The sequence below is a fragment of the Anolis sagrei genome, chromosome Y (assembly GCF_037176765.1).
Source record: "Anolis sagrei isolate rAnoSag1 chromosome Y, rAnoSag1.mat, whole genome shotgun sequence".
Taxonomy (NCBI): domain Eukaryota; kingdom Metazoa; phylum Chordata; class Lepidosauria; order Squamata; family Dactyloidae; genus Anolis; species Anolis sagrei.
In genome coordinates this window covers 78,086,749-78,228,389 of record NC_090035.1, presented here as the reverse complement: position 1 = coordinate 78,228,389, position 141,641 = coordinate 78,086,749, and the positions used below count along the sequence as shown (strand labels likewise).

The window sequence follows — 141,641 nt, the reverse complement described above, 5'->3', positions numbered from 1 at the left end:
TGGACCACCTGACCAAGGAACACATTGATCAGGGACCACTTTGGCCAGGGACCACTAGATCAGGGGCCACTTTGATCAAGGACCACTAGATCAGGGAGCACTTTGACCAAGGACTACTTTGTTCAGGGACCACATTGATCAGGGGACCACTTTGACCAAGGACTACTTTGATCAGGGACCACTTTGCCCAGGGACCACTTTGATCAGGGACCACTTTGACCAAGGACCACTAGATCAGGGACCACTTGACCAGGGACCACTTTGATCAGAGACCACTTTGATCAGGGCCACTTGGACCAGGGACCACTTTGACCAAGGACCACTAGATAAGGGACCACTTGATCAGGGACCACTTTGATCAGGAACCACTTTGAACAAGAACCACTAGATCAGGAACCACTTGATCAGGGACAACTTTGACCAAGGACCACTTGATCAGGGACCACTTTGATCAGGGACCACTTTGACCAAGGGCCACTAAATCAGGGATCACTTTGAGCATGGACCACTTTTGATCATGGTCCACTTTGAGCAAGGACCACTTTGACCAAGGATCACTTGATCAGGGTGGTCCCTGATCAGTGGTGGGACTACTTTGATCAGGGACCATTGTTGATCAGAGACCACTTTGACCAGGGACCACTTTAACCAGGGACCACTTTGTCCAAGGGTGGGACTACTTTGATCAGGGGACCACTAGATCAGGGACCACTTGATCTGGGACTATTTTGATCAGAAGACCACTTTGACCAGGGACCCACTTTGTCCAAGGACCACTGGATCAGGGACCACTTTGATCAAGGACTACTTTGATCAGGGATCACTTTGACCAAGGACCACTTGACCAGGGACCACTTTGACCAAGGACCACTTGTCCAAGGACCACTTTGATCAGGAACTACTTTGACCAAGGATCACGTTGATCAGGGACTCACTTGCCCAGAGACCACTTTGATCAGAGACCACTTTGATCAAGGACAACTTTGATCAGAGACCACTTTGACCAGGACCACTCTCCAACATCAGTACCAAAAGGGTTACGAATCTGTTTTTGGTCAACTTTAGATTTGGTTTGGTTATTCTGCGTGCTGATCCAGAAATTGCATCGGATAGACCACATCAGCTCTAGTTTCTGATACAGGAACATATGCCATCCAATAGTCGCCATCTGCTCACCTACATAAAACCATATTTAATAATCCTTGGCACTATAAGGGGTTTTTGAGAGACTAGTCACTCTTGTAACGGTGTAGTAACAGTGACGCCGCAGACTATATTTTAGTTCTTGTGCCACGGACTATAGGTTGCACCCCTGGTTTAAATGTACTATGAGGCACATACAATCTAGTGACAACCAAACTAGTTTGACAGCTTTTCCTTTTTGGAGAGAGGATTCGTTCCTGAGGAAATGTAGCTTTTGGAAAGGGCAGTTCGATTTTTGCAAGAGAGTTCTAAGCACCAGACTACAATTTCCAGCATCCTTTGTGGAAGCCATGACAGTTCAATGATTATAAAACCGTGATGTCTGTTATGGAAAGGAGCCCTGAGACACTCGCTGGTTTACAGTGAACAGCTGGTTCCACAGGAATGAAATCCTATTTCCGGAGATGCAGAGAGTGGCCTGGAAAGGAGCCCAATTGCAGCCAGGGGATCAAGGACAGCTGGAATATACTGACCATTAGGAAAGGACCACTTGATAAGGTGAAAGTACTGGTTGTAGTTCATTTAGCCATGCGCTACTTCGTAAAATTAAGGTTAAGGGCCATTTCTGAGACTGGCCTAATTCTATCGTTTGTGGGACTCAGAATGCTCTTTGATTGTAGGTGAATTATAAATCCCAGCAACTACAATTCCCAAATGTCAATGTCTATTTTCCCCAAACTCCACCAGTGTTTCACATCTGGGCGTATTGAGTATTCGTGCCAAGTTTGGTGCAGATCCATTGTGGGTTGGGTTCAAAGTGCTTGTTGATTGTAGGTGAACTATAAATCCCAGCAACTACAACTCCCAATGTCACAGTCCCATTTCCCCCAAACTCCATCAGTGTTCACATCTGGGCGTATTGAGTATTCGTGCCAAGATTGGTGCAGATCCATTGTGGGTTGGGTTCAAAGTGCTCTTGATTGATGGTGAACTATAAATCGCAGCAACTACAACTCCCAAATGGCTATTTCCCCCCAACTCCACATCTGGGCATATTGAGTATTGGTGCCAAGTTTGGTGCAGATCCATTGTGGATTGGGTCAGAGTGCACCTTGATTGTGGGTGAACTATAAATCCCAGGAATTACAATTTCCAAATGTAAAAGTCTATTTTCCCCAAACTCCATCTGGGAATATTGAGGATTTGTGCCAAGTTTGGTCCAGATCCATCATTGTTTGAGTCCACAGTGCTCTCTGGGTGTAGGCGAACTACAGCTTCCAAACTCAAGGCCAATGTCCACCATACCCTTCCAGTATTTTCTGTTGGTCATGGGAGTTCTGTGTGCCATGTTTGGTTCAATTCCATCATTGGTGGAGTTCAGAATGCTCTTGGATTGTAGGAAAACTATAAATCCCAGCAACTACAACTCCCAAATGTCAGTATATTTCCCCCAAACTCCACCAATGTTCACATCTGGGCATATTTAGTATTCGTACCAAGCTTGGTGCAGATCCATTGTGGGCTGGATTCAAAGTGCTGTTTGATTGTAAGTTAACTATAAATCCCAGCAACTACAACTTCCAAATGTCAAGGTCTATTTTCCCCAAACTCCACTAGTGTTTACATTTGAGCATATTGAGTATTCATGCCAAGTTTGGTCCAGATCCATCATTTTCTGAGTCCACAGTGCTCTCTGGATATAGGTAACTACAACTCCAGAACTCAAGGTCAATGCCCACCAAATCTTTCCAGTATTTTCTGTTGACCGTGGGAGTTCTGTGTGCCAAGTTTGATTCAATTCCATCTTTGGTGGAGTTCAAAATGCTCTTGAATTGTAGATAAACTATAAATCCCAGCAACTACAACTCCCAAATGACAAAATCAATCCTCCCCTCCCAATCCCACCAGTATAAAAATTTGGGCATATCAGGTATTTGTGCCAAATTGGATCGAGTGAATGAAAATACACCCTGCATAGCAGATATTTACATTACGATTCATAACAGTAGCAAAATTGGAGTTATGTAGTAGCAACGATAAATAATGTTATGGTTGGGGGTCACCAGAACATGAACTGTCTTAAGGGGTCTCAGCATTAGGAAGGTTGAGAACCACTGCATTAACTTTTCCTTAGCTCTCTCCAACCAGAGACCTAATCTCATATCATGGGGCAACAGTAGCAAAATGACAGTTGTGAAGTAGCAACAAAAATAATGTTATGGTTGGGGGTCTCCACCACATGAGGAACTGTACTAAGGGTTTGCAGCATTAGGAGGATTGAGAATCACTGCATTAACGTTTCCTTAGCTCTCTCCAACCAGAGACCTAATCTCATATCACGGGACAACAAGAGAAATATGACATTTCTGAAGTAACAACGAAAACAATGTTATGGTTGGGGGTCACTACCACATGAGGAACTGTATTAAGGGGTCACGGCATTAGGAAGGGTGAGAACCACTGTATTCACCTTTCCTTAGCTCTCTCCAACCAGAGACCTAATCTCATATCACGGGGCAACAGTAGCAAAATTACAGTTGTGAAGTAGCAACGAAAACAATGTTATGGTTGGGGGTCACCACAACAAGAGAAACTGTCCTAAGGGGTTGCAGCATTAGGAAGGTTGAGAACCACTGCATTAACTTTCCTTTAGCTCTCTCCAACCAGAGACCTAATCTCATATCATGGGACAACAGTAGGAATATGATATTTCTGAAGTAGCAACAAAAATAATGTTATGCTTGGGGTCCCCACCACATGAAGAACTGTATTAAGGGGTCGCGGCATTAGGAAGGGTGAGAACCACCGTATTAACCTTTCCTTAGCTCTCTCCAACCAGAGACCTAGTAATCTCATATCACGGGACAACAGTAGCAAAACTCTTCTTTTCTCTCCAAAAGGCAAACCGAATCCAAAGAACGGCAACATCCTACCTATCCCAGTTCTTTTCCTTGACTTGAAGTAGCAGGACGTCTGGGTTTTCTGCATGTCTGCCTGTCAGGATGTCCACCATCAGCCCTGAATAGTGAGTATCAAGCAATGAGGTGAGAAGCCATGTTGGCACGGGGTGATTTACGTTGCTAGAAGGGAGGTGATGCCGAGCAAACTAGGTTTTCACCAGTACATTGGAGCCTTCAGTGGCACAATGGGTTAAACCCTTGGGCCGGCAGGACTGCTGACTGAAAGGTCAGCAGTTGAAATCCAGGGAGCGGGGTGAGCTCCTGTCTGTCAGCTCCAGCTTCTCATGAGGATTTATTTATCGTGCCATCAGCAACCAGACATTTATATTACATTTTTAACAAAAACAAACAAACAGACAAACACACAACGTTTGCAAGTTTGGTAGTTGATTAAATGTCCTTTGACCAGTATCTGGCCCCTTGGAGTGCCTCTGGTGTTACCGCAAGAAGGTCCTCCCTTGTGCATGTGGCAGGGCTCAGGTTGCATTGCAGCAGGTGGTTTGTGGTGTGCTCTTCTCCGCACTCGCATGTCGCGGACTCCACTGTGTGGCCCCATTTCTTGAGGTTGGCTCTGCATCTCGTGGTGCCAGAGTGCAGTCTGTTCAGCGCCTTCCAAGTTGCCCCATCTTCTGTGTGTCCAGGGGGAAGTCTCTCATTTGGTATCAGCCATTGGTTGAGGTTCTGGGTTTGAGCCTGCCACTTTTGGACTCTCGCTTGCTGAGGTGTTCCAGCGAGTGTCTCTGTAGATCTTAGAAAACTATTTCTTGATTTAAGTCATTGACATGCTGGCTGACACCCAAACAAAGGATGAGCTGGAGATGTCTCTGCCTTGGTCCTTTCACTATTGGCTGCTACTTCCTGGTGGATGTCAGGTGGTGCAATACCAGCTAAGCAGTGTAATTTCTCCAGTGGTGTAGGGCGCAGACACCCCGTGATAATGCGGCATGTCTCATTAAGAGCCACATCCACTGTTTTAGTGTGGTGAGATGTGTTCCACACTGGGCATGCATACTCAGCAGCAGAGTGGCACAGCGCAAGGGCAGATGTCTTCACTGTGTCTGGTTGTGATCCCCAGGTTATTCCAGTTAGCTTTCGTATGATATTGTTTCTAGCACCCACTTTTTGCTTGATGTTCAGGCAGTGCTTCTTGTAGGTTAGAGCACGGTCCAGAGTGACTCCCAGGTATTTGGGTGCGCTGCAATGCTCCAGTGGGATTCCTTCCCAGGTAATAATCCTCAGAGCTCGGGATGCTTGTCTGTTCTTAAGATGAAAAGCACATGTCTGTGTTTTAGACGGAATAGGGATCAGCTGGTTTCCCCTGTAATAGGCAGTAAGAGCACCTAGAGCTTCGGAGAGCTTCTGTTCAACCATCTCAAAGCTCCCTGCTTGAGCGGTGATGGCACGATCATCAACATAGATGAAGCTCTCTGTCCCTTCTGGCAGTGGCTGGTCATTTGTGGAGATGCTAAACATGGATGGAGTGAGCACGCTCCCCTGAGGCAGGCCGTTCTTCTGTTTCCACCATCTGCTTCTCTGGTCCTGGGACTCAACAAAAAAGCTCCTGTTTTGTAGCAGGTTTCTCTCATGAGGAGACACGAGAGAAGCCTCCCACAGGATGGTAAAACATCCGAGCATCCCCTGAGCAATGTACTTGCCAATTCTCTCACACCAGAAGCGACTTGAAGTTTCTCAAGAAACACTTAAATTAAAAGAGGAAAAAGAAATTAAAGAAAAGTTCCCACCCACATCTATGGCAGGCAACGTCCTTGCAGATGGCCAATTCTCTCACACCAGAAGCGACTTGCAGTTTCTCAAGTCACTCCTGACACGACAAAAAAAAAAATCCTCAGAGGTTGTGAGGTCTGTTGGAAAGTCGGCAAGTGGGGTTTATATATCTGTGGAATAATGTCCGGGATGGGAGAAAGAACTCTTGTGTGTTTCAGGTAGGTGTGAATATAACAATTGGCCACCTTGATTAGCATTTAATGGCCTAGCAGTTTCCAAGGTCTGGCTTCTTGAAAATGAACACAATCTGGTTACCAGTATTAAAAAAAACAAAACTCTGAAGTCATAACCGAAAATAAAGAACAATACTCAAAAACAGGGGAATTCCAGACAAGAAACAAGCAGGGCCAACTAATCACCTCCCAATAAATGATTTCCCCAGGCAAGAAGAGCCACACCAAAACAGGAGAATTCCAGACAAGAAACAAGCAAGGCCAACTAATCACCTCCCAACAATGGATTTCCCCGGCAAGAAGAAGCTACACCTTAACAATACTCAAAAACAGGGGAATTCCAGACAAGAAACAAGCAGGGCCAACTAATCCCCTCCCAACAAAGGATTTCCCCAGGCAAGAAGAAGCCACACCTTAACAATACTCAAAAACAGGGGAATTCCAGACAAGAAATAAGCAGGGCCAACTAATCACCTCCCAACAAAGGATTTCCCCAGGCAGGAAGAAGCTACACCTTAACAATACTCAAAAACAGGGGAATTCCAGACAAGAAACAAGCAGGGCCAACTAATCCCCTCCCAACAAAGGATTTCCCCAGGCAAGAAGAAGCCACACCTTAACAATACTCAAAAACAGGGGAATTCCAGACAAGAAACAAGCAGGGCCAACTAATCACCTCCCAACAAAGGATTTCCCCAGGCAGGAAGAAGCTACACCTTAACAATACTCAAAAACAGGGGAATTCCAGACAAGAAACAAGCAGGGCCAACTAATCACCTCCCAACAAAGGATTTCCCCAGGCAGGAAGAAGCTACACCTTAACAATACTCAAAAACAGGAGAATTCCAGACAAGAAACAATCAGGGCCAACTAATCACCTCCCAACAAAGGATTCCCGCAGGCAGGAAGAAGCCACACCTTGAAAACTGATAGGCCATTAAAAGCCAATCAAGGTGGCCAATTAGAATCCTAGAGTTGGAAGAGACCTCCTGGGCCATCCAGTCCAACCCCATTCTGCCAAGAAGCAGGAAAATTGCATTCAAAGCACCCCCGACAGATGGCCATCCAGCCTCTGTTTCAAAGTTTCCAAAGAAGGAGCCTCCACCACACTCTGGGGCAGAGAGTTCCACTGCTGAACAGCTCTCACAGTCAGGAAGTTCTTCCTAATGTTTAGATGGAATCTCCTTTCTTGTAGTTTGAAGCCTCGTAGTTTACTATGTTCACAACAACCCAATGGAGAGAGAGTTGGAAGCATTCCTTTAACTGAAGGGGAAATGCTAGAGGAAAAGGGGGCCGTCAGAGAAGACGGATTGCCGGATAAGCGAAGGTCGGATAAGCGAGACTCGACTGAATTCTATCCCTCTCCTACCTAAGGAAGGTAAAAAGTAAAACTAAACCACTTCTTTTGCTCAGTTTGTTTCTCTTTCCTTCTTCCACAACAGTGACTATTTGTTTAAGCTGCTGCTGATCGGCGATTCTGGAGTCGGGAAATCGTGCCTCCTGCTCCGTTTTGCAGTAAGTACTCACTGTGCAGAATTCAATCGGCTTCTAATCACCCAAATTGATTTATTACTAGCTTTGGGACCAGGCAGTGCCCGGGTTATTTGAGATAGGTATTGTTTGTCTGTGTTGCAATTTTAGTCTAGATCCAATGTCATCTTGGTTCAGTGGGTATGGGTGAACTACAACTCCCATATGCAAGTCCCATCGTCCATGGTCCATCCTTCTCCAAACTGCACCAGGATGTAGAGTGGGTCATGAGGGTCCTGGTGCCAAGATTGGTCTTGATCAGTCATTGGATGTGGGTCACAGCAGTCTCGGGAAGTGAGTTAAGGTACTTCGAGTCCCATCATCCGTGGTCCATCCTCCTCCAAACTGCACCAGGATGTAGAGTGGGTCACGAGGGTTCTGTGTGTCAAGTTTGGTCTTGATCAGTCATTGGATGTGGGTCGCAGCACTCTTGGGAAGTGAGTGGAAGTACTTCAAGTCCCATCATCCGTGGTCCATCCTTCTCCAAACTGTACCAAGATGTAGAGTGGGTCATGAGGGTTCTGTGCGCCAAGTTTGGTCTTGATCAGTCATTGGATGTGGGTCGTAGTGGTCTCAGGAAGCGACTTAAGGTACTTCAAGTCCCATCATCCGTGGTCCATCCTTCTCCAAACTACACCAGGATGTAGAGTGGGTCACGAGGGTTCTGTGTGCCAAGTTTGGTCTTGATCGGTCATTGGATGAGGGTCGCAGCACTCTTGGGAAATGAGTGGAGGTACTTCAAGTCCCATCAGCCATAGTCTGTCCTCCTCGAAACTGCACTAGGATGTAGAGTGAGTCATGGGGGGCTCTGTTTGCAAAGTCTGGTCTTGATCAGTCATTGGATGAGGTGTTGCACTCCGGATCCAGAAGAAGCCCTCTGACTTAAAACACACCACACGAAGAGTGAAGAACCAAGTCTTCTTTTATTGAAGTAAATAGCCAGAAGAAATAAATGCTTGTAAGAAAATCAGAAGGTTCCAAAAAGTATTCGTCCATAAACAGTAGTAACCCAAAGCAATGTCCACACAAGAAATACAGGCAATCCAAGACAGCATTAATCCACACAGGAATCAAGCAGGATGCAAAGACAGTCCAAAAGGCTAGAAAACTCCACAGAAACAAGATCCCTTGAACAAGACTTCCATGGCACAAGCACTTGGTTTCCAAATGATGCCTGATCTGACAAGATTCTCTACAGGCAAACCTTAAATCCCAAAAACTGGTTTCGTTTCCCCCCAGTCTTTGACTTTAACTGACAAATTCTTTTGGATCTACGTAAACATTGGGCTTCTTGTCGATTCTGGCTAATCTCCAGCAGCGAACTCTGCTTATCTGACTCCGTATTAACTCTAGCAGGTGCCAGACTGTTTTCCAAACTAGAATCTGGAGAACTCACAGGCGGAGGGAGTAAACCTTCTTCCCAAGGCCTGACAGAAACATTCTCATGAGAATCTGCCCTTTGCACCAAAACCTGTCTGTCAGTGTCTGCATGAAACTCATTGCCCAAAGTGTCTCCATCTTGCACCTCAGTCAATCCCAGCATCCCCCACATCAGAAGCAACAGGGGACTGGTTTCCTTCCTCATTACTCACATCAGACACAGAAACATCAGGAGACTGAAACACATTCACAGGTTCAAGCATAGGCTCAGGTTCAATCACAGGCTGAGTCCCAACATGAGGGTCGCAGTGGTCTCAAAAAGTGAGTGAAGGTACTGCAAGTCCCATCATCCGTGGTTCATCCTCCTCCAAACTGCACCAGGATGCAGAGGGGGTCATGAGGGCATAGACTATTTCTTTATTTAAGTTGTTGGCATGTTGACTGATATCCAAACAGGGAGATGTCTCTGCCTTGGTCCTTTCACTATTGGTTGCTACTCCCCGGTGGATGTTAGGTGGTACAATACCGGCTAAACAGGGTAATTTCTCCAATGGTGTAGGGCACAGACACCCTGTGATAATGCGGCATGTCTCATTAAGAGCCACATCCACTGTTTTAGCGTGGTGAGGTGTATTCCATAGTGGGCATGCATACTCAGCAGCAGAGTAGCAAATCGCAAGGGCAGATGTCTTCACTGTGTCTGGTTGTGATCCCCAGGTTGTGCCAGTCAGCTTTCGTATGATATTGTTTCTAGCGCCCTATGATCTACAGAGATACTCGCAGGAACACCTCAGGAAGCGAGAGTCCAAAAGTGGCAGGCTAAAACCGGGAACCAAGTGACCAGATACTGGTCAAAGGACATTTAACAGAATGCCAAGTTTGCAAACTTTGTGGGTTTTTTTGCTTGTTTGTTTTGTAAATACAACTGATAAATATATAGTAGAGTACAACTACCTACGTGCCTTTTTCTCTTCTTCTATTCTAGGATGACACCTATACAGACAGCTACATCAGCACCATTGGCGTAGATTTCAAAATCCGAACAATTGAGTTGGAAGGAAGGACAATTAAGCTGCAAATTGTGAGTATTCCTTCTCTGGAAAGAGAAACATTATTCCAGCTGGGTGGGAAGGATACAGGCTCCAAGGCCTCTACCTCCAGCAGCTGAATGGGTTGCAAAGTCTCAACAGGTGTGGCCTTTCTGACCAGACAAAAGGTATCAGGATCTGGCAAAAAAACCCTGAGTATTCCCTGTCTACGAAATCAAGGAGATTGGCCATAAGTTAGTAGGCAACCTTTCTCTCTCCCTCCATTTCCTTCGACCCTTTCATCCTTCCTTCTCTCATTCTTTCCTCCTTCCCTTCCACCCTTTCGTCCTTCCCTCCCTTTTGTCTTTCCTTCTTTCTCTTTCCTTCCTCCTTCCCTCCCTCTTTCCTTCCATCCTTCCCTTCCACCCTTTCGTCCTTCCTTCCCTTTTGTCTCTTCCTTCTGTCTTTTGTTTATCCTTCCTTCTCTTTTTTTACTCCTTCCCTTCCTTCCATCCTACCTTCCCTTTTGTCTTTTCTTCCTTCCCTCTTTCCTCCCTCCTTCCCTCTTTCTCCTTCCACCCTTCCTTTCCTCCATTTCATCCTTCTCTCTTCCCTTCCTCCTTCCCTTCCTTCCTTCCACCTTCATCCTTCCTTCCCTTTTGTCTTTCCTTCTTTCCCTTTTCTCCTTCCTTCCCTCCCTCCCTCTCATTCCATCCTTCCACCCTTTCATCCTTCCTTCCTTCCCTTTTATCTCTTCCTTCTGTCTTTTGCTTATCCTTCCTTCTCTTTCTTCTTTTTCCTTCCTCCTTTCCTTCCACCCTTCCTTCCCTTTTGTCTTTTCTTCCTTCCCTCTTTCCTGCCTCCTTTCCTCTCCCCCTCTTTCTCCTTCGACCTTTCCTTTCCTCCCTTTCATCCTTCCTTCCTTCCTTCCTTCTTTCCTTCTCTCTTCCCTTCCACCCTTTCATTCTTCCTTCCCTTTTGTCTTTTCTTCTTTCCCTTTCCTCCCTCCTTCCCTCTCTCCTCCTCATTCTATCCTTCCTTCCCTTTTTCCTTCCTCCTACCTTCCCTTCTGCCATTTCATCCTTCCTTCCCTTTTGTCTTTCCTTCCCTCCCTCCTTTCCTCTTTCTCATTCCATCGTTCCTTTCCTCCCTTTCACCCTTCCTTTCTTCTCTCTTCCCTTCTTCCTTCCCTTCCTTCCGTTTCATCTTTCCTTCCCTTTTGTTTTCCCTTCCTTCCCTCTTCCTTCTCTCCATCCCTCTGTCTTCCTCATTCCATCTTTCCTTTCCTCCCTTTCGTCCTTCCTTCTTTTTCCTTCCTCCTTCCCTTCCACCATTTCATCCTTCCTTCTTTCCCTCATTCCTCCCTCCTTCCCTCTCTCCCTCTTTCTCATTCCATCCTTCCTTTCCTGGGAGGTCTGGATAAGAATTAATTTCACACTGATTATTTTGTTTTTATTTGTAGTAGAATTAAGTGGGGGAGGGGGATTCTGGGAGAAGGGAAAGTGGATGTTTATGTTGGATAGGATGCTTTGAAATGAAATCAAGGATGGCCCTCTTCCAGCACTGCCCACCAGAACGCATCCTTTACCAGAACCCTGTTTTGTTTTCCTCCCCAGTGGGACACGGCAGGGCAGGAGCGCTTCCGAACCATCACGTCCAGCTATTACCGAGGCGCACATGGCATCATCATTGTGTATGATGTGACAGACCAGGTGAGAGACCCAGTCCTCCGCTCTCTTCTGCAGGCTAAACATGCCCAGCTCTTTAAGCCGCTCCTCATAGGTCTTGTACTCCAGACACTTGATCATTTGAGTCACCCTCCTCTGGACAATTTCCAGCTTGTCAACTTCTCCCTTCAATTGTGGTGCCCAGAACTGGACACAGTATTCCAGGTGAATCAAGGCAAACCATGTGCAATCAGTAGCTAATCTGGGAGCATACTTCCATACCTAGGCAATCCTTTGTTGTCTGAGCATGATGGCCCTCCAAGTGTAGTTTTCTGGTGGTGGATACATAGGTGACTGTGGAGCCCTATTCTTGACTCACATGTTCTCCCACAGTGACAACATCAGTTTCCAGATGGAACGTAGTCCCAATCAGCATTGGCTTGATGCACCCTCCTCTTGGCACATTTCTCCCTTTTGCCCTCCATTCATGCTTCTTCAAATTCCACAGCACTGCTGGTCACAGCTGAACTCCAGTTGGAGCACTCAAGGGCCAGGACTTCCCGGTTCTCTCTTTGTGTCTATGCGACAGTTTTTAAGGTTGGCTTTAAGCCCATCTTTCAATCCCTTTTCCTGTCCACGAATATTCCATTTTTGATTCTTGCATTGGGAATAGAGTAACTGCTTTGGGAGACAGGACAAGGTGGCCAGTCCTTGATGGCGTAGGAGCATCACTTCAGTGCTGGTGGTCTTTGCTGCTTCTTCCAGCACGCTGACATTTGTCCGCTTGTCTTCCCAAGAGATTTGCAGGATTTTTCAGAGGCAGCGCTGATGGAATCGTTCCAGGAGTTAAGTGTGACGTCTGTAGACAGTCCATGTCTCACAGGCGTATAGCAGGGTTGGGAGGACAATAGCTTTGTAAACAAGCACCTTGGTCTCCCTACGGATGTCCCGGTCCTCAAACACTCTCTGCTTCATTCAGAAGAATGCTGCACTCGCAGAGCTCAGGCGGTGTTGTATTTCAGTGTCAATGTTGACTTTGGTGGAGAGGTGGCTGCCAAGGGAGCCGAAATGGTCAACATTTTGTAATGTTACACCAGTAAGCTGTGTTCTGGCACGGCTGTGCCAGTGGCTTGAATTCCCTTTTTCTTTCTTTGCTTGTTTGCATGAATTCCTAAAGGCTATGCACTTTGCAATTCGGTAGCTTCTTCCAGGCTGCAGTTATAGGGCCAGCAACCTGTCAATCACTGTTGCAGCCTTTAGATCCGCCCCTTTCCCCAGGGTTTGGGAGGGAAAAGGGACCTTTAGCTCCGTTATCACGGAGAAGCCTTTTCAACAGGACGCGTGAGATTCTCCCACCTGTAGAGAAGCTCGGTTTCTTACAAAGCTCCGAGGGAAAATAGTCCCAAAGCTTTGGGGGAAGACAGTTCTCAAAGCTCTGGCTGGGGAACTTACAGCCTCAGAGCTCTGAGGAAGACAGCCCTAAAGCTTCTGAAGAAAACAGTTTTACAGATCCAAAGGTCTCCAGCTGGAAAATCTCTAGTTTTGGCCAGTAAGGTTACTCGGGTACCCAAAAAGCAAATTGGAACCGGGAGTAAGGCCCCACACCAGCCAGCCTAAAGACAGATTGCCCAGGGAGGGGTCGAAGGGTTTTCCTTGTAAAAGAAAGAAATAGTTCCCGAAGCAAGCTGCCTGTCCTTTGTGGGCAAGTTAAGAAGAATTTGTGTGTTTTGTTGAAGATCGAAGCGATAATAAAGAACTTTGTTAAACTTTCCAAGTTTCTAAAGACTTTGTTTAGGAAAATCCATAGGGCCTCTCAGCCGAGGCACCCCGGCGTCCCGCTGGGCACAAAGAGCACGTCCTGTTTTAAAAGACAATTGCTATAGGCCCAGTGCGTGTCAGCACAAGCTGTATTTATGGCATTGGAGAGGGATTGGCTGGTGACTGCTGGAAGAGCACTTTTGTTGGACGAGATCAACCGCTATGCCAGCGAGAATGTTCAATGGGAGACCGAGCTTCTCGAGCTTCTCGTCTGCTTCTGCAAAGGTGTTTAGTGGGGATTATTCTCCCCTATGAACCATCAAGATTATTAAGATCGTCTGGAGAGGCCCTGCTCTCGGTCCCACCGGCCTCGCAAGCACGTCTGGTGGGGACGAGGGACAGGGCCTTCTCGGTGGTGGCCCCTCGACTCTGGAATTCTCTCCCATTGGAGATCAGAACTGCCCCGTCTATAGTGACGTTTAGGAAACAGGTGAAGACTTGGTTATGGAGACAGGCATTCGACGGGTGAGGATGGATGGAGGATGATGAGCAACGGTTTTAGTGTGACGACTGACCATTATAGTTATTGATTGTAATTGCTGTTTTAATGTTTTATTGTAATATGTATTATGATGTTTTATTGATTGTATGTAATATTATGGTTGGAAACCAGTCTGAGTCCCTCAAGAGAGGTGAGAAAGCCGGTATACAAAACTTTTAAATTAATTAAATAAATAAATATAGGTCTTCTTCTGAATGTGCACAAACTACTTTATCATCGGCATATTATGTTTAGAATGTTATTATTAAATACTACTATATTTAGAGCATCCCTAAAGCAAGCAAAATGAAAAACCTTTGCAAAAAGTCATTGCCATCAAGTGCAACGATAGCTCCGATTGTGAATGGCTTTAAAACCAAAGACTCACAATCGGTTTTCGCTGACCTACCTCTCTTTTCCAGGATTCGTTCAACAACATGCACCTCTGGATGGAGGAGATCAACCGCTATGCCAGCGAGAATGTGAACAAGCTGATTGTTGGAAACAAGAGCGACCTCACAAGCAAGAAAGCCGTGGACTACACAACAGCCAAGGTACGCACCTGGGGAACGTGACGCATCACGTGCTGTGAAATCACTACCATTAGCAGCCTGCCGAGGCCCATAAACACGTGGGGTGTCACCATCTAAACCAGTGGTTCTCAACCTTCCTAACGCCACGACCCCTTTATATAGTTCCTCATGTTGTGATGACCCCCAACCCTAAAATGATTTTCGTTGCTACTTAATAACTGGAATTTTGCTACTGTTATGAATCATCATGTAAATATCTGCTTGGCAGGATGTATATTCATTCTCTGGACCTTGGGAGTTGTAGTTGCTGGGATTTATAGTTCACCTGCAATCAAAGAACATTCTGAATTCCACCAGAGATGGAATTGATCCAAACTTGGCACACAGAACGCCCATGACCAGTAAAAAATAATGAAAGGGTTAGGTGAGCATTGGCCTTGAGTTTGGGAATTGTAGTTCACCTATCTCCAGAAAGCACTGTGGACTCAAACAATGATAGATCTGGACTAAACTTGGCATGAATACTCAATATGCCCAAATGTGAACACTGTTGGGAATTTGGGGAAAATAGACTTGACATTTGGGAGTTGTAATTGCTGGGATTTATAATTCACCTACAATCAGAGAGCCTTCTGAACCCCATCAACGATAGAATTGGGCCAGACTTCCCACACAGAACCCTCCATGACCAATAGAAAATATTATTTTTTCTAATGCTCTTCAGTGACCCCTCTGACACAGTCTTGCGACCCCCTCAGGGGTCCCGACCCCCAGATTGAAAAACACTGATCTAAAACATGTAAATAGGAATTCTGTCGTGTCTGGGGGAATGACGTTAAGATGTGTTCTGGTTTTGGAGAACACAAAGGTTATAATTTTGATTTTAGATATACCAGTCTTTGTTTCTTTAATGTATTTCTATTCATAAATAAAGGGGAAATTAGAGACGAGAGATATATTGGGAAAAAAACACCAAACATTTTTCATCTATATAAATAAAAATGTAATGTTCATTTGTGGGATTAACATAACTCAAAAACCACTGGAGGAATTGACACCAAATTTGGACACAAGACACCTATCAGGCCAACGAGTGACCATCATGCAAAATAATTTTGTCATTTGGGAGTTGTAGTTGCTGGGATTTATAGTTATTATTATTATTATTATTATTATTATTATTATTATTATTATTTAAACTTATATGCCGCCACTCCCCTGGGGCTCAGAGTGGCTTACAAGAATAGCTAAAATCTAACAAAGTTTAAAAGCAATTTAAAACAATTTAAAAACAACAGTATCAAACATTGAAAGCCTGTCGGAACAGGTATGTCTTACATGCCCTGCGGAAAGCTGGTAAGTCCCGCAGGGCACGAACTTCAGGTGGCAGAGCATTCCAGAGTGATGGCGCCACTGCTGTGAAGGCTCTGCGTCTGGTTGCTGTTAGATGCAAGGTCTTGACACTGGGGACTTCCAATAGATCTTGGTCCTCAGAACGGAGGGATCTCTGGGGTTGGTAGGGGGTGAGACGATCCCTCAGATACATTGGCTCCAGACCATGCAAGGCCTTAAAGGTGAGTACCATCCCTTTGAAAGTGATCCGGTGCTCAATTGGTAACCAATGCAGCTGTAGTAAGATTGGGGTGATGTGGCATCTCATCGGAATTCCCGCAAGAACCCGAGCAGCTGCATTTTGTACCAACTTGAGCTTCCGGATCACCGACAGAGGAAGGCCAATGTAGAAGGCATTACAGTAGTCCAGTCTTGAGATGATTATAGCCTGGATCACCGTAGCTAGGTCATCCCTGGACAGGTAGGGGGCCAGCCGTCTAGCCTGCCGCAGGTGAAAGCAGGCGGTTTTGCTCACGGCGGAGACCTGGGCCTCCATTGTCAGCAGAGGGTCCAAAAGGACTCCCAGACTCTTTACTAATGATGACGGGCGTAACGCCTCGCCATCCAGGGTGGGCAGATGGATGTCCCCACTGCCCGGTCGACCCAGCCATAGGATCTCCGTCTTTGCTGGATTCACCCTCAACCTGCTGGCACGCAGCCATCCAGTCACGGCCTCGAGGCACTGATGGAAACAATTGGGTACAGAGTCCGGTCGGCCTTCCATCTTCAGCACCAGCTGAGTGTCATCGGCATACTGATAACACTCAAGCCCAAAACCTCGAACCAGCTGAGCAAGTGGTTGGATATAGATGTTAAACAACAGAGGGGAGAGAATGGCCCCCTGAGGAACCCCACAAGATAGAAGGGACCTCTCAGAGACCAGTTGCTGGGATTTATAGTTAACCTACAAGCAAAGAGCATTCTGAACTCCACCAATGATGGAATTGAACCAAACATGGCACATAGGACTCCCATAACCAACAGAAAACACTAGAAGGGTTTGGTGAGCATTGACCTTGAGTTTGGGAGTTGTATGACCAACAGAAAAGGCCATCCAGTCCAACTCTGTTCACCAGGGCAAGAAAATTTAATCAAAGCCCTCCTGACAAAAAGCCATCCAGCCATAGCTAGAGATATATGTGATTCACACACAGAGAGATATAGTATCATCGATTTGAAAGGGACTCCTAAAGAAGGACAATGATATGTTGCATGTTCCAGAGTAGGAAAACCAGACAATCTCCACATCAAAACTGACAAAGAAACAAAAAGAAATACTGTTTACCCACAATTTATTTATTTATTTGTTTGTTTATTTATTTATTTATTTACAGCATTTATATTCTGCCCTTCTCACTCCGCAGGGGACTCAGGGCGGATTACAGTGTACACATATATGGCAAATATTCAATGCCAATTTTGACATACAACTTATACAGACATACACAGAGGCTATTTAACTTTTTCTGGCCATCAGGGTAGCTGTCGCTTTCATCGTCCATCTGCGATGCTGATGAAGCACTTCCGCATTCCCCACATGCTTCCCCGCTGGAATGCTTTGCCGGAGTCTTCTTTATGGCCTCATAAATCAATTAATTTAGCCTCCCCACACTTTAAGGTGGTACCTTATTTTCCTACTTGACAGATGCAACTGTCTTTTGGGTTGCAAAGGTCAACAACGGGCTACACTCAATTGGTTGGAAACCCACTCCAACCCGGGCTGGCTTCGAACTCATGACCTTTTGGTCAGAGTGATCTTAATGCAGCTGACACCCAGCCAGCTGCACCACAATCCCGTACAGGAATCAATTATATCCCATATCGATTTCTGTACGGTAAATTCATCTTTCTTATCGTCTTTATACGAATCTATTATTTGTCTATATTGATACCAGGTTAGATTACAGCCCTTTTAGCAAGAGCAATGCCTATTGTTGCATTTTCATTCTTGGTCTCTCGTTTCCCTGCATTCAGGAATATGCGGACTCCCTCGGGGTGCCCTTCCTAGAAACCAGTGCAAAAAATGCCACCAATGTGGAGCAGGCGTTTCTCACGATGGCAGCGGAGATCAAGAACCGAGTGAGCAGCGGTCCCACTCAGAACGACAGCCACAAGTCCAACCTCCACATCCAGAGCGGGCCCCTGAGGCAAGAAGGAGCCGGTCAAGAAGACGGAGGAGGAGGCTGCTGCTAAAGGAAGCGCCCAACCCGGATCGATACCCGTGGAAGGTTTGGAGAATGTGTGGGTGCCTGGGGTCAGTTCCCTTTGGGTCTGCGCCACTGCTAACGGCACCTGGACTTCCCCTCTTCTTCATATGCACAATAGGACTTTGGTTGGCAAAGCAGCCTTTGATTCCGTTATCTCATGTTTATGACCTTGGAGCCATAATATCCGTCCCTGCCCAGCTGATACCTTCTCGCTAGCGGCCACATCCTGTCCGATCCTCCGATGCAGACACGAATTCAGCACTCTGCCATCCCACAGCAGCCAAAGGAAGGATCAAGAGTTGCAAAAGAAAAAGCAGAGAAGGGGAAAAGGATTTTATACCAGGTTAATTCCTTTGCAACAAGAGTATCGTGATTTTCCTGAATTTTTTTTTTTTGCCTTCAAAACATTGCACATTCAGCATTGTGAGCATGCACGCAACATCACTTCACATTGGCTTTTCACAAACATGTCCTTTTTGAACGTTCGTCCCCAAATCAGCCTCTTATTTCAGTGTGGAAGGTTTTCAGACTAATATAAAGATCAGATTTGTTTCTCTCTGCTCCCTCTGGCTACTACGTGTAGATTGCTATACACGTATCTGCATCCCAAGCATACATTAACTCCCCTAAGTATTGGGAATTCGGGTTTGGGGAGGGTCCAGAGAAATTTCTACTCCCTTGTCTCAGCTTCCTTTGTCTCTCACTGCAAAGAACTGCAGACCTTCAATTCCCTCAAAGAGAAAAGGACAAACTATTTGTGGGTTGTTGTAGGTTTATTTGTGGGTTGTTGCAGGAACTATATGGCCATGTTCTAGAGGCATTTTCTCCTGACGTTTCGCCTGCATCTATGGCAAGCATTCTTAGAGGTAGTGAGGTCTGTTGGAACTAGGAAAAAGGGTTTATATATCTGTGGAATGACCGGAGTGAGACAAAGGACTCTTGTCTGCTGGAGCTAGGTGTGAATGTTATTTGTGTATTGTCGAAGGCTTTCATGGCCAGAATCCCTGGGTGGTTGTGTGTTTTCCAGGCTGTATGGCCACATTCCAGAAGCATTCTCTCCTGACGTTTTGCCTGCAGCTTGGGGGTCCTCCTGGATTCAGCGCTGATGCTTGATGCGCAGGTGTCGGCGGTGGCTGGGAGGGCCTTCGCATAATGAAAAACTTGTGTGCCAGCTGCGATCATACCTCATGAAGTCTGACTTGACCATGGTGGTCTTAGTTACCTCTAGGCTGGACTGCTGTAATGCTCTCTATGTGGGGCTACCCTTGAAGACAGTCCAGAAACTACAACTTGTCCAACGCTCAGTAGCCAGATTAAGAACTGGAGCTAGTTATAGGGAGCGGTCAACCCCCGTTTAAAGAGCTCCACTGGCTGCCATTCATTTTCCAGTCCCAATTCAAGGTACAGGTTATCACCTACAAAGCCCTAAACGGTTTGGGACCTGCCTACCTTCGTGACCGTATCTCGCTCTACATACCAACCCAGGCCCTTCATTCCTCGGGGGAGGTCCTCCTTTCATCTTGTGCCCACAAGCTTGCCATAGATGCAGGCAAGATGTCATGAGAGAATGCTTCTGGAATATGACCATACCGTCCTTAGAGTAACGTTCACACCACCCGCTCTAGAACAGAGTTTCTCAAACTCTGCTCCTCCAGATGTTTTGGACTTCAGCTTAACGTTCACCACCCGCTCTAGAACAGAGCTTCTCAAACTCTGCTCCTCCAGATATTTTGGACTTCAGCTTAACGTTCACACCACCCGCTCTAGAGCAGAGCTTCTCAAACTCTGCTCCTCCAGATGTTTTGGACTTCAGCTTAACGTTCACACCACCCGCTCTAGAACAGAGTTTCTCAAACTCTGCTCCTCCAGATGTTTTGGACTTCAGCTTAACGTTCACACCACCCGCTCTAGAACAGAGTTTCTCAAACTCTGCTCCTCCAGAAGTTTTGGGAGCTGGGAGCTGAAGTCCAAATGACTTGCAGCACAGTTTGAAAAACACTGTTCTAGAATGACCCTCGTGAAACGCTGGGACACACTCTTTGGAGAATAGCAGGGCACTCTAGAGAGAGAGAGAGAGAGAGAAACAACAACGTGACCAGGGCCTAGAGTTCTAGATGAGCCAAGTCCATGGACATTACTTTTAAGACTGTCAACCAGTCCCTTTTTACACTGAGCAATCACAACTTCTGCATGACTTCAATTATAGACTACACAGGCAAAGACTTTTGTTTTTAAAGGAAGGCGAGTTGTGCGTATGGTTTGTGTTTTTCTTAACAATTCCACAATTTCTGTCCAATTGCGCATTTCCAGGAAACCCTGCAATAATGGATCCTTTCCTCGTGCACCCCATCAATCCTAAACTTCCCTTTCCATATTCTGTCTGTCAGCACTAACTCATAAACAATAAACCATTTCTGTCCTCCTCTTGGCTCTGAGTTATATACCATATATTATAACTGGTAGGGTTTGGGGTGATTGTCCTTGGATCTGGGAGTTGTAGTGCGCCCTCATCCAGAGAGCACAGAACACAGCCAATGTTGGATCTGCACCAAACTTGCCACACAGATCTAACATGGCTGACTTTGAATACAAATGGGGTTTGGGGGTGAATGTCCTTGGATCTGGGAGTTGTAGTTCGCCCTTATCTAGAGAGCACAGAACACAGCCAATGTTGGATCTGCACTCAACTTGGCACACAGATCCAACATGGTCAACTTCGAATACTTTTAGGGTTTGGGGGTGAATGTGCTTGGATCTGAGAGTTGTAGTTGGCCCTTATCCAGAGAGCACAGAACACAGCCAACGTTGGATCTGCACCAAACTTGGCACACACATCCAACATGGCCAACTTTGAATACTGATAGGGTTTGGGGGTGATTGACCTTGGATCTGGGAGTAGTAGTTGGTCCTTATTCAGAAAGCACTGAATGACGCCAACGTTGGATCTGCACCAAACTTGGCACACAGATCCAACATGGCCAACTTTGAATACAGGTGGGGTTTGGGAGTGATTGTCTTTGGATCTGAGAGATGTAGTTCGCCCTCATCTAGAGAGTACTGAATGCAGCCCACGTTCAATCTGCACCAAACTTGGCACACAGATCCAACATGGCCAACTTTGAATACAGGTGGGGTTTGGGAGTGATTGTCTTTGGATCGGAGAGTTGTAGTTCGCCCTCGTCTAGAGAGTACTGAATGCAGCCGACGTTCAATCTGCACCAAACTTGGCACACAGATCCAACATGGCCAACTTCTAATACTGGTAGGGTTTGGGGGTGAATGTCCTTTGATCTGGGAGTTGTAGTTCGCCCTCATCCAGACAGCATTGAATGCAGCCAACGTTGGATCTGCACCAAACCTGGCACACAGATCCAACATGGCCAACTTTGAATACAGGTGGGGTTTGGGAGTGATTGTCTTTGGATCTGAGAGTTGTAGTTTGCCCTCATCCAGAGAGTACTGAATGCAGCCGACGTTGGATCTGCACCAAACCTGGCACATAGATCCAACATGGCCAACTTTGAATACAGGTGGGGTTTGGAGTGATTGGCCCATGCTTTTGGGAACCGCAGTTCACCCACATCCTTATGCATTTTTGAATGGGAGCATTCATAAATATCAAAACAAATAATAACACCCTGAAACAAACAATGCCTTTTTCAAACAACCCAGGTAAAAATAACGAAAAGCGCTTTGAAGAATGGAAGGGGCTCACTTTGCCTTCATGGTATGTGGACAGCAATGCCATGTCCTCTCTCTTCATCTCCCGAGCCATCTTTCTAAACATGCTCCACATGGTGTATGAGGTTATTTCTCCAACCCAAAAAGAAAGGGCTGAGATGTGATTGCTGCCGGGATGTTTGTGTGTGTAAGTAAGTGAGAATGTCCTGATGGGAGTTCCAGGTCAAAGGCATTTTGCTTCCTGAGACAAAGAACAAGATGGCACATCTATTAAGATATTTACCCTCAAGTGCTGCTTCTATTTTATAAGTTTTATACTAATTTATGCAATGTTTCTGATGCATAATAATAATAATTTTAAGCTGATCTGGCAGCTGAGTCTAATATTGATAAAGGGCAGAATTTTGGACTAGGAATCCTTGGAGATCAAGATCAGGATTCAAATCTCTGCCTTGGACACCAACTGGGTGACACAGAGGATGTGAAGGTGCATCCATATGGTAACGTTCAGACCTCACAACCTCTGAGGATGCTTGCCATAGATGCAGGCGAAACGTCAGGAGAGAATGCTTCTAGACCATGGCCATTTATCCCAAAAAAACCTACAACAACCCAGTGATTCCAGCCATGAAAGCCTTCGATAATACAACGTACATACAATTTTAAACCAGTGGATTGCTGTAGGTTTTTTCGGCCTATATGGCCATGTTCTAGAGGCATTCTCTCCTGACGTATCGCCTGCATCTATGGCAAGCATCCTCAGAGGTAGTGAGGTCTGTTGGAACTAGGAAAAAGGGTTTATACATCTGTGGAATGACCAGGGTGGGAAAAGGGACTCTGTTGGAGCTAGGTGTCAATGTTTCAACTGACCACCTTGATTAGCATTTGATTGCCTGGCAGTGCCTGGAGCAATCTTTTGTTGAGAGGTGATTAGATGTCCTCGTTTGTTTCCTCTCAGTTGTGTAGGGGTGTCTGCGCCCTACACTACTGAAGAAATTACACTGCTTAGGCGGTATTGAACCACCTGACATCCGCCGGGAAGTAGCAGCCAATAGTGAAAGGACCAAGGCAGGGACATCCCCAGCTCATCCCCTGTTTGGGTATCAGCCAGCACGTCAATGACATAAATCTAGAAATAGTTTTCTAAGATCTACAGAGACACTCGCTGGAACACCCCAGCAAGAGAGAGTCCAAAAGTGGCAAGCTCAAACCCAGAACCTCAACCAATGGCTGACACCAAATGAGAGACTCCCCCCTGGGCACACAGAGGACTGGGCGACTTGGAAGGTGCTGAACAGACTGTGCTCTGGCACCACGAGATGCAGAGCCAACCTTCAGAAATGGGGCTACAAAGTGGAATCCTCGACGTGCGAGTGCGGAGAAGAGCAAACCACTGACCACCTGCTGCAATGCAACCTGAGCCCTGCCACATGCACAATGGAGGACCTCCTTGCAGCAACACCAGAAGCACTCCAAGTGGCCAGATACTGGTCAAAGGACATTTAATCAACTACCAAGTTTGCAAACTTTATGTCTTTTGTCTGTTTGTTTGCTTTGTTCTGTTAGAAATGTAATATAATCGACTGGTTGCCCTGACACGACAAATAAATAAGGTCATTTGGTATGCCCATACCACCAAGAACTTGCCACAAACTTGCCACAAGAACTTGCCATGAGAGATAAGAGAGGGAAAATCAGGCTGGCTTTTCATAACAGAGTTCACGAAGGAAGTACCACTGCTTTAGTAAAATAGCTGAGCAATCTGGCATCTTGAAATGGTGGGACACACAAAATAGCCTTTGCTGAGGCTATTAAATTACATAAACTATCATAGTAAAAGAGACCTCATTTCAGATATCTGTCTTGGTGGTCTTGCTCTTGCATCTGAAAAAATATGAGCTCTTTTGCTGGAATAATTTTCCTTTTCTTGAAATTCAGGACAAGATTCTCAGCAGTCTTATCATAAAAATATTGTGTTTTTCTACACTTACTGTATATACTCGAGTATAAGCCTAGTTTTTCAGTCCCTTTTTTAGGCTGAAAAAGCTTCCCTTGGCTTATACTCGAGTCAAGGTTATTTATTATTTTATTCTGTTATTAGTATTATTTTTATTTCATGTATTATTTTACTTTATTATTATTACATTTACAGTATTTTACCCTATTATTATTATTACATATATTATACTTTATTATTATTGCATTTATTATTTTACCCGATTATTACATTTATTATTTTGCTCTACTATTACTGTTATTATTGCATTTCCATTATTTTACTTTATTGTTATTATTATTATTATTATTACATTTATTATTTTATTCTCTTTATTATTGTTGGAAGAATGTGCAAGTGTATTTACACAGAAGGTTAAAATAATGATTTAATCAGAGTTGGGCAGTCTTATCTCAAATTACAGATTTATGTAAATATTCAAAAACATTTCACCTCCTGGTGCCTCAATTAATGTAATGTTATTGGTATTTATTTTTATTTTGAAATTTACCCATAGCGGCTGCATTTCCCACCCTCGGTTTATACTCGAGTCAATATGTTTTTCCAGTTTTCGTGGTAAAATTGGGTGCCTCGGTTTATATTCGGGTCGACTTATACTCGAGTATATACTGTAATTTGCATACAAAAATAACCCTTAGGCATATCAGAGGAAATGATTGCACTGGACACCATTTTGAATAAGATGTACATTCACAACGCACAAATTCTATTTCAGTTTGAACAAACAGCCATAGACAAGTCCAAGGGAAACACTTCTTTAGTATGATGGTTCCACAAAAACAGGAAACACATTTGTAAACAAACACAGAGCAAGCCAACGTATTTCCAAACAAACATTACAAACCAACACCAATGAATACAGTGTATACAGTTAAACATCAAAGTGTTGGGTATTCATGTAATTCGTCCTCAAATGGAATAGTAATGAACTGAACAGGACAAACTGAAGAAGCTAATTTGCAATTCTGTTTAAAATATGCCTAGACATATAATGGAATCTGACCATTAATTATTACAATGGCATTTGAGCAGAGAGAGAAAAATAAATACAGGATTTAAAAAATCAATATTCATTAAAAGAGAGAGAGAGAGAGAGAAAGAAAGACAGAAAGTGGGTTGTTGTGAGTTTTCCAGGCTAAATGGCCATGTTCCAGAAGCATTCTCTCCTGACGTTTTGCCTGCATCTATGGCAGGCATCCTCAGAAGTTGTGAGGTTTGTTGGAAACTAGGAAAATGGGGTTTATATATCTGTGGAATAATGTCCAGGGTGGGAGAAAGAAGTCTCATCTGTTTAGGGTAGGTGTGAATGTCTCAGTTGGCCACCTTGATTAGCATTTAATTGCCTGGCATTTTCAAGGTCTGGCTGCTTCCGGCCTGGGGGAATCCTTTGTTGGGAAGTGATTACCTGGCCCTTGTCTGAAATTCCCCTGTTTTTGAATGTTGTTCTTTATTTACTGATATGATTTTAGAGTTTTGTAATACTAGTAGCCAGATTGTGTTCCTCCTTTCTGTTGAGATTGTCCACATGCTAATAAATGTAATAATAATAATAATAATAATAATAATAACTAGAGTAAAAAAATAAATGTAATAATAATAATGATAATAGTAACTAGAGTAAAAAATAAATATAATAATAATAATGATAATAGTAACTAGAGTAATAAATAAATGTAATAATAATAAAGTAAAATAATAAATAGAGAAAATAATAAATGTAATAATAATAATACTAACTAGAGTAAAAAATTAATGTAATAATAATGATAATAATAGTAACTAGAGTAAAAAAATAAATGTAATAATAATAATGATAATAGTAACTAGAGTAAAAAATAAATGTAATAATAATAATAATAGTAAATAGAGTAAAAAATAAATGTAATAATAATAAAGTAAAATAATAAATAGAGAAAATAATAAATGTAATAATAATAATACTAACTAGAGTAAAAAAATTAATGTAATAATAATGATAATAGTAACTAGAATAAAAAAATAAATGTAATAATAATAATAATAATAGTAACTAGAGTAAAAAATAAATGTAATAATAAGAATGATAATAATAACTAGAGTAAAAAATAAATGTTATAATAATAATAGTAACTAGAGTAAAATGTAATAATAATGATGATAATAATATAAAAATAATAAATGTAATAATAATAAAGTAAAATAATAAATAGAGAAAATAATATATGTAATAATAATAATAATAACTAGAACACAGAAATGCTGGACCACTCTAACAACTACCATGTCAGACTACATAGAGAAGGCATTGAAATCTACAAGCATGTGGACAATTTCAACAGAAAGGAGGAAACCATGAAAATGAACAAAATCTGGCTACCAGTATTTTAAAAAATCCAAAATCATGACAGTAAATAAAGAGCAAGACTCAAAAACAGAGGAATTCCAGACAAGAAACAATCAGGGCCAGCTAATCACCTCCCAACAAAGGGTTCCCCAAGCAGGAAGAAGCCACAGCTTGAAACTTCTAGGCCATCAAATGCTAATTAAGGTGGCCAATTGAAACATTCACACCTGCCTAAAGCAGACAAGAGTTTTTTTCTCCCACCCTGGATATTCCACAGACATATAAACCCAATTTTCCTAGTTTCCAACAGACCTCACAACATATTGTCGAAGGCTTTCACGGCCGGAATCACAGGATTGTTGTAGGTTTTTCGGGTTATATGGCCATGTTCTAGAGCAGTGGTTCTCAACCTGTGGGTCCCCAGGTGTTTTGGCTGACAACTCCCTGGAATCCCAGCCAGTTTACCAGCTGTTAGGATTTCTGGGAGTTGAAGGCCAAAAGATCTGGGGACTCACAGGTTGAGAACCACTGTTCTAGAGGCATTCTCTCCTGACATTTCGCCTGCATCTATGGCAAGCATCCTCAGAGGTAGTGAGGATGCTTGCCATAGATGCAGGCGAAAAGTCCGGAGAGAATGCCTCTAGAACATGGCCATATAGCCCGAAAAACCTACAGCAACCCAGACCTCACAACCTCTGAGATTATACACAAATATATACACACACATACACACATATATACACACACAAAACACATATACATAGACTGGGCCACAGCAACGCGTGGCAGGGGACGGCTAGTTACTGATATTACAGATATATAAACTCCATTTTCCTAGTTTTCAACAGACCTCGCAACCTCTGAGGATACCTGCCATAGATGGGGGTGAAACGTCAGGAGAGAATGCTTCTGGAACATGGCCAGACAGCCTGGAAAATTCATAACAACTCAGTGATTCTGGCCATGAAAGCCTTCGAAAATACAAGACAGAAAGGTTTTTTTGCACAGTAATGGAAGTAAATATTGTCTAATTTCCTTGTGGCTGTATGGGAGAAAGAATGGAAACAGCGCCCATGCCGAAACCAAGGCTTGTTTCGCGACTGATAAATGCTACATCCAAATGTGTTGAACAATGGCTATAGAAACAAAGGAGAAACATGCAAGGTCTCTGATATACAAGTCCCTTTGAGGAGCCACTACAAACCTAAATTCCACACCATCCTTCCTATTCTATCATAGGAAAAGCATAATTTATGAGAACAGTCCCACCAAAAAACCATCTAAACAAATATTTCTAGCTCTTAACTCCCTCCCAAACGCAACAACAGTATTTGACTCAACAAAGATGACAGGCCTTGCATCCATACATCTCTCCATCAAAAGATTTTCAATATGCAAGGAGTGGCTTAGCTGCAAGGGCGACCTAGCTGGCAAAGTTGTCCACCAACTGCTTTTGGGGCCACTTGCCAAAGTCCTGCAATCTCAGCTGCGTGTACATCTGGAGCTTGGCACTCTGATAGGCTTCCGCTTGGACCTGGAGTTGGAAGAATCAAGAAGGAAAATTTAAAAGTGAGTTGTAACATTTCTCTATAATGGCAAGAAAGTTCCTGCTCCAAACAAATCTATCTATACACATCAAAAAAGTGAATCTGTATGTGTGCATGTGGCAGGAGTGTCCGGCCTCCACTAAGAGCTATAACCCAAAGCCCTCCCTCCAAGGACATTGCAGGTTACAGCAAACCACATCCCAGTGTTCCTTTCTCTCTCAATCGGTGTGAAATTTGCATGACCCCGCCCACTGCCTCTCCCTTAACCCTTTCCTATTCTTTTCTATGGCACACAGCAACTGAACATACTAGAGCAGTGTTTCTCAACCTGAAGGTTGGGACCCATGGAGTGAGGGTTGCGAGGGGGGTTTCAGAGGGGTCGCCAAAGACCACCAGAAAACACATATTACTGATGGTCTTAGGAACCCTTTTGTCAAAGAAGGCTGAAGATCTCTCCGCCTATCAGTCTCTCCCTTTTTGGTGTTGGCGAACTACAACACCCAGAATTCAAAAATAGCTCCCTCTCCCCCACCAGTATTCAATGTTGGCCTTGAAGGTAGTGTGCAAAGTTTGATGCAGATGCATTGTGGGCTGAGTTCAAAGTGCTCTTTGATTGCAGGTTAACTATAAATCCCAGCAATTACAACTCCCAAATGTCAAGATCTATTTTCCCCAAACTCCGCCAATGTTCACATTTGGGCATACTGAGTATTTGTGCCAAGTTTGGTCCAGATCCATCATTGTTTGAGTGCACAGTGCTCCCTTGATGTAGGTGAACGACAACTCCCAAACTCAAGGTCAATGCCCACCAAACCTGTCAAGATCTATTTTCCCCAAACTCCGCCAATGTTCACATTTGGGCATATTGAGTATTTGTGCCCAGTTTGGTCAAGATCAATCATTGTTTGATTGTACAGTGCTCTCTTGATGTAGGTGAACTACAACTCCCAAACTCAAGGTCAATGCCCACCAAACCTTTTCAGTATTTTCTGTTGGTCATGGGAGTTCTGTGTGCCAAGATTGGTTCAATTCCATCACTGGTGGAGTTCGGAACGCTCTTTGATTGTAGGTTAACTATAAATCCCAGCAACTACATCTCCCAAATGAAAAAATCAACCCACAACCCCACCAGTATTCAAATTTGGTTGTATTGGGTATTTGTACTGTATTTGGTACAGTGAATGAAAATCCATCCTGCATATCAGATGTTTACATTGCGATACATAACAGTAGCAAAATTCCGGTTATGAACTAGCAACAAAAATAATTTTATGGTTGGGGGTCACCACAACATGAGGAACTGGATTAAGGGGTAGCGGCATTAGGAGGGTTGAGGAACGCTCTAGAGAAAGCGATTTGGGGAGAATTCACCATGATTTATAGGAAGTGTAGGGACTGTGATGTATAGTTCACCTGCAATCTAAACTCTGAACCCCACCTGGAACTAACCTGGTGCACACCAAAAAAATCAGCCAAAAAAATCAGCTTTGCATATTGCTGGGGTTTGAGCGTGATTGACCTTGACATCCAAGAGTTATAGTTCACCTATTTTTAGAGAACACTGATCCCATCTGATGATGGATCTGCACCAAACTTGGCACACACACCCAACATGGCCAACTTTGAATATTGGTGGGGTTTGGGGGCAAACGTCCTTGGATCGGGGAGTTGTAGTTTGCACTTATCCAGAGAGCGCTGAACGCAGCCAATGTTGGATCTGCACCAAACCTTGCACACACATCCAACATGCCCAACTTTGAATACTGGTGGGGCTTGTTGGTAAATGTTTTTGGATCTGGGAGTTGTAGTTCACACTTATCCAGAGAGCACTGAACACAGCCGGCGTTGAATTGGCACCTAACTTAGCACACACATCCAACGTGGCCAACTTTGAATACTGGTGGGGTTTGGGGGTGATTGTCCTTGGATCTGGGAGTTGTAGTTTGTTCTTATCCAGAAAGCACAGAACACTGCCAATCTTGGATCTGCACCAAACTTGGCACGCAGATCCAACATGGCTAACTTTGAATACTGGTGGGCTTTGGGATTGATTGTCGTTGAATCTGGGAGTTATAGTTTGCCTTTATCCAGAGAGCACTGAACACAGCCAACATTGGATGGGCACTACACTTGGCACACAGATCCAACACAGCCAACCTTGAATGCAAGTGGGTTTTGGGGGTGATTGTCCTTGGATCTGGGAGTTGTAGTTCACGCTTATCCAGAGAGCACTGAACGCAGCCGACGTTCGACCTGCACCAAACTTGGCACACAAATCCAACATGGCCAACTTTGAATACAGGTGGGGTTTGGGAGTGATTGTCCTTGGATCTGGGAGTTGTAGTTCGTCCTTATCCAGAGAGCACACAATACACCCAATGTTGTATATGCACCAAACTTGGAACACAGATCCAACATGGCCAACTTTGAATACAGGCGGGGTTTGGGGTGATTGGCCCACGATTTTGGGAATTGCAGTTCATCCACATTCTTATGCATTTTCGAATGGAAGCATTCATAAATAACAAAACAAATAATAACACCCCGAAACAAACAATGCCTTTTTCAAATAACCCAGGTAAAAAATAACAAACAGCCCTTTGAAGAATGGAAGGGGCTCACTTTGCCTTCGTGGTATGTGGGTAGCGATGTCAAGTCCTCTCTCTTCATCTCCCGAGCCACCTTTCTAAACATGCTCCACATGGTGGCCTTGCAGAGCCGACTGGGGCGGTACTGGTCTCCTGGGTGTGCCATGCTGAGGGAAGGGAAAGGGATGCATGACATGAATCAACACTGGGTCACAGAACAAAGCAGGTTTTCTTTCAAGGAAACAACAAGACATCCCAGCACAATTCTGCCACTGTACCAAGAAAAGATCACAAACAGAAGGCAGAGTGGGAATTGCAGAATCCTGGCTCAAGATCCCAACACAAACTGTATATATGTCAATCATGAACAACAACGCCAAATGGTTTCCTCCACCCACATGCAAGGCACTTGCATAAAACAAGCGTAACTGGCATGAATATATAGGGGTTGTCACGGAAGAAGGTGGAAGGACATTTGAATGGGACGCACAGCTGTTTAGGCTGTCATCGCTTCTTAACTTAAAACAAATTTTGGAACCATGCAGAATATCAGATTTATTACTCCCAACAATCTCCTGTTTAGGCTATCAATACATTTATTTATTTACCGTATATAGTCGAGTATAAGCCGAGTTTATAGCCCTTTTTTAAGGCTGCAAAAGCCCCCCTTACCATATTATTATTATTATTGTCATTATTACATTCATTCATTATTATTACATTTATTATTTTCTCTATTTATTATTATTATTACATTTATTATTTTACTCTATTCATCATCATTATCATTATTATTACATTTTTAATTTACTTTATTATTATTATTGTCATTTTTACATTTATTATTTAACTCTAGTTACTATTATTATAACATTTATTATTTTCTCTATTTATTATTATTACATTTATTATTTTCTCTATTTATTATTATTACATTTATTATTTTACTCTATTCATCATCATCATCATCATTATTACATTTTTATTTTACTTTATTATTATTATTATTGTCATTATTACATTCATTATTTAACTCTAGTTACTATTATTATTACATTTATTATTTTTCTCTATTTATTATTATTATATTTATTAATTTACTCTATTCATCATAATCTGTTATTATTACATTCCCATTATTATTATTATCTCTATTTGTTATTATTATTACATTTATTATTTTCTCTATTTATTATTATTATTATATTTATTAATTTACTCTATTCATCATCATTATTATTGCATTTTTATTTTACTTTATTATTATTATTGTAATTATTACATTCATTATTTAACTTTAGTTACTATTATTATTACATTTATTATTTTCTCTATTTATTATTGTTACATTTATTATTTTCTCTATTTACTATTATTATTATATTTATTATTTTACTCTATTATTACTGTTATTATTACATTTCCATTGCTTTACACTATTATTATTATTATTATTATTATTACATTTATTGTTTTACTCTCTTTATTATTATTGGAAGGCTAGGTAACCCCATTTACATTGAAGAAGGTTAGAAAAATGGTTCAATCAGAGTTGGGCAGTCTTATCTTAAATTACAGTTTTATGCCAGAGCAATGGGTTCAAATCTGGGAAGAGCACATATAAGCTCCCTCTGTCAGCTCTGGCTCTCTGAGGATGCCTGCCATAGATGTGGGTGAAATGTCAGGAGAGAATGCTTCTGGAATATAACCATACAGCCTGGGAAACTTCATAGCAACCAGTGATTCTTGGCAGAAATTGGAGGATCTGGTTTGTAATAATGTGACAATACATACACAGGATGTCCTTCTCACCCACCCGCAACTGCCCAAACTTACTCCCGTACTGCCTTCCCGACAGTCCCGTTCACAAGCTCCAGCATGTCATCTCCACCACACCAATTGAGGCTCAAGGAACGACAGTCTGGTGGTGCATCAAGAGGGGCTACGCGGGGGCTTTCAAAGAAATACATCTGCTTCTGGCTATAGAGCTTTGGTAAGCCATCCCCTGGTCCCAGCTGCACACGATCATTCACGACTTCATGGAGGACAGTGTGGTCTTGGTAAGGATCAGCTGGAACACACAGATGAAAAGAGAGTGAGAAAAACAGGTGAATAAGCCACACAATGAGGCTGGATCAATAGCAGGCATGGGCAAACTTCAGCCCTCCAGGTGTTTTAATAGGCTGTTAGGAATTGTGGAATTTTAAGTCCAAGACACATGGAGGGCATGCCTGATCTACACTATCATATAATGCAGTTTCTGAATACAGATTACCATATATAATTGAGTATAAGCCGGGGTTTTCAGAGCTTTTTTTAGACTGAAAAAGTCCCCCAAGTCAAAGTTATTTATTACTTTACTGGGTTATTATTTTTTTTATTACATTTATTATTTTACTCTATTATTATTATTATTACATTTACATTACATTACTGTTATTATTTTTATTACATTTATTATTTTATTTATTATTGTTATTATTACATTATTATTTTACTCTATTATTCTTCTTATTATTATTATTACATTTACACTACTTTATTATATTTCTATTATTATTTAGCCCCAGTTTCTGCCAACCTAGCAGTTCGAAAACATGCAAATGTGAGTAGATCAATAGGTACTGCTCTGGTGGGAAGGTAACGGAGCTCCATGCAGTCATGCTGGCCATATGACCTAGGAGGTGTCTATGGGCAATACTGGTCGATCTGCAATCTTAATTATATGGCATTGTATATCCAGCCTTAGGCCAACACAATTTGGGAGCACAGCACATGGTAATTCTCCCAAACCCTATTCAGAAGGATAATGCAGACTTTTGATATGGTTCCAGGGATAAATGATATCATGCCGTAGTGGTTTCAGTATTAGATCAGTAGTCTCAGAGACGAGGGTAAAATCCCCGCTCAGCCATGGAAACCAATTTAATTAATTACCCTTGTTGAGTCACAAAGGAAGGCAATGGCAATAATAGTGCCTGATCTTTTTCAAAGCGTCTCCATTCTTATGCTAACACAGAAAAACAAATCACCTACGACAACGCTTGTGATATACACAGGGAGGATGATGTGGCTGAGGAGGGCACCCTGGACGCCCAAAACACTCCACCGGGTCAGTTTATCGCTGCCGGAGACACAATAGACAAAGGCAGAGCGCACACTGGGGCGGCAGTACGAGGCAGGCCGCAGCTTCCCCTTAATGCTAATATGGAGACCGACAGATGGATTTGGTCGTGAAGAGACAGTCCTGCAAACAAGAGGGAAAAGGAGAATGGCATCAGTTGAGAGATGGGAAGATGCACTTAGAATCATGGAATCATTGGGTTGAAAGAGACCCCAAGAGCTAGTTAGTCCAACCCCAATTATGCCAGGTAGGAAACAATCAAAGTGCTCCTGACAGATGGCTATCCAGGAACACATACTCAAACTCAGACTTAGACCTGCTGAACAACAACAACAACAACAACAACAACAACAACAACAACTAATAATAATAATAATAATAATAATAATATAATCCAAGAACACACACTCAAACTCAGACTCAAACCTGCTAAATAACAACAACAACAAAAACAAAAAAACCTTGGGAAGTAGCCAACGTGTGATCCAATACAACAGCCAGCATAGTGATTGTGTGTTAGTCCAAAACCAATTATGCCCCAGGTAGGAAACAATCAAAATACTCCTGACAGATGGCTATCCAGGAACACATACTCAAACTCAGACTCAGACCTGCTGAAGAATAATAATAACAACAAATAATAATAATATAATATAATAATATAATATAATTCAAGAACACACACTCAAACTCAGACTCAAACTTGCTAAATAACAACAACAACAACAACAACAACTTGGTAAGTGTCCAACATGTGATCCAATACAACAGCCAGCATAGTGATCTTGTGTTAGGGATTCCTCATGTTCGGAAGAGGAAGGGGAGCAGGGAAATTCTCAGGTATTGGAGAGAGAAGAAGAATCAGACGATGAGGGTTTGAAAGTGCCCACATTTCTAGAGAGACGAAAAGAGACAGAGCACAGACAGTGTTCAGCTAGGATAGCTGCTAAAAACTCTGAGCTAATTGGGAGACACCCTAGCACCTCCTGCGTGGGGAATTCAGGGCTATAAATCAGAGGCAGGAGCAGTCAGCTTTCATTGGTAACAACGACCCTGATACTGATGTTTTCACTGCAATGGAATCTGTTTTGTGTCTGCTGCTAAGGACTTAGTTCATTGCCTGCTGTCTGATGGAAGACTGGTGTTTCATTTAGGACTTTGTAAGAGACTTTAATTTGTGTCTGGATTAAGACTTCCTTGTTTTCTTTTGCACTTTTCACTTGCATTTGCTTATACTTTGTGTTTGCTGAAGTAAAGCATTTTTCTTTTACTTTCAACATTGTCTAAAGGCTGTTTTTGGAGGGCAATTTAGGACATCTTGTTTTTGCTGTGTACTCATCTTGTGTTTCAAATAATAATAATATACTTATTATATAATAAAAATATACTAATATATTAGGTTCTTGTGGGTTTTTTCGGGCTATAGAGGCATGTTCTAGAGGCATTTCTCCTGACGTTTCGCCTGCATCTATGGCAAGCATCCTCAGAGGTAGTGAGACCTCACTACCTCTGAGGCTGCTTGCCATAGATGCAGGCGAAACATCAGGAGAAATGCCTCTAGAACATGGCTCTATAGCCCGAAAAAACCCACAAGAACCTAGTGATTCCAGCCATGAAAGCCTTCGACAATACTAATATATTTATATTCCAGACAGATGGATAGATGGATGGACAGATGTCTCAGTAGATGGATGAATGGATAGATGGATGCATAGATACAATAGATAGATAGAAAGAAAAATAGATAGATGTCTCAGCAGATGGATAGTGAGACACTGGAAAGAGTGGGCTTCCTCCTGAGGGTCTCCTTGGAAGCCTGTGTCCACTTCAGCATCCGGAGATAGATAGATAGATAGATAGATAGATAGATAGATAAGATAAGATAAGATAAGATAAGATAAGATATCTGGAGTTACACTTAAAGGATACCTGTTCTGACTTACAAACAAATTCAGCTTAAGAACAAACCTACAGAACCTATTTTGTTCATAATTTGGGGGCTGCCCGTACTCATGCAAACTACTCACTGGAAATTCTCTGAAGCTCCACTGGGCGTTCGACTCAGATAGAGATGCAAAAAGTACTTTGGTTTCAGAGCCAAGTGAACTCCGTCACCTGCCGGGCAGAAGATGCACTTCTCACGGGCAGCGGGGTCTTGGCTACAGTACCTCAGTAGCTGCTTGTAAAAGTATCTGTGGAGAAATGATAGGATTTTGATTGACTTCCTTCCTTTGTGGCTGCTGTTGTTCTATGCCTTCAACTTGTGGATAAATCCACTTCAATTCCAGAGAGTAGTTCTATAAATAATATGCTTAGGCCTAATGATTTTAAGCTCTTGGGACCGAGTTGAATTCTGTAAATAGTTTTGTTTATAAGTTCTTGTGAGTTTTTTCGGGCTATAGGGCCATGTTCTAGAGGCATTTTCTCTTGATGTTTCGCCTGCATCTACGGCAAGCATCCTCTGAGGATGCTTGCCATAGATGCAGGCGAAACGTCAGGAGAAAATGCCTCTAGAACATGGCCTTATAGTCCGAAAAACCCCACAAGTACCTAGTGATTCCAGCCATGAAAGCCTTCGACAATACATAGTTTTGTTTATATTTTTCACTTGTTTCTTTCTGCCTGTCTCTATTTTAAACCTAAGTTTTCATGTTATTGAATAACTATAACCTTGTTTAAAGTTGCAATAAAATGTATACACATAATAAAAGTGAAAAATGTGTATGTGGCAGAGATGTCTGCTTACAGGGTGCTGCATGTCAGCCTGCCCATACTGTGATTGTGTCTAACCCTGCATCCAGAGCACTCTGAACCCTCTCAATCACAGATCTGGACCAAACTTTGCACATAGACCCAACATGCCCAACTTTGAGTATTGGCAGGGTTTGGGGGTGATTGTCCTGGGAATCAGGGAGTTGTAGTTCACCCTTCTCCAGAGAGCACCGAAACCAGTCGACGACGGATCTGGACCAAACTTGGCACACAGACCCAACATGGCCAACTTCAGTACTGGCATCTAAAACACAGACATGTGCCTTTCACCTTAAGAACAGACAAGCATCCCGAGCTCTGAAGATCACCTGGGAAGGAATCCCACTGGAGCATTGCAGCGCACCCAAATACCTGGGAGTCACTCTGGACCGTTCTCTGACCTACAAGAAGCACTGCCTGAACATCAAACAAAAAGTGGGTGCTAGAAACAATATCATATGAAAGCTGACTGGCACAACCTGGGGATCACAACCAGATACAGTGAAGACATCTGCCCTTGCGCTATGCTACTCTGCTGCTGAGTACGCAGGCCCAGTGTGGAACACATCTCACCACACTAAAACAGTGGATGTGGCTCTTAATGAGACATGCCACATTATCATGGGGTGTCTGCGCCCTACGCCACTGGAGAAACTACACTGCTTAGCCGGTATTGCACCACCTGACATCCGCCGGGAAGTAGCAACCAATAGTGAAAGGACCAAGGCAGAGACATCTCCAACTCATCCCTTGTTTGGGTATTAGCCAGCACGTCAACGACTTAAATCTAGAAATAGTTTTCGAAGATCTACAGAGACACTTGCTGGAACACCTCAGCAAGCGAGAGTTCAAAAGTGGCAGGCTCAAACCCAGCACCTCAATCCGTGGGTGACCCCAGATGAGAGACTCCCGCCTGGGCACACAGAAGACTGGGTGACTTGGAAGGCGCTGAACAGACTGCGCTCTGGCACCACGAGATGCAGAACCAACCTTCAGAAATGGGGCCACAAAGTGGAATCCACGACATGCGAGTGTGGAGAAGAGCAAACCACTGACCACCTGCTGCAATGCAACCTGAGCCCTGCCACATGCACAATGGAGGACCTCCTTGCGGCAACACCAGAGGCACTCCAAGTGGCCAGATACTGGTCAAAGGACATTTAATCAACTACCAAGTTTGCAAAATTTGCATTTTTTAAAATCTGTTTGTTTGTTTTGTCCTGTTAGAAATGTAATACAATGTTCTGGTTGCGGATGACATGATAAATAAATAAATACTGGCACGGTTTGGGAAGGATTGACCCACCATTATGGAAATTGTAGTTTATCCACATCCTTATGCATTTTCTAATGGGAACATTTATACAAAACAAAATCAAAGACTGGCTTTTCCCTTAAAAAATAGCATTACAAATTACTTACATGATATTACCAAATTTCCCAAAACAACAATGCCTTCTTCAAATAACCCCAAGCTAGCTCATAATAAACATGAAGATGGAGGGAAAAGAATGCCCTACCTCAGCAGTGCTCTGCGGGCTACCACCATGCCATGCATGTCATGGACTCTCCTGCCATTAAACTCCATCCAACCTTCATAGCAAATGTCTCCTGTTCCCAGAGCAACCAGTTCATACGTCTCCTTGTAGGAGCTCTGGCTGTTGTCAACCTCTGAGGAGAGAGTCGCAGTAAAGGAAACATGAGTGTGTCAGTTGCGGACTGCGTGGACAGGCTCAAAATACAGATGAAAGGGCTACTATCCCTTAGGACCACTGTCTCTTCTAACTTCTAGCCCAAATTAACTATTACACTAAGCATTTGAGAGTTGTAGTTGCTGGGATTTATAGTTCACCTACAATCAAAGAGCATTCTGAACTTCACCAATGATGGAACTGAACCAAAATTAACACACAGAACTCCCATGACCAACAGAAAATACTCGAAGGGTTTGGTGGTTATTGACGTTGAGTTTGGGAGTTGTAGTTCACCCACATCCAGAGAGCACTGTGGACTCAAACAATGATGGATCTGGACCAAACTTGGAAGGAATACTCAATATGCCCAAATGTGAACACTGGCGGGATTTGGGAAAAATAGACCTTGACATTTGGGAGTTGTATTTGCTGGGATTTATAGTTCACCTACAATCAAAGAGCATTTTGAACCCCACCAACAATAGAATTGGACCTAACTTTCCATACAGAACCCAGATGACCAATAGAAAATACTGTGTTTTCTGATGGTCTTTGGAGACCCCTCTGACACCCTTTCGCGACCCCCCCCCTCGGGGTCCCGACCCCCAGGTTGAGAAACACTGATATAATATCTTAGCAAAATCAATTAAAAACATAAATCATTGGTATCTCTTAATTAAAAACATTGTCCAAAATCATACCAAAGTACACCTGGGATTCCTGCTATTGTCATAATTATCTAGAATCTATGCAACAGTTCATCCAGATGTGTTTTCCATCCTTCTTAGCCGATTCTACATTGCATTTTCCCCCTTTTACATTAAGATGACCCTCTCAGTCCACCAAATCCAACTCTCAAATTTCCTAGAGTGACCAGTTATATGGCCAAAATCCTACATTATCTCAGTATAAATATCTATAGGAGCCCCAGTGGCACAATGGGTTAAACTCTTGTGCTGGTGGGATTGCTGACTGAAAGGTCAGCGGTTTGAATCTGCGAAACTGGGTGAGCTCCTGTCTGTCAGCTCCAGCTTCTCATGCAGTGTTCCCTGGGCGACGTCCTTGTGGAAAGCCAATTATCTCACAGCAGAAGCGACCTGTAGTTTCTCAAGTCGCTCCTGACACAGATAAATAAATAAATAAATAAAATGAATGTGCTGGCGGGACTGATGACTGAAAGGTCAGCGGTTCAAATCTGGGAAACTGGGTAAGCTCCTGTCTGTCAGCTCCAGCTTCTCATGCAGGGACATGAGAGTAGCCGCCCACAAGATGGTAAAACATCCGGGCATTCCCTTGCGGACAGCCAATTATTTCAGAGCAGAAGCGACCTGCAATTTCTCAAGTCGCTCCTATGCTACTAATAAATAAATATCAATGAAGTTAAACTATTTGAACACAACCGGAGTCCCTTCTGAATCACGTAATTATAGCAGTATGATTTCACTGGTAACTGACAAGGAATCCCAGGATTTGTAGCTTTAGACAAGGTACTAGAGGTCTCTTCTCACACCGAACTTACACAGTAGCTTTACACACAGCAGCCTTCACACTGAAGCTTCATACACGATGGCCTTCAACCTAGGGCATCTCTCACTGAAGCTTCTCACACCAGACTTTCTCAAACTGAGGTCTCCCTCACACTGAGGCCTCCTCACACTGAGGGCTCTCTCAGATTGAGGCCTCTCTCACACTGAGGGGAAACTAACACAGAGACCTACTAAACTACAGCTTTTGCTGAGTCATTGTATCCATTTAACTCTGTCAGTGCCTGACTCACATTTTTGTAATTAAAAATACCTAGTTAATATAAAACCCAAGCAGTGGCTTACCTCTCTCCAGAATGAATGCAGCCACACTACTCATACATCCTTGATAACTACGATCTTCGCCCAGGAGCATGTCACACATATCACTGGTAATGGCAGCACAGCGCTGCTGGTGGAAGATTTCATTTTCTATAGTGGAGAGAAGAGAAAAGCTGGATCTGCACTGACACATAGTCCAGTTTCAGAGTGCAGATTACTATAACTGCATTGAACTGGATTCTATGACAGTGTGGACTCCTATAACCCAGTGCAATGCAGTTATACGGATTTGATTTCAGATGGCGTGATTTTAATTACTGTTTTTAAATTGTGTTGTTTACAGGTGGGTTTTAATATAAATGTTGTTGTACTATCCATATTTAATTTTTATGCTTTACGTCTAAATGTTATTTTATGTTGATATTTTCATTTGGTTATGTGATTAATTTATAGTTTTATGTTATTGTCTGGGTATTATGTTTTGGTTTTCACATGTATGTACGGCACTGAATTTTGCCTTTAGAATGTTGGAAACTGCTTTGAGTTCCCTCAAGGGGAGAAAAGCGGTATATAAATGTAGTAAATCTATAAAAAATAAAAATGTAATGTTTGTTTGTGGGATGAACATAACTCAAAAACCACTGGATGAATTGACACCAAATTTAGACATAAGACACCTCTCAGGCCAACAAGTGACCATCACTAATAAAACACTGAAAAACACAGAAGGGGAATAAAAAGCCAAAAAACCAAAAAATACATTACAACGCATGCACAAAACCACGTATATACGTATATATATAAATATATATATACGTATACATATATATATATACACACACACACATACACACATACACACACATATATGCATATACACACACAAAACACATACACAGAAAGCAGGGAGGGAGGGAGGGAAGAAAAAAGAAAGAAAGAAAGAAAGAAAGAAAGAAAGAAAGAAAGAGAAGGAAGGAGGGCGAGAAAGAGGGCGAGAAAGAGGGAAGGAGAGAAGGAAGGGAAAAAGGGGTAGAGAAGGAAGGAAGGAGAGAAACAGGGAAGGAGAGAAGGAAGGAAAGAAAGAAGGGTAGAGAAGGAAGGAAGGAGAGGAGGGAGAGAAAGAGGGGGAGAAAAAAAGGAGGGAAGGAGAGAAGGAAAGAAAGAAAGGTAGAGAAGGAAGGAAGGAAGGAAGGAAGGAAGGAAGGAAGGAAGGAGAGAGACAAAGAGGGAAAGAAGGGAAAGAAGGAGGGAAGGAGAGAAGGAGGGAGAGAAAGAGGAGGAGAAGAAAGGAGGGAAGGAGAGAAGGAAAGAAAGAAAGGTAGAGAAGGAAGGAAGGAGAGAAGGAGAGAGAGAAAGAGAGAAAGGAAGAGGGAAGGAGAGAAAGAAGGAAAGAAAGGTAGAGAAGGAAGGAATGAGAGAAGGAGGGAGAGAATGAAATAAAAAAGTGAAAGAGGAAAGGAAGGAGAGAAGGAACGAAAGAGAGAAAGAGGGAGGGAAGGAGGGAAGGAAAGAGACAAGGAAGGATGCAACCAAAGAGCAAAGGAAGCGAGAAAAGAAACAGGTAGAAAATGAAGAAAGAAGAGGGGAAAGAAAAAGGGAAGGAAGGAAAGAGGGAGGGAAGGACGGAGAGAAAGAAGGAGAGAAAGAGGGAGGGAAGGTTGGCCACAGCAACGCGTGGCGGGTACAGCTAGTAACTATAAGAATGGACATAAATGTGGTCGATGTTAAAGCTTTTTTCATACTTTTCTTTGTTTTTTTATTATATGAAATATAAAAGATTGCTGACTGTATAATTTTAAAAACGCTAAGGATTAGATGGAAGTCACAATTTTTAAATTTTTTTATTATCTTGCAAAAAATAAAACTGACATATTCATAACTTACCTATCTGAAAGCATCTCCTTCTATGAAACCACCAGGACATTAAGATTGTCTGGGGAGGACCTGCTCTCGGTTCCGCCTGCGTCACAAGTACGTTTGGCGGGGACGAGAGACAGGGCCTTCTCAGTGGTGGCCCCTCGGCTGTGGAATGCCCTTCCTACAGATATTAGATCAGCCCCTTCCTTGTTATCATTCCAGAGGAAAGTGAAGACCTGGTTGTTTGAGCAGGCATTTGATTGGGCAGTGTAAAGAATATAGGAATATAACAGGATCCTGATTCTAATTATGAGATGCCAACGAGATGCTTATTGATGTATAATTGATTGTTTAATATGCTACTGTTTTGTTTTAACTGTTTTATGTTGTTCTGAGCATTGAATTTTCCTATTGTTAACCGCTTTGACCTGCTTTCTCATACCCCTTTTTATGTACCCGTATATACTCGAGTATAAGCCGACCCGAATAAAAGCGGAGGCACCTAATTTTACCACAGAAAACTGGGAAAACATATTGACTTGAGTATAAGCCGAGGGTGAGAAATGAAGCCGCTACTGGTAAATTTCAAAATAAAAATAGATACCAATAAAACTACATTAATTGAGGCATCAGGAGGTGAAATGGTGTTGAATATTTACGTAAAATTGAAATTTGAGATAAGACTGCCCAACTCTGATTCATAATTCTAACCTTCTTCAATGTAAATATATTTACATATCCTTCCAACAATAATAAAGAGAGTAAAATAATGAATGTAATAATAATAATAATAATAATAATAATAATAAAGTAAAATAATGGAAATGCAATAATAGCTGTAATAATAGAGTAAAATAATAAATGTAATAATAATAATAATAATAAAGTAAAATAATGGAAATGCAATAATAAATGTAATAGAATAAAATAATAAAATTGATAATAGAGTAAAATAATAAATGCCATAATAAAGTAAAATAATAAATGTAATAATAATCATAAATAGTGTAAAATAACAAATGTAATAATAATAATAATAAAATAATAATAATAGAGTAAAATGATAAATGTAATAATAATAATAATAATAATAATAAAGTAAAATAATGGAAATGCAATAATAAATGTAATAATAGAGTAAAATAATAAATTTAATAATAGAGTAAAATAATAAATGCCATAATAAAGTAAAATAATAAATGTAATAATAATCATAAATAGTGTAAAATAATAAATGTAATAATAATAATAATAGAGTAAAATACTGTAAATGTAGTAATAATAAAGAGAGTAAAATAATACAAGAAATAAAACTAATATACTAATAATAATACTAATAACAGGGTAAAATAATAAATAACCTTGACTCGAGTATAAGCCGAGCGGAGCTTTTTCAGCCTAAAATTGAGGCATCAGGAGGTGAAATGGTGTTGAATATTTACATAAAATTGAAATTTGAGATAAGACTGCCCAACTCTGATTAAATCATTATTCTAACCTTCTTCAATGTAAATGTATTTACGTATCCTTTCAACAATAATAGAGTAAAATAATGAATGTAATAATAATAATAATAATAATAAAGTAAAATAATGGAAATGCAATAATAACAGTAATAATAGAGTAAAATAATAAATGCAATAATAATAAAGTATAATAAATGTAATAATCATAATCATAATAATAGAGTAAAATACTGTAAATGCAATAAAATAATACATGAAATAAAAATAATACTAATAACAGAATAAAATAATAAATAACTTTGACTCGAGTATAAGCCGAGGGGAGCTTTTTCAGCCAAAAAAGGGGCTGAAAAACTAGACTTATACTCAAATATATACAGTAATTGAAAATTTTCTTAATAAAAAGATTTTTTTAAAAGTTCTGCTGTTTATACCAGACTCACATTTACCTTGGTTCTTCTCTATTTGCTTATTAGAGACACTGTCTTCTGGCTGATCCAAACCATCTAGGAGCGGCTTCTTAAAAGAGGCAGCGGGTGAAAGAGAAACTGTGCGGAAGTTGGTGGAAAGGTAAGAAGAAGCAAAACATGAATACGATCACAAAAGGATGTATTGCATAGGTTCCTTCAGCACCCACAATATTGATCGAACATCCTCTTCCCCATGTATTTGGATGTTGTTTCTCTATTTGTTTATATACTGCCTTATCCTCAGGTCAGGGGCTCAAGATGGTTTACGACAAATTAAAAAAAAAATTGAATGATTCCCAAGGGAGTTCAAGAGCTGCCAAACTGCTTTAAATCTATAGTGTAGATGCAACTTTTGTTTTATCCTGGCCTTTTGTGTTAAATTCAATACTGGTACCATTCCGACTGTTGAGATTCCCTTATCTCCATCCCATGTGTTTTATCTGTTGATGAATTGTGGCTTTTATTATATAACTAGCTCAGCTACTTGGTGTTGCCTGGGTCTGCATTTTGTAATGGCATTTATTAGTAAAAATAATGGTAATTTTTATGGTTGTAGGGATGGTTCTATCAGCAGACTGAAACACAAAGCAGTCCTTTCTCTATCCCTCAGGTAGTGGCAACCCTCTAGTGGTTTCCTAGGGTAACAGCTGGCTCGTTCGCACAACCTTCAGTGACCATACATACATACATAATATGTACAACTGGCTGATTTAGGTCTCTATGACAACCCTCCACTGACCTCTTGGGATAACACCTGGCTCTTTCTCAGAACCTTCCAGTGACCTTTTGAGGTAAGAGGTGGCTCCTTCCCGGAACCCTCCAATGGCCATACATACATGCAAAATACACCTGGCTGATTTAGTTCCACATGGTAACCCTCCACTGATTTCTGGGGATAACAGCTGGCTCTTTCCCACAACCTTCCAGTGACCCCTTGCAGTAACAGCCAGCTCTTTCCTGCAACCCTGTAATCCAGTGGCCATACATACATACAAAGTATACCTGGCTGGTTTAGGTCTCCATGGCAACCCTTTACTGACCTTTGGGGAGAACAGCTGGCTCTTTCCTGCAACCCTCCAATGGCCATACACACACGCAAAATACACTTGGCTGATTTAGGTCTACATGGCAACCCTCCACTGACTTCTGGGGATAACAGCTGGCTCTTTCCCACAACCTTCCAGTGACCCCTTGGGGTAAGAGCTGGCTCTTTCCTGCAACCCTGTAACCCAGTGGCCATACACACAATACACCTGGCTGATTTAGTTCTCCATGGTAACCTTCCACTGACTTCTAGGGATAACATGTCTCTTTCCCGCAACCTTTCAGTGACCCCTTGGGGTAACAGCTGGCTCTTTCTTGCAACCCTGTAACCCACTGGCCATACATACATTCAAAATACACCTGGCTGATTTAGTTCTTCACGGCAACCCTCCACTGGCCTCTGGGGACAACATCTGTCTTTTCCCCGCAACCTTCCAGTGACCTTTTGTAGTAACAGCTGGCTCTTTCCCACAACCCTCCAGTGGCCATACATAAATACAAAATACACCTGGCCGATTTAGGTCTCCATGGCAACTTTCTACTGACCTCTGGGGATAATAGGGATTTAGGTATCCATGCAACCTTCTACTGACCTCTGGGGATAACAGGGACTTAGGTCTCCATGCAACCTTCTACTAACCTCTGGGGATAACAGCTGGCTCTTTCCTGCAACCCTCCAGTGGCCATACATACATACATAATACACCTAGCTGATTTAGGCCTCCACACCAACCCTCCACTGACTTATTGGGATAACAGCTGGCTCTTTCCCGCAACCCTCCAGTAGCCATACATACATGCATAATACTATACCTGGCAGATTTATGTCTCTTTGGCAATAAATGGGGGAAATATGTTTTTCCTCCTTTTTTTCACACCTTCCCACCTCTAACCAACACCCACCCTTTCCTTGCTGAACACCAGCAGCAGAATCTGAAGAAGAGAGAGATTCTTCTAAAGGTTTGGACTGAAGTTCTTCTTTCCAAGCTGATTGAAGCTGGCCTTTCTGAAACGATACTGCCAATCTGGATCTATGGCCGACCCTCCTTCCTTCATCTTCTTTCCCTGGCATCTTTCTGGAAATAAGAGAAAAACTGAGCATTATTATTATTATTATTATTATTATTATTACTAATACTACAGGTAGATCTCCACATTTGCAGGATTGACCTTTGCCAATTTGATTATTTATGGATTTAAATGTTCTCTCTGGAACCTCTGGGACGGTGTTTCTCAACCTTCCTAATGCCACGACCTCTTAATCAAGTTCCTCATGTTGTGGTGACCACCAACCACAAAATTATTTTCGTGGCTCCTTCACACCTGTAATTTTGCTCCTGTTATGAATCGTAATGTAAATATCTGATATGCAGGATGTGTTTTCATTCATTGGACTAAATCTGGCACAAATGCCCGATACGCCCAAATTTGGGGTTGATTTTGTCATTTGGGAGTTGTAGCTGCTGGGATTTATAGTTCACCTACAATCAAAGAGCATTCTGAACTCTACCAATGGTGGAATTGAATCAAACTTGGCCCACAGAACTCCCATCACCAACAGTAAATATGGGAAGGGTTTGGTGGGCATTGACCTTGAGTTTTGGAGTTGTAGTTCACCTACATCCAGAGACAGGGGCGGCTCAACCCATTACGCAAAGTAAGCATTTGCAGTATAGTAGATTTTGCCCAGGGGCGCTCTTGAGGTGCTCTTGGGGGAAAATAGACCTTGACATATGCGAGTTGTAGTTACTGGGATGTATAGTTCACCTACAATCAAAGAGCATTCTGAACTCCACAAATGATGGAATTGAACCAAATATGGTACACAGAACTCCCACGACAAATAGAATTGTGATTGGTTGAGGAGGGGGGCAAAATACTGTTTGCTTACCGTTGAAAATTACCTAGGGTCACCTCTGTCCAGAGAGCACTATGGTCTCAAACAATGATGGATCTGGACCAAACTTGGTACAAATACTCAAATTGCCCAAATGTGATCACTGGTGGAAATTGGGGAAAACAGACCTTGACATTTGGGAGTTGTAGTTGCTGGGATTTATAGCTCACCTACAATCAAAGAGCATTCTGAACTCCACCAATGATGGCATTGAACCAAACTTGGCACATAGAACTCCCATGACCAACAATCAATACAATCAAAGAGCATTCTGAACTCCACCAATGATGGAATTGAACCAAACTTGGCACCCAGAACTCCCATGACCAACAATCAATACAATCAAAGAGCATTCTGAACTCCACCAATGATGGCACTGAACCAAACTTGGCACACAGACCTCCCGTGACGAACAATCAATACAATCAAAGGGCATTCTGAACTCCACCAATGATAGAATTGAATCAAACTTGGCACCCAGAACTCCCATGACCAAATACAGAGAAAATACTGGAAGAGTTTGGCAGGCATTGACCTTGAGTTTTGGAGTTTGTAGTTCACCTACATCCAGAGAGCACTACGGACTCAAACAATGATGGATCTGGACCTAATTTGGCACAAATACTCAATGTGCCCAAATGTGATCACTGGTGAAATTTGAGGAGAACAGACCTTGACATTTGGGAGTTGTAGTCGGCACACAGAACTTGGCACACAGAACTCCGATGACCAACAATAAATACAATCAAAGAGCATTCTGAACTCCACCAATGATGGCATTGAACCAAACTTGGCACACAGAAAGCCCGTGACCAAATAGAGAGAAAATACAGGAACGGTTTGGCAGGCACTGACCTTGAGTTTTGGCATTGTGGTTCACCTACATCCAGACAGCACTACGGACTCAAACGATGATGGATCTGGACCAAACTTGGCACGCACACTCAATATGCCCAGATATAAATACTGGTGGAGTCTGGGGAAAATAGACCTTGGGGTTTGGGAGTTGTAGTTGCTGGGATTTATAGTTCACCTACAATCAAAGAGCATTCTGAACCTCACCAGTAACAGAATTGGGCCAAACTTCCCACACAGAACCCTCATGACCAACAGAAAATACTGTGTTTCCTGATGGTCTTTGGTGACCCCGTTGACGCCCCCCTTGCAACCCCTCCTGAGGTCCCGACCCCCAGGTTGAGAAACACTGATCTAGGATCTCCAGGAAACTCTACTAGTTAACTTCTATGTTGTTGTTGTTGTTCATTCATTCAGTCGTCTCCGACTCTTCGTGACCTCCTGGACCAGCCCACGCCAGAGCTCCCTGTCGGCCGTCACCACCCCCAGCTCCTTCAAGGTCAGTCCAGTCCCTTCAAGGATGCCATCCATCCACCTTGCCCTTGGTCGGCCCCTCTTCCTTTTGCCTTCCACTTTCCCCAGCATAATTGTCTTCTCTAGGCTTTGCTGTCTCCTCATGATGTGCCCAAAGTACTTCAACTTTGTCTCTAGTATCCTTCTATAAGCCCCCCAAAAAGGGAGGTTTAATGTTTATATTGAAAGCAAAGAATATGTATACAAAAGGAGAAAGCAGTGATTTAAACACATCCACAAGACAAATTTATATCTCTAACTATGAAGCAGAATTTACATCCATTAGCCAGGCATCCTATTGATTCCTCTGAAATTCTGGAAAACTCATATATATACACATACAAAAAATAAAACGTGTGTGTGTGTGTGTATAACTTTTGTTTTATTTGTGTGTGTGTGTGTGTGTGTGTGTGTGTGTGTGTATATATATATATATATATATATATATATATATATATATATGAGTTTTCCAAAATTTCAGAGGAATCACAATATATATATATATATATATATCCCCTGAATCCTCTGTCTATTCAGAAGTAAACCCCAGTCAGGTCAAATTCAGTCAACCTTGAATTCAACTGCAGCTGGAGTCAATTAACTTCAAACCTTCAAAAAGATAAATAGAGCAAAAAGTGAATAAGAGAAAAAAGGAAAGGAAAAGAAGAAGAAAAGGGGAAAAAAGGGGAAAGAATTGAGCTTCTGTACTTCTGATCTTTTTCTTTACTTATTTTGTCCAAAAGTCAAAAATAGAAAATAAAAGTTTGATTTCTACTTTCTCCATTCGTGGTTGTATCCTTAAATGTGTTCAGTAGTTGCTGTTTTTTTATTAAATAATTATGGTTTTCTTCTCCTTTTTTCATATAGGTTTTAAACAATTGCCAGTCTGTCTTTTTCTTCAGTATTCCTTGATATCTTGTTAGAAATCATTTATCAGACAAATGCAAAGCTGGATTGTTGTAGGTTTTTTCGGGTTATATGGCCATGGTCTAGAAGCATTCTCTCCTGACGTTTCGCCTGCATCTATGGCAAGCATCCTCAGAGGTAGTGTGGTCTGTTGGAACTAGGAAAAAGGTTTATATATCTGTGGAATGACCAGGGTGACATTTCCTAGCTCCAACAGACCTCACTACCTCTGAGGATGCTTGCCATAGATGCAGGCGAAACGTCAGGAGAGAATGCCTCTAGACCATGGCCATATAGCACGAACAAACCTCCAACAACCCAGTGATTCCGGCCATGAAAGCCTTCGACAATACAAATGCAAAGCTATTTAACCTCAGCAAACTGAAAGCCGAAACCAAGATAACAACAAGTTATAGAACTCCAATATGCTGATGATAACATCATCTGTGCGCATTCAGAAGACCTACAAGCTACTCTCAACACCTTTGCAGAAGCTTATGAGAAGTTTGGCCTGTTATTGAACATCGAGAAAACCAAAGTGCTCTTCCAGCAGTCACCAGCCAATCCCTCTCCAATGCCAGAAATACAGCTTAATGGTGTAATGTTAGAAATGTTGACAATTTCCGCTCCCTTGGCAGCCACCTCTCCACAAAAGTCAACATTGACACTGAAATACAACACCGCCTGAGCTCTGCGAGTGCAGCATTTTTCCGAATGAAGCAGAGAGTGTTTGAGGACTGGGACATCCGTAGAGAGACCAAGGTGCTTGTTAATAAAACTATTGTCCTCCCAACCTTGCTATATGCCTGTGAAACGTGGACTGTCTACAGACGTCACATGCAACTCCTAGAAAGATTCCATCAGCGCTGCCTCCGAAAAATCCTCAAAACTCTTGGGAAGACCGATGGACAAATGTCAGCATGCTGGAAGAAGCAAAGACCACGAGCATCGACGCAATGGTCCTATCAACTCCACAACCGTTGTGACCCACAAGTGTCCCTTCCCTCAAGATGGCATCACAGAATGCTTTCGACCCACAAAATGTCTCCCTCACAGGCCACCCTTTTCAAAGCATGTCTTCCTTCAACACAACACAGGATTTGTGACACACACAAAAACCCTTCCTCTCAAGTCCCACACAACACAACCGTTGTGACCCACAAGTGTCCCTTCCCTCAAGATGGCATCACAGAATGCTTTCGACCCACAAAATGTCTCCCTCACAGGCCACCCTTTTCAAAGCATGTCTTCCTTCAACACAACACAGGATTTGTGACACACACAAAAACCCTTCCTCTCAAGTCCCACACAACACAACCGTTGTGACCCACAAGTGTCCCTTCCCTCAAGATGGCATCACAGAATGCTTTCGACCCACAAAATGTTTCCCTCACAGGCCACCCTTCTCAAAGCAAGTCTTCCTTCAACACAACACAGGATTTGTATCACACACACAAAAAAAACACTTCCTCTCAAGTCCAACACAACATAACCATTGTGACCCACAAGTGTCCCTTCCCTCAAGATGGCATCACAGAACGCTTTCGACCCACAAAATGTTTCCCTCACAGGCCACCCTTCTCAAAGCATGCCTTCCTTCAACACAACACGGGATTTGTGACACACAAAAAACCCTTCCTCTCAAGTCCCACACAACACAACCGTTGTGACCCACAAGTGTCCCTTCCCTCAAGATGGCGTCACATCCCATAAAATGTCTCCCTCACAGGCCACCCTTCTCAAAGCATATCTTCCTTCAACACTACACAGGATTTGTGACACACAAAAAAACACTTCCTCTCAAGTCCCACACAACACAACCGTTGTGACCCACAAGTGTCCCTTCCCTCAAGATGGCGTCACATCCCATAAAATGTCTCCCTCACAGGCCACCCTTCTCAAAGCATGTCTTCCTTCAACACTACACAGGATTTGTGACACACAAAAAAACACTTCCTCTCAAGTCCCACACAACACAACCGTTGTGACCCACAAGTGTCGCTTCCCTCAAAATGGCGTCACAGAACGCTTTCGACCCACAAATGTCTCCCTCACAGGCCACCCTTCTCAAAGCATGTCTTCCTTCAACACAACACGGGATTTGAGACACACAAAAAACCCTTCCTCTCAAGTCCTTTCACATTACACAATTGTTGGACCCCCCCCCCCCCCTTTTATTTAAACACAACACTACACAATTGTTTGGGCCCACAAAAGTCCTCGCCTCACACCTGAGGCTTATTCATTCCCTCAGACCGCCATTATAGGCCCCAAATATCCCCTCCATTTTTCAGTTCCCAATTAATTAATTGAGGATTCTTGTTGTTGTTTGGTATTGTGTTTTTGTGTGGGGATTTTTGTGCTAATAAGCCTTCTTGGGGTGTGTGTCTTATCCTGTTGTGTTTGATGTGTTTGTGAGTGTGTTAAAAGGAGAATTGCAAGGCTTGAAAATAGAAGGCGGCCATGCTGGAAAGAGACCGCTGGATGTATTTGCATTTTAAATACATATTAATTTAAATACATATTAAATACATATTTTAAATACATATTAAATACATACTAATCAATAAACAAATCTATCTATCTATATTATTATGATTATTATCATTATTATTACTCTGCTTTTTCTGTCCAACAAGAAGAGAAGTTACTAATAACTATAAATAAAATAATGATAAATAAATTAAATATATACTAATATTTAATATAAATGACCCATAGAAGTGAATTCTAAATAATGCATTGGAAAATATTATTATTATTCTGTTGATATGGTCAGAGGACTAATCAATAAAGAAATCTATCTATATTATTATTATTATTATTATTATTATTATTGTGTTGATGTAGTTGGAGGACTAATCAATAAACATATAAATATATCTATCTATATTATTATTATTATTATTATTGTGTTGATATAGTTGGAGGACTAATCAATAAACATATAAATATATCTATCTATATTATTATTATTATTATTATTACACTGCTTTTTCTCTCCAACAAGGAGCGAAGTTACTAATAATTCTAAATAAATTAAATAATTATAAATAAATTAAATATATACTAATATCTAATATAAATGACCAATAGAAGTGAATTCTAAATAATGCATTGGAAATTATTATTATTATTATTATTATTCTGTTGATATGGTCAGAGGAGTAATCAATAAACAAATCTATCTATATTATTATTGTGTTGATATAGTTGGAGGACTAATCAAGAAACATATAAACATATCTATCTGTATTATTATTATTATTATTATTATTATTAACCCCCTTTTTCTCTCCAACAAGGAGAGAAGTTACTAATAATTATAAATAAATTAAATAATTATAAATAAATTAAATATATACTAATATTTAATATAAATGACCCAAAGAAGTGAATTCTAAATAATGCATTGGAAAATATTATTATTATTCTGTTGATATGGTCAGAGGACTAATCAATAGTCCTCAATAAACAAATCTATCTATCTATCTATCTATGTATATTATTATTATTATTATTATTATTATTGTGTTGATGTAGTTGGAGGACTAATCAATAAACATATACATCTATCTATATTATTATTATTATTATTATTATTACCCTGCTTTTTCTCTCCAACAAGGAGAGAAGTTACTAATAATTATAAATAAATTAAATAATTATTAATAAATTAAATATATACTAATATTTAATATAAATGACCAATAGAAGTAAATTCTAAATAATGCATTGGAAAATATTATTATTGTGTTGATATGGTTGGAGGACTAATCAATAAACATATAAATATATCTATCTACATTATTATTATTATTATTATTACACTACTTTTTCTCTCCAACAAGGAGAGAAGTTACTAATAATAATAAATAAATAAAATAATTATAAATAAATTAAATATACACTAATATTTAATATAAATGACCCACATAAGTAAATTCTAAATAATGCACTGCAAAATATTATTATTGTGTTGATATGGCCGGAGGACTAATCAATAAACAAATTTATCTATCTGTCTATGTTATTATTATTATTTATACTCCACTTTTTCTTTCCAACAAGGAGAGAAGTTATTAATAATTATAAATAAATTGAATAATTTTTAATAAAATAAATATATACTAATATTTAATATATATGACCAATAGAAGTGAATTCTAAATAATGCATTGGAAAATATTATTATTATTGTGTAGATATGTTCGGAGGACTAATCAATAAATCTATCTATAAATGTATATTATTATTATTATCATTATCATTATTATTACCCCGCTTTTTCTCTCCAAGAAGAAGTTACTAATAATTATAAATAAATTATATACTAATATTTAATATAAGTGACCAATAGAAGTGAATTCTAAATAATGAATTGGAAAATATTATTATTAGTATTCTGTTGATATAGTCGGAGGACTAATCAATAAACCTATCTATCTATATTATTATTATTATTATTATTATTAACCCACTTTTTCTCTCCAACAATGAGAGAGGTTACTAATAATTATAAATACATTAAATAATTATAAATAAATAAAATAAAATAAATATATACTAATATTTATTATAAAAAATCAATAGAAGTAAATTCTAACTATATTAATATATTAGTATGTTACCAATAATTAGAATTAAACTATAAATATACTAATATGGAATATAAATTGCCAATAATAAAGAAATGATAAATATACTAATGTTACTAATGGTTATAAATAAACTAATATTTTAGTATGTTACCAATGATTATAAATAAATATTTATTAATATTTGAGAATAAATTACCAAGAAGTATAACAACAATAACAATTTTATTACGGTCCATAGACCCATCAGTAAAACCAACATTTAGTATAAATTCTCGCATCTCAAGAGATCCGTTGTACAAGATACATTTAAAAAGTATAAATAAATTATAAATATATTAATATTTAGTATACATTATCAATAATTAGTTGCTTTGAGTTCCATTCTTGGGGAAAAGGAGATATTTAAATGATGATGATGATAATAATAATAATAATGATGATGATAATGACTCTGGCATAAGTCAATCAAGGGGGTCCCAGTGGTGATCTGCACACTGGGTGCAGTGCCTAAAGACCTTGGCCTGCACTTAAAAACAATTGGTGCTGACAAAATTACCATCTGAAAGCTGCAATATGACATGTGATTGAATACAAAAGCCAGCACAGGGATCTTGTTTGCTGTGTACTAATCTTGATGTGTATCAAATAATAATAATAATGGCATTTATTCTGTTATCTGGTTGCCATGAATCCTAGAGTTGGAAGTCCAAGTCCAACCCCATTCTGCCAAGAAGCAGGAAAATTGCATTCAAAGCACTCCCGACAGATGGCCATCCATCCTCTGTTTCAAAGCCAAAGGGTTACCAATAATTATAAATAAATTGTAAGTGTAGTAATATTTAGTATAAATTACAATAATTAGAAATAAATGATAACTATATTAACATTTGAGTATATAGTACCAATAATTATAGATAAAATAACATTTGAGTATAAATTACCAATAAGTACAAATAAACTATAGACTAATATGTAAATAAATTGCCAATAATTAAAAGTACATTATAGACTAATATTTCAGTATGTTGGCAATAATTATAAAAAAGTTATAAATATAGCAATATTTAGTTATAAATATAGCAATTAATTTAGTAATTAATTACCAATAATTAGAAGTAAATAATAAATATACTATTTTAGTATGTTAACAATAATTAGGAGCAAACTACAAATATATTAATATTCAGTATATAGTAGAAGAAAGGTAGCATCTAGACAGACAAATTATAAATAAATTATAAATATAGCAAAATTTAGCATAAATTACCAATAATTAGAAGTAAATTATAAATATATTATTTTTGTATGTTACCAATAATTAGGATCAAACTAAAAATATATTAATATTTCAGTATCAACATAGAAGAAAAGCAGCACCTAGACAGACACAAATTATAAATAAATTATAAATACAGCAATATTTAGCATAAATTACCAATAATTAGAAGTAAATTATAGACTAATATTTTAGTATGTTAGTAATAATTATAAATAAATTATAAATACAGCAATATTTAGTATAAATTACCAATAATTAGAAGTAAATTATAAACTAATATTTTAGTATGTTAGTAATAATTATAAATAAATTATAAATACAGCAATATTTAGTATAAATTACCAATAATTAGAAGTAAATTATAAATATACTATTTAAGTGTGTTACTCATAATTAGGAGCAAACTACAAATATATTAATATTTCAATCTATAGTAGAAGAAAAGTAGCACCTAGACAGATAAATTATAAATTATAAATATAGCAATATTTAGCATAATTTACCAATAATTAGAAGTAAATTATCAATATATTATTTTAGTATGTTAACAATTAGGAGCAAACTACAAATATACTAATATTTCAGTATATAGTAGAAGAAAAGTTAGACAGACACATACCCCTTTAAGAAGTTACTTCTCTGTTTTGTATCAGATTTAAATAAAATTAAAGACACTTCTGTTTCTGCAAACCCACCAATGCTCCTTTGGCCAGCCAATGAGAGGAAGAGGCAAGGGCGACCAATCAGAGAAGAGAGCCCTATTCGAGGCTCCTCCCCCTTTTCCCGCCTTTCTTCCTGATCAGGGATCTTTTGGTCCAAGGAGAGGATTGAATGTCTCCAAAGAGAAGGCCTGTATGTGTAATAATGGAAGTTTGGTTCCAATGGGGATACACCTGGGATTTTAGGAGTTGTAGTTCCCCAAAGTACCTTTCCCAAACTCCAAAGGCTGGGTTTCCCTAGAGAGAAGGGATAGAAGATCCCAGAATTTAGAAAGGAAGGTATAGATAGATATTGCTGTAAGATATATATGTGTGTGTATGTGTGTTTTCAAGATAACTCTCCCAAACAAAACCTATATATATATACTAGCTGTCCCCTGCCACACATTGCTGTGGCCGACTCTGGTGGTCATGGGGGTTTTGTGTGGGAGGTTTGGCCCAATTCTATTGCTGGTGGGGTTCAGAATGAACTACAGGTGAACTACAAATCCCAACAACTACAACTCCCAAATGTCAAGATTCTATTTTCCCCAAACTCCACCAGTGTTCACATGTGGGCAAATTGGAGGTTTGGCCCAATTCGATCATTGGTCGGGTTCAGAATACTTTGTGATTGTAAGTGAACTATAAATCCCAGCACCTACAACTCCCAAATGTCAAGATTCTATTTTCCCCAAACTCCACCAGTGTTCACATTTGGGCATGTTGAGTATTCTTGTGGAGTTTGGTCCAGATCCATCAGTGTTTGAGTCCACAGTACTCTCTGGATGTAGGTAACTTACAACTCCCAAACTCAAAGATCAATGCCCACCAAACCTTTCCAGTATTTTCTCTTGGTCATTGGTGTTCTGTGTGCCAAGTTTGGTTCAATTCCATCGTTGGTGGGGTTCAGAACGTTCTTTGATTGTAGGTGAACTATAAATCCCAGCAACTACAACTCCCAAATGTAAAGGTCCGTTTCCCCCCCCAAATTCCACCAGTGTTCACTTTGGGCATATTGAGTATTTGTGTAGAGTTTGGTCCAGATCCATCATTGTTTGAGTCCACAGTGATCTCTGGATGTAGGTGAACTACAACTCCAAAACCAAAGGACACCGCCCACCAAACCCTTCCAGTATTTTCTGTTGGTCATGGGTGTTCTGTGTGCCAAGTTTGGTTCAATTGCATCGTTGGTGGGGTTCAGAACGTTCTTTGATTGTAGGTGAACTATAAATCCCAGCAACTACAACTCCCAAATGTCAAGATTCTATTTTTCCCAAACTCCACTAGTGTTGACATTTGGGCATATTGAGTATTCGTGTAGAGTTTGGTCCAGATCCATCATTGTTTGAGTCCACAGGGCTCTCTAGATATAGGTGAACTGCAACTCCAAAACCAAAGGACACTACCCACCAAACCCTTCCAGTATTTTCTGTTGGTAATGGGAGTTCCGTGTGCCAAGTTTGGTTCAATTCCATCGTTGGTGGGGTTCAGAACGTTCTTTGATTGTAGGTGAACTATAAATCCCAGCAACTACTACTCCCAAATAACAAAATCAATTTTTTTTAGTGAAGGACATACATTGGATTGTTAGGTGTCTTGTGTCCAAATTTGGTGTCAATTCGTCCAGTGGTTTTTGAGTTCTGTTAATCCCACAAACGAACATTACATTTTTATTTATATAGATGTCCCGGAATATATGTTGTGTTCTGCCCTGAGTCCTCTGTGGCGTGAGAAGGGCTCAACTTACCGTATATACTCAAGTATAAGCCGACCCGAATATAAGCCGAGGCCACAAGAAACTGAGAAAACGGATTGACTCGAGTATAAGCCGCTACAGGTAAATTGCAAAATAAAAATAGATACCAATTAAATTACATTAATTGAGGAACCAGTAGGTTATATATTTACAAAAATGGTAATTTAAGATAAGACTGTCCAACTCTGATTAAATGATTATTTACCTTCTTCAATGTAAATGTGCTTACATATCCTTCTAATAATAATAGAGTAACATAATAAATGTAATAACAACAATAATAAAAAGAGTAAAATAATGAATGTAGCAATCACAGCAATTATGCAGTAAAATAATAAATGTGTAATAATAGAGTAAATGTAATAATAATAAATAGAATAAAATAATAAATGAAATGAAAATAATAATAATAATAACAACAACAACAACAACAACAGAGTAAAATAATCATAGAATCATAGAATCAAAGAGTTGGAAGAGACCTCCTGGGCCATCCAGTCCAACCCCATTCTGCCAAGAAGCAGGAATATTGCATTCAAATCACCCCTGACAGATGGCCATCCAGCCTCTGCTTAAAAGCTTCCGAAGAAGGAGCCTCCACCACACTCCGGGGCAGAGAGTTCCACTGCTGAACGGCTCTCACAGTCAGGAAGTTCTTCCTCATGTTCAGCCAGAATCTCCTCTCTTGTAGTTTGAAGCCATTGTTCCATTGCGTCCTAGTCTCCAAGGAAGCAGAAAACAAGCTTGCTCCCTCCTCCCTGTGGCTTCCTCTCACATATTTATACATGGCTATCATATCTCCTCTCAGCCTTCTCTTCTTCAGGCTAAACATGCCCAGCTCCTTAAGCCGGTCCTCATAGGGCTTGTTCTCCAGACCTTTTATCATTTTAGTCGCTCTCCTCTGGACACATTCCAGCTTGTCAATATCTCTCTTGAATTGTGGTGCCCAGAATTGGACACAATATTCCAGATGTGGTCTAACCAAAGCAGAATAGAGCATGGGTAGCATTACTTCCTTAGATCTAGACACTAGGCTCCTATTGATAAATAACCTTGACTCGAGTATAAGCCGAGGGGGACTTTTTCAGCCTAAAAGGGCTGAAAAACTAGGCTTATACTAGAGTATATACAGTAAATGTTTTAAATAAATAAACAAACAAATACATAAATAGATGTGGGAAGAACGTCAGGAGAGAATGCTTCTGGAGCATGGCCAGATAGCCTGGAAAACTCACAGCAATCCAAGTGAACCCTTGACCCATCTGCCTGTTCAGAACTACAACTCCTATGTATTTGTTTCATGTTTCCTGTAGCTGATGGGACTTGACGAAGTCAGTGTCAAATGCAATAAAACATCACACAAAGACTAAGGTGATTTATTTCTATTTTATTTTGTCTCAATTTTCTTTCAAAGTTTTCTTTCTTTCCTGTTGCCTCGAATCAGGGACAAGGATTGCGTGGATTTTCCAGATTGGGAGGAAAATAAAAAATATTCCATAGCGCTTGGCAGGGTTTGTATGGCGAGCCATCCTGGGAACCGCTTTGAATGCATCCAGTGGAGAAGTTGGTGGAAAGAGAAACCTTGATTTGCACCAAGATTTGCCGTTCCTGGAAAAAATTAAAAGAGAAGATACTTATTTGAGGATCACAATAAACATATTTGATGGTAAGATTTCAAAATTGTTTACAGCCATTTAAGGTCGCTCTGCTAATGATTTCACTATCTATCTATATAAAAATGCTCATGTCATAATGAGTACCTTAAAAACAAAAGAACCAATGAACGAGATCACACCAAATTTGGCAACAAAACATCTCACTACGCAAGGAGTGACCATCACTCAAAAAATATGATTTTGTCATTTTGGGAGTTATAGTTGCTGGGATTTATAGTTCACCTATAATCAAAGAGCATTCTGAACTCCACCAACGATGGAACTGAACCAAACTTGGCACACAGAACTCCCATGACCAACAGAAAATACTGGAAGGTTTTGATGAGCATTGGCCTTGAATTTTGGAATTGTAGTTCACCTCCATCCAGAGAACACTGTGGACTCTGGACCAAACTTGACAGGAATATTCAATATGCCCAAATGTGAACACAGATGGAGTTTGGGGGAAATAGACCTTGACATTTGGGAGTTGTGGTTGCTGGGATTTATAGTTCACCTACAATCAAAGAGCACTCTGAACCCCACCAGTGATGGAATTGGGCCAAACATCCCACACAGATCCCCCATGACCAACAGAAAACTCTGTGTTTTCTGGTGGTCTTTGGTGACCCTTCTGGTACCCCCCCCCCCAGTGACCCCGCCCAGGGGTCTTGACTTCCCAGGTTGAGAAATGCTGCCTTAAGGCCACCCAGTCCAACTCCCTTCACCAGGGCAAGAAAACATAATCAAAGCCCTCCTGACAAAGGACCAGGCATGTAGCCGGGGGGGGGGGTGGCTTGGGGGGCTTCAGCCCCCCCGAAATTCTCATGGTGGTCCGAGAGAAGGCCTTACTGGTGCATTATTTAAACTGTTATGTTTATTCATATCATGATCTGATCACCATGCTCAATATATCCCATATGCATGGGGATAGTGGGGTAACGATACAAAAGGTTTGCTAGGGTAGACCCTCTTTCACTCAGACTCAGCCCCCCCCCCCCCGAACCAAACTCAGCCCCCCGAATCAAAATCCTGGCTATGGACCTGCAAAGGGCCATCCAGCCATTCACACACACACACACACATGTATATGACAGATGCAAAATAAATACATTACAACGCATGCGTAAAACTACATATATGCACGCAAACACACATATAAACACACATATATACACAAATATATACACATATATGCATATATACACACACAAAACACACACACAGAAAGGGGGAAGGAAGGAAGGAGAGAAGGAAGAAGAAAAAGAGGGAAAGAAGGAGTGAAGGAGAGAAGGAAGGAAGGAAAGAAAGAAAAGTAGAAAAGGAAGGAGAGAAGGAAATAAAAAAGTGAAAGAAGGAAGGAAAGAGAGGGAAGGAAGGAGAGAAGGAATGAAAGAGAGAAAGAGAGAGGGAGGGAAGGAAAGAGACAAGGAAGAATAGAACCAAAGAGCAAAGGAAGGGAGGAAAGAAACAGGTAGAGAAGGAAGAAAGAAGAAGAGAAAGTAGAAGAGCAAAGGAAGGGAGGGAAGGAAAGAGAGAGGGAAGGAAGGAGGGAAAGAGGGAGGGAAGGTTGGCCACAGCAACGCGTGGCGGATACAGCTGGTTGAATAATAAGAATAAAGGATTTGGTAACAAAACATCGAATTTTGCTGAGGCTAGAAATAGTCAGAACCTGGAAGAAACTAGAGAGTTGATCAAGAAAGAATGGGTTACATAAGATGGACTACATAGTTAGGTAAAGTTTGATAAAGGTAAAGTTTTCCCCTTCACATTAAGTCTAGTCGTGTCTGACTCTGCGGGTTGGTGCTCATGTTCATTTCTAAGTCGAAGAGCCGGCGTTGTCCGTAGACGCCTCCAAAGTCATGTGGCCATGCTGGCCCTATCAGAAAAGTTCAGTAAAGGTAAAGGTTTTCCCCTGACATTAAGTGTAGTTGTGTCCGACTCTGCGGGTTGGTGCTCATCTCCATTTCAAAGCTGAAGAGCCAGCGTTGTCCGTAGACACCTCCAAGGTCATGTGGCCGGCATGACTACATGGAGCACTGTTACCTTCCCACTGGAACGGTACCTATTAATCTACTCACATTTGCATGTTTTCGAACTGCTAGGTTGACAGTGAACCCCACCAACGATGGAATTGAACCAAACATGGCACACAGTTCTCCCATGACCAACAGAAAATACTGGAAGGGTTTGGTGGGCAGTGTCCTTTGGGTTTAGAGTTGTAGTTCACCTACATCCAGAGATCACTGTGGACTCAAACAATGATGGATCTGGACCAAACTCGGCACGAATACTCAATATGCCCAAATGTGAACACTGGTGGAGTTGGGGGAAAATAGAATCTTGACATTTGGGAGTTGTAGTTGCTGAGATTTATAGTTCACCTACAATCACAAGTATTCTGAACCCGACCAACGATAGGATTGGGCCAAACCTCTCACACAGAACCCCCATGTGGGCCACAGCAACACGTGGCAGGGGACGGCTAGTTTATAAATAAATACGGAGAACCCCGGTGGCGCAGTGGGTTAAACCTCTGTGCTGCTGAACTTCCTGACCGAAAGGTCAGTGGTACGAATCCGGGGAGCGAAGTGAGCTCCCACTGTTAACCCCAGCTTCTGCCAACCTATCCGTTCGAAAACATGCAATTGTGAGTAGATCAATAGGTACTGCTTCGGTGGAAAAGTAATGGCACGCCATGCAGTCATGCTAGCCACATGACCCTGGAGACATCTATGGACAATGCCGGCTCTTCGGTTTAGAAATGGAGATGAGCACCAACCCTCAGAGTCGGACATTACTGGACTTAATGTCAAGGGGAAACCTTTACCTTTATAATTAAATATAATTTTAAAAGATGGTAAGATTTCAAAGTCATTTACAGCACAATTTAAAACCAATACTCTATACCCTGTACAGAATTTTAAAAATATTTATGTTGTTGATAAAGTAGGAAGAGGCTGGACTTGCTGATGAAAATAATATTTATTTTTATTCATCTCTTGCCCATGGATTGAGGTGGAGAACAGCCACAAATAGTACAACGCACAGTATCGATTAAAATGTAATTAAATCAATACAATATCACCTCAAAGATTTAATAGGCTTGCAAGCGAGAAAGAAAACAAACTTACCTGGATGTCAGTCGCACACTGCAGTTCGTATTGGTCTCCCAAAGTGGGTTGCAATGCTGCCTGGAAGGTGCTGAGCTAATACATTGCAAAAGAGAAACAGTTAAAAACATTCAATTGTTGTTATTATTATTAACTTTATTTATATCCTGCTTTCTCCCCAAGACTGGGACTCGAGCCATCTTACACATTAAAACGATGAGAATGGAAAACATAGCATTAAAAATGAATTAAATGATTAGGCCAGAATATGAGAGCAAATGACTTTATATGACAATTACTCCTGGGAGACACTATCTATCTATCTATCTATCTATCTATCTATCTATCTATCTGTCTGTCTGTCTGTCTGTCTATCTCTCTATCTATCTAATGAATGAATGAATGAATGAAAAATATATTATTATAGCTGGCACTCTGGGGAGACACTATAATAATGATTAAAATATTATTACATATATTAATGTCTCTGCTACACCAGGGAGAAACTGTAATAAGGATTTAAAATATTATTTAAAATATTATAAATAAAAATAATAATATATTAATATATTAAATATATATTTACAAAGAAATATTCTTTCTAAAAAGTAAAAAAAAATATTATTAATACCTCTGCCACTCTAGGGAGACACTCCAAAAAAAATTTGAAATAGTATTAAAAGTATTTAAAAATAAAACTATATTAATATGCTGGAGAGACTATACACACACACATACATATATATATATGTATTAGCATGACCACCACTCTGGGGAGGCACCACAATAATAAGAATAAACAATATTATTTAAAATATTAAATATAAGAAATAAAAATATGTTAATATGGCAACCACTCCAGGGAGATACTATAATAATAATATGTATGAAAAATATTTTTAAAAATAATATATAAAAATAAAAATAGATTAATATGGCCACCATATTAATATCATATTAATTGTGTGGGGAGACACACTAATAATCATAAGGATGAAAAATATTATATAGAAAAATGAATTATGTATGTGTGTGTGTATATATATATATATAAATTAATATGGCTGCCATACTGGAAAGACAATATAATGATAATTAAAATATTAACAAAAATATTATATATAAAATAAGTATATATTAATATTGCTGCCATTCTGGGGAGAACTATAAGAGGGATGAAAATTATTATTACAAATATTTTATATAATATTTTTATATAATATTTTAAATCCATATTAGAGTATCTCCCTGGGGTGGCAGGCATACACTCTAATATGGATTTAAAATATTATATAAAAATAAAAATATATTAAAATGTTTGGCACTTTGGAAGACATTATAATAATGATATATGTGTGTGTGTGTGTGTATATATATATATGCACAAGGACATAGAAACTGGGACACATTAAAGCAGCTGAAAAAGTGGGACGACAGAGGCGTAAATTTGGCATTTCCTGCCAAATCAAGACAGTTGGAGTGTATGATGTTGCTGAAATTTACCTGGTAGCTGTAACGGCAAGATGGGACAATACCAGCATTTTGGAAAGCACTGCATTAAGAAAAAGAAAGAATGAATGTTACTCATTTGAAACCATAATTATACCTTTCTTTTCAGGAAACCTGCCATTAATAGTTTAGAAAACAGCTTGGTCCAAGGATCATCACTTTGAGTAGCACCGCTTTCAAATGCGTCATGTAAGTACATGCCTATCCAAACTGCCTCCAAAGTTTGCTAGCCTTCAATGGGAAGTGAAGCGTAATGGCTCACCTGTCAATGTTGTATTTGGTGCGCAGGTCGAGGGCCGCTCTGAAGTATTTATTGGGGGAGTTCAGTGTTTCGACACAGCCACCACAAGTCCCGTGCTTATACCATTCTTTCTCCCTGGAGAAGGAGAGGGAGCAAGCATAATAATAATAATAACAGCAACAACAACAACACTTTATTTGTACCCCGCTACCATAAAGTGCTTTGGAGGGACAAAGTGTTCTGGGATCATTATTCTGGGAAGGCACACTGGAACACCCACGTCTTCAAGCTCCTCCTGAAGACTGTCAGGGTTGGGGCCTGCCTGGTGTCCTTAGGGAGTGAGTTCCAGAGTCGAGGAGCCACCACCGAAAAGGCCCTCTCTCTCGTCCCCACCAATCGCGCCTGTGATGCTGGTGGGATCGAGAGCAGGGCCTCTCCAGATGAACGAAGAGATCGTGTGGGTTCGTATACAGAGATGTGATCACACAGGTAGGCGGGTCCCAAACCGTTCAGGGCTTTGAAGGTAAGAACCTGCACCTTGAATTGGGTCCGGTAGATGAATGGCAGCCAGTGGAGCTCCTTGAACAGGAGGATTGACTGCTCCTTGTAAGGAGCCCCAGTTAACAATCTGGCTGTCACCCGTTGGATCATCTGAAATTTCCGGGCCGTTTTCAAGGGCAGCCCCACGTAAAGTGCATTGCAGTAATCCAGTCTAGAGGTGACTAAGGTGTGGACCACCCTGGCCAGATCCGCCTTCTCGAGATATGGTCGCAGTTGACGCACGAGTCTTAATTGTGCAAAGGCCCTCCCGGCCACCACTGACGCCTGAGCCTCAAACGTAAGTGAAGAATCCAGGAGGACCCCCAAACTGCAGACGTATGATTTCAGGGGGAGTGCAACCCTGTCCAGCACAGGTTGCCACCTTACCTGTCTTGCAATGTTGTTCAATACGGCGCCTTCCCAACTGTGGAACAGAAAGCCTTACTTTGGGGTTAAGGGAGAGGTCAACAACGGCTTGAAAATTAAAGCCTGTTAAATATATCAACTGTGGAGGTTTTTTTGGAATGGAAATACCTCTGTCAATTGGGGAGAATATATATTAAATAACTATATGTGGATAGAGGTTTTGTCTAGCTTGAAAAGGCTTTGAGGAAATGTCATTATTATCAATTATATAATAAATAATGAATAATGAGTAAATTAATAAATAACCCAGTGTGGAACACATCTCACCATGCCAAAACAGTGGATGTGGCTCTTAATGAGACATGCCGCATTATCACGGGGTGTCTGCACCCCACACCACTGGAGAAATTACACTGCTTAGCCGGTATTGCACCACCTGACATCCGCCGGGAAGTGGCAGCCAATAGTGAAAGGACCAAGGCAGAGACATCTCCAGCTCATCCCCTGTTTGGGTATCACCCAGCACGTCAACGACTTAAATCAAGAAATAGTTTTCTGAGCTCTACAGAGACACTCGCTGGAACACCTCAGCAAGTGAGAGTCCAAAAGTGGCAGGCTCAAACCCAGAACCTCAACCAATGGCTGATACCAAATGAGAGACTCCCCCCTGGGCACACAGAAGACTGGGCGACTTGGAAAGCGCTGAACAGACTGCGCTCTGGCACCACGAGATGCAGAGCCAACCTTCAGAAATGGGGCCACAAAGTGGAATCCTCAACATACGAGTGTGGAGAAGAGCAAACCACTGACCACCTGCTGCAATGCAACCTGAGCCTTGCCACATGCACAATGGAGGACCTTGCAGCAACACCAGAGGCACTCCAAGTGGCCAGATTCTGGTCAAAGGACATTTAATCAACTACCAAACTCACAAATTTTGTATTTTGTCTGTTTGTTTGTTTGCTTTGTTCTGTTAGAAATGTAATATAATTGACTGGTTGCCCTGACACGACAAATAAAGCTTAGATATGCAGTGTTTTCAATACTGAAATAACATGTGCATACACTGAGCTATCGGAGAGCAAAGCTGTCACGATCGCAACCAATTTTCACATGTTTTGGAATTGCAGGTAAGGAATGCCCAGCCTGTACCGTTCCCCGTTTAGATTCCCAATTCCCATCCCATCCTCTTTTCGGCTGTGTTGCATTACCAGAATAGGAAGTTACTGAGATTGATGAAGCTGGGCCAGTGCCAATTCAGGTCAGGCAGCAGATCCTGCAGGAAGGGGGAAACAAACAGGTTTCAGCAATGGAAGATAAAGCCTTGGGTGCATCTATGCTGTAGAATGAATCCACTCAATGCTATGGTGCCATGGAGGAAGGGGTGTAATAGTTTGACAAGGTATTGAGCCTTCCCTGCCAAAGGATGTGGGTGCCTCACTAAACTACAGATCCCAGAATGCTATATTATTGAGCCACGGCCATTAAATTCGAGGTAATGTCCTTTAAATACGAGGGTTGAATGAAAAGTAATGCCTCCACCTTCGTAACTCCTCAACAGATGGCAATACTGGTATGCGGCAGGTACTGGCTTATTCAGTAGACTCTCCACTACAGTTCAATTTTGGCAGGAAGCCTTAGCATTTAATGGTTGTGTTGTTAAAGTGCGACGTATGGAACCCTGCACAGACGGTCAATCAATGCGACTTAAGCAATGTATGCGGCAGGTACTGGCTTGTTCAGTAGTCTCTCCTCTACAGTTCCATTTTGGTGGGAAGCCTTAGCATTGAATGGTTGTGTTAAAGTGCGAAGTATGGAACGCTGCGCGGACTGTCAGTCAATGGGACTTAAGCAACGTATGCAGCAGGTACTGCCTTGTTCAGTAGACTCTCCTCTACAGTTCCATTTTGGCAGGAAGCCTTAGCATTGAATGGTTGTGTTGTTAAAGTGCGAAGTATGGAACCCTGCACAGACGGTCGGTCAATGTGACAAGCAACGTAAGCGGCAGGTACTAGATTGTTCAGTAGACTCTCCTCTACAGTTGCATTTTGGTGGGAAGCCTTAGCATTGAATGGTTGTGTTGTTAAAGTGCGAAGTATGGAATCCTGCGCAGACGGTCAGTCAATGCGACTTAAGCAATGTATGCGGCAGGTACTGGCTTGTTCAGTAGACTCTCCTCTACAGTTCCATTTTGGTGGGAAGCCTTAGCATTGAATGGTTGTGTTAAAGTGCGAAGTATGGAACGCTGCGCGGACTGTCAGTCAATGGGACTTAAGCAACGTATGCAGCAGGTACTGCCTTGTTCAGTAGACTCTCCTCTACAGTTCCATTTTGGCAGGAAGCCTTAGCATTGAATGGTTGTGTTGTTAAAGTGCGAAGTATGGAACCCTGCACAGACGGTCGGTCAATGTGACAAGCAACGTAAGCGGCAGGTACTAGATTGTTCAGTAGACTCTCCTCTACAGTTGCATTTTGGTGGGAAGCCTTAGCATTGAATGGTTGTGTTGTTAAAGTGCGAAGTATGGAATCCTGCGCAGACGGTCAGTCAATGCGACTTAAGCAACCTATGCGGCAGGTACTGGCTGTAGAGGAGACTCTCCTCTACAGTTCCATTTTGGTGGGAAGCCTTAACATTGAATGGTTGTGTTGTTAAAGTGCTAAGTATGGAACCCTACGTAGATGGTCGGTCAATGTGAGCATCGTGCAGTCATTGAATTCTTGACAGCAGAAGGTGTCACCCCAAAAGAGATTCATCAGAGAATGCAAGCTGTTTATGGTGATTGTGTTGATGTGAGTACTGTGCGTCATTGGGTGAAAGATGTTGAGGTGGGAACATCTGACTTGCATGACAAAAAAAGAGTTGGATGTCCTGTGACAGCAATCACCGAGTTTCACAAGCAAAAGGTTGACAGATTGATTCAGGATGATCGTCTTATCACTCAGAGAAAAATTTCAAGCATAATCGGCATTTCACAAGAACGTGTGGGTCACATTATTGCTTTACTTGGCTATCGGAAGATCTGTGCACGATGGTTACCCAGGATGCTGATGCCTGAAATGAAAGCGCACAGACTTGAAACTTCAGAGACTGGATCTCACCACCGTACAACATCCTCCATACAGTCCAGATTTAGCACCGTATGAGTTCCATCTCTTTCCAATAATAAAAGAAGATCTGCGGGGACATCATTCTGCTTCTGATGAAGACATTGAGAGAACTGTAAGACACTGGTTGTGGAAACAGAGTGTCGACTTCTTTTGTGATGGCTTTAGAAAACTTATTCATTGTTGTCAGAAATGTATCCAATTGTCTGGTGATTATGTGGGAAAGTGAATACTGGTAGTTAAAGAGCACATTCTAAGGATGATTTCTGCTTTTGATTTATTAAAATATTCCCATCCAAACCCAAGTCATGAAGGTGGAGGCATTACTTTTCATTCAACCCTCATAGGACCTCCAGCTGCTCCTGAAACAGCTCTCCCAGGAGCTGTAGAATTCGTCCCCTTTCCAAAAAGTTCCAAAAACTCTGGCCTACCGTCAAGTCGGAGGGAAAGAGGTACCAATAGTGACAACACGCTGTGATATCACTGGGCCTGTGGATTGAAGAACAGACAGGTGAAGACAACTTATGAGGAACACACACTTGCTTTTGTGCGCCTTCAAGTCATTTCTGATGAATGGCGAAGCTATCATAGGGTTTCCTTGGCAAGATTCACTCAAGGGAAGGGATGTTCACATGTTTCTTGGTCTGAATGGGGTTGCCTCACCATAATCCATGGATGGTCCAGTTGTTGGCGTTCTTTGGCAGGACACACTCAAACCTAGTGGCCAGAGCCTCCACACAAGACACAAAAGGAAGATAATATGTTAATGTATAGGAAGCGGGAGTATATTTATCTAGGCATGTGCAATCCATGGTTCTAAATCAGTGTTTCTCAACCTGGGGGTCAGGACCCCTGGGGGGGTCGCAAGGGGGTGTCAGAGGGGTCGCCAAAGACCATCAGAAAACATAATATTTTCTGTTGGTAATGGGGGTTTTGCGTGGGAAGTTTGGCCCAATTTTATTGTTGGTTGGGTTCAAGATGCTCTTTGACTCTAGGTAAACTATACATCCAAGCAACCATAACGCCCAGATGGTAAGGTCTATTTTCCCCAAACTCCACCAGTGTTCACATTTGGGCATATTGAGCATTTGTGCCAAGTTAGGTCCAGATCCATCATTGTTTGAGTCCACAGTGCTCTCTGGATGTAGGTGAACTACAACTCCCAAACTCAAGGTCAATGTCCACCAAACTCTTCCAGTATTTTCTGTTCGTCATAGAAATTCTGTGTGTCAAGTTCAATTCCATCCTTGGTGGAGTTCAAAATGCTCCTGGATTGTAGGTGAAGTATAAATCCCAACTGACAACATCAACCTCCCCCAACCCCACCAGTATTCAAATTTGGGTGCATCAGGTATTTGTTCCAAATTTGGTCCAGTGAATGAAAATACATCTAGCAAATCAGATATTTGCATTACGATTCGTAACAGTAGCAAAATTACAGTTCTGAAGCGGCAACAAAAATAATGTTATGGTTATGGTTAAAAACTGTGTTATGGTTAAAAACTGTTATGGTTAGGGGTCACCACAACATGAGAACTGTATTAAGGGGTCGGGGCATGAGGAAGGTTGAGAACCACTGTTCTAAATGGTTCTAAAGTACTTACAAACTAAAGTTCTGGTTGTGAAAACTAGGGGGTGCTGATGCTTTGCTTCTACAGTGTTGCTAAAGTTCTGGTGGTGAAAATTTCAGAACTCTAACAAAACTTTCAAAATTTCATTATTATTTCATTATTTGTGATTTTTATGACAGAACCTATTAGGAACTGCCATGTTGAGATTAATTTCGCAATTCAGCAGCAGATCAGTTGCACAACTTCAGTGTTTTCCAGTAGCTTCTTCCTGCACAGTATTTTCAGTCAACTGCTCCCACAGCCTGCAGTCACTCTGGAACCTTTTACAGACACTTGAGCACATGCCCGGCCATTGTCAGTTTTACCATTGTCTTTCCCCCAGTCTAGATGATATTACAAACTTACCACAGCACACAGTTATATCTTGTCTTAGCAGACAGGTTCTTTTAATTACATACAGCCTTCGACGAACAACATCACAGCACAAGGAGAGATATACACTGTACATGACTTCCTTATATACAATTCTATACAATTACACATCGCAAACTCTGATTGGTTCCCAACTCATTAACTTAACTCAGACCCAGGATTGCATTATTCACAATCACCTGGACTAGGCCAGAACACATTCCCCAAATGAAGCTCTATATACAGTTAATGCATGACTCAGCATTCCTAATAGAAGCCCATTAGCAGTGCATGACTCAGCTATATAACATTGCAATACATTGTAAAACCTAACAGTTCTGGTGGTGAAAATTTCAGAACTCTAACAAAACTTTCAAAAATTCATTATTATTTAATTATTGGACAGAACCTATTAGGAACTGCCATTTATAATGAAATTTTGAAAGTTGTGTTAGGAGTTCTGAAAGTTTCACCACCAGAACTTTAGTTTTGTAAGTACGGTACTTTAGAGCCATTTAGAACTATGGATTGCACATGCCTATTATTTACCTAAATGACAGAAAGCATGTGCATCTCCCCTATGCTTCAGCTCAATCCAAAACCATTCTATCAATCAGTAATCCCTAGGGTTCCAACAGATGGGTTTGGAGGAATAATTTATAACTTAATAACAATATGAGGGTTGAATGAAAAGTAATGCCTCCACCTTCATAACTCCTCAACAGATGGCAGTACTGGTATGGTGCAGGAACTGACTTGTTCAGTAGACTCTCCTCTACAGTTCCATTTTGGGGGGAAGCCTTAGCATTGAACAGTTGTGTTGTTAAAGTGCAAAGTATGGAACCCTACACAGACGGTCGGTTAATGTGACTTGAGCAACATGCAGTCACTGACAGCAGAAAGTGTCACCCCAAAGGATTTAAGTAAAGTGCATTTAAGTAAAGTGTTCAGATCTAATTTGCCAAATAGTCACTGTTGTATGTTTTTATGTTGAATGTTTTTATATTGTGTAAATGCTATTTTAAATTGTAAGTCGCTTAGAGCACCTTGGTGGAGAGCGACTAATTAAGAAATAAAGTGAAATGAAAGGACCTACAGTCCTCACATCAACACAATCACCTTAAACAGCTTGCATTCTCTGAATCTGAATCTCCTTTGGGGTGATACCGTCTGCTGTCAAGAATTCAATGACTGCACATTGTTTAAGTCGCATTGACCGACCGTCTTCGCAGCGTTCCATACTTTGCACAACCACTCAATGCTAAGACTTCCCGCCAAAATAGAACTGTAGAGGAGAGTCTACTGAACAAGCCAGTACCTGCTGCATACCAGTACTGCCATCTGTTGAGGAGTTACGAAGGTGGTGTTGCAACTCAGCTGGAACCACAGACACAGACTGATAGTGTTGTGACTCAGATGGGGTCTCAGAGTGACCCTGACGAGGATGATGGGATTCAGGTTCATAATCAGGTTCAAAATGTTCCTGTTGTAGACAATGAGGAACAGGGTGTACAAGTTCAGTTTCCCACAGCAGAGAATGATGTTTTTGATACTGAAACTAGCCAGGTGCAAATTGACTCAGAAAAGGAGGACGGTTCTCAGCCTGATAGTAAGCTAGAAGACACTAACAAGCAGCCTGACCTTGATGAAATGCGAATCTTAGATGACGCTGATCGTTTGGAATTCAGAGTTCGAAGGAGTGTGAGAATAGCCAACAAGAAGGAGGTCAGAGGCCAAATAAATGCTTTCATGTATTGCAAAGGGTATTAAGCAGTGTGTTTGAAAACAAACCTTTGTCAGAGCAACTTCTCGCTCCACCAAGCAGCTTGTGCTCGTTTCCTGTGTCCATGGTCTTGGGATTTTGTTATGTTCTCATGGGACTTTGTCTTGTTGGTACCATTTGGAATTCTGCTTTACAGTGCTATGTTTTATTGATCTTTGGAACATTATTTGCTTTTTAAACTTTTCATCTTTACTTTTTAATAAACTACAAAAACTTAAATTTGTGTGCAGTTCTGCAAGGTGAATATACTCTGAGGTGCAACAGGTGGAGGCATTACTTTTCATTCAACCCTCGTATTACACCTATCCTAAAACCACTCCACTGGTGGCCAGTTAGTTTCCGGACAAAGTACAAGGTGATGGTGTCAAAGGCCTCTGAGAGGTCTAGAAGCACCAGCAGGGACACATTCCCCATGTTAGTGTTGAGACGGAGGTCATCCAGTAAGGCAGCCATCGCAGTCTCAACTCCATACTCTTCTCTGAAGCCAGTTTGAAATAGGTCAAGGAAGTGTGTGCCATCCAAGACTGCCTGGAGTTGGTGGGCAACTGTCTTCTCGATCACCTTGCCCAAAAAAGGAAGGTTGAACACTGGTCTATAGTTATCAAGGTCCAGGGAATCCAGGGTGGGCTTTTCCTTGGCTGTTAGGAATTGTAGGAGTTGAAGTCCAGAACACCTAGAGGCCCAAAGTTTGCCAAATGCCTGTTCTAGAAGATGTGGCGGCAAAAAAAGCCAATGGGATTTTGGCCTGCATCAATAGGAGCATAGTGTCTAGATCTAGGGAAGTAATGCTACCCCTCTATTCTGCTTTGGTTAGACCACATCTGGAATATTGTGTCCAGTTCTGGGCACCACAATTCAAGAGAGATATGGACAAGCTGGAATGTGTCCAGAGGAGACACATGAGACACATGACTAAAATGATAAAAGGTCTGGAGAACAAGCCCTATGAGGAGAGGCTTAAGGAGCTGGGCATGTTTAGCCTGAAGAAGAGAAGGCTGAGAGTGGATATGATAGCCATGTATAAATATGTGAGAGGAAGCCACAGGGAGGAGGGAGCAAGCTTGTTTTCTGCTTCCCTGGAGACTAGGACGCAATGGAACAATGGCTTCAAACTACAAGAGAGGAGATTCCATCTGAACATGAGGAAGAACTTCCTGACTGTGAGAGCCGTTCAGCAGTGGAACTCTCTGCCCTGGAGTGTGGTGGAGGCTCCTTCTTTGGAAGCTTTTAAACAGAGGCTGGATGGCCATCTGTCGGATGATTTGAATGCAATATTCCTGCTTCTTGGCAGAATGGGGTTGGACTGGATGGCCCATGAGGTCTCTTCCAACTCTTTGATTCTATGATTCTATGTGAATGTACACGAGAGGTTCTAGATTGGAAACTGTCAGCCTTACCACACAGAATGAGCCTGGCCACATCTGGACAAAATTCAAGCACTGCCAAGGGCAATAATACCTACAAAGTAAAGGAGAAAAAGTTTTTACAGATCGATTTCCCTCTGGTTTTTTTAGTCTTTTGTGACCCAAATTGTATAGCTTTTCCCACTTACTCTGAACGCTCCGGCGCCGCTTTCTGCCACGACTCCTCAGATCCGATCACCACAAAAAGCCACACAAAGCCATTGAAGAGCAAACACAGGGACCACAACGCAGGCACTTTCCCCATCGTACCTACAAGGTCCTGCTTCGATTTAATCTACATAAATAAAAATGTAATATCAGTTTGTGGGATTAACACAACGCAAAAACCACTGGGCGAATTGCTGCCAATTTTGACCACAAGACACCTACCAACCCAAGAAGTGACCATCACTCCAAAAATTGATTTTGTCATTTGGAAATTATAGTTCCTGGGATTTATAGTTCACCTACAATCAAAGAGCATTCTGAACTCCACCAATAATGGAATTGAACCAAACGTGGCACACAGGACTCCCATGACCAATATGGGCAACCCAAGAAGTGACCATCACTTCAAAAATTGATTTTGTCATTTGGAAATTATAGTTCCTGGGATTTATAGTTCACCTACAATCAAAGAGCATTCTGAACTCCACCAATAATGGAATTGAACCAAACGAGGCACACAGGACTCCCATGACCAATATGGGCAACCCAAGAAGTGACCATCACTTCAAAAATTGATTTTGTCATTTGGAAATTATAGTTCCTGGGATTTATAGTTCACCTACAATCAAAGAGCATTCTGAACTCCACCAATAATGGAATTGAACCAAACGAGGCACACAGGACTCCCATGACCAATATGGGCAACCCAAGAAGTGACCATCACTTCAAAAATTGATTTTGTCATTTGGAAATTATAGTTCCTGGGATTTATAGTTCACCTACAATCAAAGAGCATTCTGAACTCCACCAATAATGGAATTGAACCAAACGAGGCACACAGGACTCCCATGACCAATATGGGCAACCCAAGAAGTGACCATCACTTCAAAAATTGATTTTGTCATTTGGAAATTATAGTTGCTGGGATTTATAGTTCACCTACAATCAAAGAGCATTCTGAACTCCACCAATAATGGAATTGAACCAAACGTGGCACACAGGACTCCCATGGCCAATATGGGCATTGATGGGTATTGACCTTGAGTTTGGGAGTTGTAGTTCATCAACATTCAGAGAGCACTGAGGACTCAAACAATGAAGGATCCAATCCAAACTTGGCACAAATATTTCATATTCCAAATATGCACAACGATGGAGTTTGGGGAAAATAGTCCTTGACATTTGGGAGTTGTAGCTACTGGGATTTATAGTTCACCTACAATCAAAGAGCATTCTGAACTCCACCAATGATGGAATTGAACCAAACGTGGCACACAGGACTCCCATGACCAAAAGAAAACACTAGAAGGGTTTGGTGAGCATTGACCTTGAGTTTGGGAGATGTAGTTCACCTGTATCCAGAGAGCACTGTGGACTCAAATAATGATGGATCCAGACCAAACTTGGCATGAATATTCCATATGCCCAAATAGGAACACAGGTGGAGTTTGGAGGGAAAATAGACCTTGACATTTGGGATTTATAATTCACCTACAATCAAAGAGCATTCTGAACTCCACCAACGACAGAATTGGGGCAAACTTCCCACGCTGAACCCCCATGATCAACCAAAAATACTTAAGGCCATCCAGTCCAACTCCTTTCACCAGGGCAAGAAAGCGTAATCAAAGCCCTCCTGACAAAGAGCCATCCAGCCATAGATAGAGATAGATAGATATGATTCACACACAGAAATGTAGTATCATAGATTTGAAAGGGACCCCCAAAGAAGGACAATTATATGTTGCATGTTCCAAAGTAGGCAACCCAGACAATCTCGACATCAACACTGACAAAGAAACAGCAACAAACACTTTACCCACAAGCATAAAGAAATTACATATATTAGAAACCAACACTTTCTAATTACTTTATTTTCCAGATCACCAGACTGGGCCACAGCAACGCATGGCAGGGGACGGCTAGTACAAAATAAATAGGTTACCAATCAACAAGCCCAGCTCAGCACTGGTATGACCTCCAGAGGTTTGATAATCAAGAACTGGGTCTGAGCTACTCTAACACCCATTTCTTCTAAAGGTTTCAAGAGAGGGAAAAACTCAATCACTACATCTCTCCCGAAACACAAGTAGAGGGAGATCTCAAAGCACACAGCACATACTCTCCATACTAGAGAATACTGATTCCTAAGCTTCTTCTAAAGGTTTCAAGAGAGGGAAAAACTCAATCACTACGTCTCTCCTAAAACACAAGTAGAGAGAGATCTCAAAGCACACAGCATATACTCTCCTTATACTGGTTTCAAGAGATGGAAAACTCAATTGCTACACCTCTCCTGACACAAGTAGAGAGAGAGATCTCAAAGCACACAGCACATACTCTCCATACTAAAGTGTAAGAATTGCTAAGTGTCTCCAATTCAACCGAGACAGGGATTTGCCTGAAACCCTTGGCCTGCTGATACTATATGCTGAACTAGATGCAGAAAAGTGCTTTTCTTTGTACTGCAACATCCAGCATCCCCTTGCAAGCATATTTAACATTATTCAATTCTTTGCAAACTCGTTAAGTTGTAAAAATAATATTTTCTTACCAGTCACAAGTTTACTTGATGTTGCTAGTTCCCTCAAAGAGTCAAACCATGAAGTTCAAATGAGGAAAGTGGTTTCACTTCTGCATAAGGTGTGGTAAAATAAGTCGATGCTCAGCTGCACCGTGGAGTCCCAGATCTTCATTACGATCATGGTGTTGAAAATGCTTCACAGAACTATTTATATTTCCAAATATGGTTCGAATTTGGGGAGTGGGGCGAGCTCCTGCTGTTAGCCCCAGCTTCTGCCAACCTAGCAGTTTAAAAACATGCAAATGTGAGTAAATCAATAGGTGTTGCTCCAGCGGGAAGGTAACAGCGCTCCATGCAGTCATGCCAGCCACATGACCATGGAGGTGTCTATGGACAATGCCAGCTGTTTGGCTTAGAAATTGAAATGAGCACCAATCCCCAAAGTCGGACACGACTGGACTTAACGTCAGGGGAAAACCTTTACCTTTACTACCCAGTTATAAAACCATCATTTGCATGAAGTGCAACATCACCCCTATGGTTGCCTTCAAAGGGCCCTTGAACCCATGGATGGAGCATCAATGGATGCAGAGGGCTGATTTTTTTTTAGATATATAGTAACTAGCTTGGGTACCTGGTTATTTGAAAAATAATGTTAATGTTACAAAATGCATAAGGTTTTGGGTGAACTACAACTCACATCATGCCAAGTTAACCCTGAGAAACTCCATCAATACTTAAAGTTTGTTATGTTGGGCAAGTTTTAGTTGGATGCATCATCAGTGGCGTTCCATGTGCTCTCTGGCTGCAGGGTGAACTACAACTCCCACTAGGATGAGTCAGTCCCCTCAAACTGAAGTCAATAGGGAATTTTAAAGGGTCTAGTCCAGGAGGAGAGATTCTGCGGCCCCACCAAAGAGGGTGAGCAAAGAGAAGCCTAATTTTAAATTATTTATTTTCCCTAGGTTACCAAAAAGAATCTCACCAAAGTTGAAGGAAGCGCCACCAAGATGATTTATTAGCGATTCAGCTGAAAAGGATGCAAAGCAGCAATCATTCGCTAAGCCGAGCATAACATGTACACAAATAAATGCCATTTTTATAGAAATACAGAGTTGTGTGGTTCAAATCTCCCGCTCTCCGCTCCTCGCCCGGCTTGAAGGTGATTGGCTGGCGCGTTAACAGCTGGCTCGGCCGCCTCCCAAGCACCTGGGCATTGGGAATCCATGGATGCAGAGGGCTGATTTTTTTTTAAAGATATATAGTAACTAGCTTGGGTACCTGGCATTGCACAGGGCTTCTGCTGTGCACCAGAGCCAATCAGAAGGCTTCCATCGCCTCGGCGCTCCAGCGAATCAGGAGGGAGGGAGGCGGGACAAGGGAATACAATGCATTCTTGAATGGATTATGGAAACACAAGAAATGTCCAGGGGCTCAGCGAGTCCTAAATTGGCCTTCAAGCTAAGCCTTTCTATTTTCTGGTGATTGATTGAAATAAACACTGATGTTGGCGATACCAACATAACCCGGGTTTTCCTTTTACGATAAGACAGGGGAACAATGGGGGAAACTTAGGTGGATGTCTTCAGTGAGAGAGTTTGAATGGGAACAGGTCAGGAGGGGGAAACTTTCCGAAGGCTTCCCCTTGTACTGTTGTAACATAATCAAGATTTGCCAAGCAATCATTTCCCTGGTGGTCAAATCCTCTGAGGCCAGGGGCACGATTCTTTGTTATAGTCCATGCAAGGAGTGTCCTTTGATAAGGGTTTCTGCAATTGCTAATTGCTTCCTCTCCAGGGTCAGGGCAACTTTCTTATATTTTTATACATTTTTCCAGGGGAAAATATAGAAATACAGAAATCAAGTTATAGAAATCATACCCATCCATCCCTCCTCCCAGAGTCTCATAGGTAAATTGATAAAAAGCCTTGATCATGGCTCAGTGTTACTTCATAGTTCATTTCAGGAAGATCTATAGGTGAAAGTAAGTCCATGAAGGAAAAAGAGGTCCATAAAGTGTGGCAAAAGGTCCAAAAGTCATGAAAAGGGACCTGATGATTTCCACTGAGCCAAGCTATGGAGCCCTACAGCACTGAGGTCAAAGCTTGTCCTTGGAAAACTATAACTCCTTCCAAGGGCTGGAGCCTGGTGACCGATCTGCTCCCTGAAAGCCTCATGGGGTGACTGCATCAAGTCTCTGGGTCGAGTAGCTCCAGAATGACGAAGAAACAACAATGGCACCGGTAGCGCAGCAGCAGCGAGGCTTGGATTTGACAATCAGCTGTTTTCTTTAAAAATATATTCTTAAAAATTCAAAGGTAATTCAAATTCAAAGGTTATTCCCTGAGCATAGGGGCAAAAAGCGAGATAGCAGATAGTGTTAGAATTTAGCTAGGAAAAATATGGCACCAATGGAGTTGATCCGTCAACCTGCGGATACGGGGTCCCGAGGGGTTTCTGTATCCACGGTTTGAAGAAACGCAGATTCAGCCTCCCTGGGATGCCTGGAAGGTAAATGCATGCTTTTTAGCTGAGTGAGTCAGGAAAAAGACACAAAGTACCCTTCTGAAGAGGTAAAGGTTACAATTCAATTAGTCTTTATTTAGGGATTGGTTACATTGTTTGGGCTGGGGAAAGAAGCGAAAGGAGAGAACACAAGGCTCCAAAGAGTCCCTGGTTGAAGCTGCTACTGGGACACATTTCATCAGTCTTGGCTCAACTGGGCATCCAGGAACTGCGGAACTCCCTGCGGCTGGTCAGATCAACTTGAAAGCAGGCCAAACATTCACACCTACCTCCAACAGACAAGAGTTCTTTCTCCCACCCTGAACTTTCCACAGATATATATACCCCACTTGCCTAGTTTCCAACTGTCCTCACAACCTCTGAGGATACCTGCCATAGATGTGGGCGAAACATCAGGAGAGAATGCTTCTAGAACATGGTCAGGCAGCCTAAAAAACCTACAACAACCTGGTGACTCCAGCTGATATCAAGCCCTTTTTAGGAGGGTCTCCCCAGCCGAGGAGATCCTGAGGACCGCACCAAAGAGGGTCCTTGAACCTTGGTGAGGGCAGCGAAGCCAATTCCAGCAGCAGAAAATATTAAAAATAATAAATCCCCACCAAAGCGGAAGAAGCTGGCGACCGAGGTGTCTTTATTAGCGATTCAGCTGAGATCGGATGCATTGTGGGAATAGTTCCACCACAAGCATAGCAATACAGAATTTACAGGCATTTTTATAGTCAAAATACAGGTTTGAAAGTTTCAAAACTCCCTCCCTCTTCGGCTCCTTAGCAAATCAGGGAGAGGGAGGCAGGACGGAAGAGGGGCATTGTTTTGGCCAGCAAAGGTTGATTTCATTAAGAAAGGTTTTCTTGCCTTAGATCTGAGTGTGTCTTCTGATGGATTTTGAGAAAGGAACAAACAGGGACCCCTGGGGTCAGCCTTGTCCCTTTGTCCAAAGAAACTTCCTTTGCCTGCCAGACAAAACTCAGAAAGCAAACAAGAGGAAGTTTCAGCTTGCTATTGTCCATGCAAAATGTTTGATGATTTAGTTGGTTTCGAGGAAGCTTGGCTCTCCCTCAGGCATTTTAACAGTCCTTGGTCACATTTTTCTAGGGCAAAAGTCAGGGGGGGAGGCAAAGGGGCAAGCAATATTTCATAGCAAGATACATACATTCAAATCATAAGCATTTCATAGCAACAAAACCCCATCTTTGTCCCACATCCCAAGTATATTTAATAAGAGGATTAATTTTCATGAAGAAGCCTGAAGTTCAATGTTTTAAAAGGTCTTTGAGGAACGTTCATGAGGGAGATAGTATGTACTGAAGTCCAAGACATGCAGGCAGAGAGTCCATGATCATTGGGAAGGCTGGCAGATGAAACCCAGCTGTGCTGCAACTGATTCACACTTTGGTCCTTGGGAAACTACAACTCTCATGGAGGGCAGAAGTCCCAAGATCCAGCCGTTTCCCAAAAGCCTCGTGGGGTCCTTGTTGTTGTCAGTGCTTTGGCAATGTGACCAAGACTTGACCCTTGTTGTGTAGCAGGCATGTAGCCGGGGGGGGGGGGGCTCGGGGGGCTTCAGCCCCCCCCCCCCGAAATTCTCATGGTGGTTCGCGAAAAGGCCTTACTGGTGCATTATTTAAACTGTTATGTTTATTAATATCATGATTTGATCACCATTCTCAATATATCCCATATGTATGGGGGTATTGGGGTAATGATACAAAAGGTTTGCTAGGCTAGACCCTCTTTCACTCAGACTCAGCCCCCCCCCCCCCCCCCGAAACGAAATCCTGGCTACGGGCCTGTTGTGTAGTCTGGTGCCCTTGCCCTTTGCAGAACTATAAGTCACTATCCCTTTTTTTTTGGGGGGGGGTGCTCGACATCAAGGCCATGAAAGCCTTCGACAATACTTTTAGGGATGTTTCTCCATTTCCTCCTCTTCCCACTAGTCTTGTTTTGACATTTCCAGATGTAGTGAGGCTAAGTCAGCACCCTGAGCACTTTTCCTATCTTACAACAAAGTTTTAGTTCCTTTTCCCAAGCCTTTAGTGTGTTTGCTGCCTGAATCCAGCCCTCTGATCATTGCATGCCACTCTGCGTTTCCGCCTTGCCTTTTGGGACCATGTGCTACCCTTAACTCCTGGCCGCTGGACAAGAAAACGAACGGTCATCGACTGTCCGCCCTGGTCGCAAAGCCATGCCCTTGTAAGGGAGGTCAACAGACAAACAAGTGAAGGAGAAAAGTCAGGCCAGAAGGAAGACGAGGGCAAGGAGCAGGCCGCAAAGCATGAGATCCCTCCTGGTAAAGAAAGACTTCCGCCTTGCATCTGCTTTGCAGAAGGAAAATACTAATTATGGGCTGTCTGCAAAGAGGAGAGCGTTGTGTGGGTGCCTGCTGTGTGCCGCATGCTTAATTCTCACTCTTCCCACCATGGAGCCTCCAAATCAATCATTCACTGGCAGGTTGAGAGCTCGCAAAATGAAACTCAAAGGATCCTGGGGGCTCAAAGTGATTGCCTTTCCCCCTCCCCAGCATTAGCAAATACGTAACTGCAAAAGCTTGCACTGGGCTTGGAGAATTTGTGCAGAAGTGCAAGGAGTAGAAGAGAAAAAACAGGTGTGAGATTCAACCGAGCAACTATCCTCATGTTTACCATGAAGCTCCCCACATTTTTTGCAAGTGCAGAGTCCAAAAAATATATTAAACTAGCCGTTCCCTGCCAGGCGTTGCTGTGGCCCAGTCTGGTGATCTGGAAAATAAAGGAATGAGAAAGTATTGTTTTCTAATAGATGCAATTTCTTTCTGCTTGTGAGTAAACAGTATTTCTTGTTGCTTCTTTGTCAGTGTTGATGTGGAGAGTGCCTGGTTTGCCCACCCTGGAACATGCAACATATCACGGTCCCTTTCAAATCTGTGATACTATATCTCTCTGTGTGTGAATCATATCTGTCTGTCTGTCTGTCTGTCTGTCTGTCTATCTATCTATCTATCTATCTATCTATCTATCTATCTATCTATATGGCTGGATGGCTCTTTGTCAGGAGGGCTTTGATTATGTTTTCTTGCCCTGGTGAAGGGAGTTGAACTAGATGGGCTTAAGGTAGCATTTTTCAACCTGGGGTCAGGACCCCTGGGGGGGGGGGTGTCGCAAGGGGGTGTCAGAACCACCAGAAAACACAGTATTTTCTGTTCGTCATGGGAGTTCTGCATGCCAAGTTTGGCCCAATTCTATCGTTGGTGGGGTTCAGAATGCTCTTTGATTGTAGGTGAGCTATAAATCCCAGCAACTAAAACTCCCAAATGGCAAGGTCTATTTTCCCCCAAACTCCACCAGTGTTCACTTTTGGGCATATTGAGTATTCGTGCCAAGTTTGGTCCAGATCCATCATTGTTTGAATCTGCAGTGCTTTCTGGGTGTAAGTGAACTACAACTCCCAAATGCAAGGTCAATGCCCACCAAACCCTTCCAGTATTTTCTGTTGATCATGGGAGTTCTGTGTGCCAAGTTTGGTTCAATTCCATCTCTTGTGGAGTTCAGAATGCTTTGTTTATAGCTGAACTATAAATCCCAGCAACTAAAACTCCCAAATGGCAAGGTTTATTTCCCCCCAAACTCCACCAGTGTTCACTTTGTGGCATATTGAGTATTCATGCCAAGTTTGGTCCAAATCCATCATTGTTTGATTCCACAGTGCTCTCTGGATGTAGGTGAACTACAACTCCCAAACTGAAGGTCAATGCCCACCAAACCCTTCCAGCATTTTCTGTTCATCATGTGAGTTCGTGCCAAGTTTTGTTCAGTTCAGTCGTTGGTGAAGTTCAGAATGCTCTTTGATTGTAGGTGAACTATATATCCCAGAAACTACAACTCCCAAATGACAAAATCAATCCTCCCTCCAACTCCACCAGTTTTCAAATTTGGGTGTATTGGGTATTTCTGCCAAATTTCGTCAAGTGAATGAAAATACATCCTGCATATCAGATATTTACAGGATCTCCCCTGGCAGCAACCAGCCAGGCTTTGAAGCTGCAAGGCTATTCAGTGCTAATTAATGTGGCCAATTGCAACATTCACACTTGCTTCAAGCAGACAAGAGTTCTTTCTCCCACCCTGGACATTATTCCACAGGTATACAAACCTCACTTGCCTAGTTTCCAACAGACCTCACAACCTCAGAATATGTCCGCCATAGATGTAGGTGAAACGTCAGGAGAGAATGCTTCTGGAACATGCAACTCACAGCAACCCAATGAATTTGAACTTTGAGGGTTCCAGATTTGGGTGCAGATGGTAAAGAGACAGATAGCGACTTCTGCATGTCAACAGATTCAGGTTTCACATGTGGTTTTACATCCCTTGGGACAAAGTTTGACACACATTCGGGCTTACGATCACAACTTCTGTGAGAAGCAGAAGTTGAAACGGTGTGTACTCACAGCTGGTAAGACGCTCTCTTCCTTGGCTACTTGCAGCTAGATGTTATTTATAGATATGTAATATGTAAGTTGGGGGAAATAGACCTTGACATTTGGTAGTAGTAGTTGCTGGGATTTATAGTTCACCTACACTCAAAGAGCATTGTGAACTCCACTAACAATGGAATTGAACCCAACTTGGCACACAGAACTCCCATGACCAACAGAAAATACTGGAAAAGTTTGGTGGGCATTAAACTTGGGTTTGGGAGTTGTAGTTGCTGGGATTTATAGTTCACCTACACTCAAAGAGCATTCTGAACTCCACCAACAATGGAATTGAACCCAACTTGGCACACAGAACTCCCATGACCAACAGAAAATACTGGAAAGGTTTGGTGAGCATTGAACTTGGCTTTGGGAGTTGTAGTTGCTGGGATTTATAGTTCACCTATAATCAAAGAGCATTCTGAACTCCACCAACAATGGAGTTGAACCAAACATAGCATACAGAACTCCCATGACCAACAGAAAATACTGGAAAGGTTTGGTGGGCATTGAACTTGGATTTGGGAGTTGTAGTTGCTGGGATTTATAGTTCACCTACACTCAAAGAGCATTCTGAACTCCACCAACAATGGAGTTGAACCAAACATAGCATACAGAACTCCCATGACCAACAGAAAATACTGGAAAGGTTTGGTGGGCATTAAACTTGGGTTTGGGAGTTGTAGTTGCTGGGATTTATAGTTCACCTACACTCAAAGAGCATTCTGAACTCCACCAACAATGGAGTTGAACCAAACATAGCATACAGAACTCCCATGACCAACAGAAAATACTGGAAAGGTTTGGTGGGCATTGAACTTGGATTTGGGAGTTGTAGTTGCTGGGATTTATAGTTCACCTATAATCAAAAAGCATTCTGAACTCCACCAACAATGGAGTTGAACCAAACATGGCATACAGAACTCCCATGACCAACAGAAAATACTGGAAGGGTTTGGTGGACATTGACCTTGGGTTTGGGTGTTGTAGTTCACCTACATCCAGAGAGCTCTGCGGACTCAAACAATGATGGATGTGGAACAAACTTGGCACGAATACTTAATATGCCCCAAATGAACACTGGTGGAGTCTGGGGAAAATGGACCTTGACATTTGGGAGATGTAGTTGCTGGGATTTATAGTTCACCTACAACCAAACAGCATTCTGAACTTCACCAATGATGGAAGTGAACCATACTTGGCACAGAGAACTCCCATAACCAATAGAAAATACTGGAAGGGTTTGGTAGGCATTGACCTTGAGTTTGGGAGTTGTAGTTCACCTACATCCAGAGAGCACTGTGGACTCAAACAATGATGGATCTGGACCAACCTTGGCATGAATACTCAATATGCCCAAATGTAAACACAGAAGAGAATGCCTGGCGAAAGCAGTGATACCTATCCCATAATAACCCAAGCCTCGCTTATTTGGTCTCCTCTCTTTTCTTCTGCAGGTTTCCCGCATAAAGCCCCTCCAAGTGCTCTCCACCCCGACCCGACAGCTGAAAAACAAAGTCCCGGAATATCAGAAGCTTTTCCAGGTGAGGAATTCAATCCCATCCCATCGTTCAGTTGCATTGTTCTATTTGCAAACATAACGTTGAGGAGCAGGGAGGTCACCTGGGACAGGTGCCCTTGACCAGCTTCACGGCACTTATAGAACCATAGAATCCTAGAGTTGGAAGAGACCTCATGGGCCATCCGGTCCAACCCCATTCTGCCAAGAAGCAGGAATATTGCATTCAAATCACCCCCGACAGATGGCCATCCAGCCTCTGTTTAAAAGCTTCCAAAGAAGGAGCCTCCACCACATTCCGGGGCAGAGAGTTCCACTGCTGAATGGCTCTCACAGTCAGGAAGTTCTTCCTCATGTTCAGGTGGAATCTCCTTTTTTGTAATTTGGAGCCATTGCACCAAGTCATCATCATTGCTTTTGATGAAGATGTTTGTTGTCTATGTTTTTGGTTTTATTCCGCTGTAATATGTTGTCCGGGCTTGGCCCCATGTAAGCCGCTCCGAGTCCCCGCTGGGGAGATGGTGGCAGGTCATAGAGTCATAGAATCAAAGAGTTGGAAGAGACCTCATGGGCCATCCAGTCCAACCACATTCTGCCAAGAAGAAGGAAAATTGCATTCAAATCACCCCTGACAGATGGCCATCCAGCCTCTGTTTAAAAGCTTCTAAAGAAGGAGCCTCCACCACACTCCGGGGCAGTGAGTTCCACTGCTGAACGGCTCTCACAGTCGGGAAGTTCTTCCTAATGTTCAGATGGAATCTCCTCTCTTGTAGTTTGAAGCCATTGTTCCATTGCGTCCTAGTCTCCAAGGAAGCAGAAAACAAGCTTGCTCCCTCCTCCCTGTGGCTTCCTCTCACATATTTATCCATGGCTATCATATCTCCTCTCAGCCTTCGCTTCTTCAGGCTAAACATGCCCAGCTCCTTAAGCCGCTCCTCATAGGGCCTGTTCTCCAGACCCTTGATCATTTTAGTCGCCCTCCTCTGGACACATTCCAGCTTGTCAATATCTCTCTTGAATTGTGGTGCCCAGAATTGGACACAATATTCCAGATGTGGTCTAACCAAAGCGGAATAGAGCATGGGGAGCATGACTTCCCTAGATCTAGACACTATGCTCCTATTGATGCAGGCCAAAATCCCATTGGCTTTTTTTGCCGCCACATCACATTGTTGGCTCATGTTTAACTTGTTGTCCACGAGGACCCCAAGATCTTTTTCACATGTACTGCTCTTGAGCCATGCGTCCCTCATTCTGTCTCTTTGCATTTCGTTTTTTCTGCCTAAGTGGAGTATCTTGCAATTGTCTGGAACAATAAATAAATCTGGTGGTGCGTTTCTCTCCTAGGAGGACAATGGTCTGCCGGTGCATCTCAAAGGAGGTCTCAAAGACGTCCTGCTATATCGCTTTACCATGTCGCTAAGCCTCTTTGGTAAGTTGAGATCCTCCAAAGAGCATTGAGGAGATAGAAAAGGCCTGGGCAAATTTTGGCCCTCCAGGTGTTCACCTACCTCCAGAGAGCACCTTGGGTTTGGGAGTTGTAGTTCACCTACATCCAGAGAGCACTGCGAACTCAAACAATGATGAATCAGGACCAAACTTGGCATGAATACTCAATATGTATACATGTGAACACTTGTGGAGTTTGGGGAAAATGGACCTTGACATTTGGGAGTTGCAGTTGCAGGGATGTATAGTTCACCTACAATCAAACAGCATTCTGAACCCCACCAACGATGGAATTGAACCAAACTTGGCACACAGAACTCCCATAACCAACAAAAATACTGGAAGGGTTTGGTGGGTATTGACCTTGGGTTTGGGAGTTGCAGTTCACCTACATCCAGGGAGCACTGTGGACCGAACTTGGCACAAATACTCAATATGCACAAATGTGAACACTGGTGGAGTTTGGGGGAAATAGACCTTGACATTTCGGAGTTGCAGTTGCTGGGATTTATAGTTCATCTATCTAATACGCCAACTTCATGAAAAGACCACACTCAAAGTAAGATGCAACCCACAGGGCCACCTCACTGAGGCTGTTGAAACATGCAAGGGTGTCAAGCAAGGCTGCATTCTGGCCCCTTTGCTGTTCAACTTCTATATAAACTCCATAGTGGCCCAGCTTCAAAACATGGACTTCCACCCCCCAAAGCTGGCGGGAAGACACATCTCCATCCTGCTTGATGCAGATGATGCTGCTGTGCTCTCTAGAACACCCATTGGTCTCAAAAGAGCTTTGAGAGCATTAATACAACATTGCAACACAGATCAGCTCCAACTCAATTACAATAAAACCAAAATCATGGCTTTCGCTAATAGGCCCAGGACTTACTCTTGGAGCATAGATGGTCATCAAATTGAACAAGTTACATCCTTCAAATATCTAGGTGTAGTTTTCCAATCTAATGGTAGCAGAAGAGCTCATAGGGATCAAGTATCCAACACCGCGCAGGGGAGCTCAATTGCCATTCTCAAATATCTCAGGACAAGAGGGGGCCACTTCACACCGGCAGCGCTCAAGCTGTTTGAAGCCAAGTCATTAGCCCAACTCTTGTATGGGGCTCAGCTGGGCCCCTTCCCCAGTTTTGCCCCATTAGAGGTGGTTCAGTCCAAGTTTCTGAGATCGGCCTTGCAGGTCCCTAAATGTGTTTCTAATGCCACCCTGCGACTAGAGACGGGTTTTATGAGAGTGGAGGCAAGGGTGTGGGTGGCCATACTTAACCTCTGGCTCAGACTGTCCCGTGCACCCTTTGGTCTTGCCCCACTAACCATGGAGGATGACTTCCAATCCACATGGAAGCAGGCGGTAGCATCCAAAATCTCCTCGTTGGGATTTTCTCCAGGTCTACTATTACCTATGGATTACAATCAAGCCAAAGCACTTATTAAACAACGTATCACAGACACAGAGCGCCAACTAGATCTGGCCTCAGCTCCAACCTTCCTTATCAGTGAAGACAGCAGATACCTTGCCTCCCCTATGGCATATTTAACATACTTAGAGGTTCCTATTCATCGAAGGGCTTTCACCCTGGCCCGATGCCATGCTCTCCCATCAGCTGTACTCGAAGGCCGCTACCGGAAGATCCCTTTCCCAGAGAGACTTTGCCCTTGTGACTCGGGTCATGTGGAAACAATAGAACATGTGCTCCTTCAGTGTCCGTTCTACAGGGATACCCGTGCCAGGCTTATCTTACCCTTGATAGACAAGCACCCAGGCCATTCAGGACAATTTTATACCTCCCTGCTACTTGCGGATACTAATTCAGCTACAACCTACAATGTCGCAAAGTTTTGTGCAGCAGCATACACAATCCGCCAGGGAATGACTAGTTCCAAAAGTCAACTGTGTGCCCAGTAATCGTCTTCCCTGAATCTACAATTTGGTGATGGATCTGGACATTGTATGTTTTTACCCTGTTTCCCCTTCTGCTCCCTCACCCATATTGTGTTTTTAGTAGTTGTATTTATATTTTTAATGTACCAAACATGCCAGGTTTGTAAGGAAACGTGACACTATTTCCTGTGCTGGTCAATGACCGAAATAAATGTTTTGATTTGATAGTTCATCTATAATCAAAGAGCATTCTGAACGCCACCAATGATGGAATTGAACCAAACTTGGCACACTGAACTCCCATGAGCAAGAGAAAATACTGGAAGGATTTGGTGGGCATTGACCTTGGGTTTGGGAGTTGTAGTTCACCTACATCCAGGGAGCACTGTGGACCAAACTTGGCACAAATACTCAATATGCCCAGATGGGAACACTGGTGGAGTTTGAGAAAAATAGACCTTGACATTTCGGAGTTGCAGTTGCTGGGATTTATAGTTCATCTACAATCAAAGAACATTCTGAACCCCACCAATGATATAATTGGGCCAAACTTCTCACACAGAACCTCCCTGACCAAAAGAAAATACTGTGTTTTCTGATGGTCTTTGGTGACACCACTGACACCCCATGACATTTATAACCCCAGGAACAAAAATCATGTGACACAGCGCAATCCACGATGCCTTGCAATTGAAATGTGGAATTCCCACATGAGTGTAAACCCTGGAATTCCACAAGATGGAGCCATAACAGTTCATTTGGATAAGGATGTCTTGTTTGGGTTTGCTTTGTGCAAGAGACCTCAAGATGTGTTATTAAAAGGACTTTTTAAGACTACAGCTACCCAGATCCCTCAGCCCAGTGTTTCTCAACCTGGGGGTCAGGACCCCTGAGGTGGGGGGGTCTCGAGGGGGTGTTAGTGCGTTCACCAAAGACCATCAGAAAACACAGTATTTTCTCTTGGTCATGAGAGTTCTGTGTGCCAAGTTTGGTTCAGTTCCATTGTTGGTGGGGTTCAGAACGTTCTTTGATTGTAGGTGAACTATAAATCCCAGCAACTACAACTTCCAAATTTAAATGTCCGTTTTCCCCAAACTCCACCAGTGTTCACTTTGGGGCATATTGAGTATTCGTGCCAAGTTTGATCCAGATCCATCATTGTTTGAGTCCGTAGTGTTCTTTGGATATAGGTGGACTACAACTCCCAAACCCAAGGTCAATGCCCACCAAATACTTCCAGTATATTGTGTTGGTCATGGGAGTTCAATGTGCCAAGTTTGACTCAATTCCATCATTGGTGCGGTTCAGAACATTCTTTGATTGTAGGTGAACTATAAATCCCAGCAACTACACCTCCCAAATGTCAAGGTCTATTTCCCCCAAACTCCACCAGTATTCACAGTTGTGCATATTGAGTATTCGTGTAGAGTTTGGTCCAGATTCATCATTGTTTGAGTCCGCAGTGCTCCCTGGATGTAAGTGAACTATAGCTCCCAAAACCAAGGTCAATGCCCACCAAACCCTTCCAGTATTTTTGTTGGTTAGGGGAGTTTTGTGTGCCAAGTTTGGTTATATTCCATCATTGGTGGAGTTCAGAATAATCTGTGATTGTAGGTGAACTATAAATCCCAGCAACTACAACTCCCAAATGACAAAATCAATCTCTCTCCCAACCCGACCAGTATTTAAATGTGGACGTATCAGGTATTTGTGCCAAATTTTGTCCAGTGAATGAAAATACAGCCTGCATATGAGATATTTACATTACAATTCGTAACAGTTACAAAATTACAATTACGAAATAGTAATGAAAATAATGTTATGGTTGTGGGTCATCACAACATGAGGAACTGTATTAAGGGGTCGCGGCATTAGGAAGGTTGAGAACCACTGCATTAACATTTCCTTAGCTCCCTCCAATCAGAGACCTAATCTCATATCACGGGACAACAATAGCAAAATGACAGTTGAGTAGTAGCAATGAAAATAATGTTATGGTTGGCGGTCACCACAACATGAGGAAGTGTATTAAGGGGTTGCGGCATTAGGAAGGTTGAGAACCACTGCATTAACGTTTCCTTAGCTCTCTCCAACCAGAGTCCTAATCTCATATCACGGGACAACAGTCGCAAAATGACAGTTGTGACGTAGCAACGAAAATAACGTTATGGTTGGGGGTCACCACAACATGAGGAACTGTATTAAGGGGTCGTGGCATTAGGAAGGTTGAGAACCACTGCATTAACGTTTCCTTAGCTCTCTCCGACCAGAGTCCTAATCTCATATCATGGGGCAACAGTAGCAAAATGACAGTTGAGTAGTAGCAATGAAAATAATGTTATGGTTGGGGGTCACCACAACATGAGGAATTGTATTAAGGGGTTCCAGCATTAGGAAGGCTGACAACCACTGCATTAATGTTTCCTTAGCTCTCTCCAACCAGAGACCTAATCTCATATCACGGGGCAACAGTAGCAAAATGACAGTTGTGAAGTAGCAATGAAAATAATGTAATGGTTGGGGGTCACCACAACATGAGGAACTGTCTTAAGGGGTTGCGGCATTAGGAAGGCTGAGAACCACTGCATTAACTTTTCCTTAGCTCTCTCCAACCAGAGACCTAATCTCATATCACGGGACAACAGTAGCAAAATGACAGTTGTGAAGTAGCAACGAAAATAACGTTGTGGTTGGGGGTCAGCACAACATGAAGAACTGTATTAAGGGGTCATGGTATTAGGACGGTTGAGAACCACTGCATTAACGTTTCTTTAGCTCTCTCCAACCAGAGACCTAATCTCATATCACGGGACAACAGCATTAGGAAGGTTGGGAAACACTGAGCAGGGGGGAAATAATGTGGATCAATGAGAATGACATTTTCCTGCATTTTTGCTCCATAGGTGTTGCTTATTCTCTCTACGAACTATTCAAGGCTGCCAAACCCAAGAAGAACAAGTGAGGAGGATGAAGCAGGAAAAGAGGGGTAATTGCAAATACGGACGCCCCTCGTCTGCATTGGGTTTATCCCCCTTTTTTAGAGGTTTGCAACAAAAGGGAGAGGGAAATTCATCTTTGTTGGGATTTGAGTCCACATGAATGTAGTGTTTGGAGGCGCAAAATAAACTGTCGAAAGAAGAAAAAAATAAACAATAATCCACATCAGTCTGCTTTTAGAAATGCACACCTCGTTTTAATCACCACACGTTTCAAAAAGTCGTAACCGACGAAAACAGGAACGTCAAAAATATCACAGTGACGAGTTGGATCGAAGCCAGGCCCCGGGGTGTTGACATGTAGATTTGTGAACTGCCTTCTGTTGGATTCAGACCCTTTCTTGCATCTCAGGGAGCGTCTATACCAGGCATGGGCCAAATTGGGGTCTCCAGGTGTTTTGGACTCCAACTCCCACCATTCCTAACAGCCTCAGGCCCCTTCCTTTCCCCCCTCAGCCACTTAAGCCTGGGCCTCTGAGCATGGACAGAGTGCAATTAGTGGATCTTGGATGAAAGAGGGCTTCTGAGCATGGGCAGAGTGCAATTTGTGGCTCTTGGTGGAAAAGGGGACTCTGAGCATGAGCAGAGTGCAATTTGTGACTCTTGGAGGAAAGAGAGCCTCTGAGCATGAGAAGAGTGCACTTTTTGGGTTTGGGGGAAAGAGAGCCTCTGAGCATGGGCAGAGTGCAATTTTTGGCTCTTGGAGGAAAGAGAGCCTCTGAGCATGAGTAGAGTGCAGTTAGTGGATCTTGGAAGAAAGAGAGCCTCTGAGCATGAGCAGAGTGCAATTTGTGGATCTTGGAGGAAAGAGGGCCTCTGAGCATGGGCAGTGTGCAGTTTGTGGCTCTTGGAGGAAAGAGAGCCTCTGAGCATGGGCAGAGTGCAATTTGTAACTCTTGGAGGAAAGAGAGCCTCTGAGCATGAGAAGAGTGCAATTTTTGGGTTTGGGGAAAAAGAGGGCCTTTGAGCATGAGCAGAGTGCAATTAGTGGATCTTGGAGGAAAGAGAGCCTCTGAGCATGAGCAGAGTGCAATTTTTGGGTTTGGGGGAAAGAGGGCCTTTGAGCATGGGCAGAGTGCAATTTGTGACTTGGAGGAAAAGGGGCCTCTGAGCATGAGCAGAGTGCACTTTTTGGGTTTGGGGGAAAGAGAGCCTCTGAGCATGAGCAGAGTGTAATTTGTGACTCTTGGAGGAAAGAGAGCCTCTGAGCATGAGCAGAGTGCAATTTTGGGGTTTGGAGGAAAAAGGGCCTTTGAGCATGGGCAGAGTGCAATTTTTGGCTCTTGGAGGAAAAGGGGCCTTTGAGCATGGGCAGAGTGCAATTAGTGGATCTTGGAGGAAAGAGAGCCTCTGAGCATGAGCAGAGTGCAATTTTTGGGTTTGGGGGAAAGAGGGCCTTTGAGCATGGGCAGAGTGCAATTTGTGGCTCTTGGAGGAAAGAGAGCCTCTGAGCATGAGCAGAGTGTAATTTGTGACTCTTGGAGGAAAAGGGGCCTCTGAGCATGAGCAGAGTGCACTTTTTGGGTTTGGGGGAAAGAGAGCCTCTGAGCATGAGCAGAGTGTAATTTGTGACTCTTGGAGGAAAGAGAGCCTCTGAGCATGAGCAGAGTGCAATTTTGGGGTTTGGAGGAAAAAGGGCCTTTGAGCATGGGCAGAGTGCAATTTTTGGCTCTTGGAGGAAAAGGGGCCTTTGAGCATGGGCAGAGTGCAATTAGTGGATCTTGGAGGAAAGAGAGCCTCTGAGCATGAGCAGAGTGCAATTTTTGGGTTTGGGGGAAAGAGGGCCTTTGAGCATGGGCAGAGTGCAATTTGTGGCTCTTGGAGGAAAGAGAGCCTCTGAGCATGAGCAGAGTGTAATTTGTGACTCTTGGAGGAAAAGGGGCCTCTGAGCATGAGCAGAGTGCACTTTTTGGGTTTGGGGGAAAGAGAGCCTCTGAGCATGAGCAGAGTGTAATTTGTGACTTGGAGGAAAGAGAGCCTCTGAGCATGAGAAGAGTGCACTTTTTGGGTTTGGGGGAAAGAGAGCCTCTGAGCATGAGCAGAGTGCAATTTTGGGGTTTGGAGGAAAAAGGGCCTTTGAGCATGGGCAGAGTGCAATTTTTGGCTCTTGGAGGAAAGAGGGCCTCTGAGCATGAGCAGAGTGCAATTTGTGGCTTTTGGAGGAAAGAGGGCTTCTGAGCATGGGCAGAGTGCAATTTGTGGATCTTGGAGATGAGACTCAAGCCTAGAAGACAACATTTGTTCATGTTTCCTATACACCTTCTGCACAAGGCAATTATATATATTTCTGACACAATGCCAGGAGGAGAGAGGGCATCTGAGCATGAGCAGAGTGGAATTTGTGGCTCTTGGAGGAAAGAGGGTCTCTGAGCATGAGCAGAGTGCAATTAGTGGAGCCTGGAGGTGGGAATCAAGCTTGTTTATGTTTCATATGCACCTTCCGCACAAGGTAATTATATACATTTCTGACACAATGCTAGGAGGAAAGAGGGTCTCTGAGCATGGGCAGAGTGCAATTAGTGGAGCTTGGAGGTGGGACTCAAGCCTAGGTGGCAACATTTGTCCATGTTTTATATACACCCTGGGCAAACTTGGGAATGGTGGGAATTGAAGTCCAAAACACCTGGAGGACCCAAGGTCCAAAATCCACAAATTGCACTCTGCCCATGCTCAGAGGCTCATGCTTAAGAGGCTTGGGGGGGGGGAAAGGAAGGGGCCAGAGGCTGTTAGGAATGGTGGGAGTTGGAGTCCAAAACACCTGCAGGGCCCAAGTTGGCCCATGCCTGGTCTACACTGTGGAATTAACACAGTTTGACACCACTTGAACTGAACACGGCTCAAGGCTATGGAGTTGGAGCTAGACACAATCGGTAACCTTCTTTGCTCAAAAGTGCTGGTGCCTCCCCAAACTACAAATCTAGTATGCCATACCAACGAGTTGTGGTAGTTAAACTGGTGTCAAACTGAATTGATTCTACAATGTAGACAAACCATGCCCTAACACGGCAGATGCTGTCAAAAACGTGGGATGCTGAATTTGTTGATGCTCAGAAGTCACCATCTGTCTCTTTACTATCTTCTCCCTAATCTGTAACCCTCAAAGCTCAAATTCATTGGGTTGCTGTGAGTTTTCCGGGCTGTCTGGCCATGTTCCAGAAGCATTCTCTCCTGACGTTTCACCCACATCTGTGGCAGGCATCCTCAGAGGTAGTGAGGTCTGTTGGAAACTAGGAAAATTGGGTTTATATATCTGTGGAATAATGTCCAGGGTGAGAGAAAGAACTCTGGTCTGGGTTGTTGTAGGTTTTTCGGGCTATATGGCCATGTTCTAGAGCAGTGGATCTCAACCTGGGGTCCCCAGGTGTTGTTGGCCTACAACTCCCAGAAATCCCAGCCAGCTTACCCACTGTTAGAATTTCTGGGATTTGAGGGCTAAAAACATCTGGGGACCCCAGGTTGAGAGCCACTGTTCTAGAGGCATTCTCTCCTGGTGTTTCACCTGCATCTATGGCAAGCATCCTTAGACCTCACTACCTCTGAGGATGCTTGCCATAGATGCAGGTGAAACGTCAGGAGAGAATGCCTCTAGAATATGACCATATAGCCCGAAAAACCTACAACAACCCAGACAAGAGTTCTTTCTTTCTCCCACCAAGATATATAAACCTTACTTGCCTAGTTTCCAACAGACCTCACAACCTCAGAGGATGCCTGCCACAGATGTGGGCGAAACATCAGGAGAGAATGCTTCTAGAACATGGCCATATACCCCAAAAAACTTACAACAACCCAGACAAGAGTTCTTTCTCCCACCCTGGACATTATTCCACAGATATATAAACCCCACTTGCCTAGTTTCCAGCAGACCTCACTACCTCTGAGGATGCCAGCCACAGATTTGGGTGAAACGTCAGGAGAGAATGCTTCTGGAACATGGCCAGACAGTTTGGGAAACTCACAGCAACCTAGTGATTCCGGCCATCAAAGCCTTCGACAACACGCTGTCAGATCCATCTATCTCTTACTGCTTTTTCAACTGGAGATGTCAAAAACAACAAAACAGTTTTTCATTCGGTTGTTGTAGATTTTTCTGGGCTATATGGCCATGTTCTAGAGGCATTCTCTCCTGACGTTTCGCCTGCATCTATGGCAAGCATCCTCAGAGGAAGTGAGTCTACCTCTGAGGATGCTTGCCATAGATGCAGACGAAATACTATAGTATTTCATTCTATAGTTTGGGGGCTGTTTTGGTTTTTTTCGCCTTTGGGACAGTGGGAAAAACCACACCAGTTTCCAGAAACAAAACTGCGCAGGGAGGAAATTAACACAACATTCAAAACTGGCCGAAAGTTTCCGCTTTTAGACGCTCGAGTTTCTTTTCCTGCCGCTTCACTTTTAGTTTGCACAACATTCAAACTGGCAAAGACAGCGAATGGGGAAAAACAACAACATTGGAGTAGAGGGTTGTTGTAGGTTTTTTTGGGCTATATGGCCATGTTCTAAAGGCATTTTCTCCTGACCTTTCGCCTGCATCTATGGCAAGCATCCTCAGAGGTAGTGAGGTCTGTTGGAACTAGGAAAAAGGGTGTATATACCTGTGGAAGCACCAGGGTGGGACAAAGGACTCTTGTCTGCTGGAGCTAGGTGTGAATGTTGCAACTGATCACCTTGATTGGCATTTGATTGCCGGCAGTGCCTGGAGCAATCTTTTGTTGAGAGGTAATTAGATGTCCTCGTTTGTTTCCTCTCTGTTGTGTAGAGGTGTCTGCGCCCTACACTACTGGAGAAATTGATTAGCATTTGATTGCTGGCAGTGCCTGGAGCAATCTTTTGTTGGGAGGTAATTAGATGTCCTTGTTTGTTTCCTCCCTCAACCTGAGAAGTCAGCCATAGCAGAGCACCTGATGAACCAACCTGGACACAGCATTTTATTTGAGAAGACAGAAATGCTGGACCACACCAACAACCACCATGTCAGGCTACACAGAGAAGCCATTGAAATCCACAAGCATGTGGACAATTTCAACAGAAAGGAGGAAACCATGAAAATGAACACCATCTGGGCACCACAATTCAAGAGAGATATTGACAAGCTGGAATGTGTCCAGAGGAGAGCGACTAAAATGATAAAAGGTCTGGAGAACAAGCCCTATGAAGAGCGGCTTAAGGAGCTGGGCATGTTTAGCCTGAAGAAGAGAAGGCTGAGAGGGGATATGATAGCCATGTATAAATATGTGAGAGGAAGCCACAGGGAGGAGGGGGCAAGCTTGTTTTCTGCTTCCCTGGAGACTAGGACGCAATGGAACAATGGCTTCAAACTACAAGAGAGGAGATTCCATCTGAACATGAGGAAGAACTTCCTGACTGTGAGAGCCGTTCAGCAGTGGAACTCTCTGCCCCGGAGTGTGGTGGAGGCTCCTTCTTTGGAAGCTTTTAAACAGAGGCTGGATGGCCATCTGTCAGGGGTGATTTGAATGCAATATTCCTGCTTCTTGGCAGAATGGGGTTGGACTGGATGGCCCATGAGGTCTCTTCCAACTCTTTGATTCTATGACTCTATGATTCTACCAGTATTAAAAAACTCTAAAATTACAACAGCAAAACAACAGAGAGGAAACAATCAGGGACATCTAATCACCTCTCAACAAAAGATTGCTCCAGGCACTGCCAGGCAATCAAATGCTAATCAAGGTGATCAGTTGAAACATTCACACCTAGCTCCAGCAGACAAGAATCCTTTGTCCCACCCTGGTCATTCCACAGATATATAAACCCTTTTTCCTAGTTCCAACAGACCTCACAACTTCTGAGGATGCTTGCCATAGATGCAGGCGAAACGTCAGGAGAAAATGCCTTTAGAACATGGCCATATAGCCCAAAAAAAACCTACAACAACCCAGTGATTCCGGCCACGAAAGCCTTCGACAATACATTGGAGTATAGGTTGTTTTATAGCAAAGCTGCGCAGTTTTCTCGCTCTTAGTGCAATTTCTCAAACTCCTACAATGTTTGCAATAATTTTGTGCATGGGACCATGTTTATGCACACCAAATCGTCGGGAAGGAAAGGTATCACTAAATCAGATTGGGGAGTATTTTTTTTGGATCCAAGCCCTTTTGTTTTCCAACACACCAACTGACATCAATCAGATCCAAACCAAAGTGCAAATAATTCCCAGGACCAACCCAGAATACCCTTTTGTGTACCCAAACCGTCGGCTCACTATCGGTAAAGGCTGGTATATAAGGAAACCCCAAATGGGAAAAAGGACATCGCTTGCCACGCGTACGGCACAAAGTGTTTCCCGTCCTCGTTTTAGCAACCGTAAACAGACACCGGGGAACTTGATCTCAAATGCTCTGGTCTGAATCGGTCCATTCTGGGGTTAGGATGGAAAAAGCTGGGTTGTGAATATCTCGAAGGGCCGATTTGGGGGCGCAAGGCGTAAATGGCGGCAGGAGGGATTCAGGCTTTCTTCAGCATTTTGGTGGTTTGGTTGTTGGCCTCGTTGATGCTGATCACGTTGGCGATGGCCTGGGAAGAAAGGAAACGCAGAAGATTATACCACACTTAGGCAGAAACAAAATGAAATGCAAAGATACAGAATGGGGGACGCATGTCTTGAGAGCAACACGTGTGTCCAGGAATACCTGGCCGCTCTTAATGAGTTCAAGTCCCCTTTCAGGGCCAGATCAACTACACCCCAGAGTATTGAAGGAACTAGCGGAAGTCATTTCGGAACCATTGGCAACCATCTTTGAGAGTTCTTGGAGAACGGGAGAAGTTCCAGCAGATTGGAGGAGGGCCAATGTGGTCCCAATCTTCAAGAAGGGAAAAAAGGACGACCCAAACAACTACCGTCCGGTCAGCCTCACGTCGATACCGGGCAAGATTCTGGAAAAGATTGTTAAGGAAGTGGTCTGCAAACACTTAGAAACAAATGCAGTCATTGCTAATAGTCAACATGGATTTATCAAAAACAAGTCATGCAGACTCATCGAATCTCTTTCTTCGATAGAGTTACAAGCTGGGTAGATGCGGGGAATGCCGTGGATGGAGCGTACCTGGATTTCAGGAAGGCCTTCTTTGACAAGGTCCCCCATGACCTTCTGGCAAGGAAACTAGTCCAATGTGGGCGAGGCAAAACTACAGTGAGGTGGATCTGGAATTGGTTAAATGGACGAACACAGAAAGTGCTCACTAATGCTTCCTCTTCATCTTGGAAAGAAGTGACAAGTGGAGTGCCATCCTCAGGGTTCCGTCCTGGGCCCGGTCCTGTTCAGGATCTTCATTCATGACTTAGATGAAGGGCTAGAAGGCATGATCATCAAGTTTGCAGACGACACCAAATTGGGAGGGAGAGCCAATAGTCCAGAGGACAGGAGCAGGATTCAAAACGATCTTGACAGATTAGAGAGATGAATGGCCAAAACTAACAAAATGAAGTTCAACAGTGACAAATGCAAGATACTCCACTTAGGCAGGAAAAACGAAATGCAAAGATATAGAATGGGGGATGCCTGGCTCGAGAGCAGTACGTGTGAAAAAGATCTTGGAGTCCTCGTGGACAACAAGTTAAACATGAGCCAACAATGTGATGCGGCAGCAAAAAAAGCCAATGGGATGTTGGCCTGCATCAATAGGAGCATAGTGTCTAGATCTAGGGAAGTCATGCTCCCCATGCTCTATTCTGCTTTGGTTAGACCACATCTGGAATATTGTTTCCAATTCTGGGCACCACAATTCAAGAAAGATACTGACAAGCTGGAATGTGTCCAGAGGAGGGCGGCTAAAATGATAAAAGATCTGGAGAACAAGCCCTATGAGGAGTGGCTTAGGGAACTGGGCATCTTTAGCCTGAAGAAGAGAACGCTGAGAGGAGATATGATAGCCATGTATAAATATGTGAGAGGAAGCCACAGGGAGGAGGAGGGAGCAAGCTTGTTTTCTGCTTCCTTGGAGACTAGGATGCAATGGAACAATGGCTTCAAACTACAAGAGAGGAGATCCCATCTGAACATTAGGAAGAACTTCCTGACTGTGAGAGCCGTTCAGCAGTGGAACTCTCTGCCCCGGAGTGTGGTGGAGGCTCCTTCTTTGGAAGCTTTTAAGCAGAGGCTGGATGGCCATCTGTCAGGGGTGATTTGAATGCAACATTCCTGCTTCTTGGCAGAATGGGGTTGGACTGGATGGCCCATGAGGTCTCTTCCAACTCTTTGATTCTATGATTCTATGATTTAATGTATTTCTAATAATAATAATAATAATAATAATAATAATGCAATAACAATAAAGTAACATTGCAAAATAATATTTTGATATTTAATTTACCATTTCATTTAAGGCATATATTAAAATATTTAAAATGCATTAAATTAAAATGCATTAAATTAAATGTCAAATTAAAATTAAATTTACCATTTCATTTAAGGCATTCTGAAATATTTGAGTAATATAGCAAAGTATTATTTATCATTTAATTTAATTTAAATATGTAACTCCTTAATATTTAGGAAACAATGCAAAATAATATTCGTTTACTTAATAATTAAATAAACCAATATTATTTTGCAATGTTACCTAAATATTAATAATTAAATATTTTTAAATTTGACATTTAATTTAATGCATTTTAATATTTGAATAATATAGCAAAGTAATAGGATTTATCATTCAGTTTAAATATGAAACTCCTTAATATTTAGGTAACATTGCAAAATAATAATTTCTTTCCTATTTATTTTTTAAAATGGCATAAAATAAATAAATAATATCTGGCGGGCACGTGTCAGTAGAAATGGCTACGCGTGTCAGTACTGACATGCGTGTCATAGGTTCGCCATCACGGGTCTAGATCCAGGGAAGTCATACTCCCCATGCTCTATTCTGCCTTGGTTTGACCACACCTGGAGTCAGAGTATTGAAGCTTTGCCAGCGGAAGGATTGCTAGGTCAGCAGACACTGTGTTCCAGAAATCGGGACTCTGCAAGCTTTCAGTTACAACAGAAAACTAAGTTTACTAAGTACATCTATACACGTCTATTCACAGCAAGCAACAGGCAGGAACTACTAGGCAAAAACAACAGTCTCTGAACATCTGCTTATCTGACTTCTGGCTGAGACCGGATCCTCCCTCTTCTTCCCAGCCAGAGAACACGTTATCTCATTTCTGTCAAGGTTACAGTTTCACAGCCTCAGCACTATGTTTTCTTAATACACAAAAGAGCAGAATAGAATCCATCTTGAAATACATCTTGATCCATCTTGAATCGCACAGAAACACATTGAAAAACACACATGCATAACTAAATAATCCTGACAATATTGTGTCCAATTCTGGGCACCACAATTGAAGAGAGATGTTGACAAGCTGGAATGTGTCCAGAGGAGAGTGACTAAAATGATCAAGGGTCTGGAGAACAAGCCCTATGAGGAGCAGCTTCAAGAGCTGGGCATGTTCAACATCTTTATTAATGACTTAGATGAAGGGTTAGAAGACAGGATCATCAAGTTTGCAGACGACACCAAATTGGGAGGGAGAGCCAATACGCCTGAGGACAGGAGCAGGATTCAAAACGATCTTGACAGATTAGAGATGATTGGCCAAAACTAACAAAATGAAGTTCAACAGGGACAAATGCAAGATACTCCACTTAGGCAGGAAAAACAAAATGCAAAGAGACAAAATGGGGGACAATGCCTGGCTCGAGAGCAGTACGTGTGAAAAAGATCTTGGAGTCCTCGTGGACAACAAGTTAAACATGAGCCAACAATGTGATGTGGCGGCAAAAAAAGCCAATGGGATTTTGGCCTGCATCAAGAGGAGCCTAGTGTCTAGGTCCAGGGAGGTAATGCTACCCCTCTATTCTGCTCTGGTTAGACCACACCTGGAATATTGTGTCCAATTCTGGGCACCACAATTCAAGAGAGATATTGACAAGCTGGAATGTGTCCAGAGGAGGGCGACTAAAATGATCAAGGGTCTGGAGAACAAGCCCTATGAGGAGCGGCTTAAGGAGCTGGGCATGTTTAGCCTGAAGAAGAGAATGCTGAGAGGAGATATGATAGCCATGTATAAATATGTGAGAGGATGCCACAGGGAGGAGGGAGCAAGCTTGTCTTCTGCTTCCCTGGAGACTAGGACACGAAACAATGGCTTCAAACTACAAGAGAGGAGATTCCATCTGAACATGAGGAAGAACTTCCTGACTGTGAGAGCCGTTCAGCAGTGGAACTCTCTGCCCCGGAGTGTGGTGGAGGCTCCTTCTTTGGAAGCTTTTAAACAGGGGCTGGATGGCCATCTGTCAGGGGTGATTTGAATGCAACATTCCTGCTTCTTGGCAGAATGGGGTTGGACTGGATGACCCATGAGGTCTCTTCCAACTCTTTGATTCTATGATTCTATGTTTAGCCTGAAGAAGAGAAGGCTGAGTGAAGACATGATGAGGGCCATGTATAAATATGTGAGAGGAAGTCATAGTGTGCTAGTACGGCTGTACCAGGAGCTCCAACTTCTTTTCCTTTCTATTGAGTGTTTGCATGTATTCCAAAGTTCCATGCATTTTGCAATAAGGTGGCTTCCCTTGGTTTGCAATCATAGGGCCAATGACCCATCAGTTATCATTATGTTCTTTAGTTCCACCCCTTTTTTTCTGGGTTAAGGAGGGAATAAGGGGACCTCTAGTTCAGTTCACACAGAGAAGCCTTTCGTACAGGACATGAATCAGTCCCACCTCGGCGTCTCCTTACTAAAATCGTTGTCCAATTGCATAGTTGGTCGTTCCATATATTCGTTTCCATCTAATTATGCTCCAGTAGTAAAAGCTTGCTCAAAGAGCCAGGTCTTAACCATTTTGCATAATGTTAGAAGGGAAGGAGCCAATCTTATATCCCTGGGAAGGGCATTCTATAGCCGAGGGGCCACCACTGAGAAGGCCCTGCCTCTCGTCTCCGCCAAACGCATCCGTGAGGAAGGCGGGATCGAGAGTAGGGCCTCCCCAGACGATCTTAAAGTCCTAGATGATTCATAAGGAGAGATACGTTCAGATAGGTAAGCCAAACAATGGCTTCAAACTACAGGAAAGGAGATTCCACCTGAATATTCAGAAGAACTTCCTGACTGTGAGAGCTGTTCAGCAGTGGAACTCTCTGCTCCGGAGTGTGGTGGAGACTCCTTCTATGGAGACTTTTAAACAGAGGCTGGATGGCCATCTGTCGGGGGTGCTTTGAATGTGATTTTCCTGCTTCTTGGCCAAATGGGGTTGGATTGGATGGCCCACGAGGTCTCTTCCAACTCTATGAGTCAATGATGCTACTGTTGCACCTCAGCACTCCTTGCACCTTGCACACAGCACTCATCAACAAACCAAACGTGGTAGTAAACAGTTTATTGATAAAAACACATATAAGAAGGGCCAAAGGTACCTTAAGCAAAAAGGAAGCAAGTCCCAAAGGCTATAGGTAAATCCAGAAAACAGTGGTTAAAACATGAACATTAATCCAGGAAACAAGGTGCAAAACATGGACATGAATCCAAAGGTAAGTCCATAAAACAAGGAGCCAAACTTGAGCATGAATCTTGGGTCTAGTTATAAGGGTTCGGTTTTTGTATTGTATAGTTTATGGGTAGGAACCATAAGTAGCCCAATAGCCAGATCCATCAGCTTCCCTGGAGCCAGAGCCATTTGGAAGAAGTTGCCAGAGGAGCTAGAAAGCTGAACACATTGCACATTAGAAGTTGATGCTAGAAGTTGGTGTTACGAGTTGAAGGAACCCTGTCACAAGTGCATGGAAGACAAGAAAGGACACAGAAGGAAGGCAGAGAGGGAGGTGCATCAAGCCTCCAACTTTTCCTACAAATTTTAGTTGTTAGCCCTAGGAAGAGATAGACTACTGTTATTACCTTACTAGCTGTACCCAGTCACATGTTGCTGTAGTTCTCAGAAAACAGAAAATTTCCAGACATGGAATAATCTGGGCTAGGGAACTCCTCCCACCAAAGGTTTCCTGCTGGCTTTAAGGTGCAAGGCTATTCAAAAGTAATCCAGGTGGGCAATTGCAATATTCACACTTGGCTCAAGGAGAAATTTGAGGGGGCCGGGGCTAGGGAGTCATTTTCATGCATGCACTATAATGCCTTTTTGGTTTTTAAGTCCTTTCTGCTGTGTGTGTATTTTTTGTTTTTATGACTGATGGTCACTCATTGGCCCGAAAGGTGTCTTGTGTCCTAATTTGGTGTCAATTCGTCCAGTGGTTTTTGATTTATGCTAATCCCACAAACGAACATTCAATTTTTATTTATATAAACTAACTGTACCCGCTCGTGCTGCTGTGGCCAACCTTCCCTCTCTCTTTCTCTCCTTTTCTTTCTCTCTCCTTCCTTCCTTCCCTCCCTCTTTCCTTCCTTCACCCCTTTTCTTTCCCTTCTCCTTTCTCTCCTTTCTTCCTTCTCTACCTCCTTCCTTCCTTCCTTCCTTCCTTCCTTCCTTCACTCTTTGGTTCCATCCGTCCTTCTCTCTTTCCCTCCTTCTTTCCCTCCCTCTTTCTCTCCTTCTTTCCTTCCTTCCTTCACCCCTTTTCTTTCCCTTCTCCTTTCTCTACTTTCTTCCGTCTCTACTTCCTTCCTTCCTTCCATCCTTTCTTCCTTCCTTCCTTCCTTCCTTCCTTCCTTCTTTCCTTCCCTCTTTGGTTCCATCCTTCCTTCTCTCTTTCCCTCCTTCCTTCCCTCCCTCTTTCTTGCCTTCTTTCCTTCCTTCACCCCTTTTCTTTCCCTTCTCCTTTCTCTACTTTCTTCCGTCTCTACTTCCTTCCTTCCTTCCTTCCTTCCTTCCTTCCTTCCTTCCTTCCTTCCCTCTTTGGTTCCATCCGTCCTTCTCTCTTTCCCTCCTTCCTTCCCTCCCTCTTTCTCTCCTTCCTTCCTTCCCTCCCTCTTTCCTCCCTTCACCCTTTTCTTTCCCTTCTCTTTGCTCTCCTTTCTTCCTTCTCTACCTCCTTCCTTCCTTCCTTCCTTCCTTCCTTCCTTCCTTCCTTCCTTCTTTCGCTCTTTGGTTCCATCCTTCCAGGCATGTAGGCGGGGGGGGGGGGGGGGGCTCGGGGGGCTTCAGCCCCCCCCCCCCGAAATTTTCATGGTGGTTCACAAAAAGGCCTTACTGGTGCATTATTTAAACTGTTATGTTTATTCATATCATGATGTGATCACCATGCTCAATATATCCCATATGCATGGGGATATTGGGGTAACGATACAAAAGGTTTGCTAGGCTAGACCCTCTTTCACTCAGACTCAGCCCCCCCCCCCCCCGAAACGAAATCCTGGCTACGGGCCTGCATCCTTCCTTCTCTCTTTCCCTCCTTCCTTCCCTGCCTCTTTCTCTCCTTCCTTCCTTCCTTCCTTCCTTCCTTCCTTCCTTCCTTCCCTCTCTCTTTCCTTCCTTCACCCCTTTTCTTTCCCTTCTCCTTTCTCTCCTTTCTCTCCTTCCTTCCTTCCTTCCTTCCTTCCTTCCTTCCTTCCTTCCTTAATTCCTTCCTTCCTTCCTTCCTTCACTCTTTGGTTCCATCCTTCCTTCTCTCTTTCCCTCCTTCCTTCCCTCCCTCTTTCTCTCCTTCTTTCCTTCCGTCCCTCTCTCTTTTCTTCCTTTCTTTTCTTTTTTATTTCCTTCCCTCCTTCCTTCCTTCTCAACCTCTTTCCTGCGTACCCCTCTTTTTCTTTCCCTCCCTTATTCTCTCCTTCCTTCCTTCTCTACCTCTTTCCTTCCTTGCTTGCTTTCCTGCTTTTTTCCTTCATTCCTTCTCTCCTTTCTTCTTTCCCTTCCTCCTTCTCTCCTTCCTTCCACCTTTACCTTCTTCATCCCATCCCTCTAGACATAGGCTGGAAAAGAGTTGATCTCAAAGGCAGCACTTGAAAGAGATGCATCCCTGCTCTCTGCAGAGCAAGGGCTCCACGGTTAATAAGCTGGGCATCTGCATCCGTATTGTCATTTAGCTTTTGGGGGGTTATTAAGTCCTTTCTGCTGCTTTTTTTGGGGGGGAGGGGTCAATGGGTGATGGTCACTCATTGGCCTGAGAGGTGTCTTGTGTCCAAATTTGGTGTCAATTCGTCCAGTGGTCTTTGAGTTATGTTAATCCCACAAACAAACATTACATTTTTATTTATATAGATTTAATTCAATGTTAACTATTCACCTGTGTAAATCCACCCCTGTTCCTGGCAAGATTAGAGCGCGTTCAAGAATTAACTCGAAGGACAGAACCATTTCCATGAGACGAAGTTGACTTGACAACAAACAGCAACCACAAAGATCTTCCCCACCCCAGCATCGCCTACCTTTTCTTTAATGCTCTCCACTTGCTTGCTCTGGACGTCGATTTCGTTGCTCATGTCCACCGCCATGCTCCGCAGGTTGCTCAGCATGCTGTCCACCTGGCTGAGGTTCTGCTCCATCTCTTCCTCCACGTCGTCTTTCGTTATTCTGGAGGGAAAAGTGCAAAACAAAATAGAGTCGCCGATGCCAAGGTTGGACTGGGCAGGGGTTGGACTGGATGGCCAACTCTCTGATTCGAAGGTGTGCAGTCTTCCCAAGATGATTTTCTGTACTTTCAAGACAGTATCCACACCGTGCACTAGCTTCCATAAGAGTGCCACCACAAACCAATAAAATTACTAATAGTTTCCTGGAACCTGAAAACACCTCCAAGAAAAACACCCCTTTGTCTCTTTGCATAAGTAAAAAAAATATGTTCCACACTTACATGGAATTAATGACGTGGTAGGGGAACAAGTTGTCTTCGCTGCAAGAGTCAGATTATGACAGTCAAAATCCAAAACTCTGCTCCTGACTGACTTGCAGGCTTCCACGTTTGCAAGTGCTTCCAAAGACAGACCAATTGCTTCAATCTTGTCATATGTTCTGCAGTTGATGATTGGTGATGGAAGGGTTAATGTGAGTATTAGTTCTAGAGGGTTTGGTAATCTGTAAGTGGGAGTTCATGGGTGAAAGCAATTAGTGGTGGAGGTGTGCAGGAGATGGGTTGCAGCTGGGTGTTACTGGATTTAAGGAGCTAACCTTGGAAATGACCTTTGGGAGAAAAATATTGTCATATTTTGGTGGTGGATGCTGCTGGTTTTGCCCCCAGGTCTGTTGGATTTTTCGGTATCCTGACCTGTCTCCTGTAATCTTGGCACTCTGGAACCTTGAACCTTCGGACTGTCTTTTGACTACGGTATAGACTCTTCATCCCTGGACTTTGTTTATTGAACTCTTGTCATTTGACCACTGGACTGGATCCTTTGATTACGGTGTAGCTTTAGCTATCAGTTTTTGTTTATTTTGTGGCTGAGTGCTATCTTTGTTTTATATTTTGGTCTATTAAAACAGCCAGCAAGTAAGTGCTGTTTTAATTAAACTGTTTGATAAAAGTGGGAGTTTGGTTCATCTCTACCTCAATAAGGCAGAGCCCTGGTAATGTCAAATAAATAAATATAGCATCCCTACTTTGCAGATTTTCACTTTTCACTGGTGGTCTTGTCACGTAACACCCACGATAGTGCGGGAATACTGTATTGCTACAATGTTGATATGTGCAAAAGCCATTGCTGCTTGCCACTGTGAGAGCCATGACACGTTATACCTGTCGCAAGTACCAACATACTGAAAGTATTTGACCTGTTCAGTTTTGTGGCTCCTGATTTGCCATGACATGGGCTTCCACTTTGAGGCAAAAAGGAGAATTTTGGATATAATATAGCATAATTTCCAGTCTATTTATTTCACAGTAAAGTAATGAATTAAGTATTTAAGGCCAATACTAGATAAGGACAATAGCACAACATCATCTGCATCCTAGAATCCTAGAGTTGGAATGGAACCCTAAAGGCCATCCAGTCCAACCCCCTTCTGCCAGGCAGGAGAAGCACCATCAAAGCAGCCCCAATAGATGGTCATCCAACCTCTGCTTAACAATAATGATAAATCTAAAGAACCCTATAGTTGGAAGGGAACCCTAAAGGCCATCCAGTCCAACCCCCTTCTGCCAGGCAGGAGAAGCACCATCAAAGCAGCCCCAATAGATGGTCACCAAAACTCTGCTTAACAATAATAATAAATCTAAAGAACCCTAGAGTTGGAAGGGAACCCTAAAGGCCATCGAGCCCAACCTCCTTCTGCCAGGCAGGCAAAGCACCATCAAAGCAGCCCCAATAGATGGTCATCCAACCTCTGCTTAACAATAATAATAAATCTAAAGAACCCTATAGTTGGAAGGGAACCCTAAAGGCCATCCAGTCCAACCCCCTTCTGCCAGGCAGGAGAAGCACCTTCAAAGCAGCCCCAAGAGATGGTCACCCAACCTCTGCTTAACAATAATGATAAATCTAAAGAACCCTATAGTTGGAAGGGAACCCTAAAGGCCATCGAGCCCAACCTCCTTCTGCCAGGCAGGCAAAGCACCATCAAAGCAGCCCCAATAGATGGTCATCCAACCTCTGCTTAACAATAATAATAAATCTAAAGAACCCTATAGTTGGAAGGGAACCCTAAAGGCCATCCAGTCCAACCCCCTTCTGCCAGGCAGGAGAAGCACCTTCAAAGCAGCCCCAAGAGATGGTCACCCAACCTCTGCTTAACAATAATGATAAATCTAAAGAACTCTAGAGTTGGAAGGGAACCCTAAAGGCCATCCAGTCCATCCCCCTTCTGCCAGGCAGGCGAAACACCACCAAAGCAGCCCCAATAGATGGTCACCCAACCTCTGCTTAACAATAATAATAAATCTAAAGAACCCTAGAGTTGGAAGGGAACCCTAAAGGCCATCCAGTCCAACCCCCTTCTGCCAGGCAGGAGAAGCACCTTCAAAGCAGCCCCAAGAGATGGTCACCCAACCTCTGCTTAACAATAATAATAAATCTAAAGAACTCTAGAGTTGGAAGGGAACCCTAAAGGCCATCCAGTCCAACCCCCTTCTGCCAGGCAGGCAAAGCACAATCAAAACAGCCCCAATAGATGGTCATCCAGCCTCTGCTTAACAATAATAATAAATCTAAAGAACCCTAGAGTTGGAAGGGAACCCTAAAGGCCATCCAGTCCAACCCCCTTCTGCCAGGCAGGAGAAGCACCTTCAAAGCAGCCCCAAGAGATGGTCACCCAACCTCTGCTTAACAATAATAATAAATCTAAAGAACTCTAGAGTTGGAAGGGAACCCTAAAGGCCATCCAGTCCATCCCCCTTCTGCCAGGCAGGCGAAACACCACCAAAGCAGCCCCAATAGATGGTCACCCAACCTCTGCTTAACAATAATAATAAATCTAAAGAACCCTATAGTTGGAAGGGAACCCTAAAGGCCATCCAGTCCAACCCCCTTCTGCCAGGCAGGAGAAGCACCTTCAAAGCAGCCCCAAGAGATGGTCACCCAACCTCTGCTTAACAATAATAATAAATCTAAAGAACTCTAGAGTTGGAAGGGAACCCTAAAGGCCATCCAGTCCAACCCCCTTCTGCCAGGCAGGCAAAGCACAATCAAAACAGCCCCAATAGATGGTCATCCAGCCTCTGCTTAACAATAATAATAAATCTAAAGAACCCTAGAGTTGGAAGGGAACCCTAAAGGCCATCCAGTCCAACCCCCTTCTGCCAGGCAGGAGAAGCACCATCAAAGCAGCCCCAACAGATAGTCATCCAGCCTCTGATTATTCCCTGCCGACCTCTGCTCCCCTCCTCGTTGCTCCCTTACCTCTGAATGAAAGGGGCGCTCATCATCATCTGGTTTCCGTCGGCCACCAGGCAGGGCTGCCGAGAGACCACCTTGTCCTGGTCGTTGTTCCCGGCGGCTTTATTGGCCTCCATGGCTTTTAGGTTCTTTAACCTACAGAGGAAGAATAGAACAGCATAAACAGAGATTCAGTTTCGGATCGTGTTTGAGTCATTGTTCCAAGACAGCATCAAGGAAACTCAAATCTCTGGGATTCTGGAAAGTTTAGTCCCCAAAAAGAAACTTTCCCAGATCAGCCAATCAACATCCCAGAGTTCCACTTTGAATCTCAAGGAGCCCAGGGTGATGCAATGGGTTAAAGCCTTGTGCCAGCAGGACTGCCGACCGAAAGGTTGGCGGTTCGAATCCAGAGAGCAGGGTGAGCTCCCGTCTGTCAGCTATAGCTTCCCATGCAGGGACATGAGAAAAGCCTCCCACAGGATGGTAAAACATCCGGGCGTCTCCTGGGCAACATCCTTGCAGACAGCCAATTTATTGTCGAAGGCTTTCATGGCCGGAATCACTGGGTTGTTGTAGGTTTTTTCAGGCTATACGGCCATGGTCTAGAGGCATTCTCTCCTGACCTTTCGCCTGCATCTATGGCAAGCATCCTCAGAGGTTGTGAGGTCTGTTGGAACTAGGAAAAAGGGTTTATATATCTGTGGAATGACCAGGGTGGGACAAAGAACTCTTGTCTGCTGGAGCTAGGTGGGAATGTTTCAACTGACCACTTTGATTAGCATATAATGGCCTGACAGTGCCTGGAGCAAACTTTTGTTGAGAGGTGATTAGATGTCCTTGTGGACAATTTCAAGCATGTGGACAATTTCAACAGAAAGGAGGAAACCATGAAAATGAACAAAATCTGGCTACCAGTATTTAAAAAATTCTACAATTACAACAGCAAAACAACAGAGAGGAAACAATCTGGGCCATCTAATCACCTCTCAACAAAAGATTCCCCCCAGGCACTTCCAAGCCATTAAATGCTAATCAAGGTGGTCAGTTGAAACATTCACACAATTCTTGTGGGTTTTTTCGGGCTATATGGCCATGTTCTAGAGGCATTTCTCCTGACGTTTCGCCTGCATCTATGGCAAGCTTCCTCAGAGGTGAGGTCTGCTGGAGCAAGAGTCCTTTGTCTCAGTAGATGGATGGATGGATGGATGGATAGATGGATAGATGGATAGAGAGAAAGAGAGAGAGAGAGAGAGAGGTGTCAGCGGATGGATGGATAGACATCTCAGTAGATGGATGCATGGGTAGATGGGTAGATAGATAGATAGATAGATAGATAGATAGATAGACAGATAGACAGATAGATAGATGTCTTAACAGATGGCTGTCTGGATAGATGGATGGATATAGATGTCTCAGTAGATGTCTGGATGGATGAATGGGTAGATGGATGGATGGATGGACTGACAGATATCTCAGGAGATGGATGAATAGATAGATAGACAGATATCAGTGGATGGATGGATGGATGGATGGATGGAGGGACGGACAGACAGATAGATAGACACATGACATCTCAGGAGATGGATGAATAGATAGATAGATAGATACATAGACAGACAGACAAATGTCAGTGGATGGATGGATAGATTGATAGACAGATGTCTCAGTAGATGGATGGATGGATGGATAGATAGATAGCCAGACAGCCAATTCTCTCACACCAGAAGCGACTTGCAGTTTCTCAAGTCACTTCTGACATGAAAAACAAACAAACTTTGAGTCTCAGTTATTGGGATATAATGAAGTATAATGAGCCCTCCATATCTATTGATTCTGCATCCACAGAATCAACTGTCTTCGTCTTGAAAATATTCCAAGATGTTGCTATTGATATACAGAATGCCATGGTATATGGAATAATAATCTATAGATTTTGATATCCATAGAGTGTCCTGGATCAAACCCCAACAGATACCATTGTAATCAATAATTAGGAATGCCAGATCAGGGTTGTGCCAAGTCCTTCTGGGCCAAAATCCGAACTCAAGAAGACACAGAAGCCATTCCTAGATCAAGATGAAACATAGGTCTCATTCCTCTGCCTTGGGGAGATGGGATAATGGATGCTTCACTTCACCTCTTTCCTTCTAGCCAGAAAGTGGATTCAGAGCAGAGTGGAGGGTGAGCGCTGGCTCTGCAAGGAGTGGGAGGGAGGAAAAAAGCAAAATATTTTGATTTTTTTTCTCCCTTCCACTCCTTGTGTTGCCAGGGCTCACCCTCTACTCTACTCATTCTAAAAAGTTTGGGCAAATAGCAGTTGCAAATCTAAGCATCCTCCAACGAGAGCTAGAAATTTGCACCCAGGCTGGAGCCAAGTTCACCAAAATGGGAAGCTTTGTAGTCACGTCCCCTGCACTGAAATAATAATGCATATTAGGTAAAGGTAAAGGTTTTCCCCTGACCTTAAGTCTATTCATGTCTGACTCTGGGATGTGGTGCTCATATAAGCAGAAGAGCCGGCATTATCCATAGACACCTCCAAGATCATGTGGCCGGCATGACTGTTTAGAGCACCGTTACCTTCCTGCCAGAGCGGTACCTACTGATCTGCTCACATTTGCATGTTTTTGGAACTGCTAGGTTGGCAGAAGCTGGGGCTGACAGTGGAAGCTCACGCCGATCCCCGGAATCAAACCTGCAACCTTTTGGTCAACAAGCTCAGCAGCTCAGCACTGCGCTACCGGGGGACTCCTAATAATGCATATTATTATTATTATTATTATTATTATTATGTACAGCAATAAGGAGGGGAGGAAGAATTCAATTTGTTTAGATTCCATAAAGATGCTTTTGATGTTGTGTTTACGGAGAGACGTACTTGGCACAAGGGCAGACGAACAGGCCGCAGCATTTGCTCATATCGGTGAGGTTTTTCTCCGCTTCCTTCATGTCTTGGATAATCTGGTCCAAACCGTCCTCGATTCGGTCCAGCTGCTCTGAGAGATGGAAGGCACATCCATGAACAACCGTGGATCCCAAGACTATATTCCATATTCCATATTCATTGGAAACTAGAGCAAAACGTGTTGCAGGATGTCCCAAAAAACACAGATTTTTGCTGCGTAATAAACATTTCCCATGTTTTTATGATAGAACCAATTAAGAAATGACATTTATAACCCAAGAACAAACATTGTGTTACATCGTGTTATAGGACTTTCTTTCCCCACCCCAGAATGATGGTTTCAATGCATATTAATTGGCCACAAACCAGAACAAGGCGTTCTTATGCCGCAAGTCTCAGGACTTACCTCCTTGATCGTCCAGCATCACTAGAGCCCGAATCCCAGCATCTTTGCTCTGTTCGAAAGAAAAAGTAGAGGAATAGTTGGAGCCCCATCTGGCGTTATTTCTGGGGTTGAAAAGATATCGCTACAGAGACCTAAGCAACCCTAAAAGTACAGAAAGGAGAATGCGGAAGAGTCGACCAAGTAAATGAAAGATGGCTATAAAAAAGGATACTTTCTGGGGGGTGCAATGTGTCTTACCCAAAATGTTCAGGATCAGAAATGTTTCAGAACTCAGATTTCCCACTGAGACATCTGTCTGTCTGTCTGTCTGTCTGTCTGTCTGTCTGTCTGTCTATCTATCTATCTATCTATCTATCTATCTATCTATCTATCTAGCCAGCTAGCCAGCTAGCTAGCCAGCCAGCCAGCCAGCCAGCCAGCCATCTATTAGGACATCTATCTATCTATCTATCTATCTATCTATCTATCCATCCATCCATCCATCCATCCATCTACTGAGACATCCATCCATCCATCCATCCATATCTATCTATCTATCTATCTATCTATCTATCTATCTATCTATCCATGTATTGAGACATCTATCAATCTATCCATCCATCCACTGACATCTATCTGTCTGTCTATCTATCCATCCATCCATCCATCTACTGAGACATTTATCCATCCATCCATCCACATCTATCTATCTATCTATCTATCTATCTATCTATCTATCCATGTATTGAGACATCTATCAATCTATCCATCCATCCACTGACATCTATATGTCTGTCTGTCTATCCATCCATCCATCCATCCATCCATCCACATCTATCTATCTATCTATCTATCTATCTATCTATCTATCCATCCATCTATACATCCATCCATCTACTGAGACATCTATCTATCCATCCGCTGACACCTATCTATTAGGCCTGGGTAACAACGGAAAAATTTGTTTCTAAAATCGATTCGTTTTTTGGGGGGGTTTGCATTTCGATATTTTAAAAGAATTACAAAATTTTTCTCTAAAAAAGTTCGATATTTACGAAATTTTGTAAATGTAAAAAAAATTACAAAACATTAATGAAATGATTTCCGAAACAATAACGAATCGATTCGTTAATGGCGGGCGCGACCGCGCAATACGCTAAAAAACCTCCAAATGGGACAGGGGGAACTTCTGAAGCTTCCCTCTCCCTCTGTTGTTGACTGTTGGTGTGATATTATAATTTTTTTTCACTAATTAAACAAAAAACTTGCCCCAGACATGCGGAAATAATAACGAAACGACCTCAAAACGATAACGAAACGAATACAATAACGAAATCCGAAGCATTTACGAAACAAAGTTAAAAATTCGTTTCGTTTTTAGGTTGCTCCAGAATGGTTTGTTATCGCTTCGTAATCAAGAAAATTAACGAATTTTTAACGAATTACGAATTAACGAAACGAAACCGCCCAGCCCTACTATCTATCTATCCATCCATCTATACATCCATCCATCTACTGAGACATCTATCCGCCATCCATCCATATCTATCTATCTATCTATCTATCTATCTATCTATCCATCCAAGTATTGAGACATCTATCAATCTATCCATCCATTCACTGACATCTATCTGTCTGTCTGTCTGTCTATCCATCCATCCATCCATCTACTGAGAAATCTACTACTGAGAGTCTATCTATCCATCCATCCATCCATCCAGACAGACATCTATTAGGACATCTATCTATCTATCTATCCATCCATCCATGCATCCATCCATCCATCCATCTACTGAGACATCTATCCATCCATCCATCCATCCGCTGACACCTATCTATCTATCTATCTATCTATCATCTATCCAGACAGACAGACAGACAGACAGACATCTATTAGGACATCTATCTATCTATCTATCCATCCATCCATCCATCTACTGAGACGTCTATCCATCCATCCATCCGCTGACACCTATCTATCTATCTATCTATCTATCTTATTTATTTATTTATTATTTGCACTTGTTAACCGCCACTCTCAGCCCGAAGGCGACTCGTGGCGGTGTACAGAACATAGAACATAAAGACAACAGTTACAGTAAATCAGGATCATAACACACATATTACTAACACACAGCTAATTAAACTAAAAATCCGCTTCGTCTTGTTTGGGTCATAATCAATCTCGTCGTCATAGCCATTCCGGTGGTCATTCCAAAATATAGCACTTAATTGAAGGCCTTTTCGAAGAGCTAGGTTTTCAGGCCCTTACGGAAGGCCATGAGGGAGGGCGCCTGTCTAATTTCAGCAGGGAGGGAGTTCCACAGCCGGGGGGCCACCACCGAGAAGGCCCGCTCTCTAGTCCCCGCCAAGCGTGCCTGTGAAGCAGGCGGGACCGAGAGAAGGGCCTCCCCGGATGATCTCAAGGTCCTCGTGGGCTCGTAGGCCGAGATGCGGTACTCAAGGTATTTTGGGCCGGAACCGTTTAGGGCTTTGTAGGTTAGCACCAGCACCTTGAATTGGGCCCGGTAGCTGATCGGCAGCCAGTGGAGCTGGGACAGCAAGGGCGTTGTGCGCTCCCTGCGTCCCGCTCCGGTTAACAACATGGCTGCCGCGCGCTGGACTAGCTGGAGCTTCTGGGCCGTCTTCAAGGGCAGCCCCACGTAGAGAGCGTTGCAGTAGTCGAGGCGGGATGTGACCAAAGCGTGTACCACCGTGGCCAAGTCAGACTTCCCAAGATACGGGCGCAGCTGGCGCACGAGCCGAAGCTGTGCAAATGCTCCCCTGGTCACCGCTGAAACCTGGGGATCCAGGCTCAGCGATGAGTCCAGGGTCACACCCAAGCTGCGAACCTGTGCCTTCAAGGGGAGTGCGACCCCGTCCAGCACAGGCTGTAACCCTATACCCTGTTCGGCCTTGCGACTGACCAGGAGTACCTCTGTCTTGTCTGGATTTAATTTCAGTTTGTTCGCCCTCATCCAGACCGTCACAGCGGCCAGGCACCGGTTCAGGACTTCGACAGCCTCCTTAGTAGCAGGTGGGAAGGAGTGACAGAGTTGGACGTCATCTGCGTACAGGTGACACCGCACCCCGAAACTCCGGATGATCTCACCCAGCGGCTTCATGTAGATGTTAAACAGCATGGGGGACAGTATGGAGCCCTGAGGAACACCACAGGTCAAAGGCTGTGGTGTTGAACAGGAGTCCCCCAATAACACCTTCTGGGTGCGACCCTCCAGAAATGACTGGAGCCACCGCAAAGCGGTGCCCCCAAGGCCCATCTCTGCAAGGCGTCCCAGAAGAATACCGTGGTCGACGGTATCGAAGGCCGCTGAGAGGTCCAGAAGCACCAACAGGGACACACTCCCCCTGTCTAGCTCCCGGCGGAGATCATCCACTAAGGCGACCAAGACCGTCTCGGTACCATGTCCCGGTCTGAAGCCAGACTGTGCCGGATCCAGATAATCCGTGTCTCTCAAGAATACCTGGAGTTGTGAGGCCACCACGCTTTCCATGACTTTGCCCAAGAAGGGAAGATTGGAAACAGGCCGAAAGTTGTCAAATTTAGTGGGGTCCAGTGATGGTTTCTTCAACAGCGGCTTTATAATAGCCTGTTTTAGGCTCGCTGGAATCGTGCCTTCCCGAAGGGAGGCATTAACCACCACCGTTACCCACTCAGCCAATCCCCCTCTGGCCTCTTTCAGAAGCCAGGATGGGCAGGGGTCTAGGATGGACGTGGTGGGCCTCATTCCTCCAAGTATCTTGTCCACATCCTCGGGTTTCACAAACTGAAAAGAATCCATCAAAATAGGACAAGCAGGTGCTTGTGTCACATCCACAGAGACTGCATTTAATGTGGCGTCCAGCCCAGAACGGATCAAAGCGACTTTGTCTGCAAAGAACCGAGCAAATGCTTCACAGCGCGTGTCCGAGTTGTCAGGGCTCCCACCTGAGGTAGGGGGAGTTAAAAGACCTCTGACAATCCGAAACAACTCCGCCGGACGGTTTTTTGCAGACGCAATAGTAGCCGCAAAGAAAGTCTTCTTTGCGGCTTTTATTGCCGCGGCATATGCCCTTAAAAAGGACACAAACCGTGCTCGATTTGGCTCGCTTGGGTCCGAGCGCCACACGCTCTCTAGTTCCCTCTTCCTTCGCTTCATCGCTGCCAGCTCCTCAGTAAACCAAGGAGCTGGTTTAGCTCGGTTACTTGAGAGGGGACGTTCCGGAGCGATCCTGTCAATTGCCCTGGTCATCTCCCCATTCCAGAGAGCGACCAAGGCCTCGACATGGTCACCTACCGAGGTGGCGGGAAAATCCCCAAGAGCCGTCAGGAATCCGTTCGGATCCATAAGCCTCCTGGGGCGGATCATCTTAATGGGTCCTCCACCTTTGCGGAGGTTAGGGGGCGCAGTGAGCCTAAATCTGATCAGGAAGTGGTCGGTCCATGGCAACGGAGAGATGGACAACTCCTCCACACCGCCACCTTGCTCCCATCCCTGGCAGAAAACCAAGTCCAATGTGTGTCCAGCACAGTGGGTGGGGCCAGTTATTTGTTGGGACAGCCCCATGGTTGCCATGGCAGACATGAAGTCCTGAGCCGCTCCTGTGAGGGTCGCCTCGGCATGGATGTTGAAGTCCCCCAGCACAAGGAGCCGTTGGGACTCCACCACCAGGCTCGAGACCACCCCCGCTAGCTCAGGCAGGGAGACTGTAGTGCAGCGAGGTGGACGGTACACTACAAGAATCCCTATTCTGTCCCGGTCACCCACCCTCAGGTGGACGCATTCGAAATTTGTGGTCTGCGGGATGGGGCTCCTGGTCAGATGGATGGAATCTCTATAGACCACTGCGACCCCGCCTCCCCGTCCTCCGGCTCTTGGTTGGTGTTGCACGGAGAAGCCTGGAGGACAAAGCTGGGAGAGGTTTACGCCCCCCGCTTCATCCAGCCAGGTCTCCGTGATGCACGCCAGATCTGCCCGCTCCTCCAGGATTAAATCCTGGATCCAAGTTGTTTTTCCGTTGACAGATCTGTCCATCCATCCATCTACTGAGACATCTATCCATCCATCCATCGATCCATCTACTAAGATATCCATCCATCCATATCTATCTATCTATCTATCTATCTATCCATCCATCCATCCATCCATCTATTGAGACATCTATCTATCAATCTATCCATCCACTGACATCTATCTGTCTGTCTGTCCATCCATCCATCCATCCATCCATCTACTGAGACATCCATCCATCCATCCATCTACTGAGACATCCATCCATCCACCCACCCACATCTATCTATCTATCTATGCATCCATCCATCCATCCATCCATCCATCCACTGATATCTGGCTATCTATTCATCCATTCATCCATCTCCTGAGATGTCTGTCAGTCTATCTCTATCTATCTATCTATCTATCTATCTATCTATCATCTATCTATTTAATGTATGTATGTATGTATGTATGTATGTATCCATCCATCTATCCACCCATCAATCTGCTAAGACATCTATCTATCTATCTATCTATCTATCTATCTATCTATCTATCCATTGAGCTATGGCAGTCAAAGTGGTGTCAAATTGCATCAGTTCTACCGTATAGGTGCCTGGTTAGAAAAGAGACCAGCCATTGAATCAAAAGGGCATCATCTTTGCATTCCATCTCTTGGTCACGTGGCGCCATGACCACTTAATGAGAGCCAAGGCTAGCAAACGAAGCCACAGGACAGCATTGTGGGCAAGTTGCTGAATGCGTCCATTCATGCCCTTTTGTGTATTTCCTTACCTCATCCACCAGCTGCAGCATCCGCCGGGTGCTCTCCAAAGACTGCAGGAGAGAAGAGACAAATAACATGAATGCAGTACAAGTCATGGGCAAATCACCGGGGTTTGGCACCTCTCCTGTCGGGTCACTGTTTAAGAGGAACATGGGAGTAGTCAAACTAAACCCGAGAGTCTTGGATAACCAGGATGGCTTCTGAACCCTAAATTGAGTTGATATCCAGATTTGATATCCAAAAATCAAATGGTGTGCTTTGGTTGCAGATCTTAATTATTAAGGAAACCATTAACTAAAGACACAATAGTGTCAATAAGTAAGAAGTACCAATAAGTAACGAGAAATTTAAAGCTAAGCCAGCTTTTCCTTCCAGTGCAGGATGTCACCAACGAAAGACACAGGAAGTAGGAAGTGCCAATAAGTAGAGAGTGCCAACAAGTAGGAAGAAATCTGAGGCCAAGGCAGCTTTTTCTTCCAGTGCAGGAAGCTACCAAGTAAAGACACAAGAGTGCCAAAAAGTAGGAAGTGCCAATATGTAGGAAGAAATCTGAGGCTAAAGTAGGTTTTCCTTCCAGTGTAGGAAGCCAGCAGCTAAAGACACAGGAGTGCCAGGAAGTAGGATGTGACAATAAGTAAGAAGTGCCAATAATTTGGAAGAAATTTGAGATCAAGGAAGCTTTCTCTTCCAGTACAGGAAGCCACCAATTAAAGACACAGGAGTGCTAAAAATTGGGACATGTCAGTAAGTAAGAAGTGTGAATCTGTAGGAAGAAATCTGAGGCCAAGACAGCTTTTCCTTCCAGTGCAGGAAGCCACCAAGTAAAGACACAGGAGCCCCAAAAATAGGAAGTGCCAATATGTAGGAAAAAATCTGAAGCTAAGGTTTTCCTTCCAGTGTAGGAAGCCATCAACTAAAGACACAGGCATGCCAGGAAGTAGGATGTGCCAATAAGTAAAAAACTGCTAATATGTAAGAAGACATGTGAGACCAAGATAGGTTTTCCTTTCAATCCAGGAAGCCACTAACGAAAGACACAGGAGTGCCAACAAGTAGGAAATACCAATAAGTAAAAAGTGCCCATATGTAGGAAGAAATTTGAGACCAAGATATGTTTTCCTTTCAATCCAGTAAGCCACTAACTAAAGACACAGGGGTAACAAAAAGTAAGAAGCGCCAATAAGTATGGAGTGCTAATATGTAGGAAGACACTTGAGACCCAAATAGATTTTCCTTTCAATGCAGAAAGCCACTAACTAAAGACACAGGAGTGCCAACAAGTAGGAAGTGCCAATAAGTAAAAAGTGCCCATATGTAGGAAAAAATTGAAGCCAAGATAGCATATCCTTCCAGCACAGGAAGTTACCAACTGAAGACACAGGAGTGCCAACATGTAGGAAGTGCCAATAAGTAAAAATGCTAATATGTAGGCAGACATTTGAGACCAAGATATGTTTTCCTTTCAATCCAGGGAGCCACTAACTAAAGACACAGGAGTAACAAAAAGTAGGAAGCACCAATACGTATGAAGCACTAATATATAGGAAGACATTTGAGACCAAGATTTGTTTTCCTTTCAATACAGGAAGTCACTAACTGAAGACACAGGAGTGCCAACAAGTAAGAAATGTCAATAAGTAAAAAGTGCCCATATGTAGGAAGTAATTTGAGGCCAAGGAAGCTTTTCCTTCCAGTACAATAAGCTACCAACTAAAGACACAGGAGTGCCAAAAAGTAGGAAGCACCAATAAGTATGAAGCACTAATATGTAGGAAGACATTTGAGACCAAGATATGTTTTCCTTTCAGTCCAGGAAGCCACTAACTAAAGACACAGGAGTAACAAAAAGTAGGAAGCACCAATAAGTAAACAGTGCCCATATGTAGGAAGAAATTTGAGACCAAGATATGTTTTCCTTTCAATCCAGGAAGCCACTAACTAAAGACACAGGAGTGCCAACAAGTAGGGAAATGCCAATAAGTAAAAAGTGCCCATATGTAGGAAGTAATTTGAGACCAAGGAAGCTTTTCCTTCCTGTACAATAAGCTACCAACTAAAGACACAGGAGTGCCAAAAAGTAGGAAGTGCCAATAAGTATGAAGCACTAATATGTAGGAAGAGAGCAAGATAGGTTTTCCTTTCAGTGCAGAAAGCCACTAACTAAAGACACAGGAATGCCAACAAGTAGGAAGTGCCAATAAGTAGAAAGTGGCCATATGTAGGAAGAAATTTGAGGCCAAAATAGTCTATTCTTCCAGCACAAGAAGTCACCAACTGAAGACACAAGAGTGCCAAATATGTTTCAAGACTGGGCTCAATTGACAAGTTGGGCACTGCATTGCTCTGGTAATGCCAGCAAGCACTGTTACCCACACCATTGGTGTTCATAAAACCACCATGATAGTGTACCCTTGATTTCCCTACCTCCACGTTGACCTGGTGGATGCGCTCTTCAAGGCCACCCAATTCGGGTCCCGCCACGCCGTTGACTGCCATGCTGGGATCCTACGGAGAAGAGGCTGCCCTTCTGTGAATGACTCCAACACCCCGTGAGAAAAAGCCAGAGAGATCACTGCAAAGGGAAGAAACACATTTTATCAGATACTCATCCAGAGAGTCTGGGAAGTTATTGCTTAAAGGTGATTTGCTGCCATTATAGTTCCAAGGTCTAAAATGCCATTCTTCTGACAAATCAATACCTCGCTCATCAATGCCTCACACATCAGATTCCAACAAGTCACGATCCTCGAGTACATCTACACTGTAGAATGAACGCAGTTTGGCCCCACTTGACCCAATACTATGGAATCCTGGGAGTTGTAGTTTCACAAAGCTTTACACCCCTTGTGCCAAAGAGTGTTAGTGCCTCAACAAACTACAGTTCTCATCCTATTGTATTCCATCATATCGAGTCATTGCATTGATTCCATTGTATTAAACTATACCAGTTAGGTAAAGGTAAAGGTTTTCTCCAGTCGTGTCCGACTCTGGGGGCTAGTGCACATCTCCATTTCTAAGCCGAAGAGCCAGCGTTGTCCATAGATGCCTCCAAGGTCATGTGGGCAGCATGACTGCAAGAAGTGCCATTACATTCCTGCCGGAGAGAAACCTATTGATCTACTCACATTTGCATGTTTTCGAACTGCTAGGTTGGCAGAAGCTGGGGCTGACAGCAGGAGCTCACGCTGCTCCCCAGATTCAAACCTGCAACCTTTTGATCAACAAGCTGAGTAGCTCAGTGGTTTAACCCACTATGCCAAACTGGTGCCAAACTGAATTAATTCTGCAATGTAGATGCACCAATTATGGTCCTTGATCAACCAAGGGACAATAGGTCATAGCAAATTCTGCCATCTTCTACGACTGCATCTCCATTGAGTTTAGACCTTGCCAAACTACAAATCCCTGGGCATTGAGCCATGGCAGTTAAAGTGGTGTCACACTGGGTTAATTCTACACTGTAGAGAACCCTTTGTCCATAAAGACCAGAAATATATATTCTTCCTTGGTCAACCTTGCCTTGGTTGTAACCATTTAGTGACTCTTCTGAGTGATATTCCTACCAAAGGACCTGCCTTGGATGGATCTGCTCCAGCCCATTTCAATTGCAATACAATTCTTCAGCAGCCTGAAAACATATCATTATCCTGCTTGAAAAGTGCAGCTGTTTGCTCCTTTCGATCCATGAAATGCCTTCTCCTCCTCCTCCTCCTCCTCCTCCTCCTCCTCCTCCTCCTCCTCTCCTCCTCCTTCCCAGATCTTCCCTTGCACCCACCTTCTTTTGCACATTAAAAATAGCCACCCGGGCATGTTTATTTTGTAACTGCAAAGAAAAGGAGGAGGTGGGAAAACAGAATTTATTTCCTCCATTGAGAGTCGAAGGGAAAAGGAACCAGTAGGTAGTGTCACTGGGCAAGGAAGATGTGAAGGATCCTGAGACAAATGGGAAATCTGGCTTCTTTTTTTGCAAAATGAAAGGGCAATAGAAGAAAAGGAGAAGAATATGCCTTTCCCAACAGACTCAGGCAAAAGCAAACAGCTGCAGCCCCACGTAGATCTATTTTGCCATCTTGACAACAGTCTCATGTTGTTTAATGTTCTGGTTTTTTTCTATGAAACTCAATCCTAGGGTCACCTTAGGTCAGAAACAACGTGAAGGCATCCAACAACAACAAATTCAATGCTTAGTGGCCTGTTTGGTGCATATGAAACATAAATAGCTTCATGTTTGGTTCCATCACTAAGATATCCATCCATCCATCTACTGAAACATCTATCTACCCATCCATCCATCCATCTACTGAGAAAGCTATCCGTCTGTCTCCCTGTCTGTCTATTCATCCATCCATCCATCGATCTACTGAGACATCTATCTATTTGTCATCTATTCATCCATCTACTGAGACATCTATCTACCCATCCATCCATCCATCCATCCATCCATCTACTGAGAAAGCTATCCGTCTGTCTCCCTGTCTGTCTATTAATCCATCCATCCATCGATCTACTGAGACATCTATTTGTCATCTATCCATCCATCTACTGAGACATCTATACCCATCCATCTACTGAAAAAGCTATCCATCTGTCTCCCTGTCTGTCTATTCATCCATCCATCTACTGAGACATCTATCTCTATCTATCTATCATCCATCCATCCATCCATCCATCTACTGAGACATCTATCTACCCATCCAACCAACCATCCATCCACTGAGACAGCTATCCATCTGTCTCCCTGTCTGTCTATTCATTCATCCATCTACAGAGACATCTATCTATCTATCTATCTATCTATCTATCTATCTATCATCCATCCATCTGTCCATCCATCCATATACTGAGACATCTATCTACTCACCCACCCACCCACCCACCCATCCATCCATCTACTGAGAAAGCTATCCATCTGTCTCCCTGTCTGTGTATTCATCCATCCATCCATCTACTGCGACATCTATCTATCTATCTATCTATCTATCTATCATCCATCTACAGAGACATCTATCTATCTTATCTATCTATCATTCATCCATCTACAGAGACATCTATCTATTTATCTATCTATCCATCCACCCATCCACCCACCCACCAAGACATCTATCTGTCTGTCTGCCCACCCATCTGTCCACCTGTCCGCCTGTCCATCCATCCATCCATCCATCCATCCATCCATCCATCTACTAAGACATTGATCTTATTAAATATTAAAATATATATTCCCATTGTAGTGATAGTCTATAATAGTTCATCAGTGCAGTAGACTCTCAGGTCCCATCTGCACTGCCATGTAATGCAGTTTCAATCTAGGTTATATGGCAGTGTAAATGGGATCCTGTTAACCTGCTCCCAAGGTGCTTGGGTTAATGCAACTTCTGGTTGCTTGAGAGTTACTATTTTTTTAAAAACCCTAATATTATACCCTATACAATAACACACCATAAACTCTGCAATGACTTGATATTCATATTGAAATACAGTCTTTTAAAAGATTTTATTTTGATCTTTAACTGAAAGTATTATTTCTTTGGGGTTTTTCACCAGTTGCTTGAGAGTTCTGCTTAATTGAGAGTCTACTGGAAGTTGTTTTTTAAAGTCTCGGGCATTCTTGACATGCACTGCAATGTCTCAAATTTGTCAGCTCCAATGTTTTTCACACTGAATCGCTATAAACCAATTCACAGGTACACACTCAGGCTGGAGCGTTTTGGCTTCATATTAAATAGAGCAATTAAAAATAACTTTGGTGCTAATATTCTGAAGAAGAACAAAACTGAAGCATCCGTTTAACATTCAATACTGTAGCGTTGGAACAGAAAGCTGCCTTCAGAATGGAGGAGACACTATCTATGTTGAGTATCCCTGATCCAGAATCCTGAAACCTGAAATACTCCAAAATTGTCCATATACTTGGCTGAGACAGTGACACCTTTGCTTTTGGATGGTTCCACGTACAAAAACTTGTGCCCAGTGTTATTAAAATACTTTATATAAAATGACATTCAGATGCATATGAAAAAAATAGCTTCATGTTTACTTGCGACTCATCACTGAGACATCTATCTGTCTGTCTGTCTATCTATCCATCCATCCATCCACTGAGACATCTGTCTGTCTGTCTGTCTGTCTATCTAGCCAGCAAGCCAGCCAGCCAGCCATAGATTAGGACATCTATGTATCAATCCATCCATCCATCCATCCATCCATGCATTTACCAAGACATCTATCTATTGAGACATCCATCCATCCATCCATCCACATCTATCTATCCATCCATCCATCCATCCATTCATCCATCCATCCACCCATCTACTAAGACATCTATCTATCTATCTATCTATCTATCTATCCATCCATCCATCCACCCATCTACTAAGACATCTATCTATCTGTCTGTCTGTCCATCCGTCCGTCCGTCCGTCCACCCATCTACTAAGACATCTATCTATCTATCTATCTATCTATCTATCTATCTATCTATCTATCATCTATCCACTCAGCCACCCACCCATCAATCTATCTACTGAGACATCTATCTATCTATCTATCTATCTATCCATCAATTCAACTATCCATCGATCAATCTACAGAGATATCTATCTGTCTGTGTGTGTTTATCCATCTACTGAGAAATCTATCAATCTATCCATCCATTCAACCATCCATGCATCAATCAATCTATTGAGACATCTATCTGTCTATATGTGTCCATCCATCCATCCAGCTATTTAGCTATCTAGCCTTCTTGCTATCCATCCACCCATCCATCAATTGAAACATCTATCTGATCCTGTTTAATTGTTCTGTTTCCATGATATCTCTTGTGCCATTTATGTTCCTATCCACCTTATTGATCTCTCTACTTTTTAATCAGTTTGTATGTTGGCCCCTTTCCCGTCTCCAAAATTTGGGTTACTGTTGCTTGATGTACGTTATTATTTTTATGCTGTTTTGTCTCATTTTAATTTGTAACCATGTAAGCCACCCCGAGTCCCCTTGGGGAGATGGAGGCGGGGTAGAAAAATAAACTACTTCTTCCTCCTCCTCCTCCTCCCTCTTCTTCTTCTTCTTCTTTTTCTATCTATCTATCTATCTATCTATCTATCTATCTATCCATCCATCCACCCATTCATCTATTGAGACATCCATCCATCCATCCATCCATCCATCCATCCATCCACTGAGACGTCTATCCATCCATCCATCCATCCATCCATCCATCTATTGAGACATCTGTCTATTTATCTATCGATCAATCAATCGATCTATCTATCCATTCATCCATCCATCCATTCATCCACCCATTCATCTATTGAGACATCCATCCATCCATCCATCCACTGAGACATCTATCCATCCATCCATCCATCCATCCATCAACTGAGACATCTATCTATCTATCTATCTATCTATCTATCTATCTATCCATCCATCCATCCATCCATCCACTGAAACATCGATCTATCTATTTAGCTATTTATCTATTCATCCATTCATCTATTAAGACCTCTATCTATCTATCTATCTATCTATCTATCTATCTATCCAACCATCCATCTAGTAAGACATCTATCTGTTTAGCTATTTAGCTAGTCATCAATTCATCTACTAAGACCTCTAGCTAGCTATACATACATACATCTACCAAGTACTATCTATCTATCTATCTATCTATCCATCCAATGCAGATCTTCCCAGTGGCACAGTGGGTTAAACCCTTGTGTCGGCAGGCCTGAAGACTGACAGGTTGCAGTTTTGAATCCGCGGAGAGCGCATATGAGCTCCCTCTGTCAGCTCCAGCTCCCTACACGGCGACATGAGAGAACCCTCCCACATGGGTGGTAAAACATCAAAAACATCCGGGCATCCCCTGGGTAACGTCCTTGCAGATGGCCAATTCTCTCACACCAGAAGCGACTTGCAGTTTCTCAAGTCGCTCCTGACATGACAAAAACAATCTATCTATCTATCTATCTATCTATCTATCTATCTATCTATCCATCCACTGAGACATCTATCTATCTATCTATCTATCTATCTATCTATCTATCTATCTATCATTCCAGCTATCCATTCATGCATCCATCTATTGAAACATCCATCCATCCACTGAGACATCTATCTATCTATCTATCTATCTATCTATCTATCTATCTATCTATCTATCTATCTATCTATCTATCATTCCAGCTATCCATTCATGCATCCATCTGTTGAAACATCCATCCATCCACTGAGACATCTATCTATCTATCTATCTATCTATCTATCTATCTATCTATCTATCTATCATTCCAGCTATCCATTCATGCATCCATCTGTTGAAACATCCATCCATCCATCCACTGAGACATCTATCTATCTATCTATCTATCTATCTATCTATCTATCTATCTATCATTCCAGCTATCCATTCATGCATCCATCTGTTGAAACATCCATCCATCCACTGAGACATCTATCTATCTATCTATCTATCTATCTATCTATCTATCTATCTATCTATCATTCCAGCTATCCATTCATGCATCCATCTATTGAAACATCCATCCACTGAGACATCTATCTAGCTATCTAGCTATCTAGCTATCATTCCAACTATCCATTCATGCATCCATCTATTGAAACATCCATCCATCCATCCATCCATCCATCCATCCATCCATCCATTTGTCTACTGAGATACGTATCTATCCATCCATCCATCCATCTTCCATATGCATTAATTTCATGTTTAGATTATCTCACTATGTTTATGCAAGTCCTCCATAACCATGCATTTCATATTGAGACTTGGGTCCCATCTCAAGAGATAGTATATACACAAGGATTCCACAATGTATGAATTTCATGTTTCAGTTGGGGTCCCATCTCAGTAACATCTCACAATGTATTTGATGTCAATCTTCCAGAGTTCATCCCATCATTGAGACTTGGGTCCATCTCCAAGATATCTCACTATGGTTATTCAAGTATTCCAAACTATCCAAAATAGGGAATATTTTGGCTCCCAAGCATTTTGGGGTCCCATCTCAGTGATATCTCCCAATGTATTTGATGTCAATCTTCCAGAGTTCATATCATCATTGAGACTTGGGTCCCATCTCCAAGATATCTCACTATGGTTATTCAAGTATTCCAGACTATCCAAAACAGGGAATATTCATTTTGGGTAAGGGATACTCACCCTATTATTTACCATCGCATTTCAATTATGCGATGTGTAAGCAAATAGGCGTGATCTCCAGATAATAGAACAAATACTGGAAACTTGCTCAATTAAAATGAACGTTTTGATTAGCATGCAAATGAGACTTGTTCAAACGGTCTGTTTTAATAACGGAGGAAGCAAGGGTTGTGGATGTGAATATGTAACATGTTCTTGGTCCAAGGAGCAAGGTCTCAAAGTCGGCGAAGCAGATCCGACGAAAGGCTTGGCGTCAGATCTGCCTGAAAGCCGAACGCTGGCCGGAATGACTCATCCACCTGAATTATTATATTTCTTTTCATCTGGGGGAGGAAACAGTTTGGAAAAAGGAAAAAGGAGAGGGGGTTCAATTGCATTAGACGCCGCAGCCTTCGTGACGTGGGAATCTGAATGATAATGATGATAATGAATGGGCCTGGCGCCGCACCAGCGTCCCTTCCCGCTACAATAACCTTTCGGATAGATCTCTTTTGGCACTGAAAGCAGAGATAATGCCATTACGACAGGTTCCCTCCATACCACCAGCACACAATTCCCACAGGAGAAATCTGACATATTGCCAACGACGGAGAGAAATAGGACGCAAGGCTGGACACCGAGGTTGCCAACTTCTCTGCCAAGTTGTGCTCCTCTGCAGCATAGACATTGGCTTCTCAATTGAGATGTTGTCAAAGCTAAAGGTGGTCCCCAGGTTACAAACATCCGACTTACAAATGACTCCTAGTTAAGAACGGAGCTGAGACAACAGGAAGTGAGAGGAATCTCTCTCTCGAAAGGGAAATGCACTCCTGGAAGAGTTATTGTCATGGGGGAAAGTGGTCTTCACTGAAACCAGATCTCCAATTGTTGTTTCCACAACAAGCCACATTTTCCAAAATGCAATGATCACAGGGACAGAAAAGGAGCATGAAATCTTCTGAACAGAAGCACAGGCAGAAGAGGAAACACCACTGGGCTGTTCGCCCTTCTCTATGCTGTTCCAAGCTTTTGCTATCTATCTATCTATCTATCTATCTATCTATCTATCTATCTATCTATCGAGACATCTATCCAAACATACATGCGTTGATCTACTGAGACATCCATCCACGCATCTATCTACTGAGAGATCTGTCTATCTATCTATCTATCTATCTATCTATCTATCTATCTCTATCTATCTATCTATCTATCTATCTATCTATTTATAATAAATAAATAAATAAATAAATAATATCTATCGAGACATCCATCCATCCATCCATCCATCATTCCATACGTCTATCGACTGAGACATCAGTTCATCCATCCATGCATCTATCTAGTGAGACATCTATCTATCTATCTATCTATCTATCTATCTATCTATCTATCTATCTATCTGAGATATCTATCCATCCATGCATCTATCTAGTGAGACATCTATCTGTCCGTCCATCCATCCATCTAATGAGACTATCTATCTATCTATCTATCTATCTATCTATCTATCTATCTAGACATCAATTCACCCATCTACCTATTGAGACAGTTATCCATCCAGCCATCCATATACTGAGACGTCTGTCTATCTATCTATCTATCTATCTATCTATCTATCTATCCATCCCTCCATCCCTCCATCCCTCCATCCCTCCATCCCTCCATCCCTCCATCCCTCCATCCCTCCATCCCTCCATCCCTCCATCCCTCCATCCCTCCATCCCTCCATCTAATGAGACATCTATCTATCTGTCTGTCTGTCTATAGAGACATCAATTCATCCATCTATCTAATGAGACATTTATCCATTCATCCAGCCATCCATGTATTGAGACATCTATCTATCTACCTATCTAGACATCTATCCATCCATATACTGAGACATTTATTATCTGTCTGTCTGTCTGTCTGATAGATGTCTCAGTAGATAGATAGATATATGGATGGATTGATGGATACTCAGTAGAAACAGATATGGATGGATGGATGTCTAGATAGATGTCTCATGATAGGTAAGTAGATGACGATGATGATAGATCGATAGATATAGATGTCTCAGTAGATACATATATATGGATGGATGGATGGATAGATAGATAAACTATCCATCCCTCCATCCATATATCTACCTACTGAGACATCTATATCTATCGATCTATCATCAACGTCATCTACTTACCTATCATGAAGACATCTATCTGTCCATCCATCCATCTATATCTGTTTCTACTGAGCATCCATCAATCCATCCATATATCTATCTACTGAGACATCTATCTAGACATCCATCCATCCATCTATATCTGTTTCTACTGATTATCCATCGATCCATCCATATATCTATCTACTGAGACATCTATACCTATCAATCTACCATTGACGTCATCTACTTACCTATCATGAGACATCTATCTGTCCATCCATCCATCCATCCATCCATCCATCTATATCTGTTTCTACTGAGTATCCATCGATCCATCCATATATCTATCTACTGAGACATCTATATCTATCAATCTATCATTGATGTCATCTACTTACCTATCATGAGACATCTATCTGTCCATCCATCCATCCATCCATCTATATCTGTTTCTACTGAGTACCATCGACCCATCCATATATCTATCTACTGAGACATCTATCTATCTACCTATCTAGACCTATCTAGACATCTATCTATCCATATACTGAGACATTTATTATCTATCCATCTATCTATCTATCTATCTATCTATCTATCTATCTATCTATCTAGATGTCTTCATGATAGGTAAGTAGATGACGTTGATGATAGATTGATAGACATAGATGTCTCAGTAGATAGATATATGGATGGATCGATGGATACTCAGTAGAAACAGATATAGATGGATGGATGGATGGATGGATGGACAGATAGATATCTCATGATAGGTAAGTAGATGACGATGATGATAAATCGATAGATATAGATGTCTCAGTATATAGATATATGGATGGATCGATGGATACTCAGTAGAAAGAGATATAGATGGATGGATGGACAGATAGATGTCTTCATGATAGGTAAGTAGATGACGTTGATGATAGATTGATAGATATAGATATCTCGGTAGATAGATATATGGATGGATCGATGGATACTCAGTAGAAACAGATCTATCTGGTAGATGTCTCAGTAGATAGATATATGGATCGATGGATACTCAGTAGAAACATCTATCTGGTAGATGTCTCAGTAGATAGATATATGGATCGATGGATACTTCAAGGGGGTATGTATTGAAGGTTAGGATTATTAGAAAAGGACAAGAGAGAAGATCTGATCAATTAGTCAGGCATGGACTGAATTTCTCGTTCTTTTTGCAGCGTAGGAGCCTATTCCTATTCTTTCCATATTGTATGGAAATATGCTATTGTTAGACCATGGCCGGCCCACAGCTCTTGCTCATCGACTGCCAATGGCCCATTGATCTGCACTTAGAGACGTGCTGCGCGGCACCAACGGGGCGCACCATAAAAAGCCTCTGGAAGAGATGCTGAAGTTGCTATTGCAAAATTAGAAAAAAATAAAATTGCCTTCCATTATGTTTCCATTATGCTCATTCCGTCCGTGGATGTGGGACATCTAGAGGGCAACTTTGCACGGCTATCTTTGCAGACATATGGCCACGCTTCGCTATAATCTACGAAATATTCTACACTGTAGAATTAATGCGGTTTGGCACCACTTGAACCACCGTAACCGAATGCCATGGAGTTGTGGGAGTTGTAGTTTGCTGAAGACCAAACACACTTTGCCAGAAAAGGCGGAAGACTTTCCATAGCTCCAAAAGTTCCGCAGCATTGGGTCACCGCAGTTGAAGTGGTATCCAACTGCATTAATTCTACTGTGTAGATGCATCTTACGTCTAGCAGAGTTCGACTCACAGGAAGCGAAATTGCTCTGAAATGCCCAACTAGGAAGGGAGAAAAAGAAGGAAAGAAGGGAGGAAAGGAAGGATGAAAGGGAGGAAGAGAAGGAAGGAAGGAAGGAAGGAAGGGAATGAGGAAGGAAAAAGAGAAGGAAGGGAGGAAAAGATGGATGGATGGCAGGAAGGGAAGGATAAAGGAAGGAGAGAAGGAAGGAAAGTCAAAGGGGAGGAAAGGATGACAGGGTGGAAGGGAAGTATGGAAGGAATGAAGGGAAGGATGAAGGAAAGAGAGAAGGAAGGAAAGGCAAAAGGGAAGGAAGGAAGGAAGGAAGGAAGGAAGGAAGGAAGGAAGGAAGGAAGGAGAAAGAGGAAGGAAACAGGAAAGGAAGGATGAACGGGTGGAAATGAAGGATGGAAGGAAGGAAAGGAAGGAGGAAGGAAAAAAAGAAGGAAGGGAGAAAGAAAGGAGGAAGGGAAGGGTGGAAAGGAGGAAGAGAAGGAAGAAAGAAAGGAAGGGAAGGATGAAGGAAGGCTAAAGAAAGGAGAGAAGGAGGGAAAGACAAAAGGAAAGAAGGAAGGAGAAAGAGGGAGAGAAGGAAGGAAGGACGAAAGAGTGGAAGGGAAGGAGAGAAGGATGAAGGAAAAAGAGAAAGAAGGAAAGGCAAAAGGGAAGGAAGGAAGGAAGGAAGGAAGGAAGGAAGGAAGGAAGGAAGGAGAAAGAGGAAGGAAGGATGAACGGGTGGAAGTGAAAGATGGAAAGAAGGAAAGGAAGGAGGAAGGAAAAAAGAAGGAAGAACGAAAAGGAGGAAGGGAAGGATGAAAAAGAGGAAGAGAAGGAAGAAAGGAAGGAAGGTAAGGGAAGGATGAAGGAAGGCTAAAGAAAGGAGAGAAAGAGGGAAAGACAAAAGGAAAGAAGGAAGGAGAAAGAGGGAGAGAAGGAAGGAAGGACAAAAGAGTGGAAGGGAAGGAGAGAAGGATGAAGGAAAAAGAGAAAGAAGGAAAGGCAAAAGGGAAGGAAGGAAGGAAGGAAGGAAGGAAGGAAGGAAGGAAGGAGAAAGAGGAAGGAAGGATGAACGGGTGGAAGTGAAGGATGGAAAGAAGCAAAGGAAGGAGGAAGGAAAAAAGAAGGAAGGAAGAAAAGGAGGAAGGGAAGGATGAAAAGGAGGTAGAGAAGGAAGAAAGGGAAGGGAAGGATGAAGGAAGGATAAAGAAAAGAGAGAAGGAGAGAAAGACAAAAGGAAAGAAGGAAGGAGAAAGAGGGAGAGAAGGAAGGAAGGACGAAAGAGTGGAAGGGAAGGGGAAAGAGGGAGGGAAGGAGGAAGGAAAGAGAGAAGGAAGGAAGGATAGGATGGTGAGAGTGAGGAGGGCCTCAGAAAAGGGCCCAAGGAGCCACATCCAGCTCCCAGGCCTGGGTTTGCCCATACATGATCTAGAGCAAACTTGCCCAACACATGACAAACTATGCCACGGGCTCACCACAACCTTATGCATTTTGTAAATTAAAAAAAAATAATTACCCTGGGCAACACCAGGTACCCAAGCTTGTGTGTGTGTGTGTGTGTGTGTGTATAGGAATGGCACTCCAAGGTCTTTTGGGGCCCAAAAGTGTATCTGTGTCTTCAATTCTCCATCATTGATATATGGAAATCTTCCTCATTGTAATACTTCTGACATGCGTGTTCAGATTTCCCCCCCCCCCCCTCTGTTTATCTCTTCTGTCTTGATCTGATTAAAAGGCTTGATCTGATTAAAATGCAGAAAGCAAAAACAAACAAAAGCCATATTGCAGATGAATCTTCAGATACGTCCCTCCGACAGCCCAGGAAGAAAATAACACAGAACGTTTGCCGGTGTTAAACCATGGAATCATAGAGTGGGAAGAGACTCCAAAGGCCATCTAGTCTAACCCCTTTCTGCTACGGAGGAAACACAATCAAAGCCCTCCCAGCAGATGGCCATCCCGCCTCTGTTGAGTCATAGAATGCTAGCTTTGGAAGAGACCCCAAGGGCCATCTAGTTTACCAGCAGGAAAAACACCACTCAATCCTTCCTGACAGATGGCCATCCAGCCTACACAATATCAAAACCTTCCCAGCAGATGACCACCCATCCTCTGTTGAGTCATAGAATGCTAGACCCCAAGGGCCATCCAATTTACCAGCAAGAAGACACCATTCAATCCCTCCTGACAAATGGCCATCCAGCCTCTGTTGAGTCATAGAATGCTAGCTTTGGAAGACACCTCAAGGGCCATCCAGTTTACCAGCAAGAAGACACCATTTAATCCCTCCTGGCAAATGGCCATCCAGCCTACACAATCAAAGCCCTCCCAACAAATGACCATCCCGCCTCTGTTGAGTCATAGAATGCTAGCTTTGGAAGAGACCCCAAGGGCCATTCAGTCTACCAGCAGGAAGACACCAGTCAATCCTTCCTGACAAATGGCCATCCAGCCTACATAATGAAAGCCCTCCCAACAGATGACCATCCCGCCTCTTTTGAGTCATAGAATGCTAGCTTTGGAAGACATCCCAAGGGCCATCCAGTTTACCAGCAAGAAGACACCATTTAATCCCTCCTGGCAAATGGCCATCCAGCATACACAATCAAAGCCCTCCCAACAGATGACCATCCAGCCTCTGTTGAGTTATAGAATGCTAGCTTTGGAAGAGACTCCAAGGGCCATCCAGTTTACCAGTGAGGAGACACCAGTCAATCCTTTCTGACAGATGGCCATCCAGCCTACAAAATATCAATGCCCTCCCAACAGATGACCATCCAGCCTCTGTTGAGTCATAGAATGCTAGCTTTGGAAGAGACCCCAAGGGCCATCCAGTCTACCAGCAGGAAGACACCATACAATCCCTCCTGACAAATGGCCATCCAGCCTCTGTTGAGTCATAGAATACTAGCTTTGGAAGAGACCCCAAGGGCCATCCAGTCTACCAGCAGGAAGACACCATTCAATCCCTCCTGACAGATGGCCATCCAGCATACACAATCAAACCCCTCCCAACAGATGACCATCCAGCCTCTGTTGTCATCGAATGTTAGCTTTGGAAGAGACCCCAAGGGCCATTCAGTCTACCAGCAGAAAGACACCATTCAATCCTTCCTGACAGATGGTCATCCAGCTTACACAACCAAAGCCCTCCCAACAGATGGCCATCCAGCCTCTGTTGAGTCATAGAATGCTAGCTTTGGAAGAGACCTCAAGGGTCACCCAGTCTACCAGCAGGAAGACACCATTCAATCCCCCCTGACAAATGGCCATCCAGCCCTCACAATATCAAAGCCCTCCCACCAGATGACCACCCAGTCTCTGTTGAGTCATAGAATGCTAGCTTTGGAAGAGACCCCAAGGGCCTTTAAGTTTACTAGCAGGAAGACACCAATCAATCCCTCCTGACAGATGGCCATTCAGCCTACACAATCAAAGCCCTCCCAGCAGATGACCATCCAGCCTCTGTTGTCATAAGAGTGCTAACTTTGGAAGAGACCCCAAGGGCCATCCAGTTTACCAACAGGAAGACACCATTCAATCCCTCCTGACAGATGGCCATCCAGCCTTGGCTTAAAAACCTCCAGAGAAGGAGATTCCTCCAGACTCCAAGATAATATATTCCACTGCTGAATTTATTACAAGCTCTAAGTGTCAGGAAGTTCTTACTAATGTTCAGTTGGAACATATCTATGCATTATAGCATAAATGCACTTTTGACACCATTTCCTCTGCTGTGACTCAGAGCTATGGAAACCGAATACAGTTTGCACGCTTTGGCAGAGAAGGCTCAATTAAGACCGTGTCAGATTGCAACTCCCGGGACTCCAGAACAATTTGAATGGAACCAAACTGCATTAACTGTACAGTGTAGTTGCATCTTTGATCTCACTCTTGAGCTAGACTCCTCCTGAACCTGGAGGATCAGCATGAAGGATGAGCTTTGAAGCCGGCATTATCCATAGACACCTCCAAGATCATGTGGCCGGCATGACTGCATAGAGCTCTGTTACTTTCCCACCGAGGCGGTACTTATTGATCAACTCACATTAGCATGTTTTCGAACTGCTAGGTTGGCAGAAGCTGAGGCTAACAGTGGGAGCTCACCCTGATCCCCAGATTTCAACCAGCAACCTTTCGGTCAGCAAGTTCTGCAGCTCAGTGGTTTAACCCACTGTACCTCCAGGGACTCCATAAACAAATCGTTATCTAGTGGGAAAGTAAAAAAGAATGTTTTCCTTTCGGTTTTGTGTTCTGGAAAATGATTCATGGGAGGCAGTTGCCTCAGTTGAGTCAACGTTGTTATTTTATCACGGTATTACTTTCAAGTGCTCTGAGTTTTTGCCTACATATATTCTACAATAAACTGCTAAAAAAAGAATGCTTTCCTTTCGGTTTTGGGTTCTGGAAAGGGTTTATAATGATTCACGGGAGGCAGTTGCCTCAGTCGAGTCAACGTTGTTATTTTATCACGGTATTGCTTTCAAGTGTTCTGAGTTTCATGTACCAAGTTTTTTGCCAAGCTTAAGCTTTGCCTATGGGATTTTCCTGCTGTTTTCTTTCATGGTTTCAAGTGCCTTGCTTTGTGGATTTCTATGCACTAATGGATCTGGTCTCCCTTTGAAGTTTATGGATTATTTTGGATTGTGGACTTTTACTGTTTTGCTATTTTTTTATTGCTTGGCCTGCATATATTCTACAATAAACTGCTAAAAAGAATGCTTTTTTTCAGTTTTGGGTTCTGGAAAGGGTTTATAATGATTCATGGAGGCAGTTGCCTCAGTCGAGTCAACGTTGTTATTTTATCACGGTCTTGCTTTCAAGTTTATAATGGTTTATAAGGGTTTATAATGATTCACAGGAGGCAGCTGCCTCAGTCGAGTCAACGTTGTTATTTTATCACGGTCTTGCTTTCAAGTGCTCTGAGTTTCATGTACCAAGTTTTTTGTGCCAAGCTTAAGTTTTGCCTATGGGATTTTCCTGTTGTTTTCTTTCATGGTTTCAAGTGCCTTGCTTTGTGGATTTCTGTGCACTAATGGACCTGGTTTCCCTTTGAAGTTTATGGATTATCTTGGATTTTCGACTTTTACTGTTTTGCTATTTTGTACTGCTTGGCCTACATATATTCTACAATAAACTGCTAAAAAGAGTGCTTTCCTTTCGGTTTTGGTTTCTGGAAAGGGTTTATAATTATTCATGGGGGACAGTTGCTTCAGTCGAGTCAACGTTGTTATTTTATCACGGTCTTGCTTTCAAGTGCTCTGAGTTTCATGTACCAAGTTTTTTTTGTTTTTTTTTGTTGCCAAGCTTAAGTTTTGTCTATGGGGTTTTCCTGCTGTTTTCCTTCATGGTTTCAAGTGCCTTGCTTTGTGGATTTCTGTGCACTAATGGACCTGGTTTACCTTTGGAGTTTATGGATTATCTTGGATTTTCGACTTTTACTGTTTTGCTATTTTGTACTGCTTGGCCTACATATATTCTACAATAAACTGCTTTAAAAGAATGCTTCCCTTTTGGTTTTGGGTTTTGGAAAGGGTTTATAATTATTCATGGCAGACAGTTGCCTCAGTTGAGTCAACGTTGTAATTTTATCACCGTCTTTCTTCCAAGTGCTCTGAGTTATATGTATCAAGTTTTTTGTGCTAAGCTTAAGTTTTGTCTATGGGATTTTCCTACTGTTTTCTTTCATGGTTTCAAGTGCCTTGCTTTGTGGATTTCTATGCACTAATGGATCTGGTCTCCCTTTGAAGTTTATGGATTATCTTGGATTTTGAACTTTTACTGTTTTGCTATTTTTTACTGCTTTGCCTACATATATTCTACAATAAACTGCTAAAAAGAATGCTTTCCTTTTGGTTTTGGGTTCTGGAAAGGGTTTATAATGATTCACGGGAGGCAGTTGCCTCAGTTGAGTCAACGTTGTTATTTTATCACGGTCTTGCTTTCAAGTTTATAATGGTTTATAAGGGTTTATAAGGGTTTATAATGATTCACGGGAGGCAGCTGCCTCAGTCGAGTCAACGTTGTTATTTTATCACGGTCTTGCTTTCAAGTGCTCTGAGTTTCATGTATCAAGTTTTTTGTGCCAAGCTTAAGTTTTGCCTATGGGATTTTCCTGCTGTTTTCTTTCATGGTTTCAAGTGCCTTGCTTTGTGGATTTCTATGCACTAATGGATCTGGTCTCCCTTTGAAGTTTATGGATTATCTTGGATTTTGGACTTTTACTGTTTTGCTATTTTTTTTACTGCTTTGCCTACATATATTCTACAATAAACTGCTAAAAAAAAAGAATGCTTTCCTTTCGGTTTTGGGTTCTGGAAAGGGTTTATAATGATTCATGGGAGACAGTTGCCTCAGTCGAGTCAACGTTGTAATTTTATCACCGTCTTTCTTTCAAGTGCTCTGAGTTTCATGTATCAAGTTTTTTGTGCCAAGCTTAAGTTTTGCCTAGGGGATTTTCCTGCTGTTTTCTTTCATGGTTTCAAGTGCCTTGCGTTGTGGATTTCTATGTACTAATGGATCTGGTTTCCCTTTGAAGTTTATGGATTATCTTGGATTTTGGACTTTTACTGTTTTGCTATTTTTTACTGCTTGGCCTACATATATTCTACAATAAACTGCTTGCTGATTTGACCAAGCTGGCGTGGTGTTTAAGGTCAGAGGTGTTCCTGCTCTGGAACATATCTATGCATTATAACATGGAGGAGTACAACACCTTTGTAAATAAACGTGACAATAACAACAACAACAACAACAACAACAACAACAATGGCTTCCCTAAGATAATCAGAACTAGAGTCTATTGAGTTCCAAGCATGACTTATCCATCTTAATAATGGATAATAATGCAATGCAATTTTCTGCATGTTATTGCTGCCTTAAGTAGCCTTTTTAGTGGCCCATCATAGATAGGTAAGTTGCCTGTTTAATACCCCAAAGGCCACCAGTTTGCAAAACCCACTACGGTTTCGGCATCCACAATACGCTAATGCAAGCTCTCACATTATCTTGCATGCTTGCTAGCGAATGTTGAGGGCTTAAGTGCCTCTTTCTTTCTTTCCTCTCGCTCAGTTCAAATGCACTTCTTCTGAATGAACTAAAAAAAAAACAACAACAACAAAGCCATTTGATCAAGGGCTCACTTAGCCAGGATATTAATGCAACCACTTAACGCATCGGCATTGTGTAGCGGCTGACAGATTAGATTAGAAACAGGATCGGATTTATGCCCGGAATTGTCTTTTTTGGGCCACCTCTTGTTGGAAGAAGGATTATATAGTTGGACACAGGACCAATTATGCAAACATCTCTCTGGGTGCATTTACATTGTGGAATTAATGCGGTTTGGTACCACTTTCAACTTCCAATGCTATATCATTTTGGGAGTTGTCATTTGCATTCTTTTGGCAGAGAAGGTGGCAAGCTTTCTCAAACTATGACTGTCAGGACTGCATCGCATTGAGCTATGGTTAAAGTGGTTTCAAACTGTGTTAACTCTACAGTGTAGATCAGGTATGGCAAACCCAAGCCCTAGGGCCAGATATGGCCCCTTGGGTTCTTTTCTCAGGCCCTCCTCGCTCTCACTATCCTATCTTTCTTTCCTTCCTTCCTTCCTTCCTTCCTTCCGTGTTTCCTTCCTCCTTCCCTCCCTCTTTCTCCTTCCCTTCTATCCCAAAACAAATCGAAAACAAACAAGTAAACAACAGGTTGCTAGAAAAGGGGAGGACAAACCACTCTCCGCTGTGACGCACCCCAGAAAGCAGGTATGGGAAAACTTGACCCTCTCCAGGTGTTTTGGACTGCAACTCCCATCATTCCTAACAGCCTCAGGCCCTTTCCTTCCCTCTATTTCTTTCCTTCTCTCTTTTCTCTCTCCCTCATTTCCTTCCCTCCTTCTCCCTCCCTCTTTCTTCTTCCTCCCTTTCATCCTTCCTTCTCTCCTTCCTTCCTCCTTCCCTTCCTTCCTTCCTTCTATCCATCTTTCCCTTCCATCCTTTCTTCCTTCCTTCTCTCCCTTTTGTCTTTCCTTCTTTCTTTCCTTCCGGCCCTCCCTTCCCTCCCTTCTTCTCCTTCCATCCTTCCCTTCTATCCTTTCGTCTTTCCTTCCCTTTTTCCTCCCTCTCTCCCTCTTTCTTCTTACTTCCCTCCCTTTTGCCTTTCCTTCCTTCTCTTTCCTTTATTCTTCCCTCCATCCTTCTCTTCCTCCCTTCTCTTTTTCCTTTCTCTTTCCTTCCTCCCTTCCATCCTTTCCTTCCACCCTTCCTTCCCTTTTGTTTTTCATCCCCTCTTTCCTCCCTTCTTCCCTCTCTCCCTCTTTCTCATTTGATCCTTCCTTTCCTCCCTTCTATCCTTCCCTCCTTCCCTTTTGTCTTTACTTCCTTAACTCTTTCCTCCTCCCTCCTTCCATCCCTCTCTCCCTCTTTCTCATTCCTTCATTTCCTCCCTTTCATCCTTCCCTCCTTCCCTTTTGTCTTTCCTTTCTTCCCTCCTCCCTCCATCCCTCTCTCCCTTTTTCTCATTCCATCCTTCCCTTCCTTCCTTCTTTCTTTCCTTCCCTCCCTTCTTCCTTCCTTCCCTTCCTTCCTTCCTTTTTGTCTTTCTTTCCTTAACTTTTTCCTCCCTCTTTCTCTCTCTCCCGCTTTCTCATTCCATCCTTCTATTCCTCCCTTTCGTCCTTCCTTCCTCCTTCCTTCCTTCCTTCCTTCCTTCCTTCCTTCCTTCCTTCCTTTTTGTCTTTCTTTCCTTTACTCTTTCCTCCCTCTTTCCCTCTCTCCCTCTTTCTCATTCCATCATTCCTTTCCTCCCTTTCATCCTTCCTCCCTCCCTCCCTTCTCTCTTTCCTTCCTCCTTCCCTCCCTCCTTCCTTCCTTCCCTTCCTTTTTGTCTTTCTTTCCTTAACTCTTTCCTCCCTCTTTCCCTTTCTCCCTCTTTCTCGTTCCATCCTTCCTTCCCTCCCTTTTGTCCTTCCTTCTCTCTTTCCTTCTACCTTCCCTCCCTCCCTCCCTCCTTCCTTCCCTTCCTTCCTTGTTGTCTTTCTTTCCTTAACTCTTTCCTCCCTCTTTCCCTTTCTCCCTCTTTCTCATTCCATCCTTTCCTCCCTTTTGTCCTTTTCCTTCCTTCTCTCTTTCCTTCCTCTTTCCCTCCCTCCCTCCTTCCTTCCTTCCTTTTGTCTTTCTTTCCTTATCTCTTTCTTCCCTCTTTCCCTCTCCCTCTTTCTCATTCCATCCTTCCTTTCCTCCCTTTTGTCCTTCCTTCTACCTTCCCTCCCTCCCTCCCTCCTTCCCTTCCTTCCTTTTGTCTTTCTTTCCTTATCTCTTTCTTCCCTCTTTCCCTCTCTTCCTCTTTCTCATTCCATCCTTCCTTCCCTGTTGTCTTTCCTTCCTTCCCTTCTCCCTCCCTCCATCCCTCTCTCCCTCTTTTTCATTCCACCCTTCCTTTCCTCCCTTTCATCCTTCCTTCCTTCTCTCTTTCCTTCCTCCTTCCCTTCCTTCCGGGGAGCCAGTCCTCTTTGCAGGGAGTGCTAGCACGCATCCCCAAAGTTAGAAACTTTGCCTGGTGCAGATGCAAAATAATAAAAGATCACATTAGCGTCGACGAGAAACTTCTCCGCCTCTTAATTGCAGAGATAAATACATTGAACACTCTATTACTGCAGAGTCTATTAATTGCACATTCTAGTATTGTTATGATGTTCAAGTTTTGTAAACATCGCAGTTTGAATAGCAAGCTTTGGGGTGTTTTCAGGTTTCACAAACACACCTACTTTGCAAATTTCTACCTGGAAGGAATGGGCCGAACTTTCCAGACTTGACAAAAGCAAAAACAAAACAAATGCAAAACAAAGTAAACAAGTAAACAACAGGTTGCTGGAAAAGGAGAGGGGATATTTATCTTCGCTGTGACGCACCTGAGAAAGCAGGTATGGGCAAATTTGGGATTTTCCAGGTGTTTTGGACTGCAACTCCCATCATTCCTAACAGCCTCAGGCCCTTTCCTTTTGCCCCTCAGCCGCTTAAGCGGCTGAGGGGCAAAAGGAAGGGGCCTGAGGCTGTTAGGAATGATGGGAGTTGCAATCCAAAACACCTGGAGGGCCCAAATTTGCTCATACCTGTTTTAGTGCAATATGAGATTTCAACAACAACAACCATGCTTCCCCCAAAATCAAAACATTCCTGCTGTTTACTTTTCTATAGGAGTCCCTAAAGGATGCTTCTCGAGCCCCAAATAACAACAACCTCCGAAAAGTCTTTGTTTATTTACCTGTTGGATCTCCTCCACCTCCTTCGCTTTGGGATCTGCTGCCACTTTGCTTCTTCCCAAGATCTGGCTGAGGATGGAGACCCGCCTCCGGAGGCCTCTCATTGGACGAGAAGGCCTGACGGGCAGGCGAGGAGGCTCTCCGATTGGCTGCCGTGGCAAAGGGAGGGGCAGGGAGGGGCCGAGGGAGCCTGGGGCTGGTACCCAATCTCCGCTCTCCCCTCCAGGGATGCTGTTGCCAGGGGCAACCTGACGTTGAGGATGGATGGAGGGATGGAGAAGGCAATTTGGAGAAGGCTCGGTCACCTGGGCAACTCCTTCGGCATGAACTTTTCTCCTCGGCCCCCCTGAAGGGACTTGTTTTGGGCCGCCATAGGCCACCCGAAAGTGGACTTGTCGTGGTGTTGAATTGCGGCATCCCATCCCCGCAGCCCTTTTGTGCATCCTTTGGTACCCACTGAGCATCCTCTTTCACCTGGTCCGATGGTAACCCAGGCAACTCGGACATCTTTTGTAACCGGGGCAACTAGGGCATCTCGGTAACCGAGCAACTTGGATGTCTTTGTAACCTAGGGCAACCAGAGCCTTTCTTTGAAATTAATTAATTGGGCAATACAACTTAATAACCGCAGCTCGAGTTAATGCCAAAATGTACCAAGGGGATACGTATCTATATCTATATTGACAACTACAACAAGGGACTTGTTTACCAAATTCATCTCCATTTAGGAAGTGATGAAAATGCCATGGAAGGATGGGAATTGAACCCAAAGGTCATCTAGTCTGACCCTTGGGTGCGTCTACACTGTCAAATTAATCCAATTGATCTATCTATCTATCTATCTATCCATCCATCCATCCATCCATCCATCTATCTATCTTGACAACTACAAAGGAGTTGTTTACCAAATTCATCTCCATTTGGGAAGTGATGAAAATGCCATGGAAGGATGGAAATTGAACCCAAAGGCCATCTAGTCTGACCCTTGGGTGCGTCTACACTGTCAAATTAATCCAATTGATCTATCTATCTATCTATCTATCTATCTATCTATCTTGACAACTACAAGGGACTTGTTTACCAAATCCATCTCCATTTGAGAAGAGATGAAAATGCCATGGAAGGATGGGAATTGGGTATTAGACACCGAAGGCCATATAGTCTGACCCTTGGGTGCATCTACACTGTCGAATTAATCCAGTTGATCTGCCTATCTGTCTGTCTGGTTGTCTGTCTATCTATCTGTCTGTCTGTCTGTCTGTCTGTCTGTCTGTCTATCTATCTATCTATCCATCCATCCATCCATCTATCCATCTATACATGCATCTATCTATCTATCTA

General features: G+C 42.8%; 5 protein-coding genes and 1 long non-coding RNA gene across 6 annotated transcripts; 3 read left to right on the top strand and 3 right to left on the bottom strand.

The window, feature by feature from the left end:
• Positions 1–4,040: 4,040 nt before the first annotated feature.
• Positions 4,041–20,519, top strand: LOC132781328 (ras-related protein ORAB-1-like). Its single transcript, XM_067462042.1, has 6 exons — positions 4,041–4,168; positions 7,504–7,576; positions 9,957–10,052; positions 11,616–11,711; positions 14,388–14,519; positions 17,865–20,519. Exons 1-6 carry the CDS (start codon positions 4,146–4,148, stop codon positions 18,081–18,083), a joined length of 639 nt encoding a protein of 212 aa, XP_067318143.1. The 5' UTR covers positions 4,041–4,145; the 3' UTR covers positions 18,084–20,519.
• Positions 20,520–27,541: 7,022 nt separating this feature from the next.
• LOC132780544 (adenosine deaminase domain-containing protein 2-like) lies at positions 27,542–45,536 on the bottom strand. The gene is made up of 9 exons (XM_067461275.1): positions 45,368–45,536; positions 43,400–43,498; positions 39,652–39,777; positions 37,649–37,799; positions 35,405–35,569; positions 33,286–33,500; positions 32,090–32,324; positions 30,288–30,420; positions 27,542–27,652 (listed from the first exon to the last, which is right to left on the bottom strand). The coding sequence occupies exons 1-9, from the start codon at positions 45,534–45,536 to the stop codon at positions 27,542–27,544; spliced, it is 1,404 nt and encodes a 467-aa protein (XP_067317376.1).
• A 9,773-nt stretch (positions 45,537–55,309) lies between these two features.
• On the top strand, positions 55,310–76,466 carry LOC132780438 (uncharacterized). Its single transcript, XR_010908835.1, has 4 exons — positions 55,310–55,367; positions 58,417–58,638; positions 63,359–63,438; positions 76,327–76,466. It is a non-coding gene; the product is annotated as an uncharacterized lncRNA (long non-coding RNA).
• On the bottom strand, positions 58,352–75,518 carry LOC132780439 (ribonuclease T2-like). Its single transcript, XM_067462006.1, has 10 exons — positions 75,399–75,518; positions 72,819–72,964; positions 72,664–72,724; positions 68,165–68,232; positions 67,933–67,990; positions 65,608–65,672; positions 63,512–63,625; positions 63,244–63,292; positions 61,762–61,836; positions 58,352–58,580 (listed from the first exon to the last, which is right to left on the bottom strand). Exons 2-10 carry the CDS (start codon positions 72,932–72,934, stop codon positions 58,413–58,415), a joined length of 774 nt encoding a protein of 257 aa, XP_067318107.1. The 5' UTR covers positions 72,935–72,964; positions 75,399–75,518; the 3' UTR covers positions 58,352–58,412.
• Positions 76,467–80,045: 3,579 nt separating the features above from the next.
• LOC132780440 (cytochrome c oxidase subunit 7A2, mitochondrial-like) lies at positions 80,046–90,367 on the top strand. The gene is made up of 4 exons (XM_060784156.2): positions 80,046–80,177; positions 83,798–83,884; positions 85,207–85,291; positions 90,106–90,367. Exons 1-4 carry the CDS (start codon positions 80,163–80,165, stop codon positions 90,162–90,164), a joined length of 246 nt encoding a protein of 81 aa, XP_060640139.1. The 5' UTR covers positions 80,046–80,162; the 3' UTR covers positions 90,165–90,367.
• A 5,517-nt stretch (positions 90,368–95,884) lies between these two features.
• Positions 95,885–140,380, bottom strand: LOC137095696 (synaptosomal-associated protein 25-like). Its single transcript, XM_067462497.1, has 8 exons — positions 140,303–140,380; positions 119,401–119,548; positions 116,985–117,026; positions 111,214–111,262; positions 110,781–110,898; positions 107,924–108,055; positions 104,522–104,666; positions 95,885–96,732 (listed from the first exon to the last, which is right to left on the bottom strand). The coding sequence occupies exons 2-8, from the start codon at positions 119,470–119,472 to the stop codon at positions 96,664–96,666; spliced, it is 627 nt and encodes a 208-aa protein (XP_067318598.1). The 5' UTR covers positions 119,473–119,548; positions 140,303–140,380; the 3' UTR covers positions 95,885–96,663.
• Between the last annotated feature and the right edge of the window lie 1,261 nt (positions 140,381–141,641).

What these genes read in the sequence shown, in the direction of transcription:
- LOC132780544 (XM_067461275.1), bottom strand. Translation starts at nt 45,536, where the DNA reads ATGCCAGGGAAAGAAGATGAAGGAAGGAGGGTCGGCCATAGATCCAGA. An exon ending in GCCCGCAGAGCACTGCTGAG is followed by an intron (nt 35,570 to 37,648) that starts GTAGGGCATTCT and finishes ATTTCTCCACAG; the next exon opens with ATACTTTTACAAGCAGCTAC. An exon ending in GTCGGGAAGGCAGTACGGGA is followed by an intron (nt 30,421 to 32,089) that starts GTAAGTTTGGGC and finishes CCCTTCCCTCAG; the next exon opens with CATGGCACACCCAGGAGACC.
- LOC132781328 (XM_067462042.1), top strand. Translation starts at nt 4,146, where the DNA reads ATGTCCACCATCAGCCCTGAATA. An exon ending in TCCACCATCAGCCCTGAATA is followed by an intron (nt 4,169 to 7,503) that starts GTGAGTATCAAG and finishes CTTCCACAACAG; the next exon opens with TGACTATTTGTTTAAGCTGC. An exon ending in GGACAATTAAGCTGCAAATT is followed by an intron (nt 10,053 to 11,615) that starts GTGAGTATTCCT and finishes TTTCCTCCCCAG; the next exon opens with TGGGACACGGCAGGGCAGGA.
- LOC132780439 (XM_067462006.1), bottom strand. Translation starts at nt 72,934, where the DNA reads ATGGGGAAAGTGCCTGCGTTGTGGTCCCTGTGTTTGCTCTTCAATGGC. An exon ending in GCGGCGCCGGAGCGTTCAGA is followed by an intron (nt 72,725 to 72,818) that starts GTAAGTGGGAAA and finishes TTTACTTTGTAG; the next exon opens with GTATTATTGCCCTTGGCAGT. An exon ending in CTCAGTAACTTCCTATTCTG is followed by an intron (nt 63,626 to 65,607) that starts GTAATGCAACAC and finishes CTCCTTCTCCAG; the next exon opens with GGAGAAAGAATGGTATAAGC.
- LOC137095696 (XM_067462497.1), bottom strand. Translation starts at nt 119,472, where the DNA reads ATGGCAGTCAACGGCGTGGCGGGACCCGAATTGGGTGGCCTTGAAGAG. An exon ending in TCCACCAGGTCAACGTGGAG is followed by an intron (nt 117,027 to 119,400) that starts GTAGGGAAATCA and finishes TCTCTCCTGCAG; the next exon opens with TCTTTGGAGAGCACCCGGCG. An exon ending in TGCTGCAGCTGGTGGATGAG is followed by an intron (nt 111,263 to 116,984) that starts GTAAGGAAATAC and finishes TCTTTCGAACAG; the next exon opens with AGCAAAGATGCTGGGATTCG.
- LOC132780440 (XM_060784156.2), top strand. An exon ending in AATATCAGAAGCTTTTCCAG is followed by an intron (nt 83,885 to 85,206) that starts GTGAGGAATTCA and finishes TTTCTCTCCTAG; the next exon opens with GAGGACAATGGTCTGCCGGT. An exon ending in CATGTCGCTAAGCCTCTTTG is followed by an intron (nt 85,292 to 90,105) that starts GTAAGTTGAGAT and finishes TTTGCTCCATAG; the next exon opens with GTGTTGCTTATTCTCTCTAC.